Source organism: Ranitomeya imitator, chromosome 1 (genome assembly GCF_032444005.1).
Source record: "Ranitomeya imitator isolate aRanImi1 chromosome 1, aRanImi1.pri, whole genome shotgun sequence".
Lineage (NCBI taxonomy): Eukaryota > Metazoa > Chordata > Amphibia > Anura > Dendrobatidae > Ranitomeya > Ranitomeya imitator.
The window spans coordinates 207,272,061-207,416,239 of NC_091282.1; the positions used below are offsets into that span (position 1 = coordinate 207,272,061).

Here is a 144,179-nt window from a genome sequence, read left to right on the forward strand (position 1 = left end):
GGAATTTAGATCGGACGCCATGTCGCGTTTGGAGAGCCCCTGATGTGCCAAAACAGTGGAAACCCCCCAATTATAACTGAAACCCTAATGCAAACACACCCCTAACCCTAATCCCAACGGTAACCCTAACCACACCTCTAACCCAGACACACCCCTAACCCCAATCCCAACCCTATTCCCAACCGTAAATGTAATCCAAACCCTAACCCTAACTTTAGCCCCAACCCTAACCCTAACTTTAGCCCCAACCCTAACTGTAGCCTTAACCCTAATCCTAGCCCTAACCCTAACCCTAGCCCTAACCCTAGCCCTAACCTTAGCCCTAACCCTAGCCTTAACCCTAGCCCTAACCCTAGCCCTCACCCTAACCCTAGCCTTAACCCTAACCCTAGCCCTGACCCTAGCCCTAACCCTAACCCTAGCCCTAACCCTAGCCCTAACCCTAATGGGAAAATGGAAATAAATACAATTTTTTTATTTTTTCCTAACTAAGGGGGTGATGAAGGGGGGTTTGATTTACTTTTATAGCGGGTTTTTTAGCAGATTTTTATGATTGGCAGCCGTCACACACTGGAAGACGCTTTTTATTGCAAAAAATATTTTTTGCGTTACCACATTTTGAGAGCTATAATTTTTCCATATTTGAGTCCACAGAGTCATGTGAGGTCTTGTTTTTTGCAGGACGAGTTGACGTTTTTATTGGTAACATTTTCGGGCACGTGATATTTTTTGATCGCAGAATGACCGTAAACCAGCTATTCATGAATTTCTTTTGGGGCAGGCGTTTATACCATTCCACGTTTGGTAAAATGGATAAAGCAGTTTTATTCTTCGGGTCAGTACGATTACAGCGATACCTCATTTATATTTTTTTTTATGTTTTGGCGCTTTTATACGATAAAAACTATTTTATAGAAAAAATAATTATTTTGGCATCGCTTTATTCTGAGGACTATAACTTTTTTATTTTTTTGCTGATCATGCTCTATGGTGGCTTGTTTTTTGCGGGACAAGATGACGTTTTCAGCGGTACCATGGTTATTTATATCTGTCTTTTTGATCGCGTGTTATTTTACTTTTTGTTCGACGGTATGATAATAAAGTGTTGTTTTTTTGCCTCGTTTTTTTTTTCTTTACTGAAGGGGTTAACTAGTGGGACAGTTTTATAGGTTGGGTTCGTTACGGACGCGGCGATACTAAATATGTGTACTTTTATTGTTTTTTTTTTTTATTTAGATAAAGAAATGTATTTATGGGAATAATATATATATATTTTTTCATTATTTAGGAATTTTTTTTATTATTTTTTTTTTACACATTTGGATAGCACTCTGTCAGATCACGGATCTGACTTACAGCACTGCAGGCTTCACAGTGCCTGCTTTAAGCAGGCTCTGTGAAGCCACCTCCCTCCCTGCAGGACGCGGATGCTGCGGCCATCTTGGATCCGGGCCTGGAGCAGGGAGGAAGGTAGGGAGGGGTCATGTTGATCGCGGTGTGCCGGGGGTTAATGTGCCGGGGGCGGTCCGTGACCGCTCCTGGCACATTGTGCTGGATGTCAGCTGCGATAGGCAGCTGACACCCGGCCGCGATCGGCCGCGCTCCTCCCGTGAGCGCGGCCGATCGCTATGACGTACTATCCCGTCGAGGGTCAGATAGGCCCAGGGCACCTCGACGGGATAGTATGTCTAAGGTCAGAGAGGGGTTAACCCCCCTCTCCACATCATGTGCAGTCCCCCTTTAACCTTCCTCTCCACATCATGTGCAGTCCCCCTTTAACCCCCCTCTCCACATCATGTGCAGTCCCCCTTTAACCCCCCTCTCCACATCATGTGCAGTCCCCCTTTAACCTCCCTCTCCACATCATGTGCAGTCCCCCTTTAACCTCCCTCTCCACATCATGTGCAGTCCCCCTTACTCCTTCCCCCGTCATCATGTGCAATTCCTCCTCCTACCCTCACCCAATTAATTCATTTTGTACAGAAAACAAAAAAGTTTTGTATACTTACCTCACAGTCGCTCCCCAGCAGCGCAGCACTGCCTCCAGCATCCGGTACATGTCGGGCGGTGCCATCACCTGACAGTAAGTGCACAGAAGACGGAGGGAGCAGGAGCTGCGCAGCCATCAAGGTAAGATGGCCGTGCACATCTAAGAGAAAGCTCCCAAGCCCCAGTGCCAACGTGTGCGCCGCAGCGATGGGGCCCGATGGACAGAAACACATAAGCAGGGCCCCGGACCTGCGGGCCTGTGTACTGCTGTTCACCGGGTCCAATAGTAAGGGCAGTAATGTCCTGATGGCGGCCCTGGCACTGACACTCAGAGCACATTCACAGCACAGCAGGAGCCGAGTGCCATTAGTATATCCCGTCCGATGCTCTCACACCTGATGCCATAGGCAGGTGTGACTGTGGCCATAGGCTTGTATGGGTGCGTTCGATCAGATTATCACATGCTGAATCAGTATGAGAAAATAATCGCAGATGTGAGCTGCCCTATAGGGTAACACTGGGCAGTGTGCAATCTGAATTTTTATCTGATTGCACTCATCCAATAACATCGCAAGTGTGAGTGTGCCCTAATAGTAAGGAAACTCACATTTAAAGGGAACCTGTCACCCCCAAAATCGAAGGTGAGCTAAGCCCACTGGCATCAGGGGCTTATCTACAGCATTCTGTAATGCTGTAGATAAGCCCCCGATGTAACCTGAAAGAGGAGAAAAAGAGGTTAGATTGTACTCACCCAGGGGCGGTCCCGCTGCGGTCCGGTCAAATGGGTGTCTCAGGTCCGCTCTGGCGCCTCCTATCTTCATTCCATGACGTCCTCTTCTTGGCTTCATGCTGCGGCTCTGGCGCAGGCGTACTTTGTCTGCCCTGTTGAGGGCAGAGCAAAGTACTGCAGTGCGCAGGCGCCGGGCCTCTCTGACCTTTCTGGCTCCTGCGCACTGCAGTACTTTGCTCTGCCCTCAACAGGGCAAAGTACGCCTGCGCCAGAGCCGCAGCATGAAGACATGAAGAGGACGTCATGGAATGAAGATGGGAGGCACTGTTCCTGACCTGAGACACCCATCGGAGCAGGACCGCCCCTGGGTGAGTATAATCTAACCTCTTTTTCTCCTTTTTCAGGTAATATCGGCGGCTTATCTACAGCATTACAGAATGCTGTAGATAAGCCCCTGATGATGGTGAGCTTACCTCACCATCGATTTTGGGGGTGACAGGTTCCCTTTAACACCAGATGGGTGGGGGAGTATACTGCTATAAGTATCATTAATGGAAACCCTACTCTAGGAATGGGATAATATCTTAATCACGTGTCCAGTATAAGGCTGGGCTCACACATCACCGGTTGCAGTAGCTTTGCTGTATTTTTTAATTTGCAATAATTGCTCCTCACCCAGCTGATCTTGATGGCACTGTTGTTTGCCTCTAATGTTTGGGGCTTGCTCCAAGACAGAAAGAGTTTATCCAGGCAGATTTAATGGTATATTCAGCAGACAGTGTATGTTTCCTAATGGAACACTCATCACCTTGTCCCCATGATCAGTTCACTCAGGGCCTTGTCCCCATGATCAGTTCACTTAGGGCCTGGTCCCCATGATCAGTACACTCAGTGTCATTCTTTGTGCGGTGATGGGGTGGATCTGGATCACCGTGGGGTACTCGATACCGGGTCCTTCGGTTCTCGGGGGGATGTCACGGTGGCTGACCCGGTCCGTGGCCCGTGGGACGTCTGTGTAAAAGGGAAAGGTCTTTAAAGGGGAAATGTTCGTGACGCCACCTGTGGTATTCGGTCAGAGTGACCGGCGCTGCTTAGGGGTCCGCTTGGATGATGTTATGGCAGCTAGTTGGTATACCTTCCCACAGGTGAAGTGTGTCCCCAGGGCTTCCCAGTGTGTAGATGTTGGATGGTGTGAGGCGCAGTGAATAACGAGGACACAAGGTTGCAGTCTCTTTACCTTTTACTGATGGTTTACTGATTGTTCAGCATCCACAGTCCAGAGCACAGATCACAGGGCTGGCAGAGTCCGGCCGGTTTGGAGGCAAGTCCAGAGTCCCCTTATCCAGGTGGAAATCAGTAGCCTTCCTCTAGCGCCTTGGTGCTGTAGTACCTTACTGCTAAGCCTCTCATAAGGTCCTCACAGATGTTGTAGATGTTATTGATGTTATGTATCTCTCTCTCTGTCCCCCAGATGGATAGGACAACCCGTATGACCGGTGGCGTGAGGCTTTTTACAGGGACTCTATCATGCCCCGCCTCTCGTGGGTGCCACCTTGCCTCCTGGGTATGAGGCGGATCAGTAACGTGAAATTAGCTGTCATGCCGGTCTCTGGAGCAATGACAGAAAAAAGACTGGCACATCCAAACTAGTGTGAATAGGTGCATACCAGGAGCAGCTACCTCCATTTACAATATACTAGAAAAGGTTGCACTCTATCGTGCTAAAGCATTGTCTAAAATGAAATACATGAAATATGAATAGCAAAATGGCTTTTGAACATTAGGAAAAATATTTGAGAGACGCTCTGCACAGGATTTGGCCAAATAGTGTGAGCCCATCAACCATCCTCAAGGTGGTCTCATTAAAAACTGATGGGTCCCTGACCTCCCTGTCCAAATGTGAACACTTACCGAAGGCTAATGTCTGTATGCTTGGGTGAACGTGGACACCTCTATCAGCAAAGCCTACATATGGGTTGGCCGGAACCAAGTGTGATTAGATGTAATTAGAAAACACATGGTGACGGGAGGAGTGCTCAGTCTCTGGAGCAAGGCATAAAGGACTGTTGCTCCCTCGGTGTTCTGGCTACCGGGATCCGGCGCCTCAGAAGGAGGCAGCCTGTGCAGGGCAGAACTACTTCTGGTATCCTCTCCTTTTGCTATGACTTCATCTCACTCTCTACAATACAGTTCTCTTTTCGTGTCCTTTCTTAGGAACTGCCGCAGCTCCGTGACCTTCTGTCTAGGCCTCTGACAGGCTCCCACCCCTGTCAGGGACCAACTACCTGAGCAAAGCTCAGCCAGCAACTGCCTGAGCAAAGCTCAGATCTCTTCTGACTAACTTTCCAGACCACCAGTTTTATCTAATTGTGAGAAGTGCCCTAATAAATAGAAGCATAGCTCCCCTGGTGGACTGGAGTGTGAAGTGTGTTGGTGTTACCTGGTAAAGAAAGAGATCTCCTTTATTGCCTCCAAACGTAACATCACTCCCCCCTAGAGGAGAATGATATTACTGCAACGGCCAGGACCCTCGGGCGCTGCAGATCCACAAACGCGTCGGCGCAGACGCATGATGCGTTGTCTCTCTCGCTCCTTCTCCAGAACAATTGCTTTCAAGCGATTCGCCTCCACAATCAAATCCACGTTGTTCTGCAGAATCTTCGCAAGAACGATATCCATCTTTCTCTCCAAACACTTGCTCCTCTCCAACCTGTGACTGATGGGCTGTAGGAAGACTGTATATATAGTTTTGAGGGGGCCAATCACATTTTGGAGCCTCCCAGGGGCGTTCTTAAAAGCCGGATCCGTCAAAAAACGGATGGAAAAATGGACGAACCGGATGCCAACCGGATGGGACGAATCCGTCCCATACGGTTTTCACAAATTACGCCGGATCCGGCACTGCGGCGCGACGCCAGATTCGGCATGGCGCGAAAAGACTGATGTGTGAAGCTAGCCGTACAGAGCTGGGTGGTGGGGAAGACAGAACAACTTGAAGCAGAAACAAGTAAACTTGAAGAGGTAAAGAGAAGTGTGAAGATTATCGGCATTGTGAAAGAAACAGTCATGAAGTTACGCATCCGCTATCTATCTACATAATAGACAGTTTATCTTTGACTGGTGGTGTCCCATATGGAACTGTTCAACATCCGGTCCTGGCCATGTGAAGTCAATGGCATCCTGTGGCCTGCAAGGACGTAGCGCCCCTTGAGATGAGGTCCACACACCCAGCCCGGATCCCCCACCTTCATGTAACGTGTCAGGGCGTAAGAGACGAGTACCTCGCCCATGGCTACAGCCCCGTGCCAGATTACATTTTGCATAATTGGAAAGATTGAGTCTCGCACAAGGAAGAATGAAGGGATGCGGGGAAGACTCAAGTTGCATGAAGTATGGCGACCGATACATGATGTTAAATGGCGCTGAGTCCGAACTTTAAAATGGCAGTTTGTGGTGCAGTACAAAAAGAAGGTCCCTCCATAGTGGGCGTAGAAGATACGAAAGGGCGCGAAGAACCAGCTTGTCCGCAGAAAGAGGTGTCCGCCCCAGAAAGGTGAAGTGGAAAGAGAAAATCCGCCCAGTAAAGTATGAGGAAGGAAAATGGGCGGAGGCGTTGGTAAAATGGGATGATGTGCTTGAGGAGACCCCACTCAGAGAAGGGCGGAGCAGTGACATAGGAAGCCGAGGGAGATGTCGCCATTAGTCTGCTGGGAGTTGAGGAAAGAGCAGTGCTCCAGGATGGCAGAGTGGAATTTATAATGACGAGAGGAGGCCTTGAGCTTGACGAGCTGGCAGAGGAAGAGGTACGGCCAGGTGGCCTGGAGATGAAGGTCACCGGGCCCTTTCTCAGAGGACCAGTGACAGGATTGGAGTGGGAGGCTGGACCCCTTATCCCAGTTTGGTATGCGGCCTGTGGGAAAGCTAGTGAGTTTCCCAACGACACCCAAAACAACCCCTAAGACCACCAAAGTGCGGTGGATCATGTATGTAATCCAGGGCAAGAAGAAGAAGGAGGAATGAGTGCGATCTCAGCTGGATGGCCCCAAGGGCGAACACCTTGCTCGGCATACGACATAGGAATGGTGCTATTCTTCGATTGGGAGAGAGCATGGCTTTCTGGAGGAGAAGTGCACCAAGCACACGTTGTACATCAACTCTCGTTCGGTCTGGGGAATACCCTTCCCCTCTTCTTCCCAGAGATTACGGGCTGGGGAATTGGTGCAGTTCCCAAAGGAAGATGGTCCACAAAGGTTATTCGCTGTGGCTATCTCCAAAGTCAAGATGGGGCCTGAGACTGAAGAACCGTCTGCAGCAGTGCAGCCCCCAAATTGAGGTGCCCTTCCCAAGAACCTTGATGCCCTCGTGCCCGGGGATCCCTTAGAACTGTTCAACATCCAGTCTTGGCCATCATAAGTCAACAGCATCATGCAGCCTGCAAGGGTGTAGCCCCCATTTAGACGTAGCACACACACCCAGCCAGGGCCCCCCACCTTCATGTAATGTGCCCTGGCGTCAGAGACAAGTACCTCTCCTATGGCTACCGCCCCGTGCCACGTTACAGAAGGATGAAGAGATGAGATGACAGTTGATGCTGTGGAGTCCTGGTTTGCCAAACAGAATAGTAATTTTTTTCCCAAAGGACTACAATTACATTTTGCACAGAGGGAGCACCTATGACTGGGCCTGTGCGGGAGGAAGGGCCACTGATGCCACACATATTGCAGCCGGACGTGCGTCCAAGGGCACACATTTAACTGAAATGTATTGTGGCACATAGACCCACTGTGTGAGTGCACGGCAATACACACCACCAGCCATTCTGAGGCCGGCAGCTGATGTCAGTGTGCCAGTTACAAGAGGGGCACAGTAATAAAGTCATGCATTGCCCATAGCAGGCACATCGAAGTCAGCTGCTTTCCACTGCACCGACTACAGAAGAGGATGCCGCGCATTGTAGAAGCTGGGGAAGGTGAGAAGAATCTTTTTTTTCTTAAATGTGTTAAGAAGACAGAGCCAGAACCGGCCCGGGAGCTGAGATATAATGCCAGGAAGGGGCCCAGGATGAGGGACATTATAAGTGGAATGGGGCCAGGATGAGGGACATTATAAATGGAATGGGGCCAGGATGAGGGACATTATAAGTGGAAGGGGGCCAGGATAGGGGATATTATACCAGAAAAAGGCCCAGGATGTGGGACATTCTTACTGGAACAGGTCCAAGATGGTGGACATATTATTAGAAGGGGTTTGGATGAGGACATTACACCAGGATGGGCAACTTTATTACAGGAAGGGGCCCAGGATGGGGGACATATTATTGGAAGGGGCCAGGATGAGGACATTATACCACTAAGGGGCCCAGGATAGAGGACATTATACCATGAAGTGAACCAGGGCTGTTTCACTCTGTGTTTGGAGGTTCTGAGGGTGAGGGGAGCTACTTGGTCAAGGGTGCTAGATCAAGGATGAGGGACATTATACCAGGAAGGGGCCGAGGATGAGGGACATTATACCAGGAAGGGATCCAGGATGGGGGACATTATACCAGGAAGGGGCCCAGGATGAGAGACATTATACCAGGAAGGGGCCCAGGATGAGAGACATTATACCAGGAAGGGTCCCTGGATGAGGGACATTATACCAGGAAGGGGTCCAGGATGGGCGACATTATACCAGGAAGGAGCCCAGGATGAGGAACATTATACCAGGAAGGGACCCAGGATGAGCAACATTATACCTTGAAGGGGCCAAGGATGAGGGACATTATACCAGGAAGGGGTCCAGGATGGGCGACATTATACCAGGAAGGGGCCCAGGATGAGGAACATTATACCAGGAAGGGACCCAGGATGAGCAACATTATACCTTGAAGGGGCCCAGGATGAGGGACATTATACCAGGAAGAGGCCCAGGATGAGGAACATTATACCAGGAAGGGGCCCAGGATGAGGAACATTATACCAGGAAGGGGCCCAGGATGAGGAACATTATACCAGGAAGGGGCCCAGGATGAGGGACATTATACCAGGAAGGGGCCCAGGATGAGGGACATTATACCAGGAAGGGGTCCAGGATGGGGGACATTATACCAGGAAGGGTCCCAGGATGGGTGACATTATACCAGGAAGGGGCCCAGGATGGGGGACATTATACCAGGAAGGGCCCCAAGATGAGGGACATTATACCAGGAAGGGGCCCAGGATGAGGGACATTATACCAGGAAGGGGCCCAGGATGGGGGACATTATACCAGGAAGGGGCCCAGGATGGGGGACATTATACCAGGAAGGAGCCCAGGATGAGGGACATTATACCAGGAAGGGGCCCAGGATGAGGGACATTATACCAGGAAGGGGCCCAGGATGAGGGACATTATACCAGGAAGGGGCCCAAGATGAGGGATATTATACCAGGAAGGGGCCCAGGATGGGGGACATTATACCAGGAAGGGGCCCAGGATAAGGAACATTATACCAGGAAGGGGCCCAGGATAAGGAACATTATACCAGGAAGGGGCCCAGGATGAGGGACATTATACCAGGAAGGGGCCCAGGAAAAGGGACATTATACCAGGAAGGGGCCGAAGATGAGGGACATTATACCAGGAAGAAGCCCAGGATGAGGGACATTATACCAGGAAGGGGCCCAGGATGGGGACATTATACCAGGAAGGAGCCCAGGATGAGGGACATTATACCAGGAAGGGGCCCAGGATGGGGACATTATACCAGGAAGGGGCCCAGGATGGGGGACATTATACCAGGAAGGAGCCCAGGATGAGGGACATTATACCAGGAAGGGGCCCAGGATGAGGGACATTATACCAGGAAGGGGCCCAGGATGGGGACATTATACCAGGAAGGGGCCCAGGATGAGGGACATTATACCAGGAAGGAGCCGAGGATGAGGGACATTATACCAGGAAGGAGCCCAGGATGAGGGACATTATACCAGGAAGGAGCCCAGGATGAGGGACATTATATCAGGAAGGAGCCCAGGATGAGGGACATTATACCAGGAAGGGGCCCAGGATGGGGGACATTATACCAGGAAGGAGCCCAGGATGAGGGACATTATACCAGGAAGGAGCCGAGGATGAGGGACATTATACCAGGAAGGAGCCCAGGATGAGGGACATTATACCAGGAAGGAGCCCAGGATGAGGGACATTATACCAGGAAGGGGCCCAGGATGGGGGACATTATACCAGGAAGGAGCCCAGGATGAGGGACATTATACCAGGAAGGAGCACAGGATGAGGGACATTATACCAGGAAGGGGCCCAGGATGGGGGACATTATACCAGGAAGGAGCCCAGGATGAGGGACATTATACCAGGAAGGAGCCCAGGATGAGGGACATTATACCAGGAAGGAGCCCAGGATGAGGGACATTATACCAGGAAGGAGCCGAGGATGAGGGACATTATACCAGGAAGGAGCCCAGGATGAGGGACATTATACCAGGAAGGAGCCCAGGATGAGGGACATTATACCAGGAAGGGGCCCAGGATTGGGACAATATACCAGGAAGGAACCCAGGTGTAACTTCTGCACTAGGGCACACTGGACTTTAGTTACGCCACTGTGACTGCATTATATAGAGCCGAAAGCTGATTATTTGCATAGCACAGTATTACTTAGAAAACGCGTGAGTTTTTCCTTGCGAATTCCACACAGTCCTGTCACCCCTCAGACTGCTCTGTATGGGGCAGAGAGCCTTCAGCTGCCCACACGTCTGACCACATCAAATATGGACGATCGTGTCCGTCCTCGCCTCCCCTGATAGGCTGCAGTGGCTTCCTGCTGCCGATTGTTGATCACGTGGGCAGTCACGGGACTCCACGTGACAGCCGGAAAGGAGGAGGTGGAGTTGCAGTGACAGAAAGATGGCAGCAGAGAGGGAGCCGCCTCCGCTGGGAGATGGGAGACACGCCGACTTCGAGGAGCTGGAGGACGGCGAGGACCTGTTCACCAGTACCGTGTCCACCATGGAGGTGAGGGCGGCCGGCAGGCTTCCGGGAACGCCGGCTCCTCTTCTCCCAGGGGAGGATATGACAGGGAGGCCGGGATGTCACTGTCATCGCTCGTGTCACCCAGGGGCAGTGAGAGCTCGGGGCCGTGTACCGGGGGCTGGTGGCGGAGGCCTCCTCCCGGGCAGGTGATAGGCGGCCATTGTCTGACCTCACACTGGTATCTGCACACAGCTATGGAAGGTCTGCAAACGGCAGCCGCCATGTAACATCTGGAAAACTGCAGCCGGGCAGGGACCTGGTGTGGGGGCAACTGCTGGGCATGGACCTGGTGTGGGGGCAACTGCTGGGCAGGGACCTGGTGTGGGGGGGCAACTGCCGGGCAGGGACCTGGTGTGGGGGGCAACTGCTGAGCATGGACCTGGTGTGGGGGGGCAACTGCCGGGCAGGGACCTGGTGTGGGGGGGCAACTGCCGGGCAGGGACCTGGTGTGGGGGGCAACTGCTGAGCATGGACCTGGTGTGGGGGCAACTGCTGAGCATGGACCTGGTGTGGGGGCAACTGCTGAGCATGGACCTGGTGTGGGGGGGCAACTGCCGGGCAGGGACCTGGTGTGGGGGGCAACTGCTGAGTATGGACCTGGTGTGGGGGGGCAACTGCCGGGCAGGGACCTGGTGTGGGGGGCAACTGCTGAGTATGGACCTGGTGTGGGGGCAACTGCTGAGCATGGACCTGGTGTGGGGGGGCAACTGCCGGGCAGGGACCTGGTGTGGGGGGCAACTGCTGAGCATGGACCTGGTGTGGGGGCAACTGCTGAGCATGGACCTGGTGTGGGGGGGCAACTGCTGGGCAGGGACCTGGTGTGGGGGGGGCAACTGCCGGGCAGGGACCTGGTGTGGGGGGCAACTGCTGAGTATGGACCTGGTGTGGGGGGGCAACTGCCGGGCAGGGACCTGGTGTGGGGGGCAACTGCTGGGCAGGGACCTGGTGTGGGGGGGCAACTGCTGGGCAGGGACCTGGTGTGGGGGGGGCAACCGCCGGGCAGGGACCTGGTGTGGGGGGGCAACCGCCGGGCATGGACCTGGTGTGGGGGGCAACTGCCGGGCATGGACCTGGTGTGGGGGGCAACCGCCGGGCAGGGACCTGGTGTGGGGTGGCGGGCAACTGCCGTGCATGGACCTGGTGTGGGGGGGGGGGGGGCAACTGCCGACCATGGACCTGGTGTGGGGGGACAGCTGTTGGGCATGGACCTGAAGGGGGGCAACTGGTGAGTATGGACCTGGTGTGGGGGGCAACTGCCGGGCGGGGACCTGGCGCGGGGGCAGCCACAGGGTGTCATATATTCCCACTACGCCATCCACACATAGGGACCCCCCTGCAGTTATACAGGTGGGAATGTATCTGTATAAATGCTGCGCTCAGCCACCTGAGAAGGGGGCACCATCTGTACGGGTCCAGAATTTCTGAAATCTGACAAATTACTCTCAGAATGTAAACAGCTGGAAGCTCACTGCTTTTACTTTTCTTCACATGTCTGTATTTTTCATGTAGGGGCAATCTTCAGTAGCGCACGGCTCCTCGGCCTCCTGCCTGCCGGGGGGAGACGTGCTCCTGAAGACTGGCCATGGGCACACTGCTGGGCTGAGACTCATGGGGCTGGCGTTGCCACAATCCAGCTACAGAGCAGGGCTGCAGTATAGTCGAGGGCTTGTTACACACACTCCTTGTATTGGAAATCTGCTACCTTAGACTGCAGAGGTGGCCGGTAACCTAGGCAATGAGCAGTACACTATAAAATGAAAAATTCCAACGTTGTTGAGACCAGGATATTTATTAAGTTGCTTGTTTTAAAAGGCAAGGAATGAACGAGGACCTACGGTGACTTCACACTGTTTACTCTGGAATGCTGGAGAATATCAGAGAAAAACGTACATGGCAGCAATCATACCGCCAGACTCTGATTTCTGCAGTGTGAATCGAGTAACAGGTTCTCTTTAAGAGGTTAGGACAACCCCTTTAATAACCTCACTAACCTGTATGGTCAGCGGTCCGCTCCCTGTATGTCCTACACGGGTTCATCCACCACCGCAGCTGTGGTGTCTGTAAAGCGCGGAGGACCTAATAGAAGTGAGTGCGATGAATAAGCTTTGAGGCCATGATTTACTTCTGTGTTTGGGATGTACAAAAACAAGAAGCATCTGAGATGTATGGGTGGAGTAGCACCAACATATGCTTCAGCGTTGTACAGTCCAGAGGGAACATGTAGTTACAACTGGAGTGGTGATCTGGCTCCCAGGAGCTTACAGTCTGGGATGAAATGTGGGGTGACAAGTTAAAGGGGTTTTCCCATGAACAAAGTTGATTTTAATAAATCTTATAATAATTTCCACAATTGGTTGTTTAAATAAAATGTTCCTGTGCTGAGATAATCTTATACATGTGCCCCTGCTGTGTAATGGCTGTCTGACCGTACAGGAACATGGTCTGATCATACCACAGCGCCGGGGGAGGGGAGAAAGAGTATACAGACATTACAGCAGGGGATCACAGCTGATTCTTGCTTTTAGGTAAAATATTGCTTAAAAACAGGCAGGGAAATGGTTTACCTCTCAAAAAGAATCAGCTGCCTTCTCCTGCTGTAATGTCTGTATTCTCTTTTGCTTTCTCCCCTCCCCCGCTGCGGTGGTATGACCAGACCATGTACGGTGAGACACAGCCATTACACAGTACACAGCAGGGGCACATTTATAAGATTATCTCAGCACAGGAACATTTTTTGTAAACGCATCCAATTGTGGAAGTTATTCCAAGATTTATTAACTAAAACCTACTTTGTTCATGGGAAACCCCTTAAGTGCTGGTTCTGGATGACCCCTCTGTCTGGCCACTTCTTGGTGCACAGTATTTCTCGGAGCTGTTGCCACCAGTTCCCGGTGTAATGTCAGGCAGTGTCTGTGTATTTTCCCTTACCTGGATTTTCCACCTCTCTGCTGTTTATACTCCGTCACGGCCCAGTGATCTCATCTTGCAGCTTCTTGTAGTTTCTTGGGATGTGACACCGCACAGAACGCTTTTTTTAAATAAACTCATTGTTCAGTGTATTAATCAGTGTGGTGAAGATTTATAAACAAAAAACTAAGAGTACCTGCCAGTTAAAATGTTTTAGTTTTTCTTTACCCATAAATCAATAGTACACATGAAAATAAGAAAAAACATCAGCAAGGAGTTTGTTTGTTCTCCCCGGGTTTGCGTGGGTTTCCTCCGGGTTCTCCGGTTTCCTCCCACATTCCAAAGACATACTGATAGGGAATGTAGATTATGAACCCCATTGGGGACAGATATGATGTGTGCAAACTGTAAAGCGCTGCGGAATATGTTGGTGCTATATAAATAGAGAGTTTACTTTTATTAAGAAACGTTCGAATATATCTTAGAATTCTGCTTTTTTACAAATTTCTCAATTCATGGGTTAAATATGTCTTCAGTGAATACAGATTTTCCCATTACTGAGATAGGTGGCAGTTGGTGCTGATAAAGTTCTATGGCAAAACGTAACGGTCGTTCCAGGAGAATTTGCATCAGAATGTCCGTCTGCCGCCAGCTCTTCCCTCCCTCTCCATAGAGAGCTGTCATCTCCCATCTCAGTAATGGGAAATTGTCTTCACTGAATACAGATCTTGCCCATGAATTGACATTAAAAGATCAGTCCAGGAGGAGAAAGAAGCTGATTTCTCTGATAAGAGATATCACAAAGTTTCTTATTTTCTTGCAAGTTACTCATTTATGAAATAAAATGAAAACAATGGCTACTTTTTATCAGCAGGAATTGTGGCAAGTAAGTTACCGATACTCTCCTTCAGTCTATAATCTGCTGGTCCCCACTGATCTCCATCCCTGCAGTGATGCCATGCACATGACCAGCTGGGACCAGTGGTGCCATAACACCGGAGCCGCTGGGATTGAGCATGTGATTGCCGCCTTTTAGACCATTTTTAATAGAATGGACAAGCTCTTTAACAGTACAACAAAGATCCTGGTGTCCCCACTCAATCTACTGTACACCCGGCCTCAAGCGATGGCATTTTGCTGATGAGATGTCATTCCAGGCTGCCGTCACAATGGGAGCACCCGGGGTGTTGAGCATGTACATAGTTACATAGTTATTAAGGTTGAAGGAAGACTATATGTCCATCTAGTTCAACCCATAGCCTAACCTAACATGCCCTAACATGTTGATCCAGAGGAAGGCAAAAAAACCCCATGTGCAAAGAGTATGCTCCACATTGGGGAAAAAAATTCCTTCCCGACTCCACGGTAGATTCTTTTTCTTGGCACTGTGCAAGTAAATATGCACCAAAATCTGCACACTCTAGAGCAGATGTGCTCTGGAAACTTTCTGCAGAAGGGAATTATAAAAATAAATCAGTATTTAATTTTAATTTCCTAATTCTGGAAAGATTAGTTTTCGATAGGGTTTGTTAGGTGCGGCAACTTCCTGTGATTTGTATTTACATTTCTGCGATCGCCCTTTGTGACTGCATATAGTCTCACTGTCAGGATCCCTTGAGCAGGCGGTCACGTGACAGCAAACTAGAGACCCAAGGAAAAATTGCTAGCCCCTTTGAGACCAGAGCTATGGAAACTTGTGGTCAAACGACCGCCCACTTAAGCAGACAGCACAGCCGAATCCTGACAGTGTGCTGATGGCACAGTCCTCAGTCATATAGTGATTGCAGAAATGTAGCCACAAAACCCCTCTAATATTTGATTTTTTTTTTTAACGTATGTTCTTTTCTACATGTTGAGTAGTGTCGTGTTAGAGCCGTTATTTCTCTTTTCATTTTTACATCCCACTGTTCCCTTTACATCTCAGCGCCGGAACTGGAGACTTAATTTCTAGAATTACAGAATTTAAATGTCCATGTAATATCTTACTAGAAAATGTGCGCATTGGCATAATGTTAGCAATTGTTTTTAATTTTCTTTTTTTATTTTAGAGATTTACCTAAAACCTTTGGTTTTCAATGGATCATAAAAACTAAGTAATGGTTCAATGAGCTTTTTGATCAGAGGTCCTCATTCATTTCACAGATCAGGATGTATAATTGTACATAATATAGCCCCCGATAGATTCTGCCTTGTCCACACCTTCCTGCTGATAATCTTTCCTGCACATTTGTGTCCATGGATGAGCTTGAGCTCTCTTCTTGTGTAACCCATCACAGTGGTCAGTCTTTCAATATGAGGAGACTTCTCTCAATTTATTATCAGCCAAGCTGGGTCCAAGTAAGCTTACTGATAGAAGAGTCTTGTCCTGTCATCTACACCAGTAGCATGCTGACCCAATGGTACCCAGTGCCATGCTGGAGTCCTGGGATCCTTATGGAGTTTGTGTGTCCGCTCATATTTGTAGATGCAATAAGCCTCTACAGACAGGAAAGAGGACTGGAACTCTAGTGTCCTCTATTGGCTGTAGCAATTCTAAAGGCTAATACCGACTCTTTTAATGAGTACTGCCATTGACTTGGCATAAGAAGCTAAACTATAAACTCCATTTGCAGACACATGTTTTAGGGTGTTTTCCCCTCATTAGTGCAAAGTAGGAAATCTGATTAGGCTGGGTGGAGGTATGTTCCCATGGTCCGTAAACGCTGCAGGTTGGACACTGCGTACATCTGCAGTGTCCAACACACAGCATAGAGATATTATAGCATAGTGAATGGGATTTCAAGAAATGACACTGTGTGCACAGACGCCTGCGGCTTCCCTGCGGAGACGGACATGCGGCTCATCTTTCCAGACCGCAGCATGTGTATTTATCTTGTGGAGACGCCCAGTCTCTGCAAGATAAATGTCACCCGTACAATGTATTGGATGCGGTGATTCCGCACGGTTCAGTGAGCACATGCAGAATCACCTGCGTTCAAATGTCATCAGCGCTTTGATCGTAGCAGACATGTGCTGCGCTCAAATCGCTGCCGATTCATGACCGTGGACACATACCCTGGGAAGACTCTTAAGTATAAGGGAGAACGTTTCTCCAATAGGTGGCACTAGTTATTTGCATATTTAATTTCCCACAGAAGCATTGTGTGGCCTAGAAGTCTCCTTACACTGACTTGGCACTCTCGCTAAGGAGAAATTCCTTAGACCCCGATCATATTTGTGAGTTATCTCCTATACATAAAGAAAACAAACATACTGATCATGTACAGTAATTACGAATCGAGATGTGGGACAGGAATCAATGTACTTGATGAGTCTCTGAGAATGTTAGAATTGTATTAATAAATAAAAAAGTCCTCTTAGTACTAGCAACAATGTGAAACTGGAATTTAAAGGAGTTGTCCAATTTATGGGCTAAGCCAGCAATGTCTGATTGGTGTGGGTCTGACTTCCAGTACTGATCAACTGTTTGATGGGTTCATGGCACTTGGGAAATGTTCTACCTTTAGCTATTTTGTTTAGTTTTTATGCCACCTACAAAGTAGTGGCTGAGCGCAGAATTGCAGCATTAGTCTATTGACAAGAATAGGACAAAGCTGCAGTATGCAGCACAGCTCTCATTATGTAGACGGAGCAGGGGAGGTTGCAGAACTCAGTGTTGCAGTTGATCAACTGAGGTACAAAGGCTACAAGATTGATTGGCCAAGAATTTCCATCTACTGACTCTTGAAAACCCCTTTAATCCCCAGCCCTGGGACTGCTATGTTTAGAGCTCCAAGTCACGCATGTCTACATGTTGTCTAGAATGGATTTATGGTAACATATAGGCTTCAGAGCTGAAATCCACAACTGTTTTTTGAGGCCCAGTTGATTGGTTTATGGGCTACATCCACACTAGCAGTATTTGGTCAGTATTTTACATCCGTATCTATAAAGGTACCTTCACACTCAGCAACGCTGCAGCGATACCGACAACGATGTCGATCGCTGCAGCGTCGCTGTTTGGTCGCTGGAGAGCTGTCAGACAGACAGCTCTCCAGCGACCAACGATCCCGAAGTCCCCGGGTAACCAGGGTAAACAACGGGTTACTAAGCGCAGGGCCGCGCTTAGTAACCCGATGTTTACCCTGGTTACCAGCGTAAAGGTAAAAAAAACCAAACATTACATACTAACCTACCGCTGTCTGACCCCGACGCTTTGCTTCTCTGCACTCCTCCTGCACTGACTGTGAGCACAGCGGCCGGAAAGCAGAGCGGTGACGTCACCACTCTGCTTTCTGGCTGACCGACGCTCACAGCCAGTACAGGAGGAGTGCAGAGCACAGCGCCGGGGACAGACAGCGGTAGGTAATAATGTAATGTTTTTTTGTTTTTTTTTTACTTTTACGCTGGTAACCAGGGTAAACATCGGGTTACTAAGCGCGGCCCTGCGCTTAGTAACCTGATGTTTACCCTGGTTACCAGTGAAGACATCGCTGGATCGGTGTCACACACGCCGATTCAGCGATGTCCGCGGGGAGTCCAGCGACGAAATAAAGTTCTGGACTTTCCTCAGCGACCAACGATCTCCCAGCAGGGGCCTGATCGTTGGTCGCTGTCACACAGAACGATTTCCTTAACGATATCGTTGCTACGTCACAAAAAGCAACGATATCGTTAACGATATCGTTATGTGTGAAGGTACCTTAAGCCAAAACCACAAGTGGAACAATTAGAGGAAAAGTATAATAGAAACACGTCACCACTTCTGTATTATCACCCTCTCCTGGTTTTGTCTAATGAATACTGATTAAAATACTGAACGTGTTATCGTGGCCTGTGATTGTTCTGAAGATGTAGATCTAATGTAGAAGAAACAGGACAGCACGTGATATAAAGATTACACCAGCCATAACACTAATAATCATAATACAGATAGAAATGAAGACAACCCCTGGCCATTGGTCCTTATAGAGTACGTGCCACCTACCGGCACCTATGAGCCATACTGGCTTTCTCTAAGGGTGTGAGAGTTGGGTGGCACTGCCTGTGTAATGAGGTCCATGTCACTTTCTCTCTAGTAACTGAAGACGTGTACATTGTTACTGTAGATATTTGGAGTTGCTCAGTAAATGCTTTCTCTGTCCTGATGCTGTCTGGCATACAGGAAGATGACCCAAGTGCGGCTAATGTTGGAAGGCGCTTGGCTTTCTGAATTATTTATTAAGCAGTTCTGACTTGATTATGGCTGTTTTCCTCCAGTGTCTGTCTCAGAAGATATTGACCCAGTGCTCAAGCCTGAGGCTCAGATAAGGAGTGTATGAATAGCTATGGCGTGCGATAAGCAACACCGTTACTGTACCTTCAGGGCTGAAAACACAAAATAGCTATTGAGGATATCCCAATATTAAAACATAACCTTTAATGTACTAGAGTTAAAAAATCTTGGATACCGACAAACACAAACATAAACCAAAAGTGCTCAGGTGAACCAGTGCTCAAGAATAAAAATTGGATCAGTCTTACCAATGGATGGACGTATCAATATAGCAGCTTGCTTCTCAGTCTCCAAAGTTGGAGAATCGTGGTCCAAAAGTATGGGCAGGGGGTGGGGATGAGTTTATTTCCACTATCTTCCCTGTTGTGCCCCTGCAAAGCTCCTGTCCTCACAAGGACAGGCCCCAAGTAGGCCCTACTATGGACACCCACCATACAACATGTACACCCAAAGTCTCTCTCTTCTCCCTACGTGTTTCAACTCCAATACTGGAGAATCATCAGGGGAGTTCAAATAGAAATTAGTGCCAATGGGCACAATCAGGAGTCCAGCAAAAAGTCCGTAGACATATCAAGGGTCCCGCAGTGGCTAGGCACCCAAAGGTCAGAATGGCTAGCTGTGTCTGCACTGCAGCTTAAAGTAAGTCCTCAATGCCGTCTTTAAACCCTCTCCTTTTAAATTGTGCCCAGAGACTCAGGTCCGGCCCCACCCGTGTGACGTTTTACCTGTAATCATCCACAAGGGATTCAGGAGTGTTAGCCCACCGCGCACGGCAACATGTGTGTCGCCAGCCTGCCATCCTGCCCCGGTTACTGGAACGCACGCCAATCGGAAGTATCGAAGCCATTTTGTGTGCGTCACTTCTGCCCACCATATGTAAGGAGTATTCCTAGCACAGAGTATAGAGCCCTGCGCACTAAAGCTACGTTTACATTTGCGTTCTGCCGGGCTGCGTCGGGCGCCCCTATATTTAACATGGGGGGCGCATGGACATGCGTTGTGCTGCGTTTTGCGACGCATGCATTTTTTTTTTACCGCAAGCGTTGGGCGCAGAAAACGCAGCAAGTTGCATTTTTTTTGCGTCCAAAATTTGGCAAAAAAGGACGCATGTCGCAAAACGCTGCGTTTTAGCGTGCGTTTTGTTGCATTTTTGTTTGCGTTGTGCGTTGCGTCTCCGACGCAACATCGCACAATGCAAATGTGAACGTAGCCTAAAAGCAATGACGCCATATTAGACGCGTCATATACGGGTGTACTGAAGCTGCGGTCATGGGTGCATAAGGCTAATGAGGACAGTGGAGGCGGAAAAGGAGTGTGGTTGTCTCTCATAGACTGTGTATGGTGGAGTCCGGAGAGTTGGCCACTGGCCGATCGATCGTTCCTACTACATCTATGTAATGGGGTCCTCACACGTGACACAACGCTCAGTGATCTAAGGTATTGTATGACATTGCTCAATAGTAGAGCCAATACCATCAGCCGAACAAAATTACCGCAGGCATAAACCTTTTTCCTATAGGTGCACACCAGAGCAAAGTGCATAATCCAAGTGAAAAAAAAAAAGCGGTGGCACTCACCGGAATAAAATCCAAACTTTATTGGTCCAAAACTGTTTAAAACCTCTCAGGCAGGTGGGGGGCTCGAAAGTGCAAAGACGACGGCCGTTACGCACTCTTGCTTCTATGGGTCTTTTCTTTTGAAAGACCCGTAGAAGCCCAACAGAGCACACAAGCCTGCCGGTGGTGTGTGATGGTTACACCATGAACAATCCATTTGATCATAAGAAAGACGTGCCGCCACCAAAGAAGCGCATTGATGTGACAGAATGCATGTAATTCAGAGCACTGGTAAACTGCTCCCTGGATGTTGCAGTATGATGGCCCAGCGGTGAGGTTCCCAGTGATGTTTGCCAAGAAATGGAGTAATGTCAACAGTGATGGCAACACAGAAGATGAGACACTATGGCTATGTGCACACGTAGGAAATGTGGTGCAGAATTTTCTGCACTAAATCTGCATCTCCTGGCAGAATCCGCATGTGCCTTTTTTGTGCAGATTTTACCACTGTGGATTTCTATTATGGAGGGCTGCAGAACTTCACAAAAGAAGTGACATGCACTTCTTTGAAATTTGCAGCGTTTCTGCGTGGATTTTTCTGCACAGCTTTTTTTTTTTTCACATTGATTTACATTGTACTGTGATCACAGTGCAGTTCTGCAGCGTTTCTGCTGCAGAAAAAAACTGCTGCATTTCTGCACTAATTCTGGACTAAATCTGCATCGTGTGCACATACCCATAGGCAAAGCTCTGGATACAAGGCAATAAGCACACACAGTAAGGGAATGTTCACAACTAGTTTTTTTTTTTTGTTTTTTTTTTTATTAATGCTGCATTTTTTTCTGCCAAAATAAGCAGACTATGGGTAGAAAAGTTTAGGAGAATTTACATTTGTTTGTTTATTTTTTGTTATTTTTTAATTACACAGTTTTGTTGCATTCTTATTGCTAAACAATTTTGTTCCCAATGGGGGAAAAACTTCATTAAAATCTCTAAAAGAATTGACATGATGCGTTTTTTTTTTTAAGGTGACGCCCCCATTATAGATTCACGCAATCAAACATGTCATTATACAGGGATAATTCACACAATGATTTCGCAATACAAAGACCAAGTTTTCCATGTGTCGATGCCCTAAGGACCACATTGCCAAGCGCCCAAGAGGCGACTCCCTGATCAGTTCCTAGGACTCTGCCCTAAAGTCTCCACACACCTCACCTCTCTGCGCCTCCTATAGCATCCAGTCAGGAGGCCGCTGATGGGACGCTTGTGACAGAACCCCGGATTCTTCGGTCACCACAGGCTTATGTGCACTGCTCCTCCCGGGGGGTGTAATCTGCAGACGGTCCCCTTCATGCACTGATCATATTCAGTAATACATAGGCAAACGACTCACTGCACTGTTCACAAATGGGATAACCTGGTGTTATATTGTGTCTCCAGTTACCGCCGTTCCCAAACACCACAGAATAACAGACCGTGCTCATTAACACTGCAAAATTGTGCCCTACACAAGTGTGATTTGGAAAGCTGCTCGCTGTTTAATTGATAATTAAATATTCAGGCCCTGGGACCGCATTGGACTTCTGCTGAGAATAGCTGAGGACAGATAATTTTTGCATTATAAAGCTGTCTGTACTAGCAGAAAGTTTTGGAAATCCCTGGATTATTACAGCGCTGCCAATAAATTGTAATGAGAAAAGAAAATCCAAAAGCGGGGGAGAAAGTACAATGCAGCCGGCAGTTACCGGTGAGAAGTGGCAGGAGCAGCGCTCCCATATTACACTGGGCACAGTTATGATTCAGTGTATCCTTTATTTTCAACATCTGCCTCAATACATTTTTTTTTTTTTTGTGAGCGCCATTTTGACTAGTCATCTTGTTTTATTACAGGAGATGAGGAATTCAATGAAATGTACGTTAGGCGACTGTAACTGTTACTTTTAAATACAAATGGAAAAGTGTTTTGTTTTTAACATTAAATACTTTATTCTGGCTGTGCCTTTATTTACCAGATAACTATAGAATTAGTAATGGATAGGTGTCTTATAGACTCCTCTCTATTACTAATCCGTGGGTTTGATGTCACCTGACAATACACAAGTGACATCAACCCCACAAATATGAACCCCACTTGCCACCACTAAAGGGCAAGTGGAAAGACCTGGGCCAAGTGCCAGAATTGACACGTCTAATAGATGTGCCTTTTCTGGGCAGCTGCGGGCTGCTGTTTTTAGACTGGGGGGCACAAATATCCATGACCCCTTACCAGCCTGAGAATACCAGCCCCCAGCTGTTTGCTTTAGCAAGGCTGGTTGTCAAAAAATGGGGGCCCCCATGCATTTTTTTTTAAATGATAAAAAACCACAGCCTGGGGACCCCACTCTTCTTGATAACCAGCCTTGCTGACAGCTTAGAGATGCAGCTCCCAGCTGTGAGTTTTGTCTGGCTGATTATCAAAAATACAGGGGAACTCATGATGTTTTTTTTTTTTTTTAATGTATTTACAGTGCCGGTGGTAATGATTTTGCCATGCTGCTATGTTCAGGCTCCCCCATTCAAGTGAATGGGGTTCTGTGACCGGGTGCTGTTTTGGTACCCGAACCCAAACTTTTTTTTTTTTTTACTGTTCGGCTGAACCCGATGGACCCGAACATTCAGGGGTCCTCTCATCTCTATTAGTGGATAATGTTAGATATGTCACTTTTTGTTTGCGGTTACAGATGAAAATTGCCCGTACAGTTTTATCCCTCAAAATTGCAGACAGCACACGGATGGCAGCAGTGTACACTCTGTGTGCTGTTCAGGACTGTATAGGCGAAGCTTTGTCATTTATTTTTTCCATATGTGAAAATCGCTGATGAAGCACTGATGGTAAAAGTTGACACTGAGAAACACTGACACTTGGACCATTGTTTGCGTATGTGAAAATCCACAGATGTCTGAATGAGGACATGAGAAGATGCGAACTCGGCTTCAGGAAAATGGCCGTCGAGATCGCCATCTGCGCACGCGCGGCATCCCGCGGCCATTTTCCTGAAGCCCCGGGAAGCCGAGAAGAACCATCTGCGCACGTGCGGCCTCACAAAGATGGCCGCGCCCACCGATAAACGGCTGAATAGCGCAGATCGCGCTATTTTCCTTGAAGCTGCGCAGTGGATTCGCCACTTGGACATGCGCACACCACTACGCCACCAACGGAGATCTGGGGGAGAAACAGCGCTGTCACCACGCCCATATGACCTGACCAGCGTGAGTGACAGCCCAAAACGGCGACTTTACAAAGGTATTTCGGCAGCATAGGTGGGGAATAAAGGCTCCAAAATACACTAATGTAAAGCCCAGCTCTGCCCCTATTTAACGCTATTTGTAGCTCTTCTTGAAAAAACAGGGTGACAGGTTCCCTTTAATAGGAGATTGATCCTAATGTGTTGGGTATGGGTGAGGTGGAGTCATTGGCTGGGACAGATGGGCATAGTGCCACCCTCTGTACCGCATTCTATAGGTGTCAGGGAACAACTCTGATGCTTTTGTCTTTTAGGAATGTTTGTATCTACAGAATGTGCCACATTTGCATCTTCCTTTCCTGTGTAAATTAGAAAAAAAAAATTCCGAAGAAATTGCATAAGTATAATGAAAAAAAGTATTGGTCCCTTTCACCTCAACTTTTATGACTCCTCATAGTACTCAGTACTTAGTCATTTTTCAGGCTCCACGGAGGACATGTTTGTAGCTCGGGTTTGGTTTTCTCCTGTAGTGAAACGGAGTAAGGCGAATCTGGAACTGATGCCAAAAGCTTTTCCTTTCCTTCTGTCTTTGGGATCTGTTCCAACTTTGAGCCATAAAAGATAACTAATACTCAGCATGTTAACCCATGCTCATCTGTAGTATCTTTACTTAAGGCCAGTGTCCAGTTCCTGAAGATTTGTCGCACCATGGGCGACCCAAGCACCACAAGAGGAAATCTCTGCACGCTGTTACCTGGAATAGAATTTTGTTATTTATGCCAGTATCTGACCTAAATGACAGTACGTTCTTTAGGCCATTCCTTCCCCTCACGAAGTCACTTGCTTTACAAAAAAAGGCCCCATGGGAAAAATAGTAAATAAATTGCATAAGTGCGGCCTTCTGTAAAATGTGGCTGTGTGATATCACAATGCTGGCGCATGGTTCCCCTCTATTTATGAAGTACACTGCACGGGGCAAAAAGTGGATTTTAATAGGGTTTCAATCGAGTTGGATGTTTCAGTGAAGAGTCCCCTGGATGGCGGATTGGTTTGAGGCTTGTCCTGGCGTCTACGGTCAGATGCTGGACGCCTCTGCTGCCTTGTTTTTAGCTGATGCGATCATTGTGCCCCGATGACTTGTGATGGAGCGCTTCCTTACCTATTGTTTGTATCTAGGCCTAGGAAATGGAAAGTGCTGACACCTAAACGGATTTCCTTTCTGCTTTGTCCATAAAAGCTCGAAGTCAGCTGTTTATAGGCAGACAGACCTGTGGAATACAACGCGTTAACTTGTTATATATATTTTTTCCTTGTTTTCCAGTCGAGCCCGTCCTCTCCTGAGCCCGCCAGCCTTCCTACAGAAGATATCAGTACAAACGCTAATGGCCCCAAACAAACGGAAGTTATTCTGACTGATGACCGGGAAGATCTTTTTGCTGGTAATTTTTCTCATTTATTTCTCAGTGAAAGTGATAATACATGTAGGAAAATAATTGATTGCCCAGCTTTTAAATAGCCATTAATGTGCAAATAATTGATGGTGTGAATAAACAGAAACCCTCCCCCTTCCCTCCCACCACAATTAAGAAATTGGAGGGTAGGTGCTCCCTGCAGCGCCACATACCCATTGCGGTTATTTGTGCCACGCTGTCTGGCCGTACAGATCAGCCGCTTTCTCGAGTGTGCACCTAGGGCTGCACCAGACGGGCATTGCCAGGTACCGCCATGAAGAGGCTGCAGCAACACGCGCCAATGCTCTTACTATCTTATGGAATGAGGGGGGATCTGGCTTTCTCATTTTACCGTATTAAAGAGTTATGTTGCAAGTTTCTTACAGGGGGGTTTCCTATCTGGGACGTTTATTGTATATCCACCATTGGGACCTGCAGTTCGCTCAACAAAGCGGTCCCCAGTTACACACTGCGATCTGTAGTGGGATGGCTGCTATTGTTCAAAGCATAATAGTAAAATAAGAGGATATACATAGAAAATAAACTGTGTATAATACATACACACACACACACACTTGTGTGTGGCTCCCCATTTCAGGTGGCACACTATGGACCCCCCCTTCATTCTGGACATGGGTCCTTGCAGTAAGATGAGCCCCTATTTGTGGCATCTTCCTCCTATATCCTGTCGGAGCAGAGCTGTTAGTTAGTTGTGACCACGGTTGTGCGTCTACTATCAGGAATTTGCTAATATTGTTACTGATTCTGCTTCTTCAGGTTAATGCTGTGGACACCACTTCACCCTTGGTTACATAGTAATTTCGGGATTACTGGTTAAACATGAGTTTACACTTTACTGACTTCCCAAGGGCAGCACTTGGGACGTGTCCAAGATCCAGCCTCCGTCACTCGGCTCGTTTACATGCATATATTGACGACTAGCCCCATTATGGATTCAGTTTATTTTCTTTCTCTTTGGGACTTGCTGAGCTAGAATTTAGGACTAAATAATATGGTAATGCAGTTGACTGTATATTTGCTTTCTGCAAAGTGAACAGGCGAAGAAACCAAACCTTAGTTTGGTTATTAATTGGTCATTATTCTGGATGTATCTGGTGTTATCCAGCGGAGCTTTCATACAGCCACTTTATCTTACTTTTGAAGATCAAGAAGTTCTGTAAAGATGATTGTACTGGTTCCTCATAGTGAGGGTGAGTGAGCGACAGAAGGGCGGAGAGCGCCCCCCTGTGTTATGCTGCAGAGAAGAGTGCGCTGATCATTAGCCGATGTTCAGGGAACAGAGAGGGTGCAGCTAAGCAGCATCTCCACTTACTGTGTGCTGCAAAATACCGCATGCCTGAGGCTTTACTATTATATTATGCCAAATGGCTCTTAAAAGAAATCTGTCACCAGAATTTATTCAGTCGCCATGACAGCACAACGAGAGAGGGGAAACCTCAGACATAAAAAGGGCGGCACCTCACTCCCCCGCCAGTTGGTTTCCTGTCCCTGACAGTGGAACCTCTTCAGGCAGACCTTTTTTGAAGAAGGTTGAAGAAAGAAGTCTTCCCACTCCTGACAGGCCGGATCAGGTAGCGGGGGTCCCCTGCCTCGGCCTAGTCAGGAGGCCGGTAGCACCACACGGCAGGGGGACTGTTAGTGTCGGTGAGAGCAGAAGGAAGCAACCCCAAGGGGTTAGCTTCTAGGTGTCACATTACCTTGTGAGTATACGCCGCCGTGTCTACGTGGCCTCTGGGGTCTGTCCACTCCTGCCTTGGTGGTCCGTCTTGGCCGGAGGACGCTGCCGTCCTCTGTTCGGCGCGTCTGCCCTCGGCGCCGCAGCTGTGACCGGAAGGGGCGTGTCCGGATGACGCAGCGAGCGGCGGTGGCGCGGCCGCGCATGCGCGGTAGCGTTCTTTCGCCGGCTAATGGCGGCGCCCAGGGGCAGGGGGAGGATACTGGCCGCAGGGAGTTCGGCGCTCAGCGTGGGGCACGGCGTGCAGTGGCCAGAGCCTATCGGTAGTTAATACCGATCGTTGACACCTGGAGGAAGCCCTGCTGACCCCCATCCGGGGGTGGTACCCAGGGGGATGTATTTAAGAGCTGCACAGATGGCCATCCTGGTTCCTGTCCATTTCCTAATGGAGTCACCGGAGGGAACTCCGCAGCTGTGCGGTGAACAGCAGCAGCCTTTGGAGCAGCCACAAGCAGGAAAGTCTCAGAGAAGCTCCCAGCGGCGTTCCAGTGGCAGTAGTCGTGCTGGTGGAGCTAAAGCTGCTCAGAGGCCCACCAAATCCTCGGGCCGTAGGAATTCTCCGGCCAAAGAGGACCCCCCGATCACGGTACCGTTTACTTCAAGGATGGGTAAGTGAGCTACGTGAAAGTACACTTTCTGATTGGTGTCCCTCCTTGTATTCCCTCTCTCCTTATTTAGGGGAAAAAATGTGCTTCCAAAGCTAAACATAGGGAGTGTGCCGTTTGTACAGAGCCTCTCCCAGATGGGCATAAAAAGAAGCTGTGCAGATCCTGCATACAGCACTTAATCGAAGAGGAGGCCCCTGACCTGACGTCTACCCTTAGGGACATGGTCAGACAGGAGATCAGGGACTCCTTAAAATCCAGTTCTCATAAGAAACAATCCAAGAAGAGAATACTAGGTTCATCCCCTGTATCAGAGATGGATTCCGATAGTGTGAGCTCGGATTCTCATCCATCATCTTCATCTTCAGAGGACGTAGAGTCTAGCCGAACATGTCTATCATTAGATAGGATTAATCATCTGGTGAAAGCTGTCAACAACACCATGGGGATTGAAGAGACTCAGCCAGAATGCTCCATTCAGGACATTATGTTCAGGGGCATAGACCGTAAATCCCGAAGGGTTTTTCCTGTGGTGGAGAAAATCAAGTCTCTGATTATGAAGGAGTGGAAGAAGCCCGAAAGAAAGGGGTCACTTCCGCCAGCATTTAAGAGAAGATACCCGTTCGGGGAAGAAGCTTCAGCTTCTTGGGACAAAGTCCCGAAGTTAGACGCAGCAGTGGCCAAAGCATGCAAAAACTCTTCTCTTCCATTTGAAGATTTAGGTAACTTAAAGGACCCGCTCGATAGAAAGGCTGATGTGTTCCTTAAAGGAGCTTGGGAGACTTCTGCGGGATCCCTGAGACCGGCAGTGGCGGCTACTTGCACAGCTCGGTCCTTGATGGTGTGGCTAGGCCACCTGGAAGATCAACTTAAGGATAAAGTGCCTAGAAGTGAAATCCTATCATCTATGCCCATGATCCAAGATGCTGCAGCCTTCCTTTCGGATGCATCAGCGGATTCGGTCAGGCTGGCCGCAAGATCTTCAGCCTTATCCAACGCAGCCCGCAGAGCACTTTGGATTAAATGTTGGCCAGGTGATTTACAAGCTAGGTCAAGGCTATGCGGCATCCCCTGTGAAGGAGTTCATCTGTTCGGTCCGGTACTTGATGAGCTGCTTGAGAAGGCGGGCGACTCTAAGAAGCGGTTCCCTCTATTAAGAAAACCTTTTTATAGGCGTGACTACAGCAGGGGATGGTCTTATCGCCGCAGATCTGATAGAGAACCAAATAGAGATTCATCCAAATATTACAGCAGCAGCAGAAGAAGAGGTAGGGGGTATATGTTTAACACCCCTCGGGACTCGAAGAAAACTCAATGACTAGCGGTCCAGGTGGGCGGTAGGCTTTTAGCTTTCTACCCAGCCTGGTTGAGGATCACCAACAGTCCATGGATACTCAGTATCATTAAAGAGGGATTAAAGTTCCAGTTTCATCAGATCCCTCAGGACAAATTTAAACTAACTCCTATCCGTTCTTCTCCTGCAGAACAGTTGGCGTTGGAGTCAGAAGTTCGGGATCTCAGACAAAAGGGGGTTCTTATTCGGGTACCCACGGAAGAGCGAGGTAGGGGGTTCTATTCCCCGTTATTCTTGGTAAAGAAGCCAGATGGGTCATACCGTACCATTATTAATCTGAGAGGCCTGAATGAATTCTTGCTAATCCCATCCTTCAAAATGGAATCTGTGAAAACGGCAATAAAGCTTCTTTTTCACAAGTGCTTCATGGTGGTCTTAGATCTAAAAGACGCCTATTACCATGTTCCGATACATGCAGATCACCAGCGTTTTCTCAGGGTGGCGATTTCTCTTGCCGGCACAGTGGAGCACTTCCAATATCAGGCACTCCCCTTTTGGTGTTGCAGTCGCACCCCGGGTCTTTACTAAGGTTATGGTAGAGGTTATGGCACACCTTCATGAGCAAAACATACTGATAATTCCTTACTTGGATGACTTACTGATCGTGGGGCATTCAGAGTTACACTGTAAAGAGCAGTTAGAGAAAGTGATGGTAGCACTTCGTAACTTAGGTTGGATTGTCAATCTTAAAAAATCGCGTCTTCAACCCTCCACAGCACAGCAGTTTTTGGGTCTTATTGTAGATTCAGCTCAGCAGGAATGTCGCCTGCCAGACTCAAAAGTTGATGCTATCCACCGGCTGGCCTCTAGAGCAATTAAAAATCCCGTAGTCTCCTTAAGAAGTGCTATGTCTCTTTTGGGGTCACTTACTTCTTGTTTTCCGGCGGTGATGTGGGCACAGTTTCACTCTAGGTCTCTTCAGTGGGATGTTCTACGTAATTTTCGGCGACTAGGCGCCAACCTAGATAAGAAATTCTCTCTATCCGTAGAGGCCACGGTTTCACTAAGGTGGTGGACGCACATCCCTAATCTGCGTAAAGGGGTACCTTGGACATATCATATATCACGAGTAATAACAACTGATGCTAGTCCCACGGGGTGGGGAGCACATTGGGAAAATAATTACGTTCAGGGTCTATGGTCCCGATCTGAGCAGGACTCGTCTTCCAATCTGAAAGAATTGATGGCGGTGGAACGCGCCTTGGATAGGTTTCTTGTACCTCTACAGGGTAGACATGTTAGAATACTCTCTGACAACCAGGTGACAGTTGCTTATGTGAACCGCCAAGGAGGCACACGGTCTACGTCATTAATGAACGTTACAAATCGTATTTTTCAGATGGCCGAAAATCACCTACTCTCCCTTACGGCCCTTCATATAAAGGGGAAACTAAATACCATGGCCGATTACTTAAGCCGCAACGAGCTCAAACAAGGGGATTGGTCTCTAAAACCGGCTGTCTTCAATCAGATCGTACGGTTGTGGGGATGTCCAGAAATAGATCTGTTTGCCAGTCGAGGAAACAAGAAGCTCCATCAATTCTGTTCCCTAGACCCAAGAGACAACCCGTACGCAATCGACGCTCTTCTGATCTCCTGGAACTTCAGTCTCGCCTATGCGTTTCCCCCTCTGAATCTAATTCCTTTAGTTCTGAGGAAGATTCGGGAAGACAAAGCCCGAGTTATATTAATAGCTCCATTCTGGCCCAGAAGGTCTTGGTTCCCATGGTTAAGAAGCATGTCCATTTCCCAACCATGGATTCTCCCAGAAATTCCAGACCTCCTCTCCCAGGGTCCAGTTTTGCATCCACGAGTAGCCAACTTACATCTGACAGCGTGGAACTTGAGAGGTCACTTCTGAAAAAAAAGGGATTCTCTCAGAACCTTGTAAATACGCTGCTTAAGAGTAGGAAAGCCTCCACGACTAGCATTTATGTTAGGATATGGAGGAAGTTCCTATCAAGCTCAGGAGCACAGATCGATCAGAAACCTAATATTGCTCAGATCCTAGAATTTCTGCAGAAGGGCCTAGATTTAGGCTTAGCCACCAGCACCCTTAGAGTTCAGGTTTCGGCTCTAGGGGCACTATATAATTCCAACATAGCTAGTAATCACTGGATAACAAGGTTTTTCAAAGCGGTCACCAGATCCAGGCCGGTTATTAAACAGAGAATAGTCCCATGGGACCTAAATCTTGTGCTCTCGGCTCTAAAGGCCCCTTCACATTAAGCGACGCTGCAGCGATACCGACAACGATCCGGATCGCTGCAGCGTCGCTGTTTGGTTGCTGGAGAGCTGTCACACAGACCGCTCTCCAGCGACCAACGATGCCGGTAACCAGGGTAAACATCGGGTAACTAAGCGCAGGGCCGCGCTTAGTAACCCGATGTTTACCCTGGTTACCATGCTAAAAGTAAAAAAAAACAAACACTAGATACTTACCTACAGCCGTCTGTCCTCCAGCGCTGCGCTCTGCTTCTCTGCTCTCCTCCTGTACTGTCTGGGAGCCGGAAAGCAGAGCGGTGACGTCACCGCTCTGCTTTCCGGCTCACAGCCAGTACAGGAGGAGTGCAGAGCGCAGTGCTGGAGGACAGACAGCGTTAGGTAAGTATCTAGTGTTTGTTTTTTTTACTTTTAGGATGGTAACCAGGGTAAACATCGGGTTACTAAGCGCGGCCCTGCGCTTAGTTACCCGATGTTTACCCTGGTTACCAGTGAAGACATCGTTGGATCGGTGTCACACACGCCGATCCAGCGATGTCTCCAGGGAGTCCAGCGACGAAATAAAGTTCTGGACTTTCCTCAACGACCAACGATCTCCCAGCAGGGGCCTGATCGTTGGTCGCTGTCACACATAACGATTTCATTAACGATATCGTTGCTACGTCACAAATAGCAACGATATCGTTAACGATATCGTTATGTGTGAAGGTACCTTAACACAAGCTCCGTTCGAGCCCATTGACTCTGTCCCGATCAAGATCCTGTCTGTCAAAACAGCCCTCTTAGTTGCCCTCACATCGGCAAGAAGGGTTAGTGATCTGCAAGCATTGTCCAGGCAGCGTCCGTATATGCAAATTACGGAAGATAGAGTGGTGATGAGGCCTGACCCTCTTTATCTTCCAAAGGTCGCGTCAAAATTTCATAGGTCCCAGGAGGTAATCTTGCCTTCATTTTGTCCTAATCCCTCTAACAATAAAGAACAGAGATTTCATTGTTTGGACGTGCGTAGATGCCTTCTCAGATATATTGCAGTAACAGACGCCTGGAAAAAAGATCATTCCTTATTTTTATCCTACCAGGGAGTTAGGAAGGGGCTTAGGGTATCAAAGAATACGCTAGCCAGATGGATTAGGGAGGCCATATTTCTTGCTTATACCGCAGGTGGCGTGGAAATTCCAGAAGGCATAAAGGCACACTCCACTCGTGCGGTAGCCACATCTTGGGCTGAGAGGGCAGAAGTGTCGATTGAAGACATCTGTAAGGCGGCCACATGGTCTTCTCCATCCACCTTTCTTAGACACTATAGGTTAGATCTAGGTGGCTCCTCCGACCTCACGTTTGGGAGAAGGGTGCTGGAGGCGGTTATCCCTCCCTAGTCACTTTTTTCACTTCTCTGAAAGTCTCTCGTTGTGCTGTCATGGCGACTGAATAAATACGTACGCTACTCACCTGGTAGCAGTGTTTTTTCAGGAGCCATGACAGCACCCTTATATTCCCTACCCTCTTTGTTTATGGGTTCAACACTTCCTTTAGTTAATTCCTAAGTTTAGTCACTGGGTGAATTGTACCATATATTAATATTGTCTATGTGCTACTAACCTAGAAGGTCCTTTTCATACTCTGTAAACCAACTGGCGGGGGAGTGAGGTGCCGCCCTTTTTATGTCTGAGGTTTCCTGTCCCTGAAGGGCGGATCCCCTCTCTCGTTGTGCTGTCATGGCTCCTGAAAAAACACTGCTACCAGGTGAGTAGCGTACGTATTTTGCCACCTAATTTGAGACCAGCATAATGGAGACAGAGACCCTGAGTTCAGTGATGTCATTTACTGGGCTACTTGCGTTAATTTTGATAAAATCAAGGTTTTATAAGCAACACATTATCACTAGAGGACTAGTAAACCAATTGCCACGTAGCGCTCCACGCTCCTGCGCTCTGCTCCCACCACTGATTGTCAGCTCTCTGCCTATGCACAGTGTACACAGAAAGCAGCCAATCAGTGGTGTGGGTGGGGTTTTACAGAGCTCAGCATTCTGATAGATCTGTAGCAGAGAAAACAGTGACTTGATCAAAACGACAGTATTCTGCCCAGTAAGTGACACATCACTGGAAGCAGGGTCCCTGCTCATACATCATGCTGCTGTCAGAAGGGGTAGCAATAACCTGCTGACAGATTCCCTTTAAGATATCTCTTGATCACAATATGCCATTCAGGTTGAATAACAAATCTCAATTTCTAAGCTCGCTTTAAAACAACACACATTATTGCAGCCGATGCCACAGATTGCGCTGGTTAATTCACACATCTGAATCTAAGATGACAGGTGGCATCTAAGGGGTAAGGTGGCTAGCTCAGATACTGGCCACTCCAGCGGGGACCTGGCCGTACATGAGCCGGCTTCCACTCTGGATGCCTCGGCCCATAAGGAAACAGAGGTATAAGCTGTTCTCAGACATTAGAGACAACATTCTACATTCTTGCCTAGGAATATTCTTATGAACCCTTATGAAAAGTTCAATGGTATCTGATCAGAAGATCGCATGATTTCACTTTCTATTTGCTGATCTCTGTTTTGCCTTTTATGCCAGAGATGTTTGCTGGATCAGCCACATTTTAGAATTATTTTTGCAATTGTCATTGATGCTAATTCTGAAATATATATATTTTTTCTTTTAGAAGCTACAGATGAAGTTTCCCTGGATAGTCCTGAGCGGGACCTCATCCTGTCCTCCGAGCCCAGTCCCGCCATCACTCCTGTTACCCCCACATCACTCATTACCCCACGGATGGAAGCAATTAATATTTCCGCCCCTATTATTTATGATCGTTCTAGGGATGAGGTAAGGGCAGGCATTGGCATTATACAGTCCTATGTATTCATCCACCAGCAGCATTGTACAGAGTTCAGTCAGGTGAGACACAAGCTATATACACAAGTGGAGTACTCTCCTCAGCGACAGGGAAGAGGCCCTGAAGGTGATGGCGAGAGCGCAGTACACACTGACGTGCTTGGTCTGCGTCGTAAATCCACTATATCAGAAGAAGTCGGCACAAGTAGTTCAGTAACATAAGCAGCTCTGGAGAGACTATAAATTGTCTGTGCAGCATTGATTGAATATATTTGGTGCCATATGCTGGAGGGAGCACTTCACTAGTGATTATGGAGTGGTAGATCTCTGCAGACGAGGAGACTGTGCACCCCTCATTTAACGATTAGTGGGGGCCCCAGCAGTTGGCTCTCCCAACAATAATTGATAGCATAACATTAATATGCCTTTATTATTTTACTGGAAATAGCGTTAATGAAGTCGCCCCCTTCTGCCCTGTCTGCAAACCATAGATAGCGCCATCCCCTTTGTGAAGTCGTCCACCAGCTGAAGATGAAGCTTCCTGCAGGAATTTTTTTCTTTTTTTTTTTTTCTGCATTATTTCTAAACATCTGATCATACAGAAAATGCTGTGGACTAAGGCTCCATTTACATGGACCGCCAATTTGTAAACCTTTACTTGTCGGCAGTTGTTTAGATGCCTGCTCATAATGGCAGACCAAAGTAAACTATATACATTGAGCAATCTGTAATAGATCACTCAATGCGCACAGGCTGCCATGACTCTCTGCGGCATGAGTCCTCTTTACACGGACGATATGCTACCAAGAAAGGTGTGTTTTTTGTTCTCTTTGCGCTCTACAAACAATCAGATCAAACAATAGTTAAGTGTTTTGCTCTGTCAGTGGATGATTGACAGCCTGATTACACAACATAATCATGACATTTTTTAACAACACTCGTTCACCTGTTAGTGTAAATGCAGCTCAATAGTCAGGACAACTATATATTTTCTGTAATTGAACTATTCATTTCTATATTTATGTGCAATTAACCCCAGAATCTGTATACATCAAATCTAATTGCTGTGTTATGTACGGTAAGTGACACGGCTGTCTTTATCATAACGGGGGCTTGTAAACTGCTCTTCTGTTGCCCAACTAACATAAAGGGACTTTGTTGCCACACAGTGACTGTTAAAGCACAAGTAGAGGGGTTAGTACATCATGGCGGGGCAAGCAGATCAGCAGGCTTTCCCACCTACGTACTTTCTATTCTATAGCTCTATAAAGGTAAGTGTGGTGATAAAGGTGGGAAGGTGCACTGACTGTCTCGCCAGGCCAAGGGTGCACAGGTGTGCCTATACGTGGTTTGAACAGTAATTCTGAGCTGACAGACTTCTATTAAGGCTGTGTGCCCACGTTGCGTTTTTTAGTGCATTTTTGCCGCAGCGGAAATGCATAAACGCTTAAATTGCTTTCCCATGCAATCCTATGGGATTCCGCAGTTGCTGTGCCCATGCTGCGGATTTTCCCGCTGCGGAATCGCATGACTGTAAAATCCGCAGCATGTTGATCATTTCTGTGGAATCGCGGCAATTCCGCTGCCATAGGATTGCATTGAAATGCTCACTTTACGCATGTGGCCATGCCCTCTCTCCTCCATGCCCTTGGGAACCATATTTCTGTAAAAAAAAAAAATAATTAAAATAAAAAATAGGGATATACTTACCTTCTGATGGCCCCCGGAGTCCTCCTGGCTCTCAGCGGTGCACGCGGCAGCTTCTGTTCCCAGGGATGCATTGCGCGAATCACCTGGGATGACGTTGCGGTCACGCAACGTGACGTCACAAAGGTCCTTTGTGCAAAGCATCCCTGGGAACAGAACGTACCGGGAGCCCCGCTGAGGAGATCGAGGGCCATCAGAAGATAAGAAAAACCATATTTTTTATTTTTTAACATTCTAACTTTTACTTTTGATACTGCCTGTGCAAAATTTGGTCACACTTGTCAAGCACTATGCTTGTGACCAACCTGTCAATCACTTTTCCAAGCGTTGCTTCAAATCGCTTGGAAAACTCAAGCATTCTGCAAGCTAAAAATGCTTGCAAAATGCTTGTGTTTTGTGGGAAAACGCATGCTAATTCCGCATGCGTTTTACCCGCAGCAGGGAGTTGCGGAGATGCTGCAGACATTTCTGCAATGTGGGCACATAGCCTAATACAACCACTCAGGGACTATAAAATCAAGTGTAGCGTTTTACTATACTAACATTAGAAATCTTTGTTTATTGTCTTTTTTTTGTTTGTTTGTTTTTGAGCCTTACCTAAAGGCTTTTGACTGATCTTGGTTGTTCAGTCTTAGATATTGATGACCTTTTCTCTTGAATAGGAGTTGTTCTGCTGTACTCTGCAGCGGCCACTACACCCTGATTCATAGCTGGCTAGTGCACCTCCTCCATTCATTGCTTACATCCAGCTGTCATTGTCAGCTGATAGATAGTGATGTCGGGTGTCAGACCACTACTAATAGGATATTGATGACCTTACTATGGATGGGTCACCAGTATATGACCTCTCATCTCTTTTAAGGCATTAGTTTTCATTCCTATAGTAAAACAATACATGTAATATAATGCCAAACTTCAGGACTAATAAATAACTGCTTATTCATGTGTAATTCTATTATGTATGTACGTTTGTATATTAGACAATTTATTGTGAATTAAATTCCTATTCTAAAACTGACTTAATTTTTAGATTGAAGAAGAATCAAATGGAGATTACTTTGATATAGAAATAGGAGTCTCGGACCCGGAGAAAGTCGGTAAGTGCTTTTCCAGAGTTGGGGTTTATCTTTATGTACTATTCTTCGTGGGTCTCGTTAACGGCGTCTGGTTCTGGTATATTAAGCTGATGCCCATCTAGTAATGCATGCTGCATGCTATTTTTACACATGAGGTCATTATTCCTTGTCCGAGAAAAATAATCAGATTTTCTTTTCATTTTAGGCGATGGGATGAATGCTTACATGGCCTACAAAGTAACAACAAAGGTTAGTTATAGCTTTATTTTTCGTGTTCGTACTAGCAGAAAATAAATACAGTAACTTTTCTACAAACCAGAAACTGTGAGAACCACCAAGCATGTGGCACCAAACTACAATATGTGGAATTACACAGCCCCAGGAGAATAAAATGGAGCAGGAGGAATCATGCTATGCTTTGTGTAATTAACTTAGTTTTGGGATGTCTGGTTCTGTACTCCCACATAGGTGTTTATATACATTTCTGACAACATCTGATCCACCGTATCTGAAACGTATTAGATCAGCACTCCCATCAAAGTTCTCTTCTTAATATATTGCAGTCATTATATTATATAGCACTTAGTCCTTACAATTGCTCATTTCGCCCTTCTACCCTGCTCATTCTTTTGTTTTCCATTAGGTGTATAATATCAATGAGGGGAATGAATTTTGCAGGGACAAGACTTTCTGTTTCTGCATAGAGCAGAGAAGAATTTACTGGGTAGAAATACAAAATGAGCGTGGTTTAGACTTACAACTGTATATTTTGGGGGAAGGAAGAGACGGGATAGAATGTGGATAAAATGTATCCTTTTTTATTTAACTTTTAAAACCAAAATGTTAGTGCAAAAAATGTACTTATTTTATAGTTTTTACTTCTGGTGACCACATTAAAAGCTGGAAGAACATAAGGCCAAACTGATCAGAAGTGTCAGCAGGAGACAGAGGGCCCAGCCGGGCTGCGTGCAGTCACCGCTATACATGGGAACACTATAGGCAGTTCTCAGTCCCAGGGTGCAGGGTCGCCTGAGGTTGTGTAGCTGCTCAGTTATTTCCTGACACAGCAGAACCTCTTCATAACGTAATTGTGTTACACACCGGCAAGGTGTATGACATTGGAGAGCTTGGTAATGACCATTATAAGTTACACACCAGTAATAAAGTAACATGCACCACAGATCTGACCTCAGGATTATTAGCGATGATTGTGGTAAATATTATTTCTCCACTCTGTAGTGACACATGAAGCTAACAATACATTATATATGTTTTTATCCCTCTAGACGTCTCTCTCGATGTTCAACAAGAACGAGTTCTCCGTGAAGAGAAGGTTTAGTGATTTCCTTGGGCTCCATAGTAAATTAGCTACAAAATACATGCACTTTGGATACATTGTGCCTCCAGCTCCAGAGAAGAGTATTGTAGGTAAGACTGTGCTGGACTTTGCAGAATCACTTGTGTTTTCCACGGTAGGTAGATAGGTGTCTGTTTTTTACCCACAGTATAATTCTTGAGTAATTTTTGGAAGTAGAAATGACATTACTCTTGCACAGGAAACAGGCCATCATGGGATAGAGATAAGTAGTTTAAACAGCGAATGGGGTTATAAATGCCACTGACAAGCTTGTATTACACAAGTCACTGGAAAGGAAAAAGAAGGAGCTGCAGGAAGCTGAGCCCTCCTTGTAACACTGCCTTGTTTCCAGCTGGTAAGACACAAGGTGGACAATGCTGAACAGTGATCTGCACTCGTCCCACCTAATATTGCAAGTTGATAGTAATGAAATTGCTTAGGTTTTTTTTTTTTTTGCCTTCCCACTTCATAGTCATTGTCTTTTTCACTTGAGACATTAATAACTGGCTACCTTTTTTATAACCCTCTCTAATCTCTAGATCAAAGTAGGAGCAATCCTAGGAAAGCGTCCTGCTCCTTCACATCTTATTGGCTCTGCTTTTATAAAGTTCTTCTGGCCGCCTGTTATAGCCAATGCGTGGTCATGCTGCCTGTAGCTGAATCTATTGATCAGCAAAGGCTCCCGCAGTCCGATCCAAACGTAAAGAGCATTGATCTCATATCCTAGACACCTAGATGTTTGATAGATGCAGCTTGCACCTTCGCTGAACATTGTTTTGAGGTGGGTAGGGATCACTGAGGCTGGTCCTACTCCTACCACCAATCATCAAAAAAAAATCCTACCACAAAGAATAATTTCAGAATTTTTTGCACCTTAAATGTAACATATCATCTGGACAAATCCATAGAGAACCAACGTGAAATCAATTTGAGGAAGAAATGAAAAAATTAAAATGTGGTTGCAGAACTGTGAGCACCCTCTTTAGGTTTGTGGTTGTGTTTAGAATTGGCCAGTCGCATTTACACATGTTAAATAGTAGTCCGCACACAATTGCTTTGCAGCATTAGGAATAACATCTGCCGCTTTTTTAGAAAAGTAATGCAGATTTAAGTATTCTTGGGTTTACAGTAGTTTAATATTTTTATTTTAAAGGCATGACTAAAGTTAAAGTGGGAAAGGAAGACTCTTCATCCAATGAATTTGTTGAAAAGAGAAGAGCTGCTTTGGAAAGGTAAATTATCATAAAGATTGGATGTTTTTCTCTAAATCTAGATACGCCTACAACACACATTACACTTCTGTAGATGTTGACATTTACATTAGGCCTCACTCAGACATACTGTATATACAGTCATGGTCGAAAGTGTTGGCACCGTTGATTTTTTTTTATTTTATTTTTTTTTCTAGAAAATACACTTTTTTTCTCCAAGAAAATTACTGCAATTAATGTTTTTCGTTATACACATGTTTAGTACCTTTGTGTGTATTGTAACAAACCCCCCAAAAAAGACAGAGGAAAGAAAGGTAAATTGGACATAATTTTGCACACCACATCAAAAATGGACTGGATAAAATTGTTTGCACCTCTCCAAAATTGTGAGTAAAGAACTTTGATTCAAGCATATAATGCCGGTTCGAACTCGCCTGTGGCAAGTATCAGATGTGGGCAATATGAATGATAACCATACCTGAAGCCAGATAAAAAGGGGAAAAGTTAACTTAATCTTTGCTGTGTGTGTGTACCCACCACACTAAGGGTACCGTCACACAGTGGCATTTTGATCACTACGACGGCACGATCCGTGACGCTCCAGCATCGTAACAATATCGCTCCAGCGTCGTAGACTGCTGTCACACTTTGCAATGTACGACGCTGGAGCGATAATTTCATGACGTATGTGCGATGTAGAAGCCGTTGGTTACTATGCCCACATCGTATACAATATCGTGCACACCTTTGTTACACCATGTGATCATGCCGCCACAGTGGGACACTAGACGACGAAAGAAAGTTTCAAACGATCTGCTACGACGTACGATTCTCAGCGGGGTCCCTGATCGCAGGAGCGTGTCAGACACTGCGAGATCGTAACTATATCGCTGGAATGTCACGAATCGTGCCGTCGTAGCGATCAAAATGCCACTGTGTGACGGTACCCTAAGCATGGAGAACAAAAAGAGAAGATAACTATCTGAGGACTTGAGAACCAAAATTGTTGAACAATATCAACAATCTCAAGGTTACAAAGTCCTTCTCCAGAGATGTTGACAATCCTTTGTCCATGGTGTGCAACATAATCAAGAAGTTTACAAACCATAGCACTGTAGCTAATCTCCCTGGACGGCAGAGATGGTGGATAAGCAGCCCCAATCAAGTTCCAAATAAATTCAAGCTGTCCTGCAGGCTCCAGGTGCATCAGTGTCGGCACAAACTTTCCATCAACATTTGAATGAAATGAAACACTATGGAAGGAGACCCAGGAGGGCTTACTGCTGACTGTTATAAAATAGGTAGATTTCAGTATGCCAAAATATACAGCTACTTCTCACAAAATTAGAATATCATCAAAAGTTAATTTATTTCAGTTCTTCAATACAAAAAGTGAATATCCTATATTGTATAGAGTCATTACAAACAGTGGTCTATTTCAAGTGTTGTTTTTCTGTTAATATTGATGATTATCGCTTACAGCCATTGAAAACCCAAAAAGTCATTATCTCAGTAAATTAGAATAATGAAAAAAACCTGCAAAGGCTTCCTAAGTGTTTTAAAAAGGTCCCTTGGTATGTTTCAGTAGGCTCCACAATCATGGGGAAGACTGCTGACTTGACAGATGTCCAGAAGGCAGTCATTGACACACTCCACAAGGAGGGTAAGCCACAAAAGGTCATTGATTAAAAAAAGCTGGCTGTTCAGAGTGCTGTATCCAAGCATATTAATGGAAAGTTGAGTGGAAGGAAAAAGTGTGGTAGGAAAAGGTGCACAAGCAACTGGGATAACCGCAGCATTGAAAGGATTGTTGAGAAAAATTTGTGGGAGATTCACAAGGAGTGGACTGCTGCTGGAATCATTGCTTCAAGACCCACCACACACAGACGTATCCAGGACATGGGCTACAAGTGTCGGCAGAAGTGTCTTACCTAGGCCAAGGAGAAAAAGAACTGGACTGTTGCTCAGTGGTCCAAAGTGTTTTCAGATGAAAAAGTAAATTTTGCATTTCATTTGGAAATCAAGGTCCCAGAGTCTGGAGAAAGTGGAGAGGCACAAAATCTAAGCTGCTTGAGGTCTAGTGTGAAGTTTCCACAATCAGTGATGGTTTGGGGAGCCATGTCATTTGCTGATGTAGGTCTAGTGTGTTTTATCAAGACCAAAGTCAGCGCAGCTGTCTACCAGGAAATTTTAGAGCACTTCATGCTTCCCTCTGCCGACAAGCTTTTTGGACATGGAATTTTTTTTTTTTTTTTATGGACATGGAAATTTCATTCTCCAGTAGGACTTGGCACCTGTCCACCCTGCCAAAAGTACCAATACCTGGTTTAAAAACAGCAGTATCACTGTACTTGATTGGCCAGCAAACCCGCCTGACCTTAACCCCATAATCTATAGGGTATTGTTAAGAGGAAGATGAGACACCAGACTCAACAATGCAGACGCACTGAAGCTGCTATCAAAGCAACCTGTGCTGCCATAACACCTCAGCAATGCTACAGACTGATTGCCTCCATACCACGCTGCATTGATGTAGTAATTGATGCAAAAGGAGCCCCGACCAAGTATTGAGTGCATTTACTGAACATACATTTCAGTAGTCCAATATTTCGGATTTTAAAATAATTTTTCAAGCTGGTGTTTACGGAGATGATGACTTTTGGATTTTCATTGGCTGTAAGTCATAATAGTCAACATTAGCAGAAATAAGCACTTGAAATAAATCACTTTGTAATGACTCTATATAATGAGTTTCATTTATTATATTCCAGAACTGAATGAAATAAATCAACTTTTTGATGATATTCTAATTTTGTGAGAAGCACCTGTATGTAAGCAAGGCAAAATCCTTCTGGGAAAGCAATCTTGTGAACTGATGAGACCACGCTAGAGCTTTTTGGTAAAGCACATCATTTTAATGTTTACCAAAAACAGAATGAAACCTACAAAAAAAACACAGTACCTACAGTCAAATATGGAGGTTAAAAGATATTTTGGGGCTGCCTCTGGCACTGGGTGCCTTGACTGTGTGCAAAGCATCATGAAATCTGAATACCAAATAATTTTGGTTTGCAATGTAGTGCTCCGTGTCAGAAAGATGGGTTTGTGTCCCAACTTGTCATTGGTCTTCCAGCAGGACAATGATTCCAAATACTCTTCATGAAGCGCTCAGAAATGGATAGAAGCAAAGCATTGGAGTTCTGAAGTGGCCAGCAATGAGTCCTGATCTAAATCACATTGAACGCCTGTGGAGAGACCTTTAACCCCTTAATCCCATATGACGTACTATCCCGTCAAGGTGCCCTGGGACTTAATTCCCAGTGACGGGATAGTACGTCATACGCGATCGGCCGCGCTCACTGGAGGAGCGCGGCCGATCGCGGCCGGGTGTCAGTTGCCTATCGCAGCTGACATCCGGCACTATGTGCCAGGAGCGGTCATGGACCGCCCCGGCACATTAACCCCGGCACACCGCGATCAAACATGATGGCAGTGTGCCGGCAGTATAGGGAAGCATCGCGCAGGGAGGGGGCTCCCTGCGTGCTTCCCTGAGACCCCCGCAGCAACGCGATGTGATCGCGTTGCTGCGAGGGTCTCCTTACCTCCCTCCCTGCAGCAGGCCCGGATCCAAGATGGCCGCGGCATCCGGGTCCTGCAGGGAGGGAGGTGGCTTACCAAGTGCCTGCTCAGAGCAGGCGCTTAGTAAGCCTGCAGCACTGTAAGTCAGATCACTGATCTGACAGAGTGCTGTGCAAACTGTCAGATCAGTGATCTGTGATGTCCCCCCCTGGGGCAAAGTCAAAAAGTAAAAAAAAAAAAATTCCACATGTATTAAAAAAAAATTCCTAAATAAAGAAAAAAAAAATTTCATTCCCATAAATACATTTCTTTATCTAAAAAACAAAAACAATAAAAGTACACATTTAGTATCGCCGCATCCGTAACGACCCTATAAAACTGTCCCACTGGTTAACCCCTTCAGTGAACACCGTAAGAAAAAAAGAGGCAAAAAACAACGCTTTATCATACCGCCGAACAAAAAGTGGAATAACACGTGATCAAAAAGACGGATATAAATAATCTGACGCTGAAAGCGTCATCTTGTCCCGCAAAAAAAACGAGCCGCCATACAGCATCAGCTACAAAATAAAAAAGTTATAGTCCTGAGAATAAAGCGTTGCCAAAATAATTTTTTCCTATAAAATAGTTTTTATCGTATAAAAGCGCCAAAACATAAAACAATGATATAAATGAGGTGTCGCTGTAATCGTACTGACCCGAAGAATTAAACTGCTTTATCCATTTTACCAAACGTGGAACGGTATAAACGCCTCCCCCAAAAGAAATTCATGAATAGCTGGTTTTTGGTCATTCTGCCTCACAAAAATCGGAATAAAAAGCGATCAAAAACTGTCACGTGTCAGAAAATGTTACCAATAAAAACGTCAACTCCTCCCGCAAAAAACAAGACCTCACATGACTCTGTGGACCAAAATATGGAAAAATTATAGGTCTCAAAATGTGGAGACGCAAAAACTTTTTTGCAATAAAAAGCATCTTTCAGTGTGTGACAGCTGCCAATCATAAAAATCCGGTATAAAAAACATTATAAAAGTAAATCAAACCCCCCCTTCATCACCCCCTTAGTTAGGGAAAAATAATAAAATTAAAAAAAAAAGTGTTTATTTCCATTTTCCCGTTAGGGTTGGGTTAGGGTTAGGGCTAAGGCTAAGGTTGGGGCTAGGGTTGGAGCTGAAGTCAGAGTTAGGGATGGGGCTAAAGTTAGGGTTGCGGGCTAAAGTTAGGGTTTGGATTACATTTACGGTTGGGATTAGGGTTTGGATTAGAGTTAGGGGTGTGTTAGGGGTGTGGTTAGGGTTACTGTTGGGATTAGGGTTAGGGGTATGTTTGGATTAGGGTTTCAGTTATAATTGGGGGGTTTCCACTGTTCAGGCACATCAGGGGCTCTCCAAACGCGCCATGGCGTTCAATCTCAATTCCAGCCAATTCTGCGTTGAAAAAGTAAAACAGTGCTCCTTCCCTTCCGAGTTCTCCCGTGCGCCCAAACAGGGGTTTACCCCCACATATGGGGTATCAGCGTACTCGGGACAAATTGGACAACAACTTTTGGGGTCCAAGTTCTCTTGTTACCCTTGGGGAAAATAAAAATTTGGGGGGCTAAAAATCATTTTTGTGGGAAAAAAAAGATTTTTTTATTTTCACGGCTCTGCGTTATAAACTGTAGTGAAACACTTGGGGGTTCAAAGTTCTCACAATACATCTAGATAAGTTCCTTGGGAGGTCTAGTTTCCAGTATGGGGTCACTTGTGGGGGGTTTTTACTGTTTGGGTACATCAGGGGCTCTGCAAATGCATCGTGACGTCTGCAAACCAATCCATCTAAGTCTGCATTCCAAATGGCGCTACTTCCCTTCCGAGCTCTGCCATGCGCCAAAACAGTGGTTCCCCCCCACATATGGGGTATCAGCGTACTCAGGACAAATTGTACAACTTTTGGGGTCCAATTTATCCTGTTACCCTTGAGAAAATTCAAAACTGGGGGCTAAAAATCATTTTTGTGGGAAAAAATAAAAAATAAAAATAAATTATTTTTACGGCTCTGCATTATAAACTGTAGTGAAACACTTGTTGGGTCAAAATGCTCACCACACATCTAGATAAGTTCCTTAAGGGTTCTACTTTCCGAAATGGTGTCACTTGTGGGGGGTTTCAATGTTTAGGCACAATCCATGGCTCTCCAAACGCAACATGGCGTCCCATCTTAATTCCAGTAAATTTTGCATTGAAAAGTCAAATGGCGCTCCTTCCCTTCCGAGCTCTACTATGCGCCAAAACAGTGGTTTACCCCCACATATGGGGTATCTGCGTACTCAGGACAAATTGCACAACAACTTTTGGGGTCCATTTTCTCCTGTTACCCTTGGTAAAATAAAACAAATTGGAGCTGAAGTAAATTGTTTATGAAAAAAAGTTAAATGTTCATTTTTATTTAAACTTTCCAAAAATTCCTGTAAAACACCTGAAGGGTTAATAAACTTCTTGAATGTGGTTTTGAGCACCTTGAGGGGTGCAGTTTTTAGAATGGTGTCACACTTGGGTATTTTCTATCATATAGACCCCTCAAAATGACTTCAAATGAGATGTGGTCCCTAAAAAATATTGGTGTTGTAAAAATGAGAAATTGCTGGTCAACGTTTAACCCTTATAACTCCCTAACAAAAAAAAAATTTTGGTTCCAAAATTGTGCTGATGTAAAGTAGACATGTGAGAAATGTTACTTATTAAGTATTTTGTGTGACATATCTCTGTGATTTAATTGCATAAAAATTCAAAGTTGGAAAATTGCGAAATTTTCAACATTTTCGCCAAATTTCCGTTTTTTTCACAAACGCACGTTATATCGAAGAAATTTTACAACTATCATGAAGTACAATATGTCACGAGAAAATAATGTCAGAATCACTGGGATCCGTTGAAGTGTTCCAGAGTTATAACCTCATAAAGGGACAGTGGTCAGAATTGTAAAAATTGGCCCGGTCATTAACGTGCAAACCACCCTCGGGGCTTAAGGGGTTAAAACCCTTCAAATATGGCAGACCTGGAGCATTTTACAAAAAGTGTTTAAAAAAAATTCCAGTTGAGGTGTAAGAAGCTTGTTGATTGTTATAGGAAGTGATTTATTGCAGTTATTTGTTCCAAAGTGTGTGTAACCAAATATCAAGTTAAAGGTGGCCACAATTTTGACCAGTCCATTTTGGGAATTTTGTATGTAACCATGTCCATTTTGCATTTTTTGTTATTCCCAGGAAATAAACGTGTATATCAACTTGTAATTTCAATAATTATCTGGGAAACACTTAATTTTCTGGAACAATTTCAAGATTGCTCATATGGGCTAATAAACCACTATTTTTTTTTTTCTAAGAGCATACAGTCTTCATCTTTTTTGTGAATGAAAATATATAGAGAGAGAAGTATAGAGGCAGGGAAGTAATTAGTGTGTATAGATATATATTACACCATGCTATACAGTGGCTTTCAAAAGTATTCATCCCCTTTGCTTTTTACCTATTTTGTTCCATTTCAATCTGTTTTAAATATTTTTGTAATTGGATATGTGGGATGCATCTGCACTGAATAGACTGTTAGTGAAGTGAGAAAAATATAGACATGAATTTTAAATTTATGGATTCAAATAACTAGAAATTGTCATGTGCACATGTATTCACCCCTTTCTCCTTCGCCACATTGGGGGACACAGAACCATGGGTGTTATGCTGCTGTCACTAGGAGGCTGACACTAAGTTGAGACAAAAAAAGTTAGCTCCTCCCCTGCAGTATACACCCTCATGCTGGCTTCCAGAGACCCAGTTCAAGCTTAGCGTCCATAGGAGGCACACTGGGTCTGCTATTCAGACCAGAATTTTTTCTTATTTTTTGATATTTTTTTTTTACTGTTTAACTTTCAAGGCTCCGATCTCCCCGAACCAACAACAGGCGAGCACGGAGTGTGTCGCCTCTCCGTATCCTCTATTGCGACGTGGGATGCCACTTCCTGAGTTGATTCTAGGGGCGACAATCTCCTCCCTCCCTTAACAGACGAGCACATGGAGTGTCACCTCCACGTATCCTCTTCTGCAGCCAGGCCTATTGCCGGACATTTTGCCCTGCCCACCAGGTTATACCCTCAGATGCTCAAAGGCACTCTCCATCGTGGCATCCGTGCAGCCCCCACTGCATCACCACTGAAAAAAGCAGATGATGGAAGGAGGCGGACGGTTCCTCTCCACCCCCCTTTTAAGGTGATGGTAGATAGAGGCTCCCCCAACCCTGCACCGTCCTGAGTATCCCGGGCACAGCTCTGACCTGCGGCATCTGCCATCCCCTTCATATCGGGGTAAGTGCCACCCGGGAGGGGTCGTTTTCCAGCGGTTATAGGAGGGATCCATAGCGGCAGGGTCCCCACAGGGCTCCGCGGCATCTTTCCCGGTGGTGCGCGCCGGCCGAAGCCAGAAATTTAGCCCCCGGCTTCGGCCTAATGCGGGCCGCATCACTCGTGCGACTCCGCTTCCAGACCTGGCACTTCTCGCTCCTTGCGAGACTATCTCCCAGCTCTCGGCAGCCATCTTTCCCCACTGCATAGCAGCTCTGGCCGCCCTCTGCACGTGTCGGCACTCCTGGATGCCGGTCTTCCCCTACTCAGTGCCATCATCTTCAGATTGCGGGACACAGGACCTGGGTAAGGAGACTGCACTAGGTGCTTACATGCAGCTTTACCCCACATCGCTTCCACTAGCAGTGTTTTTTACTTATATTGGGGTACATCATGTCGCAGTCAAGGGCTAAAAAGGCTACAAAGGTACATACCACCTTTTCCACTGCGTGTACCACCTGCCAGGCTCCTCTCCCACGGCCTCAAAGCTCCCTTCTCTGCTCATCCTGTGATGCCCAATGTGCCCAGGAGCTCTCCGCCGCTACCGACCCCAGTGTATCTAGCCCCCCTGAGTGGGCTGCGTCACTGTCACAATCCACGGCTTTGTTGGCCAAAGCGATTGAATCCCTTCATGACCTCTCTGGGGAGCAGGGCACTCATCTACCTGGGTTGAGACCCCTCCCTTACAGGGGAATCATCGGCCAGCAGGGGCCGCTCTCACCTGAAGGAGGTATGGACATCCAAAAAACGGATCCGCACTACGTCTTCTGAGCATTCACCACGCCATTCAGCCTCTGGTAGCTCCACTTCTCGCTCACCCTCTCCAGGGGTTCGTAGCGATCATGACTCTTGAGTGTGAATCTGAGGCATCCTTGGACCTGGATTCTCCGGAGTTTCAATCGACTCTGGATTCCCTCATTGAAGCTGTCAATCACGCGCTAAAGGTTGATGACCCTAAAGTTATTGCTATGCGTAAAGTTGAAAAGAGAGTGGAAGAGGTGGAAGAAAGGGTTGGGAGTGCAGAAGATCGGATTGGTGAATTGTTAAACAGGGAAAAAAAGTATATTCAACGTATTGCTGATCTGGAGTTTAAGACTGATGACCTTGAAAACCGATCCCGCAGGAACAACCTAAGGATTGTGGGGGTCCCAGAAAAGGCGGAAGGGAGCAACCCCACGGCTTATATTGAGGCATGGCTAAAAAACGCTGTGGGTGGAGATGGCCTTACTAAGATGTTTGCCGTTGAAAGAGCGCACCAGACCCTCCCCCCCCCACCCCCCCCGGCTCGGTCCCAAGAGTTATCTTGGCTAAAATTCTGAACTATCAGGACCGAGACATTTTGTTGAGGAAAGCCAGGAATTGTGATGAGCTGACCATTGATGGTAATCGGGTCTCCCTTTATCCGGATTACTCTGCGGCGGTCCAAAAGCTTCGGATGAAGTTTGGAGAGGTCAAGAGGAGGTTGCGAGACTTAGATGTCTGTTATTCAATGATTTACCCAGCAAAATTAACGGTGGTGGCTCTGGATCGGGTGCATTTTTTCCAAAATCCAGAGGAGGCGTCACAATGGCTGGATCTCAATACTAAGCTGATTTAAGTGCTACTGAGGCAATTGTTAACCCTTCACTGTTATGTTTGGTTTGATAGTTAACTGGTACTTATACTGTGACTTTATGGTATTTTGATATCATCAGGTTGTGTTCGGCGGCGCAACGGAATTTGCATTTTGGCTATGGTGGGCGGGGGAGCTGAAGGAACGCAGAGTTTTTATCGTTAGGCTGTGAAACAGCGTTCCCAGATCTCAAATTGAGAGGGAGAGTTTATTTTGATATTCTAAGAGTAGAGAGGAGTTGGTTGGGCTTAAGAGAGGGGAGAGAGAGAGAGTTATTTCAGTTGGGAATTGGGGATGTGGGGGGGAGGGAGGGAGGGGGTGGGAGTTGGGGTTGAGACCTTAGGGAGCTTGAACTCATTCATTGTTTCTATAAGCTACAATGGGTGGGGAGGTTAAAATCCTAAGTTGGAATGTTAGGGGCCTTGCAAATGCTACTAAAAGAACAGCTATTTTCCAATATGTACTGAAACAGAGGCCTTCAGTGATATGTCTGCAGGAAACTCACCTAGTGAAGGAAAAGGTTGCTATTCTACAGAAGAGATGGGTGAGAAAGGCGTATCACTCAACGTTCTCAAATTATGCCAGAGGCGTGTCAATTTTGATACACGTTAGTGTTCCGTTTGAAGAGATTGAGGTAACCACCGATAAAGACGGCCAATTTGTGTTTTTAGTATGCAAGATATTTAACAGGTTTATTTGTATTGTGTCAATTTATATTCCACCACCATATTCCAAGAAAAAGATACAGGAGATTCTGGAAATTACGGGTAGGTGGGATGGGGTGCCCCTCCTTATAGTGGGGGATGTGAACAATATATCTAATGATCACTGGGACAAGGGTAGACATGCGGAGTTGAGAAGTGAAGGGAACTCTACTCCTTTTGGAAATTAAGAAATAGGATGGATAGATTTGTGGCGGGTGCGTAATCCTAGGACATATGCCTATTCATGTTATTCAGCAACATACGGATCTTTATCTCGCATTGATGTGGCTTTGGGAAATGGGGGGGTGAATAATCTAATACATGAGGTGGAGTATAGGCCTAGAGTAATATCGGACCATAGCCCAGTACTGGTCTCGGTACAAATGACTGAGAAGAGTGGTCTGACGGGGTTGGGATGGAAACTTCACCCCTCCTGGCTACAGTATTTGGATATGGAACAGGTGGGAACTGAACTCGGGGAGTTTTTCAGGATTAATGAAGGGAGTGCGGGGAATCTTGTAGTGTGGGACACCATGAAGGCATACCTGAGAGGAATTTTATTCCGGGACATCTCAAGACATAAAACTAAGTCTAAAATTCAAGACAATGCAGTGATGGAGGAGCTGAGGGTGGCGGAAGAGACACTGGCCTCTCAGAATTCAAGAGAAGCGCAACTTCGTATGAGGGCGGCTCAGGTAGCGGTCGATGAACTCCATATGCGTAGGGCAGATAGGTTGAGAGCCTTTCAAAAGGAAACATTTTATTCTGAGGGAGAGAAGGTAGGACATTTGCTCTCGGTGGTGGTTTCTGCGCAGCGGGATTCTTCACATGTATACTCCATAAGAACAGAGGAAGGTAAAACGGTTACTCGGGGGGGGAAATTTTAGACGTTTTTCGGAGATTTTATAGTAAATTATATTCCTCTAGGGTGGATAAAAGTCCTGAGGAAATGAATAGATATCTGAAAGAGGTTGACTTACCCAGACTAGGTAGAGAGGAAAGGGAGTGGATGAATAGACCGCTTGGGTAGGAAGAATTGAAGGCGGCTTTGGCGGATATGGCGGGGGGCAAGTCTCCGGGGACGGACGGTATCCCAGTAGAGGTTTATAAAATTCTTAATGCAGAGTTAATGCCCAAATTGGAGCGAGTGTTCTCTGAGTCGTTGGAGAGGGGAGTGCTGCCTCCATCAATGAGAGAGGCCATTGTGGTGGTTATTCCTAAAGCTGATAAAGATCCTCAACAGCCGGAGTCGTATAGACCAATTTCACTTCTAACGGCTGACATTAAGATTTTGGCTAAGGCCCTGGCGAACAGGCTGTCCCAAGTGATCGATAAATTGATTCACCCAGACCAGTCTGGCTTTATGCCCAATAAATCCACGGCAATTAACTTGAGAAGGCTATTTTTAAATATGCAAATTCCTGCAGACAATGCCGGAAAAAGAGTTGTGGTGTCTTTAGATGCCCACAAGGCCTTTGATTGTGTGGAGTGGAGTTACTTGTGGTCGGTACTGGATCGCCTGGGGTTTGGTCCAAAATTCATCTCCTGGGGTTAAGTTGCTGTACTCGTTCCCAACGGCAAAAATTAGAGTTAATAATAATTTGTCAGAGAGTTTCCCGCTGTTTAGGGGTACCAGACAGGGGTGTCCGCTGTCCCCGTTGCTCTTCGCTCTGGCCGTGGAGCCGTTAGCGGCTGAAATAAGAGGTGCTCAGGAGGTTAGAGGTTTCATCTATGGTAGGAGGGAAGACAAAATTGCATTATATGCTGACGATATTTTGTTGTTCCTGGAGAATTCTGAAAGGTCCCTGTGCAATGCGGTTGCTTTGATTGAGGAGTTTGGTCGGTTTTCGGGTCTCACAATAAACTGGGATAAGTCTTGTATGTTGTTGATTGAGGGGGACAGTATTGGCAGTGGAGAGAGGGTGATAACCACAAAATTAAAGATTGTTCAAAAATTCAAATATTTGGGTATTCAGATTGCTCTTCCTCTAACTACCTTTGAGGAACTGAATTTAAGTCCATTAATGCAGAAAATTCGTACCAAGATTGCGGCATGGAACAAATTACATTTATCGGTGGTTGGTAGTGTGAACCTCTTAAAGATGATTGTAATGCCACAGTTGTTGTACGTGCTACATAAAGGCCCCTTCACATTTAGCGACGCTGCAGCGATACCGACAACGATCCGAATCGCTGCAGCGTCGCTGTTTGGTCGCTGGAGAGCTGTCACACAGACCGCTCTCCAGCGACCAACGATGCCGGTAACCAGGGTAAACATCGGGTAACTAAGCGCAGGGCCGCGCTTAGTAACCCGATGTTTACCCTGGTTACCATGCTAAAAGTAAAAAAACAAACACTAGATACTTACCTACAGCCGTCTGTCCTCCAGCGCTGCGCTCTGCTTCTCTGCTCTCCTCCTGTACTGTCTGGGAGCCGGAAAGCAGAGCGGTGACGTCACCGCTCTGCTTTCCGGCTCACAGCCAGTACAGGAGGAGTGCAGAGCGCAGCGCTGGAGGACAGACAGCTGTAGGTAACTATGTAGTGTTTGTTTTTTTTTACTTTTAGCATGGTAACCAGGGTAAACATCGGGTTACTAAGCGCGGCCCTGCGCTTAGTTACCCGATGTTTACCCTGGTTACCAGTGAAGACATCGCTGGATCGGTGTCACACACGCCGATCCAGCGATGTTTCCAGGGAGTCCAGCAACGAAATAAAGTTCTGGACTTTATTCAGCGACCAACGATCTCCCAGCAGGGGCCTGATCGTTGGTCGCTGTCACACATAACGATTTCATTAACGATATCGTTGCTACGTCACAAATAGCAACGATATCGTTATGTGTGAAGGTACCTTAACTCTCCCATTTGGATTACACCGTGCAGATTCCTTAAGATTAGGTCTTTGTTTGGGGAATTAATATGGGGAGGAAAGAGTCCTAGGTTTAAACAGGAGATGCTTCAGAGGGCCAAAACAGAGGGGGGGTCTTGCACTTCCTAATCCATGGCTATACTTCTTAGCAGCACAGTGTCAACATCTCAAAGGATGGGGGGAGGAGGCAGGGAGTGTGCAAATACCTAATAGCTTGAGGTTCTTACTACAGGCAGACGTTTTGAGTGACAGTTTGGAGGGAGGACAATTCAAAAAAATGGGTTCACAGGGGTGCACTATCAAATTAATTCACAGAGTATGGGAAAAAGTCAAACTCATTAGGGAAGTGAGTGGGTTCACCAGATTCTCACCTATTTGGGACAACATTTATCTACCGGAATTTAGGCAGAGGGAGGGTTTTCACTTTTGGTCTGCAGCAGGTATTAAACGGCTGGGGCAGCTGATAAGTCGGGGCAGCTGATAAGTCAGGGCAGACTTAAAACATTTGAGGAGTTGCAGGAAGAATTTCAGTTGCCACGGTCTGAATTGTTCCAGTATAATCGTATCTCTCATGCTTATCAGGCACAGAATAAAAGGGGAGCCATAGTGGTACAGATTGATCTCATGCTCGACTATATCCTTAAGAATAGCTGCACGAAGGGGGCAATTTCAAAAATATATGGGTTTCTACTTTTTTCTTTCCTGGAAAAATATCCCATCCGAGTCAAAGGGAAATGGGAAGCTGAATTGGGAATAATTGACAATGATAGATGGGAGTCGGTCCTAGAATATGTGCCCAAGATATCAATGAGTGAACCTCAAGGCTATCACAGTTATTCGTAATCCATAGGGCCTATAGAACCCCTGACAGGTTGTTCAAGGCTGGGCTTAGGCAGAACTCGGAATGCCCTCGGTGCTCACAATCCCAGGCGGGGATATTGCATATGATGTGGCAGTGCCCTAGACTGTCCTGCTTCTGGATAGTTGTTTTAAATCGTATTGAACTGGTGTATGGATGTTCTGTCCCTAGGGTTCCACTGACTTGCATATTGGGATATGTGGAGGAAATTGTTACGGACAACATGTTTAAAATAGCTATTGCACGATTGTTATTCATTGCTAGGAAATTGATCGCCAAATTTTGGATCAGAGAGGAACCTCCAACAAGAAGAGACTTTCTTAAGCAAGCGGAGCATATACTTACTTTGGAGAAAAGTATCTACACCAAAAGGAATAAGCTGGACATCTTCCACAAGCTGTGGCAACCGTGGATGGACTTGATAAATGAGAATATAGGGAACCTAGTATTCAATGGAAATATAACGGATGTTTATTCAAATGTTTGTATGATGATGGGAAGTGGGGTGGCTCTGGCTGAGGTCTCTGGGGTTGGGCGGGGTGGAGGGGCTCTGGGTCGGGGGGAAAAAGTTATCTGTAAATGTTTAATGAAACCTTGCCATGAGAAATATTCTGATTGTTTATTCTTTGCGGATAATAAAAATCTATCTGATTAAAAAAAAAAAAAAAAGGTTGATGACCCTAATTCGGCTCCGGATCATGCGGTATCTTTTAAAAGAACCAAGCGATCGCATAGGGTGTTCGCCTCTCACCCGGATTTTTTAGATATAGTCCGGCGACACAGCGACCGGATAAGCGCTTTATGGGAAAAAAGGCCCTGGAAACGAAGTATCCCTTTTCCGCAGATCTTGTCAAAGATTGGACGGAACCTCCACTAGTAGTTCCGGTATTGCGTTTGGCTACTAAAACGCTTTTATCCGTACCTGATGGGGCTTCGATTAAAAATCCCACAGAACGTCAGATAGATTCCCTGGCTCGCTCACTGTATGAAGCCAGTTTCCTCTCTATCCCCTTCCTTCGCTGCGGCATGGGTCTCTAAAGCAATGGTTTTCTGGGCAGATGCCCTTGCAAAATCCATTCAGGACCAAGCTCTTCCATCTGAGGCGGCGAATCTTGCCAAACAAATCGCTATGGCTGGAGACTGTGATGTACGCGTCTTTAGACGCAGCAAACTGTGCGGCAATTGCTGCCTCAAATGCCGTCACCATTAGGAGAGCACTATGGCTTAGAGAGTGGCGCGCGGATTCCTCTTCTAAAAAGTCTGTTTTCTCTGCCTTTTCAGAGCAGACATCTGTTTGGAGAAAAATTAGACCAGCTTATTTCTGATGCTACAGGAGGGAAAAGCAAATTCCTCCCGCAGCACAGGCCTAAAACTGCTTTTCAACGTCAGCAACATTTTCGCTTTCGGCCCTTTCGCAGTAGCCCATTCTGGTCCTCCTCCACAGCTTCGTCCAGATCAGAGCGATCTCCACGTACAGACAGAGACCCTCGGCCCTCATACAGGCTGAATCAGTCCTAGCGAAGTAAGCCTAGGCAACCCAGATCCAGGCCCTCCAGATTTCCTTCACAATGACTCGGGGAGTCTTCCGGTCGACACCACCAAAGTAGGCGGACGCCTGCTTCTTTCAACATGTCTGGCTTTCCGTCATCCACGATGAATGGGTCAGAGACCTGATGTCTTCTGTTACAAAATAGAATTCTCCGCCTCTCCTCCGGCACGGTTTTTTCCTTCTAGTCTCCCAAGTTCAGGAGCTCAGTCTCACGCACTTCACTGCGCCATCGAATCTCTCTGCCGAAACGGGGTCATTGTTCCGGTCCCAGAACACGAGAGATTCAGAGGTTTTTACTCAAACCTCTTCGTCGTTCCAAAAAGGAAGGAATGGTGCGCCCTATTTTGGATCTAAAGCTCCTAAACAAGTATGTAAAGGTCTGGCACTTCCAGATGGAATCCCTCCGGTCAGTCATCTCCTCAATGGAGGAGAGTTTCTAGCATCAATAGACATCAAGGATGCTTAACTCCATATCCCAGTCTTCCCTCCTCATCAGATTCCTGCGTTTTGCCATCCAGGAGGACCATTTTCAATTCTCGGCCTTACCCTTCGGCCTTGCCACCGCGCCCAGGGTATTCACAAAGGTCATGGCGGCGGTTATGGCCATTCTTCACTGCCGAGGAGTGGTCGTGTTGCTATACTTAGGACGGACCTTTGATCAGAAGGTCGTCTATCAGGCCTGCGAAGCAAGCGTCCGCATTACCTTGGATACTCTTTCACGCCTGTGCTGGCTGATCAACTTGGACAAGTCCTCCCCTGTTCCAGCCCGACTGATCTCCTTCCTAGGCATGATCCTAGACATGTCCAAGGGGCTGGTCCTGCTTCCTAGGTCCAAGGCCCAAGCGCTTTAGCAGGGAACCCGGACGCTTTGTCGTCCCTTTCCTCATTCAATTCGGTTTGTCATGAGGATCCTGGGGAAAATGGTGGCCGCAATGGGAGCGGTTCCCTTCGCCCAACTGCATCTCCGCCCCTTACAACAGGCTCTGCTGGACAACTGGGACAGGAGTCCCTTATTCCTCGATCGGCCATGTCCTCTGTCCCTGCGGATCAGGCAAGCGCTCAAATGGTGGACTTTGAAATCATCCCTCAGCCAGGGGAGGTCCTTTCTCCCAACTCACTGGCTGGTGGTGACTACCTACACCAGCCTTCTCGGTTGGGGAAGCGGTATTTCGCCACCACACTGCCCAGGGGCGTTGGACCATTCGGGAGTCGAGATTTCCGATTAAACATCTTGGAGATTCGAGCTATCAGATTTGCCCTGAGACGTTTCCACTTCCTCCTCGCGGGTCACGCAATTCGAATTCAATCAGACAATGTCACAGCTGTGGCGTACATCAACCATCAGGGGGGGACCCGCAGCAGGGCGGTGTTGCGGGAGGTCTCCCACACTCTCCGTTGGGCCGAAAACAACCGTTCCACCATTTCTGCGGTGCACATTCCAGGCATCGAGAACTGGGCTGTGGACTTTCTCAGCCCTCAGGGTCTCGCCTCGGGGGAGTGGGAACTCCATCCGGAGGTCTTCCAGCAGATTTGCCTTCGCTGGGGAACTCCGGACACGGATCTGATGGCGTCCAGACTGAGCGCAAAAGTTCCCAACTTCATAGCACGTTCTCGGGATCCCCAGGCCATTGGAGTGGACGCACTGATATCTGATATATGGCATCGGTTCCACTTCCCGTACGTGTTTCCTCCGCTTCCTTTACTACCGAAGGTAATCCGGAAAATCAAGATGGAGGGGGTTCCTTTGATCCTAGTCGCCCCAGATTGGCCACGTTGCGCGTGGTACGCGGAGCTCGTTCAACTCGTATCCGACGTTCCCTGGCAGTTACCAACCGCCCAGATCTGCTTCGCCAAGGGCCGATCTACCACCAGAGCTCAGGGGCCCTACGTTTAACGGCTTGGCTGTTGAAACCTGGATCCTAACTCAAGCTGGTTTCTCCCAGCAAGTCATTGCCACCATGATAAGCGCTCGCAAGACGTCTTCCGCTCGCATCTATCACCGCACCTGGAAAGCCTTCTTCTCATGGTTCAGGCTCCGTGGACATCGTCTCGTTTTGTCAATTCCATCCATTCTGAAATTTCTCCAGTCCGGCTTGGATTTTGGGCTGGCGCTCAGTTCCCTCAAGGGTCAGATCTCTGCATTATCCGTGTTGTTCCAACGTAAGATTGCTGCTGACTTGCAAGTCAAGACTTTTGTTGAGGGGGTCTCCCACGTAGTACCCCCCTATAGAATGCCGTTAGAGACTTGGGATCTCAATTTGGTCTGGAGTGTTCTTCAGGAGTCCCCTTTTGAACCTCTGCAGGATGTCTCGCTGATTGTTCTCTCCTGGAAAGTCACCTTCCTTGTGGCAGTAACCTCTATCAGGCGAGTCTCAGAGTTGGCCGCGCTGTCCTGCCGGGCGCTCTTCCTTTCCTTCCACCAGGACAAAGTAGTCCTACATCCATCTCCGTCTTTTCTTCCCAAGGTGGTTTCATCCTTCCAACTTAATAAAGATATTGTTCTTCCCTCCTTCTGCCCACAGCCAAGATAAAGGGTTGAAAAGGCCCTTCACACCTTGGACGTGGTAAGGGCCCTCAGGAGGTACATTTCTAGGACAGCCCCCTTCCGCAAATCGGACTCCCTCTTTGTGCTCCCGGAGGGTCACAGAGAGGGTTTAGCTGCTTCTAAAGCCACGATAGCCAGATGGATCCGATCAGCTATTCAAGAAACTTATCGGATCAGGGGCAGACCTATCCCGGCGGGGACTAGGGCACACTCAACTCGGTCAGTGGGTGCTTCCTGGGCCATTCGGCACCAGGCGTCGGCAGAGCAGGTTTGCAAGGCCGCAACATGGTCCAGCCTGCATACTTTCACGAAGCACTACAATGTTCAAAGTCAATCTTCTGCGGATGCGGCCCTTGGCAGATGTACCCTGCAGGCGGCCATTGCGCATTTATAGTCAGTTGGTACACAGATATTTGGTTGTATTGTTCCCCACCCAGGGACTGCTTTGGGATGTCCCAGGGTTCTGTGTCCCCCAATGTGGCAAAGGAGAAATAGGGATTTTTGTGTACTCACCGTAAAATCCTTTTCTCCGAGCCACTCATTGGGGGACACAGCACCCACCCTGTTAGCCTTATGGCTCTTTCCTTATTTGGTTCTTGACTTACTCTGTTATACTCTAATATTATGTAATATGTTGTTAATGATCTCCTACTGCTTTTACACTGAACCTGGTCTCTGGAAGTCAGCATGAGGGTGTATACTGCAGGGGAGGAGCTAACTTTTTTTTGTCTCAACTTCGTGTCAGCCTCCTAGCGACAGCAGCATAACACCCATGGTTCTGTGTCCCCCAATTAGTGGCTCGGAGAAAAGGATTTTACGGTGAGTACACAAAAATCCCTATTTTGTGATGGTATTTATTGGTGCAAGCAAATGCCTTCAAAAGCTAAATGCTTAGTGAAAGGAAGCCCTCCTGTGTGCAATGTAAGTGTCACACAGTGTTCTGAAAGGCCACAGAGGCTGCAGCACCACTAAACAAGCACCATGAAGGTGAAGGAGATCTCCAAACTAGTCAAGGTCAAAGTTAAGTATAAGGCTAGGTTCACATTGCGTTAGTGGGTGTCCGCTAACGGACTCCGTTACATGGCACAATTGTCGCAATTAATGCTATGTAACGGATCCGTTAGCGCACCCATTGACTGCAATGTGCTAACGGATCCCTAACGCATCGCATTTTTGGCATGCGTCTGCGATGTGCCATTAGTTTTGGACGGACCTCGAACGCTGCTTGCTTTTTTTTTTTTTTTTTTTTTTTTTTTTTTTAAATAATCCAATCTCTGAGGGCCCCCAGAACACCATTAAGTGCATTATCAAATGGAAAGTGCATGGTGCCACAACAAACCTGTTAAGAGTGGGTTGCCCACCAAAACTCTCAGCCCCGGCAAGGAGGGCATTAATCGGAGAGGTAGCAGACCAAAGGTAACCCTGAAGTAGCTGCAGAGTTTCCAAGCAGACACTGGAGTATCTGTCCATACAACCACCATAAGCCATACACTCCATAGAGGTGACTTGTTCTGGAAATATTTGGAGAGAAAAGCCTTTACTTACACAAATTTTAAGGCTAGTTTTGAGTTTGCCAAAAGACATGTGGGAGACTCCCCAAATGTATGTAGGAAGGTGCTGTGGTCAAATGAGACCAAAATTGAACTTTTTGGCCATTAAAGTAAGCGCTATGTCAGGTGCCAAACCAACACAGCTCATTACCCCAAGAACACTACCCCAAAAGTGAAATGTGGTGGCAGCATCATGCTGTAGGGTTATTTTTCAACAGCAGGGACAGGGAAAATTGAGTTAAGGGGAAGATCAATTTTGCAAAATACAGGAATATTCTTAAACAAACCCTGTTTCAGCCTGTCAGTGACAGGCTGACAGAGGTTCCCCTTCCAACAAGACAATGACCCAAAGCATACTGCTAAAGCAACACTTGAGTCATTTAATGGGAAATGTGTAAATGTTTTGGAGTGGCCTAGTCAAAGCCCAGACCTTAATCCAATTGAGAATCTGCGGTCAGACTTGAAGATCGCTGTTCACTAGAGGAAATCTTCTAAGACCTCTTTCACACGTCCTGATATTTCCGGTACTGGTGCACTAATACCAGAGCTATCAGTGTGCTTGTGTTACATACTTGTCATCAGTGTGACCTGTATCAGTGCCTGGGAAAGGCGGTGCAGTTCGCGTTGTTTCCAGACGCTGGGTGCTTCCTGAGTTCAGGGTGACAATTATGACAGTTGTATTCGGCACCCACTATGTACATCATGTATAAAATATTTAAATATAAATGTGGGCTACTGCGTAATTTTCATAACCCGCAGAGGGAAAGCCCTTCTGGGGGCTGATGTTAATAATCTGGGAAAGGGGCCAGTATCCCAAAAGGTTCCCAGGCTATTAATAACCGCTTACAGATGTTTCCGAGTCTACACTGGTTACTTTACGAGGCACCACTTAAAAAAAAAAGATGTAGGGTCCCCCAATAATTTCTAAGCAGCAAAACGGACAGCTGTGGACTGATATTGAGAGGGGGCAAGGGATATTGCTCCCTCCCAGTCTAAGAACTTCAGCCCTCTGCAGCCCAAGAAATTGCACATCCATATGATGCTCAGAATCTGGCGCTTGGCTTCCCTGTTCCCACGTGTCTGGTGCGGTTGGGGGTTTTATGGCTGCTGACCTCAAACCCAGATGTTAGTAATGGAGAGGCGTTTACAAGACGTCCCCATTACTAACCCCGTAGTCATATTGTAAAAATTACACAGCCAGAATAAAGTCCTTGAAAGAAAGAAAGAAAGACACAGACTCCTTTTATTTGCCATTTATTACTGTGAAATTCAACATAATAAAATGCCGTATTCCTTACCTGTGCCACAATCCATTTGTCCCAGGAAGATCTCCAGCTCTGCTACATCTGGATTGCATGGCTGAGCGGTGGTATGATGCGACCGCCCAGCCATGAATTCAGGAGACACGGAGCTGTTTTCTGTGTGCTGAATCCGATTTTCATCAATTTGTCAATTTTTACCATGAATGAGCCATCCATATTAGGGGGGAAAAAAATCCAAGATTGTCCTACCCATTAAACACTAGCGGACAGCACTCTGATGACATCATTGACATCATTCCATGGACAAAATGGAGAGATCAACTTGCAAAACAGCACGGCTCTGGTGGATTATTATTTTTGTAATTATTATTGCTGACAGTCAAGGTACTTGTATGTGGATTAATAGCAGAGATAAAATATATATAAATTACCTGTTACTTTAAGAATTCTTTTTAATCAGAATTTTGTCATCTAAACTTTAACTTTGTTCCTAAGACTTTCACTGGGGTCTTTCCTTTTTTACGACATGAATTTGTTAGGAAATTTTACTCTTTTGGGTGTGAAAGTAACATGTTTGCAATCAATGGCTCACATATGTAATCTTTAGTATGCTATCCCATCGAATAGTGATTCTGAAAGGAAACTAAAGGTTTTCTGACAAATCTATTATAATTTTTCTCTAAAAAAACAGATATCTTCAACGAACTGTGAAGCACCCTGCACTATTACAAGATCCCGACGTTAGACAGTTCTTGGAGAGCTCGGAGGTTAGTATTGTACAGTGCCTATATTTCTCTGCTTGTACTTTGTATATTCTTTCTGTATGTCTTCTGGCCGGATTCCTTAGAATTCCGCTTTTAACTACATTCATGCTTTAATGTTCCATAACCCTGCTTTATCAAGGAGTTTTCCACAGAACTGTGGTATAGCACTGCTTGAATTGTCAAAAATTATCCTTAAAGATGTACAAAAGTGTTGCCAAATTTTAGATTTTTTTTTTTTTTGTGCCAACACCTGCATCTTTATAAAAAAAAAAAAAAAAAAATGCTGGGGGAAGATGGTATGTAATGAAGCCCGCGCAACAAATTCTCTAGAATGTATCCCACAAAAGTATTGTAACTTTTTCCAGAAGTGGGCGACTAGCTGCAGTGTGGTTTATAGTGGAGGCATGTGGTAGGAGCAATGAGCGTTACTTCTAGTGAGCCTGGTCCTTAGTGTCCAGTCTCCATACATCTCCTCTTTCTGCGCTGTATATTCTATGAATAGTACTTGTTTAGTACTCAGATGAGTAGAGCGGTTTTCCTTATACAATGATGCACACGGGGACTTTGCACCATTACCGCTGCTTCTTGGGGCCTCAGTGTAAAATCTGCCAGTAGTGGTACCTGCACACGTGGCAGTGGTGGCTCGTCCATTCTGTGGTCAGGCATATTGTCTGCTTCCACAATGCACTGCTTTCTTGTAATTAGTAGAATAATTAATGAAGTAGTCTGGCTAAAAGAATAAAACTAATTGACCCTTTCTCTGCCAGTGACATGTAATCCTTCCTGACCATTGTCACTGTTAGGCTATGTGCACACGGTGCGGATTTGGCTGCGGATCCGCAGTGGACTGGCCACTGCAGATTCGCAGCAGTTTTCCATCAGGTTTACAGTACTATGTAAACCTATGGAAAACCAAATCCGCTGTGCCCATGGTGTGGAAAATACCGCATTGTATTTTCCGCAGCATGTCAATTCTTTGTGTGGTTTCCGCGGCGTTTTATGCCTGCTACTCAATAGGAATCCACAGGTGTGAAATCTGCACTAAATCCACAGGTAATCCGCAGGTAAAATGCAGTGCGTTTTACCTGCGGATTTTTCAAAATTGGTGCGGAAAAATCCGCCCACGAATCCGCAATGTGTGCACATAGTCTTTGGGGATACAGCAGTTATTGCTGTGTAAGGGGGCAGCCTTAAAGTCTGCTGCTGTGATTGCTCCTCCTGTAGGTCTCCCAATGATCCTATCCAATCTGAGGGGATATATGCTTCCTATTTAGGGGCGCCTGCCTTATCTGCAGTATACCCCAATGATCAGCTGAAGTGCATACGAGATCAGCATGATGTATAGTCTTACTACCGAGTGCTTAAGATGGCTGTACTGTCCACGTCATTGTGTTGTGGTCAAAAACACATTTATTATGGGGTTACACTCACATTACTGGTGTAGGTAATTATTCTAGAGAAGGAAACAATGGAAATTTTCTTTAAATTCTTCCGTTTCAGTAGTGAATGTAACCAGCCTAGCAAACACTGTCAGCGACTTGTGCAGATATCACTCATCTTCTCCATGCGCTCACAGGTCCGTTCTATGCCAGTGACGGCGATATAGTCTTCACTTCCCAGGATATGTTTATGGGTTTGTTTTAATAAATGTTCATTTAATGTGGCCTGATGGCCTTGTTATATACTTTCCAATAAAAATAAAGCTAGGCGCATGTCCAGGGAGTACTTCTGCCATATGTGTGACTAGTCTGCTGTAAGCAGCAAGTGGGGGAAAACGCCGTATGGTCGGTACGTGACGCTCGGGTTGTTGCTCTCTGTATAAGCACTGGAAGGACTTGAGCGCTGAGCAACATTTAAATCTTTCCTGAATGGGCTGTTGTTGTTTTTTTTTTTTTTTTTTTTTGTTGTTTTTTTCTTTTATTTTTTTGCACTTTCATTTTTGTCCTCCCCTTCTAAGAACAATAACCTTATTTTTCTGTTGACATAGCAGTTTAAAGGCTTATTGGGCAGCACGGTGGCGCAGTGGTTAGCACAGCAGCCTTGCAGCGCTGGGGTTCTGGGTTCTAATCCCACCCAGGACAACATCTGCAAAGAGTTTGTATGTTCTCTCTGTGTTTGCGTGGGTTTCCTCCGGGCACTCCGGTTTCCTCCCACATTCCAAAGACATACTGATAGGGATTCTAGATTGTGAGCCCCATTGGGGACAGTGATGATAATGTGTGGAAAACTGTAAAGCGCTGCGGAATATGTTAGCGCTATATAAAAAATAAAGATTATTGTTGTTTTTTTTTGTTGTTTTTTTTTTTTTTTTTTGTCGGATGAGTTGTAGTTTCAAATGACATCATATATTTTATTTGCTGTAAAAAATTCCTGGAAATATGATTCTGCAGTTCAGTCCCTTTTTATGATGATGCCACACTTGTGAAGGTTGCTTTTCTTTTATTTAAGATATGAAAAAATTCTTGTTTTTTTAAATAAAAAAATCTTTGCTTCGTGTTGCCATTTTCTAAAACCCTTTTTCCATCTATAGAACTATGTAATTACCAGTACTTGTGGTTTTTTTTGTTTTTTCTTTATATTATTTTGGTGTAGTTATGACTTTTTGATACTCTTGCATTGCATCTTTGGGCTGAGTTTCAGTAATAAACCACAATTCTGCCATATATATATATATATTTTTTTCTCTTTACAGTGTTTATCATGTGTGTTAATTGTATATTTATATCACTTTTCAGGATACAGCGATATCAAATATGCTTATTTTTTTTTTGCAAGCCAAAAAAGGGGTGATTTGACTTTTAACTTTTCTTTTTATATGGTTAAAAACCTTGTGTTTTTAACTTTTACGGTCCAGGATTTAGGAGTGACTATCGAGCCTGGGTGGGATGGTCATTTCCACACTACAGGTCAGGCTTTGGACCTGCCTAGCTAAAGCTCCAGGTCTGGCTTTAAATACCGAGGCTTCACAGAAGCTGGAAAGTAAAGTTCTGAAACAGACAAAACCAATGCTGGGTCTGATCTGCTTCTTGGAACCTCTAGGTTAAGGCTTCCCATGATAACTTGTAGTGTGGGGATATGGACTGTGACTTGGGCCTTAGAAGAAAACCCCGTAGCATGGGCCTATCATTAGCTCAAAACTGGAAATACAAATTAAACAACCACAGGACTGATTTCATTAACCAGGGTATCATTTTAATGTATCAGTATAACGGTGCCGACCAGACACTTGTGTGTAGGTTACTGTGCACAATCCTGCTGACAGGTTCCTTTTAGTTTTGAATAATTAATAAAGTTTAATTATAAAATTGTAGTGAATAGCCCATGTGGGCAGCTGCTTGGTATCCAGGTGCTATGTCAGGGCAATATATTCAGCTAATATGTCAGGATTACTTCCTGACTGATACATTGACGTGCAAAAATAAACCCCACAATTACTCAAATGTCTGACCAGCGATGACGAGCAGCGGCATCATGCTCATCAGATTCACTGTGTAGTGTGCCGTCAGCGCTTGTTCTTTGGGGGCGCTTCCTTGTTGATTTGGCCTCTTACAGTGGCACAGTACATGGTATCCTAGGCTAAGCTGAATGGGTCTTAAAGGGGTTGTTGATTGGGCTCAAACGCTGTGCCTACCCACATGCCCCAGCGCTGTGGTCTCTGATTGGCTACAGTGGTCACATGTTGCTGGAAGAGGAATTGAGGGCCCGGAGTTAGTGCTGCCGAAAAGCATTGTGGGCTCCATAATTGATTTTATTTTAAATCCCACCCTGTAAATGCCCTTTCCCCCCCTTGTAATGTCTCCAGCTTGCACAACAACCACCATACAAAGCTAACTGCAGGAGAACGGTCAGCAGGACTCCGGCGTGCACCTGTCTGTGCGCCTCTCATGGAGTCCTGTGCTCCTGCGCTGCGTTTCATCTTTGTATTCTTGCTCTTTAAGTAGGTTTTCTGTACTTTGCAGTTTTTTTCCTTCTTTTTACACAGTGATGGAAGACACATGCTGGCTACCTGATTTAGCTGCTTTAAGCTTTAGAGACCCTCTTCCTATTGACCTTTGGCCAAACCCCATATTAGTTCATCTATATGTAAAGTCAGTAAACTAAATTCTTCTTTTTTTTTTCTTCTTTTTTTCATGCTCCCCACTGGGATGGGGAAGACTTTAAATCAGAAAAAATGAGTTTACTCTGTACTGAAATGCACGTTAGTGGCGACCGCGTAACATGCTTTACTTCTGCTTGATCCTCTTCTAAGACGCTAACCTTTAACCGGTTTGTTTGCCCTTATTTGTCATTCAATTGCAGCTGCCGCGAGCGGTTAGCACCCAGGCGTTGAGTGGAGCGGGATTATTGAGGATGGTAAACAAGGCTGCAGACGCTGTCAACAAAATGACAATCAAGATGAATGAATCGGATGCCGTAAGAGCTGATTTTTTTTTTTTTTTTCATGAACTGTATAATGATGGCCATCGGAGGTTAAACAATCGCACTTTCAGCTCATAGACGTAGCACACAGAATCATTTACCTATTGACTCCATTCTCTTTGGTCTGTTGAGCCACACACTTGTATGCTACTTGTCAACCACTAGTAAATCTAATATACCAGTTTTTGTGCCTTGATAAATTGGCCTTTTTTTCTTTCCCCCCATTTTTCTTTGCTGTCAGTGGTTTGAAGAAAAGCAGCAGCAATTTGAGAATCTAGATCAACAACTTAGGAAACTGCACGCCAATGTCGAAGCTTTGGTCTGCCACCGTAAAGGTTTGCTGTGTTGCTTTCTTGCAGCGTGTGTGTATTTTTTGTATATTTTTATAATGCAATTTATGAATAGGGCTAAGTTTGTGTCCCAAAATTCGGAGTCCATTAATATTCAGCATGCATACTGATATGGACTCGGTCCATACTTCCACAATGACTGATCCTTTCATATATTTGTGTGAGCAGCTAGGGGTTTTCTAGATTTTATTTTGCTGAAGTGTCTGACATTTCGCTTGTCCTCGTTTATGTATAGAGCTGTCGGCCAACACAGCTGCGTTTGCGAAGAGTGCTGCTATGCTGGGCAACTCCGAGGATCACACAGCGCTGTCCCGAGCTTTATCACAGCTGGCAGAAGTAGAAGAAAAGATAGACCAGTTACATCAGGAGCAGGCATTTGCTGATTTTTATGTGTTTTCAGAACTCCTCTGTGACTACATCAGACTCATTGCTGCTGTGAAAGTAGGTGCATTGTGCCATCTGTCTTAAAGTAAAATATACACAACATAGTATTTCAACACCTGAACATCTCGGCCATAGATCATACATCCCTTTACTAATGCATGACATTAAATGGAACCTGTCACCCCCAAAATCGAAGGATTCTGTAATGCTGTAGATAAGCCCCCAATGTTTCCTGAAAGATGCGAAAAAGAGGTTAGATTATACTCACCTAGGGGCGGTCTGATGGGCGTCGCGGTCCGGGGCCTCCCATCTTCTTACAATGACGTCCTCTTCTTGTCTTCACTCTGCGTCTCCGGTGCAGGCGAACTTTGTTTGCCCTGTTGAGGGCAGATCAAAGTACTGCAGTGCGCAGGCGCCAGGAAAGGTCAGAGAGGCCCAGCACCTGCGCTCTGCAGGGCAAACAAAGTTCGCCTGCATCGGAGCCGCAGCGTGAAGACAAGAAGAGGACGTCATCGTAAGAAGATGGGAGGTGCCGGACCACGACGCACATCAGACGGGACCGCCCCTAGGTGAGTATAATCTAACCTCTTTTTCTCATCTTTCAGGATACATCGGGAGCTTATCTACAGCATTCCAAAATGCTGTAGATAAGCCCCTGATGCCAGTGGGCTTGGCTCACCTTTGATTTTGGGGGTGACAGGTTCCCTTTAAAGGGTCAGTCTGACACTTTAACTGTGCAAACTGATGCTCAGTGATCTGAGAATGGAACATAGCTTAGGCCACACATGGGTGCTGCCGATCCATTCATTCTTTGGTTTTCCTTCAACAAAAATAGGGCATCTAGCCTTCAATATGAATAATATTCCTAGGAATTTGATGACTTGACTTGTTAAAATGCTGACCTGCTATGAAGGTGCCTTCTTCAAAATCACAGTTTATAGGGATGTAAGTCCGTGCTCATACTGAGAGGATGTACTTTGGGAAAAGTAGTGTATGTGAATGAGATGGTCAGCCTCCATCTACATACACACAGTGACTGCAGACTAGTGAATACTCAGTGTGTGCTGTCCACATTCTCCGGATAGCCATGTCACCCCAAGTATGCGATTTGCATACTTCCGGCTACATTTGGACTAGACGTGTCCAGTATTTCCCCCAAATACACAAGTATTGAGCGAGGTCACTTAAGTCTAGTCTGCATGTGACCTCATGTATGTATATCACATACTTGCGGTCACACGCTTCCCTGCCCCTGGCACTGGGAATCTAGACAGCGCGCACTGTGAGCGCTGTGAGGATTCACAAATCTGGAGTCTCATATAGTGACTGTAGACTTGAGCCCCAAGCCTGGACAAACCCTTCAAGGCTATGTGCACACGATGCGGATTTTGCTGCGGATCCGCAACGGATCCGCAGCAGTTTCCCATGAGTTTACAGTACCATGGAGACCTATGCGAAACCGAAAACGCTGTGCCCATGCTGCAGAAAAAAAAGCGTGGAAACGCAGCAGTTTACATTCCGCAGCATGTCATTCTATGCGGAATCCGCAGCGGTTTTACACCTGCTCCATAATAGAAAACTGCAGTGGAATCCGCACAAAAACCGTGGTAAATACGCGATAAATCCGCAGGAAAAACGCAGTGTTTTTGCCCTGCAGATTTATCAAATCCGCTGCGGAAAAATCCGCAGTGGACCATCCTACGTGTGCACATAGCCTTAGAAGACCAGCTGTGTATGTAGTCTTATCAGTAGTTCTGTGCGGGACAAATGTTAAGCCAATTAGAGACACTGACTTCTCTAGGTGGCAATGGCGAGAGCGTTATTTCCACCTTGGAGAGCGCTATTTTGCATTTACTTAACGATACGAATGAACGGTGTTCAGACCTTGTGGGAGTATAGAGCAGTGTTTTGGGGTTTTTCTTTTTTTGTTATAATTCTTCTGCAGCAGACTTGTGTGAACATTCCCCAGCAGACCGAGCCGCCTCTGATTGATAAGGCTAGGTTCACATTGCGTTAGGGCAGTCCGTTTAGCGCATAGCGCTACGGACTGCGCTAACGCAGTGTCCCAAAAGGGATCGCCTTTGCCGATCCCGCTAGCGCAGATGCCCGATCTGCGCTAGCGAGGAACGGACCGCGAACGCTGCTTGCTCAAATGACAGCACATCGCTAGCGCGCGCCCAATGTGGGCGTCTGCTAGCGATGCGTTCACCATTACAAGCAATGGCGGCGTTAACGGACTACGTTACACCGCGTTATGCCGCGGTGTAATGTAGTCCGTTAAACGTACCGCCATAACGCTATGTGAACCTAGCCTAAGTTCTGTGAATGACACAAAATATGGTAACATTGCAGTTTCTATCTGAAATCTAAGTCTCCACTCACACTTCTGTTGGAGCATTACTCTGATTTCCATTGTTATAAATACTAATTTACAGATCAGTGGGGACATATACAATGAGAGCAGACATGAGTGACCGTGATACAGTTTACACAGGAGGAGTAAGGGCTCACAAGAGCTTACAGTCTACAAGGACATGGGGGGGCACAAAATGTAAAAAGCAGTTGTACTAGAAGGGCCAGACCTCTTTAGAATAAGGGTTTTCCTGTAGAGCTGCCTGAATCTGAGTCCAGATACAGAGTCGTTTATTAGCGTCCACAATAACATACTGTGATATTCTGACGGGCAGATAATAAATCGGTAGCTAGACCAAATTACTACTGACATCATAGATCTCATAATAATAATAATAATTTTTATTTATATAGCGCCAACATATTCCGCAGCGCTTTACAAATTATGGAGGGGACTTGTACAGACAATAGACATTACAGCATAACAGAAATACAGTTCAAAACAGATACCAAGAGGAATGAGGGCCCTGCTCGCAAGCTTACAAACTATGAGGAAAAGGGGAGACACGAGAGGTGGATGGTAACAATTGCTTTAGTTATTTGGACCGGCCATAGTGTAAGGCTCGGGTGTTCATGTAAAGCTGCATGAACCAGTTAACTGCCTAAGTATCTATCAGTACAGACACAGAGGGCTATTAACTGCATAAAGTGAATGAGAACATGATGCGAGGAACCTGATTTTTTTTTTTTTTTTTTTTTTAAATAGGCCACACAGGGATCGTTAGGTTAATGCATTGAGGCGGTAGGCCGGTCTGAACAAATGAGTTTTTAGGGTACGCTTAAAACGGTGGGGATTGGGGATTAATCGTATTAACCTAGGTAGTGCATTCCAAAGAATCGGCGCAGCACGTGTAAAGTCTTGGAGACGGGAGTGGGAGGTTCTGATTATTGAGGATGCTAACCTGAGGTCATTAGCGGAGCGGAGGGCACGGGTAGGGTGGTAGACTGAGACCAGAGAGGAGATGTAGGGTGGTGCTGAGCCATGGAGTGCTTTGTGGATGAGAGTAGTAGTTTTGTACTGGATTCTGGAGTGGATGGGTAGCCAGTGTAATGACTGGCACAAGGTAGAGGCATCGGTGTAACGGTTGGTGAGGAATATGATCCTGGCAGCAGCATTCAGGACAGATTGGAGCGGGGAGAGTCTGGTAAGAGGGAGGCCGATTAGTAGAGAGTTACAATAGTCCAGACGAGAATGAATAAGTGAAACAGTAAGAGTTTTTGCAGAGTCGAAAGTAAGAAAAGGGCAAATTCTAGAAATGTTTTTGAGATGCAGGTAAGAAGAGCGAGCCAGTGATCGGATGTGAATGGGGCCCAACTGGAGCTGCCTCCCCCGAATTGGTGTGTAAGCCGCGACACATGTGCCTGTTTAATTCATTATGTGCCTGTTAAACTTTTGCGCTAAAGCATTAAGATCTTTTATGGCCTTTTATAGTTCTGCTTTTAATGTCCCCCTTAGGAATCTGTTGTAATAGAGAGAAATGCAGAATTTCATTTTTATTTTTAATTCCCAGGGTGTGTTTGATCAGCGAATGAAGTGTTGGCAAAAATGGCAAGATACCCAGGTCAACCTGCAGAAGAAACGGGAGGCAGAGGCCAAGCTCCAGATCGCTAACAAACCTGACAAACTTCAGCAAGCAAAAGATGAAATCCGAGAGGTAGCTACTGTACCCCAATGCATTACTGGCACAGGCTTTGTTCTGTTGCTTCTCCATCCCGAAATTCATTAGATGTTTATGCAGTTATGTGCGAGAGCAGCCAGCAGCACCGACCCCATTGCTGAACCAGCAGATGCTTAACGCTACCTTTCCTCATGTTTATTACTAGTAAATACAATTGTCTTTCTTTGTATAGTGTTTTTTATATTTTACTAATGGGAATGTATAATCTGTGAGTGCATACTAAAATAATCCTCTGGCCATGATGTATATGGCATTTACGATGTTAAAAGCAAAAGGCGTAAAACAATGAATTTCTGATCGTTTCTTCCCCATGCTTCATAAAGGAGATTGAAGAGGTAGGATAAGATTCCTCATTCTCTGGTGTCTTGTGTGTTGGTCCCTCTGTGTACTGCTCCATTCCAATCAGATGTTGTAGTTCAGCACACTTCTTGTCCTTCGTCTGTATTTTGACTTGCAGTATTTTATTAGAACTGCCATTTCTCGGCTGACCTGGACAGCTCTACTGCGGTGGTCTACAGGCCCTATACTTGGCGGGTTGTATGTGAATTACTTGTGGCATTGGGGCGGTCTTGGCATATTGAATCTGTGATGTCTAGTATTATGTAGTGACAAACTCAAAAAATACATTCTGATAGAAGGCTTAAAGCTGAAATCTGATTCTTGGATGGTTCTTGAAGTGTTTTATAGACTTGTGAAGGAGGTGCTGCTGGTTCCTCTTGAATCCACAAAATTGTATATATACACAACATTTCTGTAGATTGGCACATTCTAAAATAAAAGGAAGAACCTCCAAAATGTCTAATAAATGTAGATGTCTACATAATGGAGGTAATATAAAGATTGCTAAGCATCCCACCTTGGCAGTCTTTGAATTTCATTAGTAGGTTAAACATTTGTCCAAGACCTTTCAAAGGTGGCCAGAAAGCAGGAAATGTATAGTAGTCGTCCGGCCTCTCAAAAAAATGAATTGCAAACAGAAGTAATTGTTTAAGAAAAAATAAAATCCGTAATACAGGCGTAAACCACTGTGGAGGTACGAATTAGGACCTGCAGGACTCAATTACAGCCTACTCTTTGATCACCTGACCACCAAGACGAGTGATTGTCTGCAGGGGTCAGGTGAGTGAAGATCACTGAATGTACCGTAGAACAGGACATCATTGCTACCAAGCTGCACCCAAGGACATAACAGATAGTGAGCATTCCTGATTTTGAAACCATCTGATGTTTAACCACTGGAATGATGGTGGGGGGATGTACCATGTGAGTATGACTTGGGCTCGGTCCACACTGCATCTGTGCCCAATGTCGGGGGCACACTCTCAGAAGATATGTGGCCGATAGTGTGCCGAGTAGGATGTATGCATCTATCCACCATAGGTATCCACTGGAAAGAAGCCACGTGGTAGAGGTGCTTGACGGGGTCTCTCCCTATTTACATGTGTTGGAGAGACCTGTCAATCACCTTCAGTCGTGCTTGGGTCAACGCTGGAGTCATCTAGTTTTTAGCTATGGTTCCCGTTCCATTCTCAAAGTATATATATACTAGATGGTGGCCCGATTCTAACGCATCGGGTATTCTAGAATATGCATGTCCACGTAGTATATTGCCCAGCCACGTAGTATATTGCCCAGCCACGTAGTATATTGCCCAGCCACGTAGTATATTGCACAGCGACGTATGTCACAGGTTAAAAAATAAACATATACGCCCCTTGTAGTTCGGTCACATGACCGTGACATCATTGCAGGTCCTTCTCCCATACCATTCTTGGCACCGGATCCTGCCGGAGGTCACCGGAGCGTCGCGAAAGGTGAGTATATAATGATTTGTTACTTTTTTACATTTTTTTTAACATTAGATGTTTTTACTATTGACGCTGCATAGACCGCATCAATAGTAAAAACTTGGTCACACAGGGTTAATAGCGGCGGTAACGGAGTGAGTTACCCGTGGCATAACGCGGTCCGTTACCGCTGGCATTAACCCTGTGTGAGCGGTGACTGCGGGGAGTATGGAGCGGGGCGCGACTGCAGGGGAGTAGGGAGGAACTAATCGGACTGTGGCCGTGGCTGATTGGTCACGGCAGCCATGACAGGTAGCTGGCGAGACCAATCAGTGACTTGGATTCTATGACAGACAGAGGCCGCGACCAATGAATATCCGTGACAGACAGAAGGACAGAAAGACGGAAGTGACCCTTAGACAATTATATAGTAGATATTTTCTGAAATGCGAGAGCTTTCCAGAGAATAATATACTTGGCTGCAGTCGTTTGGCCAAGCTTCAATTTATGCTGCCTGTAGTTTGACCCGCATGATTTGCCTGATGGGTTTCCTTTAACCCCTTAGTGACCGGAGCTAATTTTGACACTAATGACCAGGCCAAATTTTTTAAATCTGATCAGTGTCACTTTGCGGTAATAACTCTGAAACGCTTCAATGGTTCCGAGTGATTCTGAGATTGTTGTTGTTTTATTGTTTTTTTTTTTTTTTCATGACACGTTGAACTTCGTTAGTGGTAAATTTTGGTCTTTTACATTTTTGAAATTTTCATACATGTGCGCAAATCATAAAATTTAGCAATTTTCAGACTTTAAATCAGATGGTTATGCCACACAAAATAACATTTCTCACATGTCTACTTTACATCAGCACAATTTTTGAAACAGAATTTTTTTTAGTTAGGAAGTTATAAGGGTTAAAAGTTGACCAGCGATTTCTCAATTTTCCAACAAAATTTACAAAAAACATTTTTTTTTTTTTTAGGGACCATCTCACATTTGAAGTGACTGAGGAGTCTATATAACAGAAAATACCCATACAGCATTCTCAATGCACCCCTCAAGGTGCTCAAAATCACATTCAAGAAGTCTATTGACCCTTTCCGGTGCTTCACAGGAATTAGTGGAATGTGAAAAAGGAAAAAATTAAACGTTTTAACTTTTTTCACAAAAATTTAGTTTTAGCCCCACACTTTTTACTTTCACAATGATAACTGGAGAAATTGAACCACTAAATGTGTTGTGCAATTTTTCCTGAGTACATGGATACCCCATTTGTGGGGGGAAACTTCTGTTTGGGCTCACGGCAGGGCTCGGAAAGGAAAGAGTGCCATTTGACTTTTCGAACGCAAAAATTGCTGGAACCCCCCCCCCCACACACACAAGTGACCCCATTGTGAAAACTACACCTCTCAAGGATTTTTCTCAGAGGTATAGTGAGGATTTTTAACCCAAAAAGTACTACACGGAATTTGATAACAATAGGTCATCCTATTGAATGTATCGTAATTAGTATTGAGCGCACGTGCTCACTACTCCAGAGTTTGCATTAGGGTGCTCCTGTATGCACCAAGTATTGCGGGTGCTTGATCGTCCTCTTTTTATTTTTAACTTTTTTGATAAAACCCTATGCCTAATGGCAAAGAATGAAAGAAATAAAAAAAATTATAAAATAAAAATAAATGTAAGTCTGACCACCAGTGGGATGACACAGGGGATGACATACTAATTATTGGCTTTCGGTCACAATGATGGGATCTATCACAGTGATCAAAATGAACTAATAGTAAAAATCCGTGCTGGTGCCGGCCGGCAGATGTCGACAGGCGCACTGCCACTACTAGGACAACTCCTTTTTGAACTAAGTGGTTGGCCTTGATAAAATAATAAAGCCTATACTCGCCTCTTGTGCCGGTATCCCTCCAGCAGTGTTTGCACTCTTTCATGTAGTGTTGTGACATGTGACGCCAAATTGGCGCTGGCGTCAATGTCACTGCCTTCGGACAAACTGAACATTAAGAGGAAGTTTGGGCTGCAGTTGATCCCTGGCTTCCTCTTCATGTTCAGTTCGTACGAAAGCTGAGGAGACCGTAACGCCTGCGCTGAATACGCACTGGCATCATGTTTCACAACACCGCATGAGAGTCTCGGAGAGGGAGTGCTGACATTGTGGGAACGTGAGGCGAGCATAGGCTTTATTTAGTTTAAGAAGGGGTTGTCCTAGTAGTTGACCATAGCACTGTTTCCAGATCACATTCCCCAACTTCTACACTACACCAGATGAAGGAAATAAAGTGACTGTCACCCTGCACAGTAACAGGACCCACCCCCACTAGAAAAGTGTCCTCATACATAAAATATATCACAGCAGTAATATCCATTAATCAGCCACTGCAGCAATAATGTCCCACATCCTGGCCTCCTTGTCTCATTCCTGGCTCCATATGATCTCTTATCCTACCCCCATGTTTCACCATTTTGTCCCCATGTGGTCTTCCATCCTGCCCCATACTTTGGCTTTCAGTACAAAAAAAGTAAAAAAAAAAAAAGAAAGAAAATTCTCCTTACCTGGCTGCAATCCAGCGGTGCCTTCTCCCTCATTTATTTGAGGTGCGGACGCGTCGGCACATGACGGTGACATCATATGCCAGTGACGTGCATGCCAGTGTCAGCTGCAGGCCTGTGATTGGCTGGCAGCTGTTAACTAACCTGTGGCTTTCTGGACTGCAAGTTATTTCAACTAAATGTTCGTCCTCTGATGTACATTCAGTTGAAAATTGCAGGCCAGGGAACAGATTTAGGGCGCCGATTCTTTACGGTTCGGGCAACCGCCTGCTATATTAACAAACCGTTCCACCAAACTGGGGAGAGCCCCCTGAATCCCCCCACTGCGGCCATTGTCTTGTAAATATATATACTTCTTGCCTGTCTCTCTTGCTGCTCACATTTTCTCCTTCGCCTCATTGGGGGACACAGACCGTGGGTGTATGCTGCTGCCAATAGGAGGCTGACACTAAGTGATACAAAAAAAGTGATCTCCTCCCCTGCAGTATACACCCTCCTGCTGGCTCTCAGCTCCTCCCCTGCAGTATACACCCCCCTGCTGGCTCTCAGCTAACCAGTTCTTGCTTACTGTCTGTAGGAGGCACATGGGTCTGTTTCAGACCCCAACGTTTTTATTTTATTGTTTACTTTTCTGTAAATTTTTATTTTTTAATTAACGGAGTGAAGGGGGCGACGGTTCCTTTCAAGGTTCCGATCTCCCCCGAACCATCAACAGGCGAGCACGGCGAGTATACCTCCCCGTACCCTCTCCTGCGACGTGGGAAGCCATGCCTGAGCTCACTTCAGGGGCGACGGTTCCTTTCATGGTCCCGATCTCCCCACACCAGCAGCAGGCGACCACATGGAGTGTCGCCTCCATGTATCCTCTCCTGGAGCCAGGCCTAATGCCGGACAACTGGCCCTGTCCACCCGGACTGAACTCCGTGGCTGTACAGAGGCCCCTCTCTATGGCGTCCGAGCAGCCCCCACTGTCCCACCACTGTGAAAGCGGATGGCACAAGGAGGCGGACGGTTCCTCTCCACCTCCCTAACAAACGGATGATGGATTGAGGTTTATCCCTGCACCGTCCACGCTGCACAGAACAGCGCTGAAACCCACATCCGCGGCGGCTCCATGCCGGGACGCGCACCAATGGTGAGTGGATCCATCTTCAGTGGGATATTCACATGCTGACAGGCAGCCTCAGCCACTTCCCTGTGGCCCACCTCTCTGAGGTAACGCTCTGGATGGCTGCAAAAATGTAGTCCCCGGCTTTGGCCGATTTGTAGGCCGCATCCTGGAAGTCTTGCCTGGAATGACCCACTGGTATCGTCCGCCAGCTACAGAAATTTAGGCCTATTCAACATCGTGTCTGTGGCTCCGCCCACCAAATTGGCGCTTCTCGCTCTCTGCGAGATTTTATCAACTCTGCAGCTCCCGGTGGCCATCTTGGTCCACCCGGCCAGCTCACACTGGGGTGACAGTATTTTTGCATTAAAGGGGCACATCGACTCTACATCAGTACCCGGGTAAGGAAGTACCTGGTCTTAAAGGCACATGACCAGTATTTCCTGGTCTTAAAGGCATATGGCCAGTATTCCCAGTCTTAAAGGCGCATGACCAGTATTCCCTGGTCTTAAAGGCGCATGACCAGTATTCCCTGGTCTTAAAGGCGCATGACCAGTATTCTCTGGTCTTAAAGGTGCACGACCAGTATTCCCTGGTCTTAAAGGTGCATGACCAGTATTCCCTGGTCTTAAAGGTGCATGACCAGTATTCCCTGGTCTTAAAGGTGCATGACCAGTATTCCCTGGACTTAAAGGCGCATGACCAGTATTCCCTGGACTTAAAGGCGCATGACCAGTATTCCCCGGTCTTAAAGGCGCATGACCAGTATTCCCCGATCTTAAAGGCACATGACCAGTATTCCCTTGTCTTAAAGGCGCAGGACCAGTATTCCCTGGTCTTAAAGGCGTATGACCAGTATTCCCTGGTCTTAAAAGCGCTTGATCAGTCCGAGGAACCCTCCGCCGCCGACCCCAGCTTTATCCTCTAGTTCCCCTCAGTGGACTTCTTCACTGACCAATCCATGGTTCTCTGACCAAGAGATTGAATCCCTCTGTGTACCCTCTGTGTTTGGAGTGCTCGCAGGACCAATATACATGGTCCCTATCCTACATGGGAGCCGTCGGCTAGCAGGGGCCGCAAGTATTCTAGAAACATGCAGGCGTCTAGAAACATACAGGCATCTAGAAAACAGAAGTTTTTCGTTTCCTGCTCCCTCACCAATGATTTGATGATAACAAGGCTCTGAATATGGATTGGATATTGCCTGAGCTTGCCAGAGCTTCAGAGACTAAACTCCCTCGAGAGCATTTGCCATTCAATTCGGATAAGCGATTCACTGGACAGAAGCCTCTACGTGGGATGCCATGCCTGGCCTGTTTTTTAAGGGCGATGGGTCCTTTAACCCCTTCTTGACCTTTGACGCATACGCTGCGTCATGAAAGTCGGTGCCATTCCGACCCATGACGCAGCATATGCGTCATGGAAAGATCGCGTCCCTGCAGATCGGGTGAAAGGGTTAACTCCCATTTCACCCGATCTGCAGGGACAGGGGGAGTGGTAGTTTAGCCCAGGGGGGGTGGCTTCACCCCCTCGTGGCTACGATCGCTCTGATTGGCTGTTGAAAGTGAAACTGCCAATCAGAGCGATTTGTAATATTTCACCTAAAAAAATGGTGAAATATTACAATCCAGCCATGGCCGATGCTGCAATATCATCGGCCATGGCTGGACACACTAATGTGCACCCACCCCACTCCTCCGATCGCCCCCCCAGCCCCCCGATCTGTGGTCTGCTCCCCTCGGTCCTGTGCTCCGCTCCCCCGTCCTCCTGCCCGCTCCCCCCGTGCTCCAATCACACCCCCCGTGCTCCAATCAAACCCCCCCGCACTCCGATCCCTCCCCCCGCACAGCGATCCCCCTCCGCACAGCGATTTCCCCCCCCGTGCTCCGATCCACCCGCCCGCACAGCGATCCCCCACTCCGTGCTCCAATCCACCCCCCCGTGCTCCGACGCCCCCCCCCCCCCCCCCGTGCCCTGATCTCCCCCCCCCCCCCCCTTATACTTACCTGGCCTCCCGGGGACCGTCCGTCTTCTTTCCTGGGCGCCGCCATCTTCCAAAATGGCGGGCGCATGTGCAGTGCGCCCGCCGAATCTGCCGGCCGGCAGATTCGTTCCAGAGTGAATTTTGATCACTGAGATAGGTTATATCTCAGTGATCAAAATAAAAAAAAAAAGTAAATGACCCCCCCCCCCCTTTGTCACCCCCGTAGGTAGGGACAATAAAAAAAATAATTTTTTTTTTTCCACTAAGGTTGGGGTAAGAACTAGGGTTAGGGGTAGGGTTAGGGTTAGGGTTTCGGTATGTGCACACGTATTCTGGTCCTCTGCGGATTTTTCCGCTGCGGATTTGATAAATCCGCAGTGCTAAACCGCTGCGGATTTATGGCGGATTTACCATGTTTTTTCTGCGCATTTCAATGCGGTTTTACAACAGCGATTTTCTATTTGAGCAGTTGTAAAACCGCTGCGGAATCCGCAGAAAGAAGTGACATGCTGCGGAATGTAAACCGCTGCGTTTCCGTGCAGTTTTTCTGCAGCATGTGTACAGCGATTTTTGTTTTCCATAGGTTTGCATTGAACTGTAAGCTCATGGGAAACTGCTGCGGATCCGCAGCGTTTTCCGCAGCGTGTGCACATACCTTTAGAATTAGGCTATGTGCACACGGTGCGGATTGGCCGCTGCGGATCTGCAGCAGAGTTCCATCAGGTTTACAGTACCATGTAAACATATGGAAAGCCAAATCCGCTGTGCCCATGGTGCGGAAAATACCGCGCGGGAACGCTGCGTTGTATTTTCCGCAGCATGTCAATTCTTTGTGCGGATTCCGCAGCGTTTTACACCTGTTCCTCAATAGGAATCCGCAGGTGAAATCCGGACAAAAAACACTGGAAATCCACGGTAAATCCGCAGGTAAAACGCAGTGCCTTTTACCCGCGGATTTTTCAAAAATGGTGCTGAAAAATCTCATACGAATCCACAACGTTGGCACATAGCCTTAGGGCTAGGGTTGGGTTGGAATTAGGGTTGTGGTTAGGGGTGTGTTGGGGTTAGGGTTGTGATTAGGGTTATGGCTACAGTTGGGATAAGGGTTAGGGGTGTGTTGGAGTTAGCATTGAGGGGTTTCCACTGTTTAGGCACATCAGGGGGTCTCCAAACGCAACATGGCGCCACCATTGATTCCAGCCAATCTTGTATTCAAAAAGTCAAATGGTGCTCCCTCAATTCCGAGCCCCGACGTGTGCCCAAACAGTGGTTTACCCCCACATATGGGGTACCAGCATACTCAGGACAAACTGCGCAACAATTACTGGGGTCCAATTTCTCCTGTTACCCTTGTGAAAATAAAGAAATGCTTGCTAAAACATCATTTTTGAGGAAAGAAAAATGATTTTTTATTTTCACGGCTCTGCGTTGTAAACGTCTGTGAAGCACTTGGGGGTTCAAAGTGCTCACCACATATCTAGATAAGTTCCTTGGGGGGTCTAGTTTCTAAAATGGGGTCACTTGTGGGGGGTTTCTACTGTTTAGGCACACCAGGGGCTCTGCAAACGCAATGTGACGCCCGCAGACCATTCCATCAAAGTCTGCATTTCAAAAGTCACTACTTCCCTTCTGAGCCCCGACGTGTGCCCAAACAGTGGTTTACCCCCACTCATGGGGTATCAGCGTACTCAGGAGAAACTGGACAACAACTTTTGGGGTCCAATTTCTCCTGTAACCCTTGGGAAAATAAAAAATTCTGGGCTAAATAATTATTTTTGAGGAAAGAAAACGTATTTATTATTTTCACGGCTCTGCATTATAAACTTCTATGAAGCACTTGGGGGTTCAAAGTGCTCACCACACATCTAGATAAGTTCCTTTCGGGGTCTAGTTTCCAAAATGGGGTCACTTGTGGGGGGTTTCTACTGTTTAGGCACATCAGGGGCTCTGCAAACGCAACGTGACGCCCGCAGAGCATTCCATCAAAGTCTGCATTTCAAAACGTCACTACTTCACTTCCGAGCCTCGGCATGTGCCCAAACAGTGGTTTACCCCCACATATGGGGTATCAGCGTACTCAGGAGAAACTGGACAACAACTTTTGGGGTCAAATTTCTCCTGTTACCCTTTGTAAAATAAAAAATTGCAGGCTAAAAGATCATTTTTGAGAAAATAATTTTTTATTTTTATTTTCATGGCTCTGCGTTATAAACTTCTGTGAAGCACTTGGGGATTCAAAGTCCTCACCACACATCTAGATTAGTTCCTTTGGGGTCTAGTTTCCAAAATGGGGTCATTTCTGGGGGATCTCCAATGCATAGGCACACAGGGGCTCTCCAAACGCGACATGGTGTCCGCTAACAATTGGAGCTAATTTTCCATTCAAAAAGTCAAATGGCGCGCCTTCCCTTCCGAGCCCTGCCGTGTGCCCAAACAGTGGTTTACCCCCACATATGAGGTATCGGCGTACTCGGGAGAAATTGCCCAACAAATTTTATGATCCATTTTATCCTACTGCCCATGTGAAAATGAAAAAATTGAGGCGAAAATAATTTTTTTGTGAAAAAAAAAGTACTTTTTCATTTTTACAGATCAATTTGTGAAGCACCTGAGGGTTTAAAGTGCTCACTAGGCATCTAAATAAGTTCCTTGGGGGGGTCTAGTTTCCAAAATGGGGTCACTTGTGGGGGAGCGCCAATGTTTAGGCACACAGGAGCTCTCCAAACGCGACATGGTGTCTAACAATGGAAATAATTTTTCATTCAAAAAGTCAAATGGCGCTCCTTCCCTTCCGAGCCTTACCATGTGCCCAAACAGTGGTTTACCCCCACATATGAGGTATCGGCGTACTCAGGAGAAATTGCCCAACACATTTTAGGATCCATTTTATCCTGTTGCCCATGTGAAAATGAAAAAATTGAGGCTAAAAGAATTTTTTTGTGAAAAAAAAGTACTTTTTCATTTTTACGGATCAATTTGTGAAGCACCTGGGGGTTCAAAGTGCTCACTATGCATCTAGATAAGTTCCTTGGGGCGTCTAGTTTCCAAAATGGGGTCACTTGTGGGGGAGCTCCAATTTTTAGGCACACGGGGGCTCTCCAAACGTGACATGGTGTCCGCTAAAGAGTGGAGCCAATTTTTGATTCAAAAAGTCAAATGGCGCTCCTTCCCTTCCAAGCCCTGCCGTGCGCCCAAACAGTGGTTTCCCCCACATGAGGTATCAGCGTACTCAGGACAAATTGGACAACAACTTTCGTGGTTCAGTTTCTCCTTTTACCATTGGGAAAATAAAAAAATTGTTTGTTGCTAAAAGATAATTTTTGTGACTAAAAAGTTAAATGTTCATTTTTTCCTTCCATGTTGCTTCTGCTGCTGTGAAGCACCTGAAGGGTTAATAAACTTCTTGAATGTGGTTTTGAGTACCTTGAGGGGTGCAGTTTTTAGAATGGTGTCACTTTTGGGTATTTTCAGCCATATAGACCCCTCAAACTGACTTCAAATGTGAGGTGGTCCCTAAAAAAAAATGGTTTTGTAAATTTCGTTGTAAAAATGAGAAATTGCTGGTCAAATTTTAACCCTTATAACTTCCTAACAAAAAAAAATTTTGTTTCCAAAATTGTGCTGATGTAAAGTAAACATGTGGGAAATGTTATTTATTAACTATTTTGTGTCACATATCTCTCTGGTTTAACAGAATAAAAATTCAAAATGTGAAAATTGCGAAATTTTCAAAATTTTCGCCAAATTTCCGTTTTTATCACAAATAAACGCAGAATTTATTGACCTAAATTTACCACTAACATGAAGCCCAATATGTCACGAAAAAACAATCTCAGAACCGCTAGGATCCATTGAAGCGTTCCTGAATTATTACCTCATAAAGGGACACTGGTCAGAATTGCAAAAAACGGCAAGGTCTTTAAGGTCAAAATAGGCTGGGTCATGAAGGGGTTAAAGGGCACCGATCTCCCCACACCATCAACAGACGAGCACACGGAGTGTCGTCTCAATGTTTCCTCTTCTGCATCCAGGCCTAACGCCAGACAACCTGTCCTGTCCACCTGGAGACCTGAACTCTGTGGACATATAGAGGCACCCCTTTTTGGCATACGAGCTCCCCCCTCTGCATCACCACTATTTAGTGGATGATGCAAGAAGGCGGACGATTCCTCTCCACTTCCCTGTTAAGAGGTTGATGGATCGAGGGTTCCTAATTTTTATCTCTGCACCGTGAAAAGAGGAGATGGCAAGAGACTTTGACCTGCTGGATGCAGCCGCACATTCTGCCATGGGGCAGATTAACCGGATAGAATCTCCTGTGGTATACCTTCCAGTATCCCTACCTGATGGGTCATCAATTAAAAATACCACGGACTGTCAGATAGCAAATCTGGTTCGTTTCGGCTTCGGGTCCAGCGCTCTATCCTCCCTAGCGGCCGCATGGATTGCTAGAGCAATGGTCTCCTGGCTGGAGACCTTAACTACCTTGATTCACACCAGCAACAACTGGCCAATCAAATCCTTTGAGCGGGAGACTGACAAAGGATTGTATAAGGATTGTCCAGCACAGTCTAGATCTAAGGGATCTTGGTTCCAAACAGGGGAACGAAAAGTAAGATCGACACTGGATCTCAAACTTCTAACAACCTTTGACATGGTCCTCCTTCTTTGGATGGAGTTCCTCCGCTCAGCCATTACTTCAACAGAAAAAGATGCAGTTTCCGGCATCCATCGACATTCGGGTTGCTTGCCCTCTGCAAAAATTCCTTCGCCTTTCCATTCGTCAACAGCATTTTCAAGTCACAACTTTGTCCTTCGGCCTTGCTTCCGCACCCAGAGTGTTCGCTCGGGTCATGGCGGATGTCATGTTTCTCTTGCACTCTAGAGGCGTGCTCGTCCTGCCCTGTTTGGTCCGTCTAGCCGCCCTTCCAGGACTACGCTGAGTCGTCTATATCTCTTGCGATACCTTCTCTCCTGGGCTGGCAGCTACACTTAGACAAGTTCTCCTCATTTCCAGCCCAGCAGATATCCTTTTTGAGGATGATCCTGCACACTTCTAGAAGGATGGTAATTCTTCATCGAGACAAGGTCATGGCCCTTCAACAGGGAGCTCGCGCAAGGAGAGTTCTGAGGACTTGATTACTCACCCCCTCATTTCATTCGATTTGCTAAAAGAGTTCTGAGGAAAAATGGTGACGACAATGGAAGCGGTTTCCTTCGCTCCGCTCGTTTTCAGCAAGTCAAACAGACTTTCAGACAATAGTCTCTGAGCTCCTTCTTCATCCAGGGCCTTTCTCCCGGTTCAATGGTTATTAGTAACTACCAATGCCAGTCTTCTCCCCATCATTGTTCTGGAGATCCGAACGGTAGTCTTACAGCAGGTCCACTGCCTTCTGGCGGGTCACCCTATCCGAATTCAATTGGATAATGCCACGGTGGTGCCTTACGTCAGTCATCTAGCAGGTACCCCACGGTCAGGCGCCATGACCGAGGTACCTCACTTTCTCTGATGGGCCGAAGTCTATTACAGGTCCTTCTCAAAAAATTAGCATATAGTGTTAAATTTCATTATTTACCATAATGTAATGATTACAATTAAACTTTCATATATTATAGATTCATTATCCACCAACTGAAATTTGTCAGGTCTTTTATTGTTTTAATACTGATGATTTTGGCATACAACTCCTGATAACCCAAAAAACCTGTCTCAATAAATTAGCATATTTCACCCATCCAATCAAATAAAAGTGTTTTTTAATAACAAACAAAAAAACCAACACATAATAATGTTCAGTTATGCACTCAATACTTGGTCTGGAATCCTTTGGCAGAAATGACTGCTTCAATGCGGCATGGCATGGAGGCAATCAGCCTGTGACACTGCTGAGATGTTATGGAGGCCCAGGATGCTTCAATAGCGGCCTTAAGCTCATCCAGAGTGTTGGGTCTTGCGTCTCTCAACTTTCTCTTCACAATATCCCACAGATTCTCTATGGGGTTCAGGTCAGGAGAGTTGGCAGGCCAATTGAGCACAGTAATACCATGGTCAGTAAACCATTTACCAGTGGTTTTGGCACTGTGAGCAGGTGCCAGGTCGTGCTGAAAAATGAAATCTTCATCTCCATAAAGCATTTCAGCCGATGGAAGCATGAAGTGCTCCAAAATCTCCTGATGGCTAGCTGCATTGACCCTGCCCTTGATGAAACACAGTGGACCAACACCAGCAGCTGACATGGCACCCCACACCATCACTGACTGTGGGTACTTGACACTGGACTTCAGGCATTTTGGCATTTCCTTCTCCCCAGTCTTCCTCCAGACTCTGGCACCTTGATTTCCGAATGACATGCAAAATTTGCTTTCATCAGAAAAAAGTACTTGGGACCGCTTAGCAACAGTCCAGTGCTGCTTCTCTGTAGCCCAGGTCAGGCGCCTCTGCCGCTGTTTATGGTTCAAAAGTGGCTTCACCTGGGGAATGCGGCACCTGTAGCCCATTTCCTGCACACGCCTGTGCACGGTGGCTCTGGATGTTTCCACACCAGTCTCAGTCCACTGCTTCCTCAGGTTCCCCAAGGTCTGGAATCGGTCCTTCTCCACAATCTTCCTCAGGGTCCGGTCTCCTCTTCTCGTTGTACAGCGTTTTCTGCCACATTGTTTCCTTCCAACAGACTTACCATTGAGGTGCCTTGATACAGCACTCTGGGAACAGCCTATTTGTTGAGAAATTTCTTTCTGGGTCTTACCCTCTTGCTTGAGGGTGTCAATGATGGCCTTCTTGACATCTGTCAGGTCGCTAGTCTTACCCATGATGGGGGTTTTGAGTAATGAACCAGGCAGTGACTTTATAAAAGCCTCAGGTATCTTTTGCATGTGTTTAGAGTTAATTAGTTGATTCAGAAGATTAGGGTAATAGGTTGTTTAGAGAACCTTTTCTTTATATGCTAATTTATTGAGACAGGTTTTTTAGGTTATCAGGAGTTGTATGCCAAAATCATCAGTATTAAAACAATAAAAGACCTGACAAATTTCAGTTGGTGGATAATGAATCTATAATATATGAAAGTTTAATTGTAATCATTACATTATGGTAAATAATGAAATTTAACACTATATGCTAATTTTTTGAGAAGGACCTGTATTCGGTGATCTCGGCAGTATACATCCCAGAAGTAGAACTCTGAACGGCAAACAAATTCAGCCATCAGGGTTCCGCCTCAAGTCAGTGGGAATTTCACCCCGAAGTCTTCCATCAGATCTGTCCTTACTGGAGCTCTCCAGTTGTAGGTGGGATGACATCCAGACTGAAGGCCAATGTACTCGAGTTCGTGGTTCGGCCTCGAGATCCAAGAGCCATCGCTCTCCATGCTCTGGTTCTGCCGTGGTACCAGTTTCCATAACTCCCCTTCCACTGCTTCCAAAAGCCTTTCGGAAGCAGAAAGGGGCCCCAGTGATCCTCAGAGATCCGCACTGACCATGTCCGTTTTTTGTTTGCGGAGCTAGTATCTTCTCGCCTTATCGCAGCACAACTGCAAGTAGGGACTTTCCCACAGGGAGTATTCACACGTAGTTCTTCCCTATCGCATACCGTTAGATCATTGGGACCTTATTATTCCTAGGAGCCTTACAGTAGGCTCCTTTTTCATCCGGGCAGACTTTACTATCAGGGAAAGTCGTCCCGTTCTCCTCTGCGATATTCTCACTCTGACGAGTCTTCGGAGCTATCTTCTCTGCTCTTTCAGACTTTTTTCCCTTATTACCTTCGAGGCAAGGTTGTCCTCAGGCCATCTCCATCCCTTGTTACCAAGGTGGTACTGTATTACCACTGTTATGAGGGCATAGTTCTTCACTCATCTCTTTTGGCTCCAGTCCACAAAATGGAATAAGATCCCCCATATTCTGGACGAAGTGAGTGCTCTGAGTAGGTACATCTTGAGGACGGCGTCCTTCTGAAGGTTGGACGTTTTATTTGGGCTTCCTGACGGTAGAGGAAGGCTTCCTGACATTTTCAGGAAGGGTTTAGCCGTTTCATCGACCATGATAACATGGTGAATTCTTTTCACCATCCAGGAGTCCTTCCGTGCTAGATGTCTGCCTATCTCCCTGTCTATCAAGGGTTCTAGGCACCAGGCGTCAGCAAGGCACGCCTGCAAGCTTGCGGATTCGTCCAGTCCGCATGCATTCTTGAAGCACTATAATTCCCACACTTCCACAGATGTGAGTCTGGGCAGGCGGACTCTGCAGGCCGCGGTGGCGCACTTGTAAGTAGCGGTTACACAGGGCCTGATCTATTGTTGTCCCCACCCAGGGACTGCTTTGGGACGTCCCACAGTCTGTGTCCCCCAATGAGGCGAAGGAGAAATAGGGATTTTTGTGTACTCACCGTAAAATCCTTTTCTCCGAGTCATTCATTGGGGGACACAGCTCCCACCCTGTTATTAGCTTATGCTTGTTTTTTAGAATATGACATGCTATACGCTCATATATTGTTATTGATCTCCTACTGCTTTTGCACCGAACTGGTTAGCTGAGAGCCAGCAGGAGGGTGTATACTGCAGGGGAGGAGCTAACTTTTTTTGTATCACTTAGTGTCAGCCTCCTATTGGCAGCAGCATACACCCACGGTCTGTGTCCCCCAATGAATGGCTCGGAGAAAAGGATTTTACGGTGAGTACACAAAAATCCCTATTTCTGTCCCCCTCTCTCCTCTCACTTCTTCCATCTTTTCTCTCTCCCATTTTTTTTTTCTCTTCTTTCCTTCTGCTTCCTTTTCCCTGGTTGTGGCTCCACCCCTGCAATTTAGTCCCACCCCTCCATGTCCCACAGTCTGATCGTTGTGACGTTGCTGGAGGGGAGGGATCTGATGCTTTGCTCCTGGCTCTGCTGCTGAGTGCAGGCACTGGGTGGCGAGTAGTGTCCCAGCCTGCGTGACTGCACGTCCCTGCTCCGGCAACTCTGCATACACTATCCGTGCTCTGCTCCTCACTATGCAGAGAGTGAAGGAGCAGAGAATGCGCTGATGCCCGGCATTCCAGCATGCTGGCTTAGTACTAGGTAAACAGAAGCAAAAAGTGGGGGCAGTAATGTCCTGATGGAGGTCCTGCCCCACGGTAGCTGAAACCCCAGAGAATTTCCAATGCTGGGGGCGCTAACAATCTTATTCCTGATTGCTGTTTTAAAACTGCAGCGAGGGAATAAGGCCCCTTAACGACCGCCGTTTTAATGCGTATCTTTGGTCATTGAGGTGTTAAACAATATGCAGGCACATACTAGCCAGATGGCGACGTTATCGAATGTCAGGAAAAACTCCTGATATATGCTGTAGGCTAGGTGCACAGACAGTGTGCACCTAGCCTTATTTTATTCCATTCCCTACTTTTTGGCCATCCTTAAAGTTTTGAACTACTTTTTTTTTTTTGGGGGGGTGGGGGGTGTGGAGAATGTTCTCTTCCAAAACTCAATGCCTTTTTTACGGCTGATTCTTAAGCTGTGCTGTGGTGTCATTTTACAAAGTAACAGTAATTTTTATTTCATCATACATCAATATCACACCTAGAAATTTGCAACTTTGTAATATACGTTATCAGGGAAATCTACTTCATTCTCTGTCGGAAGTGATCAGTCAGTCATTATTAACCCCTTTCTGACATCGGACGTACTATCCCGTCGAGGTGGGGTGGGCCCCTATGACCACGGAAGGGATAGTACGTCCAGCGCGATCGGCGGCGCTCACGGGGGGAGCGCGGCCGATTGCGGCCGGGTGTCAGCTGCCTATCGCAGCTGACATCCGGCACTATGTGCCAGGACCGGTCACGGACCGCCCCCGGCACATTAACCCCTGGCACACCGCGATCAAAGATGATCGCGATGTGCCGGCGGTGCAGGGAAGCATCGCGCAGGGAGGGGGCTCCCTGCGGACTTCCCTGAGCCCCCCGCAGCAACGCGATGTGATCGCGTTGCTGCGAGGGTCTTACCTCCCTCCCTGCCTGCTCCAGCCCCGGATCCAAGATGGCCGCGGATCCGTGTCCTGCAGGGAGGGAGGTGGCTTCACATCGCCGCGTCCGTAACGGCCCGACCTATAAAACTGGCCCACTAGTTAACCCCTTCAGTAAACACCGTAAGAAAAAGAGGCAAAAAACAACGCTTTATCATACCGCCGAACAAAAAGTGGAATAACACGCCATACAGCATCATCAGCAAAAAAGTTATAGTCCTGAGAATAAAGCGATGCAAAAATAATTATTTTTTCTATAAAATAGTTTTTATCGTATAAAAGCGCCAAAACATAAAAAAATTATATAAATGAGGTGTCGCTGTAATCGTACTGACCCAAAGAATAAAACTGCTTTATCAATTTTACCAAACGCGGAACGGTATAAACGCCTCCCCCAAAAGAAATTCATGAATAGCTGGTTTTTGGTCATTCTGCCTCACAAAAATCGGAATAAAAAGCGATCAAAAAATGTCATTTGCCCGAAAATGTTACCAATAACAACGTCAACTCGTCCCGCAAAAAACAAGACCTCACATGACTCTGTGGACCAAAATATGGAAAAATTATAGCTCTCAAAATGTGGTAACGCAAAAAATATTTTTTGCAATAAAAAGCGTCTTTCAGTGTGTGACGGCTGCCAATCATAAAAATCCGCTAAAAAACTCGCTATAAAAGTAAATCAAACCCCCCTTCATCACCCCCTTTGTTAGGGAAAAATTAAAAAAATTTATTTGTTTCCATTTTCGGGCTAGGGTTAGGGCTAGGGCTACAGTTTGGGTTGGGGCTAAAGTTACAGTTAGGGTTTAGATTACATTTACAGTTGGGATTAGGGTTAGGGGTGTGTCAGGGTTAGAGGTGTGGTTAGGGTTACCGTTGGAATTAGGGTTAGTGGTGTGTTTGGATTAGGGTTTCAGTTATAATTGGGGGGTTTCCACTGTTTAGGCATATCAGGGGCTCTCCAAACGCGACATGGCGTCCGATCTCAATTCCAGCCAATTCTGCGTTGAAAAAGTAAATTAGTGCTCCTTCCCTTCCGAGCTCTCCCGTGTGCCCAAACAGGGGTTTACCCCAACATATGGGGTATCGGCGTACTCAGGACAAATAGGACAACTACTGTTGGGGTCCAATTTCTCCTGTTACCCTTGGGAAAATACAAAACTGGGGGCTAAAAAATAATTTTTGTGGGAAAAAAAAGATTTTTTATTTTTACGGCTCTGCGTTATAAACTGTAGTGAAACACTTGGGGGTTCAAAGTTCTCACAACACATCTAGATAAGTTCCCTGGGGGGTCTAGTTTCCAATATGGGGTCACTTGTGTGGGGTTTCTACTGTTTAGGTACATTAGGGGTTCTGCAAACGCAATGTGACGCCTGCAGACCATTCCATCTAAGTCTGCATTCCAAATGGCACTCCTTCCCTTCCGAGCCCTCCCATGCGCCCAAACGGTGGTTCCCCCCAACATATGGGGTATCAGCGTACTCAGGACAAATTGGACAACACCTTTTGGGGTCGAATTTCTCCTCCTCTTACCCTCGGGAAAATACAAAACTGGGGGCTAAAAAATAATTTTTGTGGGAAAAATTTTTGTTTTATTTTTACGGCTCTCCATTATAAACTTCTGTGAAGCCCTTGGTGGGTCAAAGCGCTCACCACACAGATGATAAGTTCCTTAGGGGGTCTACTTTCCAAAATGGTGTCACTTGTGGGGTGTTTCAATGTTTAGGCACATCAGTGGCTCTCCAAACGCAACATGGCGTCCCATCTCAATTCCTGTCAATTTTGCATTGAAAAGTCAAACGGCGCTCCTTCCCTTCCGAGCTCTCCCATCCGCCCAAACAGTGGTCTACCCCCACATATGGGGTATCAGCGTACTCAGGGCAAATTGTACAACAACTTTTGCGGTCCAATTTCTTCTCTTGCCCTTGGAAAAATAAAAAATTGGGGGCGAAAAGATAATTTTTGTGAAAAAATATGATTTTTTATTTTTACGGTTCTACATTATAAACTTCTGTGAAGCACTTGGTGGGTCAAAGTGCTCACCACACCTCTAGATAAGTTCCTTAGGGGGTCTACTTTCCAAAATGGTGTCACTTGTGGGGGGTTTCAATGTTTAGGCACATCAGGGGCTCTCCAAACGAAACATGGCGTCCCATCTCAATTCCAGTCAATTTTGCATTGAAAAGTCAAATGGCGCTCCTTCGCTTCCGAGCTGTGCCATGCGCCCAAACAGTGGTTTACCCCCACATGTGGGGTATTGGCGTACTCAGGACAAATTGTACAACAATGTTTGGGGTCCATTTTCTCCTGTTACCCTTGGTAAAATAAAACAAATTGGAGCTGAATTAAATTTTTTGTGAAAAAAGTTAAATGTTCATTTTTATTTAAACATTCAAAAAATTCCTGTGAAGCACCAGAAGGGTTAATAAACTTCTTGAATGTGGTTTTGAGCACCTTGAGGGGTGCAGTTTTTAGAATGGTGTCACACTTGGGTATTTTCTACATATAGACCCCTCAAAATGACTTCAAATGAGATGTGGTCCCTAAAAAAAAAAATGGTGTTGTAGAAATGAGAAATTGCTGGTCAACTTTTCACCCTTATAACTCCCTAACAAAAAAAAATTTTGGTTCCAAAATTGTGCTGATGTAAAGTAGACATGTGGGAAATGTTACTTATTAAGTATTTTGTGTGACATATCTCTGTGATTTAATTGCATAAAAATTCAAAGTTGGAAAATTGCGAAATTTTCATAATTTTCGCCAAATTTCCATTTTTTTTCACAAATAAATGCAGGTACTATCAAAGAATTTTTACCATTGTCATGAAGTACAATATGTCACGAGAAAACAATGTCAGATTCACTGGGATCCGTTGAAGCGTTCCAGAGTTATAACCTCATAAAGGGACAGTGGTCAGAATTTTAAAAATTGGCCCGGTCATGAACGTGCAAACCACCCTTGGGGGTATAGGGGTTAAAATTCTTAATTGTTAGAAAATCTGTATTAAATTGAAGACACTTTCCCATTACTGAGACAGGAGATGGCAGCGGCTACTGAGGAGCTTCTATTCTGGAGGGAGGAGCTAGAGACAGAGCTCCTCCTCCTATCTACACAGGAAATGAGCCTGTGTAGAAGGAAGGAGAGGAGGAGGAGCTCGGTCCCAAAGCTCCTCCCTCCAGAATAGAAGCTCCTCAGTAGCCGCTGCTATCTCCTGTCTCCGTAATGGGAAAGTGTCTTCACTTAATACAGAATTTCTCAGAATTGAGAATTCTGATAATGACCGATCACTTCTAAAGAAGCAGATTTCCCCGATAACATATATTACAAAGTTGCAAATTGCTACGTGTGCTATTGATTTATGGAATAAAAATGAAAACCGTTACATTATAAACTGAGCGTTCCAAAAAGCAATTCAGAATAAGAAAATGGTTTATCCTCTGTTTTTGATGTACAATGTTTGTTTGTGCCTACATAGTGTGTGTGTGTATAATATGTATATGTATTTATAGTCTGACTTCTCACATGTATATGTCTATGTATACTAGCATCTTTAAACAGGTTGTACCGCTAGGACCCCTCCTTTTCTGGGGTGGCCAACTTGGAGTGATGGTCCCATCTGCACACCATCTATGGTGGTCTGCAGTGATGTCCGTCAGTCTGATAATTGGAGCGGTTGCGCTCATGCGGGATCACTGTGTCTCTTACATGGGGCACTCCAGATCAGCAGGGGCACGATATGAAGGATTTTAAAATCTCTTGTAAAGTTCCATTAGTCTATGTATCATCTATTCTATGTACCTTTTACTGCAACATGCTGGTGTGTTTTGGGGGCACAGTTTGGAGATCAGTTTTTAATCTTTGAGGTGATTTTGCATTGTACGGTTTGTCTTTTTCAGTTGGAAGAAAAAGTTCAGCAAGGAGAACGAGATTTTGAGCAGATCTCTAAAACTATTCGCAAAGAAGTGGGTAGATTTGAGGCAAGTCCATTATTCAGATCCCATGATTTATAGACCGTTTTCTTTATTGATTACGTATGCATTTATGTAACGTACAATTTACAATGAATCCTTTTCTCTTCCCCTGCAGAAAGAACGTGTGAAAGACTTTAAATCTGTTATTATTAAGTATTTAGAATCATTAGTACAAACACAACAGCAGGTAAGTACAAACCGTATAGATTTCATGTATGTAATATTTCTGATCCGAAATCACCATTGGAGAATATAATCTCTGTGGGTGTCCTAATGCTTCAGGATTAGTTTACATGCAGTCATGGCCGAAATTGTTGGCACCCTTGAAATTGTTACAGAAAATGAAGTATTTCTCCCAGAAAATCACTTATACATGTTTTGTTACATACTTTTATTTCCTTTGTATTTATTGGAACAAAACAAAAAAAAACCTAGCACTATCCACAGACAATAGAATGAAATGAAACACTATGGCAGGGGACCTAGAAGAATCCCACTGCTGACATAGAGGCATAAAAAAGGCAATTTGCCAAAATGTACTTGAGCAAGTCAAAATCCTTCTGGGAAAGCTTCTTGTGGACTGATGAGACCAAGATAGAGCTTTATGGTAAAGCACATCATTCTACTGTTTACCAAAAACAGAATGAGGCCTAGAAAGAAAATTGTTGAAGGTATAAGAAGATTGTTGATGTTATAGAAAGCGATTGATTGCAATTATTTATTTCAAAGAGTGTGCACCTAAATATTATTAGGTTTAGGATGCCAACAGTTGTCTGGCCCAGTTTTGGTGTTGTGTAAAATTATGTCCAATTTGACTTTTTTGATATTTTTTTTGTTCCAATGCACACAAAGGAAATAAACATGTGTATAGCAAAGCATGTGTAATTGCAATAATTTTCTGGGAAGAATACTTTATTTTCTGGAAAAAGTTCAAGGGTGCCAACACTCTCGGCCATGACTGTAGGGTAGATGTGAATGTTCACATGTCGATTTACTGCAGATTTCACACTATGAAGGGAAAATGGTGAAATCCCTGGCTCTGGACTTAAAGTCTGCACCCCAGGTCAATTTGAGCACAGTTTGTTTTTATTCTTGCGTGCATGGATGAGAGATGTTAAAATCAATGAGATGTGGATTCTTCATATTTTTCCCCATGGGAATGTCACCCTTAGGTTATGTGCACACAGCACCTTTTTCTCCTTCGCCTCATTGGGGGACACAGGACCATGGGTTATGCTGCTGTCACTAGGAGGCTGACACTAAGCTGAGACAAAAAAGGGTTAGCTCCTCCCCTGCAGTATACACCCTCATGCTGGCATGCAGAGACCCAGTTTAAGCTTAGTGTCCGTAGGAGGCACACTGATTTTTTCTCTCTTTTTTCATCTATTCCGGACGAAGGGGGCGACGGATTCTTCTAAGGTCCGATCTCCCCCGAACCAACAACAGGCGAGCACGGGAGTTTCACCTCACCGTATCCTCTCCTGCGACGTGGGAGCCACTGCCTGAGCTGTCCTTTTTTTGGGCGACGGTTTCTCCCCTAATGGGCCCCGATCTCCCCTTATACAGACGAGCACTGGTGTTCCTACCTCCAGTATCCTCCTCTGCAGCCAGGCCTTTTTATTGCCGGACATCTGCCCTGTCCACCAGGTTCTACCCTCGGCTGTACAGTGGCTTTATCCCAGTGGCGTCCGTGCAGACCACACTGCATCACCAATGTGACTTGTGACTCAGGTGGTGGACGGTTCCTCTCCACCCCCCATGTGGGGTAGGTGGATAGAAGGCTTCCCAACCCCTGCACCGTTCCTATATATGGCACCATGGTTCCCTCTCACCTCCATCTTCAGGGTAAGTGCCCGGTGGGGGGACTGGGGGGGGGGTGTCGCCGGCGGTCAGGAGGGCTCCTCATCCCTGGGCTCCATCTGCAGGCTTTTTGGGCGGTCCCTGTCCCTTTCCGGCGCTCGCGACCGCGCGCCGGGCCGAGGCCGCAAATTTAGTCCCCGGCTTCGGCCTAGCCGCTGGTCGCCGCCGCTAAGCTCCGCCCACTCCAGCCAGTGTCTGTGGCGCCGCCCCCCGCTCCTGGCGCTTCTCACAGCCGCCGAGATTTCTCTTCCTGATCTCGGCGGCCATCTTGGTCCCTCTCCTCAGCGCCGCAGCTCCTGCCTGTCGCATCTCTGGCGCGTCAGTGGCCCACGTGCAGCCGGCTTCCTCCTCTCAGAGTGAACACCCCAGCAGTTCGTCTCTCCTGGATAGCGGGACACAGGACCGGGGTAAGGAGACATCGTTAGCTCCCCTCTGCAGCGCCCTCTCAGTCACTGGTCACCTCTATATAGACCCTGTAATTTTGTCTGCATTAGCATCATGTCGCAGTCAAGGTCTAAAAAATCTTCTAAGGTGCATACAACCTTCTTTTCTGCGTGTACCACCTGCCAGGCCCCTCTTCCCAGGCCTCAAAGCTCTCCCCTCTGCTCTGCCTGCGATGCCCCGTGTGCCCAGGAGCCCTCCACCGCCGCCGACCCTGGAGTACCTAGCCCCCCCCTGTGGGTCGCCTCGCTTTCTCAGTCCGTGGATTTTTTAGCTAACGCCATCAAGTCCATTCAAAATCCTCCCGGGGAACGGGGCAATCCGCTACAGGTGCTAAGGGATCCCTCCATAGCAGGGGAATCGTCGGCCAGCAGGGGCCGCTCGCCTCTTAAAGAGGCACGGTCGTCCAGAAAACGGACCCGTACTACCTCTCCGGAGCGTTCTCCTCGTCACTCAGACTCTGGCAGCTCCACCTCTCGCTCACCCTCTTTGGGGGCTCGAAGCGTTCAGGACTCTGAACATGAGTCTGAAATTTCTTTGGATCCGGAGGCTCCGGAGTTCAGAGCCACGGTTGACTCCCTCATCGTAGCAGTCAATCACGCACTAAAGGTGGATGACGATTCTAATTCCGCTCCGGAACATGCGGTCTCCTTTTCCAGAACCAAGCGTTCTCACAAAGCTTTTGCCTCTCATCCAGCCTTCCTGGACATAGTCAGGCGTCACAGGGAACACCCAGACAAGCGCTTCACGGGTAAGAAGGTCTTGGTTTCCAAGTATCCCTTCTCAGCTGATCTCGTGAAAGACTGGACGGATCCCCCCACGGTAGATCCGCCGGTCTCGCGCCTGGCTTCTAAGACTCTTCTCTCAGTCCCGGAGGGCGCTTCAATTAAGAGTCCCACCGAACGCCAGATAGACTCTCTAGCTCGCTCGGTGTACGAAGCCTCTGGCTCGTCCCTGTCTCCCTCCTTCGCCGCGGCCTGGGTGTCCAAGGCTATGGTTTCCTGGGCGGATGCCCTAGCGAAATCCATTAATGAGCAGGACCTCCCCTCGGAGATGGCGGACCTGGCTAAGCAGCTAGCCATGGCCAGCGATTATGTTATGTTCGCATCTCTCGACGCGGCAAATTGCGCTGCTTCGGCGGCTTCCATCGCTATTAGAAGGGCCCTTTGGCTCAGAGATTGGCGCGCAGACTCTTCCTCTAAAAAATCCCTGATTTCTCTCCCTTTTCAAAGCGGGCGTCTTTTCGGCGAAAAGCTTGACCAGCTTATTTCCGACGCCACAGGGGGAAAGAGCAAGTTTCTTCCCCAACAGAGGCCCAAGGCGGCTTTCCAGCGCCAGCCTTACTTTCGTTTTCGGCCTTTTCGTACCAACTCTGCCTGGTCCAATCCCTCTGGCCTTCCCAGATCGGACCGCTCCGCCCGCGCAGACAGAGACGTTCGTCCATCCTTCAGACCTAATCCCTCCTGGCGCGGGAAACCGAGGCAGCCCCGAACCAGAGGTTCCAGACCTCCCAGATTCCCTTCTCAATGACTCGGGAACAGCGCCAGTCGATCCCAGAAGAGTAGGCGGTCGTCTACTCCTTTTTCAACAAGCCTGGCTCTCCGTCGTTCACGACGAATGGGTCAGAGATCTGGTATCGTCTGGCTACAAGATAGAGTTCTCCTCTCCCCCTCCCACTCGGTTCTTCCCCTCTCGTCTTCCCAGTTCGGGAGCTCAGTCTCGCGCCCTTCTTTGCGCCATCCACTCCCTCCGCCAGAGCGGGGTCATCGTGCCGGTCCCGGAACACGAGAGGTTCAGAGGCTTCTACTCAAACCTCTTCGTGGTGCCAAAGAAGGACGGGACCGTTCGTCCCATTTTGGATCTGAAGCTTCTGAACAGGTGCGTGAGAGTCCGGCACTTCAGGATGGAATCGCTCAGATCAGTCATCTCCTCCATGGAAAGAGGGGAATTTTTGGCCTCGATAGACATCAAGGATGCCTATCTTCACATCCCGATCTTCCCGCCTCATCAGAGATTCCTTCGCTTTGCCATTCGAGAGGACCATTTTCAGTTCACAGCCTTGCCCTTCGGTCTCGCCACGGCGCCCAGGGTGTTCACCAAGGTCATGGCGGCTGTCATGGCCATTCTTCACTCTCGAGGAGTCGTCGTATTACCTTACTTAGACGATCTCCTCATAAAGGGCCCGTCGTTTCAGGCCTGCGAGTCAAGCGTCCACATTACCCTGGATTCGCTTTCTCGCCTGGGCTGGCTGATCAACTTAGACAAGTCATCTCCCGTTCCTTCCCGTCGGATCTCCTTTCTGGGAATGATCCTGGACACTTCAAGGGGGCTGGTTTTGCTTCCTCGGTCCTAGGTCCAAGCGCTCCAGCAGGGAGTCCGTACACTCTGCCATCCTCGCCCGCGAACCATTCGGTTCGCCATGAAGATCCTGGGAAAGATGGTTGCGGCAATCGAAGCTGTTCCCTTCGCTCAACTCCATCTCCGCCCCTTACAACAGGCTCTGCTGGACAACTGGGACAGGAGTCTCTTTTCTCTCGACCTCCCTTGTCCCCTGTCTCCTCGGGTCAGACATTCTCTCATTTGGTGGACCCTGGGACCATCTCTTCTCCAGGGGAAGTCCTTCCTCCCGTTCCGCTGGTTAGTGGTAACCACCGACGCCAGTCTTCTTGGCTGGGGGGCGGTGTTTCTTCACCACTCGGCCCAGGGTCGTTGGACTGCTCGGGAATCCAGCCTCCCCATCAACATTCTGGAGATTCGTGCTATCAGACTTGCTCTGATTCACTTCCACGCTCTGCTTGCGGGTCACCCAATAAGAGTCCAATCGGACAACGTCACGGCGGTGGCTTACATCAACCACCAGGGGGGTACCCGCAGCAGGGCGGCGATGAGGGAAGTCTCTCTCATCCTTCGTTGGGCCGAGACCAACCACTCCATCATCTCGGCGGTGCACATTCCGGGAGTCGAGAACTGGGCAGCGGACTTCCTGAGCCGCCAGGGCCTTGCCTCGGGGGAATGGGAACTTCACCCAGAAGTTTTTCACCAGATCTGTCTTCGCTGGGGGACCCCGGACGTGGATCTGATGGCATCCAGATGGAACGCCAAGGTCCACAACTTCATCGCTCGATCTCGGGATCCCCAGGCCATTGGAGTGGACGCGCTAATTTCTCCGTGGCATCATTTTCAACTCCCATACGTGTTTCCTCCTCTTCCCTTACTGCCGAAGGTCATCCGAAAGATCAGGACGGAGGGAGGACCGGTCATTCTGGTCGCCCCAGACTGGCCTCGTCGCGCTTGGTACGCGGAGCTCGTTCAGCTCGTAGCCGACGTCCCCTTGCGGTTGCCAGACCGCCCAGACCTACTTCGCCAAGGACCGATCTACCATCAGAGCTCAGGGGCCCTACGTTTGACGGCGTGGCTGTTGAAACCTGGATTCTAGCTCGTGCTGGTTTCTCTCAGCAGGTCATTCCTACCATGCTAAGTGCTCGCAAGGCGTCCTCTGCCTCTATCTACCACCGCGTCTGGAAGACCTTCTTTTCTTGGTGCAGGCTCCGAGGGCTCCCTCCGCTCAGCTTCTCCATCCCTTGTATCCTGAATTTCCTTCAGTCCGGTCTGGATTCCGGTTTGGCCCTGAGCTCTCTTAAAGGTCAGATCTCAGCCTTATCCGTGCTGTTCCAGCGTAGGATCGCCACCAACCTTCAGGTCAAGACTTTCATTCAGGGAGTCTCCCATGTTGTTCCTCCTTACAGGATGCCTTTGGAGACCTGGGATCTCAATTTGGTCCTGGGGGCTCTCCAGGAACCGCCGTTCGAACCCCTTCAAGACGTTCCGCTCTCTGTTCTCTCTTGGAAGGTTGCCTTCCTGGTAGCGGTGACGTCCATCAGAAGGGTTTCAGAGCTCGCCGCTCTATCCTGTCGGGCACCTTTCCTTGCCTTTCATCAGGACAAGGTAGTCCTACGTCCTTCTCCCGCGTTTCTTCCAAAGGTGGTCTCATCTTTCCACCTTAACGAGGACATCATCCTTCCCTCCTTTTGTCCGCAGCCTAAACATAGGGTCGAGAAGGCTCTCCATACTCTGGACGTGGTACGGGCTCTCAGGAGGTACATTTCCAGAACGGCACACTTCAGAAAATCGGACGCCCTTTTCGTGCTCCCGGAGGGTCACAGAAAGGGTTTGGCGGCGTCTAAATCCACGATAGCTAGATGGATCCGATCTGCTATCCAGGAATCCTATCGGGTCAGGGGCAGTCCTATCCCGGCGGGGATTAGAGCTCACTCCACTCGGTCGATGGGTGCTTCCTGGGCCATCCGGCACCAGGCATCAGCGGAGCAGGTTTGCAAGGCCGCAACGTGGTCCAGCCTGCATACCTTCACAAAGCATTACAATGTGCATATCCAATCCTCTGCGGACGCGGCCCTTGGCAGGCGTATCCTGCAGGCGGCCGTTGCGCATTGGTAGTCAGATGGTACATGAAGTTACGTGGTTGTATTGTTTCCCTCCCAGGGACTGCTTTGGGACGTCCCATGGTCCTGTGTCCCCCAATGAGGCGAAGGAGAAATAGGGATTTTTGTGTGTACTCACCGTAAAATCCTTTTCTCCGAGCCACTCATTGGGGGACACAGCACCCACCCTGGTAGCCTTACGGCTAGTTATCTTTTTTAGTCTTTGACTGTTGTTTGACATGTTATGTTCCAATGTTTTTTGATATATTGTTCTCATTATCCTACTGCTTTTGCACTTAACTGGGTCTCTGCATGCCAGCATGAGGGTGTATACTGCAGGGGAGGAGCTAACCCTTTTTTGTCTCAGCTTAGTGTCAGCCTCCTAGTGACAGCAGCATAACCCATGGTCCTGTGTCCCCCAATGAGTGGCTCGGAGAAAAGGATTTTACGGTGAGTACACACAAAAATCCCTATTTCATGCAGATGTCACCTGGAACCCACCTGAAAAAGCACTAAATAAACCGCCAGAAATAATGAACCTATACACAACAAAGCAGAAACAACCTGTGTACATGTTCCCTCTTTTATTACTGCTTTTAACTGCCTCAGGCTTTGATGGCTGTACCTATGTTATTGCCGCATTGCAGTAAAGTGTTTTTAACTGTTTATTTCCTTTTCCTTCTAGCTTATAAAGTATTGGGAAGCATTTCTACCTGAAGCCAAAGCCATAGCCTAGAATGCCGACTTCTCCCCATTCAGATCATCGACCGACAGTCACCGCATTCCACAATGAAATTGTGTTTCAAATCAAAGAAAATATCAAGATAAACCACTCTATATTTTATTAACATGTGGCTTCTTTTTATATACTATTGCTTTTTAATAAGAGTGCTGCATGTCCTGACCCATTCCAATGGACTGTGGCATGATATTCTGCAATATTTTGCTGAATTGAACACTAATGTGTCTTACTATTTTGCATTTATGAAGTGCAGACGAAAGCAAGAAAGTTTTATTTTGAAGTATTTTCTTTGAAAAATCAGTTCCGTCAAATGATATTTACCTTCTCTTTACGAAGCAAATTATTGTTGCATTTCTAAGTGTTCACTTACACATTCCTGTACAGATATGATTTTGTGATTATAATAAAGGTATATTCCTTGTGAGCTGCTCACCTCTTCGGCGCCTGTTAGATCGGTACTGCTTTGCAGTGATGTTATTGTAAATGAGTTATGTTCTTGTGTAGAAAACGCACATCGGTCTGCATGGTTATTAACCATGTCATGTTTATCTGCTCTTTACAAAATTAACAAGCCGAGTGTAACGTAAAATGCTTTTCCTCTTTCAGAATTGAGTCCTCAGTGGTTGATACCTTTTAATGGCTAACTGATGTTACCATCTTTTCAGTTAGCCATTAAAAGGTATCAACCACTGAGGACTCTCAATTCTAAATATTTTTCTATCTACTGGCTAACACGGTGCCAAGATATATTTCTTTCCTCTTTCAGTAATTTAGACCCCAAACGTTGTAAAATACAGAAAATATCAAACTGAATAGGTCCTTGCCCTCCCCGAGTCCAGCAATGCTTGGTATTGGTGTTTTGGCTACAGCGGTGACATGACATCGACAGTGCCTCACCACTGTAGGCAATCGCTAAGCTCAGCTGCTGTGCCGAGGTAGACTTCATGAGCCGCTGTGCTTGGTGATTTCCTAGAGTAGTGATGTGTGCTGTCAATGTGATGGCACCGCTACAGCCAAAACACTGAGACATGAGCATAATGTGGGAAACCAGCACAGGGTCTGGGTAGGCTGAGTACCTGCTAGGTTTGTTGTTTTAAAGCATTTGGTGCACACTTTCCTGAAAGTGAAAAACGCCTTTAATTGGGGGGAGGGGTCTACAGTGTCATGGTGCACCTTTTTTATAGTTTACATTTTGGCGCCCTTTCTCTGGCCCAATCATATCAGGCCTGTTCATGAGGAGAGATAACAAGAACCAATCAAACAACACAAACTCATATAAGCTGTTGTTGAGCCCCCAGTCAGATTAACCCCTGATAAACTGAACTCTGATTAATACACTGCCAGGTCTGTGACCTCATGCAACCACAAGCTTATGCTATCGTTTGTTGTGTGTAGAGCAACAACTGGAGCCCACATCAAACTGCACTTAATAGGTATGCAACTGGGAGAGTTTTTTACCCTTTGCCATGACAGCACCCTACTGGAGAGAGGGATCTGCCCCATAGGAACAGGAAACCTTCAGAAAGATAAAAGGGGGTGGTCCGCCTTTCCTCCTCAGTTTAGGTTTCCTGTTCCTGCGGGAACGACAGGACTTTAGAACTATGGAAAGATACTTGGGCTAAGCACGCGGCTGTGTAATGTCCTCGGAACGGCAGGGGCTGCAGCCTGGAAGCAGTGTCGGGGGAGCTCCATTAGACGGCTCCCTCCTTGTCTGGAGAAGCATGCAGACGTCTGGGGAAGGCCACCCGGCATCATCTGCATTACGCAGCGGCGCTGGAGAAGCCCTGGCCGACAGGAGTCAGGTGAGTGAGGGCAGCGTTCCAATTGCGGTCTGGTGCTAACATCCGGGACTGCGCATGCGCTGACCGCCATAAATTCATTTGCCCCAGAAGTAGACACTGAACTTCCGGAGCGTCCAGGCAAAGGGGAAGCGTGTGTTCGTGCATGCGCAGTACCGCGCGGGGAAAAAAAAAAGGGTAGCAAAAAAGGCGCACTATATAAATCAGCAAGCCACCGTAATCTGGCGATGCAAGATGTCACCCCAGGTGCCATGGACCCTACAGCAGGAGACCCAGTACCCCCCGCCAAGGATCGCTCCAGGAGGAGATCCCTCAGATACCGATCGTAAAAGCGACGTGGTGGACAGGTCCTCAGCCTTCTGATTCGGTACTAATAGCTTCACTGGGTGAGTTTTTAACTCTGCCTATTAAGCTGACGCCATCTCCCTTCTTTCTCTCTTTCTCCTTCTCTCGCTATGTATTATTCTGGTCAGATTAAAAAAATGACAAAAGACTAAACATAAGGAATGCGCCTTATGTAGCCAGCCCCTGCCAGACTCCTACACTAAAAGACTTTGCAAGGACTGTATAACGGAAACAACGACTGTATAACGGAAACAACACAGGGAGCGGCAGTGTCCATTACGGACTTACACGCCATTATTAGAGAGGAGTTAAAAGCTATGTCCCAGGATGAGCCACGCAAAAGTAAATCTAAAATACCAACACCTTCGTCAGATTCCGATAGTGACCTAGCTGTACTCTGAGGCCTCCCTATCATCAGAAATCGAGGGATGTTCATGTTTTCCCTTAGGTAGTGTGGACAATTTAGTAAAATCAATAAGAGACACTATGGGGTGTGAGGAGACAAAGGGCGCACACACCACGCAAGACATAAGGTTTGCGGGTTTAGCAGAGAGAAAAAGATGTTTTCCTGTCATCCCGGCAGTGAAAGCATTAATAAAAAGAGAGTGGGAGAAGCAGGATCATAGAAGCTTTCTACCCTCTGCGTCAAAATGGAAATACCCATTTAGTGACGATGAGCTACTTACATGGGCCAAAATCCCTAAGGTTAACGCAACCGTTGCCTCTACTTCTAAGCAGTCTACATTACCCATTGAAGATGAGGGATTGCTTTCTGACCCTCTGGATCGCAAAGCTAAGTCGTCCCTTAAAAGGTCCTGGGAGGCAACTACAGGCATATTCAAACCGGCAGTAGCTAGCCCTTGCACCGCCAGGTCAAGGCTCATCTCAATTGACCAGTTAGACCAACAAATTGAAAATAAAATCTCAAGGGAAAAATTACGGGCTGCTATCCCCTTAATACGAGGCGCAGCAGCCTTTATGGCAGATGCATCCGCAGATTCTCTCCACTTGGCAGCAAGATCTGCAGGTCTTGTAAGCAACGCAAGACGGGCCTTATGGATGAAAAGTTGGAAAGGGGACGCGCAGTCAAAATCTAAAATATGCACAATCCCATGTGAGGGCGAGTTCCTCTTTGGTAAAACCTTAGATGAAATACTCAAAAAGGCAAAAGATAGGAAAAAAAGCTTTTCCTGACTCCTCTACTCCCTTTTATAGGAGAGCCTGCAAGAGAAGGCAAACGGACAGGTCGACAACAAGTACTGATGATACAACCATTCCAGTAGGAGGCAGATTAAAATTTTTCGCCACTCCGTGGGAAAAAATAACAACCAGTTTGTGGATTTTAAATATAATCAGAGATGGAATAAAATTGCAATTCTCTCACTTTCCCCACGAATCATATATTATAACATCCCTCAGCTCGCCTATACAACAAGAGGCCATTGAGGTTGAAATTCAAACTCTATTATCAAAACGGGTTTTAGTCCAAGTTCCTAAAGGACAGGAAGGTAGGGGATTCTATTCTCCCCTATTCTTGATTTCCAAACCCGATGGTTCATTCAGAACAATCATAAACTTTTTTTTATTATTTATATAGCACCATTATTTCCATGGTGCTGTACATGAGAAAGGGTTACATACAGGGTTATAGATATTGTTTACAGTAAACAGGATTACAGTGACAGACTGGTACAGGGGGGAGAGGACCCTGTCCTTGCGGACTTACATTCTATGGGGAATGTAAAAATGTACTTTAAAAAGCTTAATTCATTTATTAAAAATACGTTTAAAATGGAGTCTATTCGATCCACCATAAAGCTACTTTTCCGTTTCGCCACGACAGCACCCTACTGGAGAGAGAAGGATCTGCCCCACAATAACAGGAAACCTACAGAAAGATAAAGGGGGCAGTCCGCCTCTACTCAGTTTAGGTTTCCTGTTCCTGCGGGAACGGCATGATTTCTATGGAAAAAAATACCTGGACATGCACGCTGCCTGTGCGGTATCTTCTGGAACGCCAGGGGCTGCAGTCCAGAGGCAGCGTCGGGGGAGATCAGTTTGACGGCTCCCTCCTCGTCTGGTAAGAAGCCCGGATGTTGGCCAGGTCCGGGTGAGGCCGCCTGGCATCACATTCGAAAATGGGTGGATGAAGCAAGCGCTGGAGCCCTGGGTGAGCGTTCCGGAAGAGCGTCCGAGGTAAATTCCGGACTGCGCATGCGCCGACCGCCACTAAGGATTGCCCGGAAGTAATGGTTAAACTTCCGGGGCATCCAGGCTGGAACCAGCGGCGGGGGGAAGCGCGGCTTTTGATTGCGCGCGTCACTTCCGGTCTCTTCTGCCGCCCAGTGCAGCACTTCCGCCGGCGGCGCCTCATGCAGGACGCCGTTCCTCCACCAAGGACCATGGAGGGGAGGAGGGAATCGTTTTTCGCTGGGGGCAGGGGCCTGCTGTATAGCATAAAACCTAATCACATATAACCCTTTCTATAATGAAATAATAGAAAAAAGGCCCAAGAGTATTTATGTAAAAATCTAACAAATTTTATTTAATCAAAGGATGATAAAATATAAATATCAGAATGACACTAAATAGCAGGAATAGAGGGGATATTGAGAATTATATCCATATAAGAATATCAGAAAATGTTTACATAGAATTGCACCAGTAAAAATCCTAATATATGGGATTAAGCACAATCGGTATGGCTTAATATGTTATATCCATATAAAAATATATCAAAAAAATGTGTTACATAGAATTGCACCAGTAGAAATCCTCAGCTTTCCGGATATGCTCTTCCGGTATACCCACGTGATCCCCGCTGCTTAGCAGTGGTGGATGGCGTGCGTTCCATTGAGCGTGGACGGAAATGCCTTTACGTAGTGCGGTGACATCTACGCATGCGTCGCATGGATTGACGTCAGGCAGAACACTAGATTGGATTGGCTCCTCGAGCTATTTATACTGACACACGCGCGAGCAAACCACGCCTCCTGAAGACCGGCGAAACGCGCGTCGAGGCGGCAGGTGGGGATCCATTACGTACCATCCACATTTCCATGTAAGTGTTACTACCTCATTATGTGCCAGTTATTTCTGCACCTAAGCACTTATGTGACATAAATAGTACGCACTATCGCACTTTACTTTGGCTTTAGGATGCAGCACTATCCTTTCACTTTCAGACTTGACTGAGTAATCATACACTATATGGGAGACATCTCTGTTGCTGCAATTAGCCACACTGATTGTGCCTAATCCCTTATATATTAGGATTTCTACTGGTTATATAGAAAGGGTTATATGTGATTATGATATTCTTTGAGTAATAGCTATCACTAGTTATTGAATCTGCTTTTGGGGATCATTTGATTCAATAGCATAAAACCTGCCTGAAAACGCCGCAGGTAAGACTGTCCTGATATGGAAGGCAATACCTGCCCTGCGCCTGCAGAGCCCAGTGCTGCCCCTGCCACAGTAAGTGTTACAGGGACAGGGGTCCTTAGATGGATGACCTAGAGGGATCTATTTTTTCTGACACTCTCTCCCTCTCGTTGTAGGGAGACAAGTCTACTCCTAAAACTTCTATTAAAAAGAAATATGCCATCTGCAATATTAAATTGCCCCCATTATGGGAGAAAAAACTCTGCAGATCCTGTACTGACAAAATAGTCAGAGCAGAGCGACCTTCCCTATTGGAAGAAATCTGCTCGCTAGTCAAGCAAGAGGTGCAATCTTCCCTAGCAGCCTTTTCCCCTCCACCCCCACCACCACTTTCTCCAGCAAAGAAAAGGAAAATTTAGGATGAGGATTCTGAGTCTGAATCAGACCTCTATGCCTCATCCTCAGGTAGACGGGAGGAACCTATGTCCCCTATGACCTCTGAAACCAGAAAATACCTATTTTCTTCAGATTGGATTGAGGATTTAGTATCTGCCGTACGCAGTACTATGGGGCTGGAGGAGGAGTCAGAACCACAGTCCATACAGGACCAAATGTTTCGTGGAATTACTAAGGGGAAACGTGTAGGATTTCCAGTTCACTCTAATATAACTGATATGATTAATCAAGAGTGGGAACTGCCAGAAAAACGCCTCAGTGTTCCCTCTGAGATGAAACACAGATTCCACTTAGAATGAGATTCGGCCAAATGGGATGTTCCCAAGGTCGACTCACAAGTGGCAAGAGTGGCTAAAAGAACGGCTCTTCCATTTGAAGACTCCTCGCAATTAAAAGATCCAATGGACAGGAAAATCGAAAGTCTATTGAAGAAATCTTGGGAGACTTCTACGGTAGCCCTTAAAGCCAATATTGCTTCAACTTGTGGCTAGAGCCCTTTTCCGCTGGTTAGGGGAACTGGAATCCCATATATCCCAGGGTACTTCTAGGGGCGAGTTGCTGGATTCTCTACCTAGTCTTCTTAGAGCTACTGGGTTCTTGGCAGATGCCTCTATGGAAACCGTCAAGAGTTGCCGCCAGATCATTAGTGCAAACAAATTCAGCTAGAAGAGCTCTTTGGCTCAAGATGTGGTCTGGCGATATCACCTCCAAGGCCAAATTATGTGCCATACCATTTAAGGGTGACTATGTTTTTGGGCCTTCCCTAGAAGACATCTTGGAAAAGGCAACTGATAAGAAGAAAGCTCTTCCAGAACAAAAAACTCCTAAGAAAAAGTTTTTTCGTCCCTTTCAACCTCAAACCTCTCAAAGAGGAAAAGGCAAGTCTGGAAGGTGGAGTTATCCAAAGGGCGAAGGGAAAAATATCCTTATCCCTCAACAAGAACAACAGCAGTCCCAGCAGGAGAAGCGGTGACTTCGACCCGGAGGGGTGGGGGACTCGCACATTTTTTTCTTTCAGTGGCAAAATATCACCAATTGCTCCTGGGTCCTCAATGTCATCAAAGAGGGCCTTCTAACAGAATTCATCTCCCCTCCACGGGGGTCTAAAGATCACCTCCCTTCCCTCCTTAAGAGACCAGACAATATTGAGAAGGGTATACCAAGCAGAGGATAAGAAGTGAAGAGAACAAGAATAAACGTAAAATAACTATTTATTGATACAAAAATTAAAAGCAAGGGGGACACAAAAATACATATAAAAAAGAAAACAAATGGGACCTCCAAGTGGTATCGGGAGAGAAGAGCCGATCAAAATTATAAAATGTTATATAGGGCGTCGGGAGAGCGCAGCCACATACTGCTATATGCCCGCTTGATTCCAGGACACTGTTCCCTATCTCCCCCGCGGCTCTGCACAGGGCACTTGCCCCTATTTTCTCTGCGGCTCTGCACAGGTAACAATATCCACTTTATTCATTGCCATCTATTGTTTACAACCACCGATGCTGTTATTATATAGGGATTTTCTGTATTAGCCTCTTGAGTAGCTTGTCAAGCACCAGCGGTTCTTTGTACTTTGAAAATACCCCTTACTATCACTCAGCTCTCGGGTTGTGTCACTGTATACACTATGTATATGATGGCTCTATAAGGCTGTTTATGTTTTTCCTGTTACGTCAGTTAGCCATATTTGTACAGTAACACGTGTATTTGACAGAACATTAATTAACCCGCATTTGAGAGGGAGACATTTTTCATGCGGCATATATAACATTTTATAATTTTGATCAGCTCTTCTCTCCCGATACCACTTGGAGGTCCCATTTGTTTTCTTTTTTATATGTATTTTTGTGTCCCCCTTGCTTTTAATTTTTGTATCAATAAATAGTTATTTTACGTTTATTCTTGTTCTCTTCACTTCTTATCCTCTGCTTGGTATACCCCATAGAGGATTATGGTTGTTATGCATACTTTGGAGTGACTTTCGAGCCACAAATACCAATTAGGACTATGATAATGAATATTGAGAAGGGGCCTCAGGGATCTAAAAAAATCAAATGTGATCTCAGATTCCGGAATCAGAGAGAGATATGGGACATTACTCTCATCTTTTTTTGGTACCCAAACCTTCGGGCGAGTCCCGTATTATCATAAATCTGAAAGGTCTCAGCCAAATGTGAAATACTGAAGAATCAAAATGGAATCAGTAAAAACTGCCATCCCCTTGATAAGCCCTCACTCCTTCATGGCGACTATCGATCTGAAAGATGCATACTTTCATATTCCAATTCACCCAAAACATCGAAAGTATCTCAAATTTGCAGTACACAGAGAACGTCTGATAGAGCATTATCAGTTCAATGTCCTTCCGTTTGGAATCTCCTGCACCAAGGGTATTTTCCAAGATAATGGCGGAAGTAGTCTCCTTTATCCGGAAGCAAGGCGTCTGTATAGTGCCTTATCTAGACGACCTACTAATAATAGCTTCCACCAAAGTGATCCTGGAGTCTCATGTCTCAAAGACTCTCAATATCCTGACGTCTCTTGGGTGGGTCCCGAATCTGAAAAGATCACAGCTACGACCCTCCAAATCCAGAACATTCCTGGGAGTCCTACTAGACTCTGCAAGACAAATGTCCTTCCTTCCAGAGGACCATCGTCTAACCTTGATATCAAAGGTCAAGACTTTCAGAGATATCAGATCCCCTAAAATCAGGGAAAGCATGTCACTTCTAGGATCCATGACAGCCTGCATCCAATCGGTCCCCTGGGCTAAGGCCTACTCCAGAATTCTTCAGGCACACATTCTGAAGAATTGGAACGGTCATCCCAGTTCATTGAACAAAAGATTGTACATGCTGGGTGGTGTCAAAGCCTCCCTGGCATGGTGGGTAAACCCAAAAAACCTACAGAAAGGGGTAATTGGACTCAAGTCCCATTGGCTACAATTACAACAGATGCCAGCAAGAGAGGCTGGGGGCCATGATAAATCATACCCCTTTCCAAGGTCTCTGGGACCAGGCAACAAGCAAAAAAATCATCCAACTACAAAGAACTAAAAGCTGTAGAGAAAGCCCTTCTAGTAGGGGGTCAGCTTATCAGGGGAAATCACGTTCGAGTATATTCGGACAATATGACTGCGGTTGCTCACATCAGACACCAGGGCAGTTCAAAGAACAACTACCTAAAGAACATATCTACCCGAATATGTTCCTGGGCAGAAAGACATCTACTATCCCTGACGGCAATTCACCTGAAAGGCTCATCCAACACCCAGGCAGACTATCTGAGTCGCCAGGATATACAGCCGGGAGAATGTTGTTTGAGCAATCGAAACTTCATGATGCTTGTAAACAGGTGGGGTCTTCCGGAAATCGACCTCTTCACATCCCGCCAAAACACGAAAGTTGATGCCTTCTTCTCCCTAAACCCAAGGAACGGCTCCAGAGGGGTAGATGCTCAAGTCCAGAGATGGAACTTTCACCTGGCCTACGCGTTTCCACCAATCCCAATATTGGCAAAGGTCTTACGGAAAATCGGAGAAGAACAAACACCAACTATATTGGTAGCCCCGTTGTGGCCAAAAAGGAGCTGGTACAACCTGATCATGGACTTACAGGTAGACGGCCCGGTCCAGTTTCTGGTAGAAGATGACCTTCTTTCTCAGGGACCATTTTATCTCCTAGATTCTCACAAATGGAATCTGGCGCCATGGTTACTGAAGCCCAGGTGCTGAGAGCTAAAGGACTATCAGATTCAGTGGTTTCTACACTTCAAAATTTAAGGAAACCAGTAACCAATGCTAGATACAATAAAGTTTGGAAGAAATTTTCATTTTTTTGTCTTCCTGAATTACCAGATCCCTTCAATCCAAATTTATCACAAATTCTAGATTTCCTACAAAAAGGCTTCGAAATAGGCCTCAGACCTAGCACCTTAAAAGTCCAAGTCTCCACCCTCAGTTCTATCTTTGACCAGGATCTGGCAAATCGCTGGATTAACCCCTTCAAGACCCAGCCTATTTTGACCTTAAAGACCTTGCCGTTTTTTGCAATTCTGACCAGTGTCCCTTTATGAGGTAATAACTCAGGAACGCTTCAACGGATCCTAGCGGTTCTGAGATTGTTTTTTCGTGACATATTGGGCTTCATGTTAGTGGTAAATTTAGGTCAATAAATTCTGCATTTATTTGTGATAAACACGGAAATTTGGCGAAAATTTTGAAAATTTCGCAATTTTCACATTTTGAATTTTTATTCTGTTAAACCAGAGAGATATGTGACACAAAATAGTTAATAAATAACATTTCCCACATGTTTACTTTACATCAGCACAATTTTGGAAACAAAATTTTTTTTTGTTAGGAAGTTATAAGGGTTAAAATTCGACCAGCGATTTGTCATTTTTACAACGAAATTTACAAAACCATTTTTTTTAGGGACCACCTCACATTTGAAGTCAGTTTGAGGGGTCTATATGGCTGAAAATACCCAAAAGTGACACCATTCTAAAAACTGCACCCCTCAAGGTACTCAAAACCACATTCAAGAAGTTTATTAACCCTTCAGGTGCTTCACAGCAGCAGAAGCAACATGGAAGGAAAAAATGAACATTTAACTTTTTAGTCACAAAAATTATCTTTTAGCAACAATTTTTTTATTTTCCCAATGGTAAAAGGAGAAACTGAACCACGAAAGTTGTTGTCCAATTTGTCCTGAGTACGCTGATACCTCATATGTGGGGGTAAACCACTGTTTTGGCGCACGGCAGGGCTTGGAAGGGAAGGAGCGCCATTTGACTTTTTGAATCAAAAATTGGCTCCACTCTTTAGCGGACACCATGTCACGTTTGGAGAGCCCCCGTGTGCCTAAAAATTGGAGCTCCCCCACAAGTGACCCCATTTTGGAAACTAGACGCCCCAAGGAACTTATCTAGATGCATAGTGAGCACTTTGAACCCCCAGGTGCTTCACAAATTGATCCGTAAAAATGAAAAAGTACTTTTTTTTCACAAAAAAATTCTTTTAGCCTCAATTTTTTCATTTTCACATGGGCAACAGGATAAAATGGATCCTAAAATGTGTTGGGCAATTTCTCCTGAGTACACCAATACCTCACATGTGGAGGTAAACCACTGTTTGGGCACATGGTAAGGCTCGGAAGGGAAGGAGCGCCATTTGACTTTTTGAATGAAAAATTATTTCCATCGTTAGCGGACACCATGTCGCGTTTGGATAGCTCCTGTGTGCCTAAACATTGGCGCTCCCCCACAAGTGACCCCATTTTGGAAACTAGACCCCCCAAGGAACTAATTTGGATGCCTAGTGAGCACTTTAAACCCTCAGGTGCTTCACAAATTGATCTGTAAAAATGAAAAAGTAATTTTTTTTCACAAAAAAATTCTTTTCGCCTCAATTTTTTCATTTTCACATGGGCAGTAGGATAAAATGGATCATAAAATTTGTTGGGCAATTTCTCCCGAGTACGCCGATACCTCATATGTGGGGGTAAACCACTGTTTGGGCACTCGGCAGGGCTCGGAAGAGAAGGCGCGCCATTTGACTTTTTGAATGGAAAATTAGCTCCAATTGTTAGCGGACACCATGTCGCGTTTGGAGAGCCCCTGTGTGCCTAAACATTGGAGCTCCCGCACAAGTGACCCCATTTTGGAAACTAGACCCCCCAAGGAACTTATCTAGATGCATATTGAGCACTTTAAACCCCCAGGTGCTTCACAGAAGTTTATAACGCAGAGCCATGAAAATAAAAAATAATTTTTCTTTCCTCAAAAATGATTTTTTAGCCTGGAATTTCCTATTTTGCCAAGGATAATAGGAGAAATTGGACCCCAAATATTGTTGTCCAGTTTGTCCTGAGTACGCTGATACGCCATATGTGGGGTAAACCACTGTTTGGGCGCACGGCAGGGCTCGGAAGGGATGGCACGCCATTAGGCTTTTTAAATGGAAAATTAGCTCCAATCATTAGCGGACACCATGTCACGTTTGGAGAGCCCCTGTGTGCCTAAACATTGGAGATCCCCCAGAAATGACACCATTTTAGAAACTAGACCCCCAAAGGAACTAATCTAGATGTGTGGTGAGGACTTTGAACCCCCAAGTGCTTCACAGAAGTTTATAACGCAGAGCCATGAAAATAAAAAAAAAAATTATTTTCTCAAAAATGATCTTTTAGCCTGCAATTTTTTATTTTCCCAAGGGTAACAGGAGAAATTTGACCCCAAAAGTTGTTGTCCAGTTTCTCCTGAGTACGCTGATACCCCATATGTGGGGAGGAACTACTGTTTGGGCACACGTTGGGGCTCGAAAGGGAAGTAGTGACGTTTTGGAATGCAGACTTTGATGGAATGTTCTGCTGGCATCATGTTCCATTTGCAGAGCCCCTGATGTGACTAAACAGTAGAAACCCCCCACAAGTGACCCCATTTTGGAAACTAGACCCCCAAAGGAACTTATCTAGATGTGTGGTGAGCACTTTGAACCCCCAAGTGCTTCATAGAAGTTTATAATGCAGAGCCGTGAAAATAATAAATACGTTTTCTTTCCTCAAAAATAATTATTTAGCCCAGAATTTTTTAATTTTCCCAAGGGTAACAGGAGAAATTTGACCCCAATATTTGTTGTCCAGTTTCTCCTGAGTACGGTGATACCCCATATGTGGGGGTAAACTACTGTTTGGGCACATGCCGGGGCTTGGAATTGAAGTAGTGACGTTTTGAAATGCAGACTTTGATGGAATGCTCTGCGGGCGTCACGTTGCGTTTGCAGAGCCCCTGATGTGCCTAAACAGTAGAAACCCCCCACAAGTGACCCCATTTTGGAAACTAGACCCTGAAAGGAACTTATCTAGATGTGTGGTGAGCACTTTGAACCCCCAAGTGCTTCATAGAAGTTTATAATGCAGAGCCGTGAAAATAATAAATACGTTTTCTTTCCTCAAAAATAATTATTTAGCCCAGAATTTTTTATTTTCCCAAGGGTTACAGGAGAAATTGGACCCCAAAAGTTGTTGTCCAGTTTCTCCTGAGTACGCTGATACCCCATATGTGGGGGTAAACCACTGTTTGGGCACACGTCGGGGCTCAGAAGGGAAGTAGTGACTTTTGAAATGCAGACTTTGATGGAATGGTCTGCGGGTGTCACGTTGCGTTTGCAGAGCCCCTGGTGTGCCTAAACAGTAGAAACCCCCCACAAGTGACCCCATTTTAGAAACTAGACCCCCCAAGGAACTTATCTAGATATGTGGTGAGCACTTTGAACCCCCAAGTGCTTCACAGACGTTTACAACGCAGAGCCGTGAAAATAAAAAATCATTTTTCTTTCCTCAAAAATTGTTTTAGCAAGCATTTTTTTAGATTCACAAGGGTAACAGGAGAAATTGGACCCCAGTAATTGTTGCGCAGTTTGTCCTGAGTATGCTGGTACCCCATATGTGGGGGTAAACCACTGTTTGGGCACACGTCAGGGCTCGGAAGTGAGGGAGCACCATTTGACTTTTTGAATACGAGATTGGCTGGAATCAATGGTGGCGCCATGTTGCGTTTGGAGACCCCTGATGTGCCTAAACAGTGGTAACCCCTCAATTCTAACTCCAACACTAACCCCAACACACCCCTAACCCTAATCCCAACTGTAGCCATAATCCTAATCACAACCCTAACCCCAACACACCCCTAACCACAACACTAACCCCAACACACCCCTAACCCTAACCACAACCCTAATTCCAACCCTAACCCTAAGGCTATGTGCCCACGTTGCGGATTCGTGTGAGATATTTCCGCACCATTTTTGAAAAATCTGCGGGTAAAAGGCACTGTGTTTTACCTGCGGATTTTCCGCGGATTTCCAGTGTTTTTTGTGCGGATTTCACCTGCGGATTCCTATTGAGGAACAGGTGTAAAACGCTGCGGAATCCGCACAAAGAATTGACATGCTGCGGAAAATACAACGCAGCGTTCCCGTGCGGTATTTTCCGCACCATGGGCACAGCGGATTTGGTTTTTCATATGTTTACATGGTACTGTAAACCTGATGGAACACTGCTGCGGATCCGCAGCCAAATCCGCACCGTGTGCACATAGCCTAATTCTAAAGGTATGTGCACACGCTGCGGAAAACGCTGCGGATCCGCAGCAGTTTCCCATGAGTGTACAGTTCAATGTAAACCTATGGGAAACAAAAATCGCTGTACACATGCTGCGGAAAAACTGCACGGAAACGCAGCGGTTTACATTCCGCAGCATGTCACTTCTTTGTGCGGATTCCGCAGCGGTTTTACAACTGCTCCAATAGAAAATCGCAATTGTAAAACCGCAGTGAAATGCGCATAAAAACGCGGTAAATCCGCCATAAATCCGCAGCGGTTTAGCACTGCGGATTTATCAAATCCGCAGCGGAAAAATCCGCAGAGGACCAGAATACGTGTGCACATTCCTAACCCTAACCCTAACCCTAACCCTACCCCTAACCCTACCCCTAACCCTACCCCTAACCCTACCCCTACCCCTAACCCTACCCCTAGCCCTACCCCTAACCCTACCCCTAACCCTACCCCTAACCCTACCCCTAACCCTACCCCTAACCCTAACCCTACCCCTAGCCCTACCCCTAACCCTACCCCTAACCCTACCCCTAACCCTACCCCTAACCCTACCCCTAGCCCTACCCCTAACCCTACCCCTAACCCTACCCCTAACCCTACCCCTAACCCTAACCCTACCCCTAACCCTACCCCTAACCCTAACCCTACCCCTAACCCTACCCCTAACCCTAACCCTAACCCTACCCCTAACCCTATTCTAACATTAGTGGAAAAAAAAAAATTTCTTTATTTTTTTATTGTCCCTACCTATGGGGGTGACAAAGGGGGGGGGTCATTTATTATTTTGATCACTGAGATAGATTATATCTCAGTGATCAAAATGCACTTTGGAACGAATCTGCCGGCCGGCAGATTCGGCGGGCGCACTGTGCATGCGCCCGCCATTTTGGAAGATGGCGGCGCCCGGGAGAAGACGGACGGGACCACGGCTGGATCGGTAAGTATGATAGGGTGGGGGGGGACCACGGGGGGGGATCGGAGCACGGGGGGGGGGAATCGGAGCGCAGGAGGGGTGGAACGGAGCGCGGGGGGCGTGGAACGGAGCACGGGGGGGCTGGAATGGAGCACGGGGGGGTGGAACGGAGCACGTGGGGGGGGTGGATCGGAGTGCAGGGGGGGTGATTGGAGCACGGGGGGGTGATTGGAGCACGGGGGGAGCGGACACGAGCACGGGGGGGAGCGGAGCACAGGACGGAGGGGAGCCGGAGCAGTGTACCGGCCAGATTGGGGGGGTGGGGGGTCGATCGGAGGGGTGGGGTGGGGGCACATTAGTATTTCCAGCCATGGCCGATGATATTTCAGCATCGGCCATGGCTGGATTGTAATATTTCACCCGTTATAATGGGTGAAATATTACAAATCGCTCTGATTGGCAGTTTCACTTTCAACAGCCAATCAGAGCGATCGTAGCCACGAGGGGGTGAAGCCACCCCCCCTGGGCTAAACTACCACTCCCCCTGTCCCTGCAGATCGGGTGAAATGGGAGTTAACCCTTTCACCCGGCCTGCAGGGACGCGATCTTTCCATGACGCCGCATAGGCGTCATGGGTCGGAATGGCACCGACTTTCATGACGCCTACGTGGCGTCATGGGTCGGGAAGGGGTTAAGAGGTTCATGACATCAGCTTCTAGGATGAATCCTAAAACACAAATAACGGTGCCCCTATGGGACCTTAATCTGGTATTACAGGGGCTCACAGGTCCGCCCTTTGAGCCGTTATCCTCCTGTTCTCCAATAAATCTTATTTACAAAATAATCTTTCTGGGGGCCATAACCTCGGCAAGAAGAGTAGGAGAACTACAGGCCCTCTCAATAAGAGAGCCCTATTTGTTCATTAGAGATGACTCAATAGTACTGCGTCTTGACCCTTCTTTTCTTCCAAAGGTTGTGTCAGAATTTCACCGCTCCCAGGAAATTATTCTACCTTCCTTTTGCCAAAATCCAGCAAATCCAAAAGAAGAAAGATTTCATATTCTGGATGTCAGACGCATTGTATTATTCTACCTAGAGCAAACCAGCTCTTATAGACTTGATCAAAATCTATTTGTCCATCCCTCAGGACAAATTAAAGGGAAAAAAGTAGGAAAGAGTACTATTGCTAACTGGATTAAGAAAGCTATAGCGGAAGCATATCTTGCTCAAAACAAGACTCCCCCAGTGGTGATTAAGGCCCACTCAACTGGATCAACTTCAGTCTCCTGCGCAGAAAGAGCAGGTGCATCAGCAGAACAAATCTGCAGGGCAGCTACATGGTCTTCATTACATACAGTTAGGTCCATATATATTTGGACAGAGACAACATTTTTCTAATTTTGGTTATAGACATTACCACAATGAATTTTAAACAAAACAATTCAGATGCAGTTGAAGTTCAGACTTTCAGCTTTCATTTGAGGGTATCCACATTAAAACTAGATGAAGGGTTTAGGAGTTTCAGCTCCTTAACATGTGCCACCCTGTTTTTAAAGGGACCAAAAGTAATTGGACAATTGACTCCAAGGCTATTTCATGGACAGGTGTGGGCAATCCCTTCGTTATGTCATTCTCAATTAAGCAGATAAATGGCCTAGAGTTGATTTCAGGTGTGGTGCTTGCATTTGGAAGGTTTTGCTGTGAAGTAAACATGCGGTCAAAGGAGCTCTCCATGCAGGTGAAACAAGCCTTCCTTAAGCTGCGAAAACAGAAAAAACCCATCCGAGAAATTGCTACAATATTAGGAGTGGCAAAATCTACAGTTTGGTACATCCTGAGAAGGAAAGAAAGCACTGGTGAACTCATCAATGCAAAAAGACCTGGGCGCCCACGGAAGACAACAGTGGTGGATGATCGCAGAATAATCTCCATGGTGAAGAGAAACCCCTTCACAACAGCCAACCAAGTGAATAACACTCTCCAGGAGGTAGGCGTATCAATATCCAAATCTACCATAAAGAGCAGACTGCATGAAAGTAAATACAGAGGGTTCACTGCACGGTGCAAGCCACTCATAAGCATCAAGAATAAAAAGGCTAGACTGGACTTTGCCAAAAAACATGTGAAAAAGCCAGCACAGTTCTGGAAGAACATTCTTTGGACAGATGAAACCAAGATCAACCTCTACTAGAATGATGGAAAGAGAAAAGTATGGCGAAGGCGTGGTACAGCTCATGATCCAAAGCACACCACATCATCTGTAAAACACAGCAGAGGCAGTGTGATGGCTTGGGCATGCATGGCTGCCAGTGGCACTGGGTCACTAGTGTTTATTGATGATGTGACACAGGACAGAAGCAGCTGAATGAATTCTGAGATATTCAGAGACATACTGCGTGCTCAGATCCAGCCAAATGCAGCAAAACTGATTGGTCATCGTTTCATACTACAGATGGACAATGACCCAAAACATAAAGCCAAAGCAACCCAGGAGTTTATTAAAGCAAAGAAGTGGAATATTCTTGAATGGCCAAGTCAGTCACCTGATCTCAACCCAATTGAGCATGCATTTCACTTGTTAAAGACTAAACTTCAGACAGAAAGGCCCACAAACAAACAGCAACTGAAAACCACTGCAGTGAGGGCCTGGCAGAGCATCAAAAAGGAGGAAACACAGCGTCTGGCGATGTTCATGAGTTCAAGACTTCAGGCAGTCAGTGCCAACAAAGGGTTTTCCACCAAGTACTAAAAATGAACATTTTATTTAAAATTATTTAATCTGTCCAATTACTTTTGGTCCCTTTAAAAATAGGGTGGCACATGTTAAAGAGCTGAAACTCCTAAACCCTTCATGCAATTTTAATGTGGATACCCTCAAATGAAAGCTGAAAGTCTGAACTTCAACTGCATCTGAATTGTTTTGTTTAAAATTCATTGTGGTAATGTCTATAACCAAAATTCAAAAAATGTTGTCTCTGTCCAAATATATATGGACCTAACTGTACCTTCTCCAAACATTATAGATTGGACATAATGCCCAACAAGGAATTAGTCTTCGGCCGGAAAGTTCTCCAGGCCGTTGTCCCTCCCTAGCGCCAAATTAGTTGGTATTCCTCTGTATGCAATCGTGGAAGGTGACTAGAGAAAATAGAATTAGACTTACCGGTAATTCAGTTTCTAGGAACCTTCCACGACGGCGCTAGTTCCCTCCCTATACTCCTGGATTTAAATCTGGGATTCAAGGTAAACCGGTGCTATGGTTTTCATTTATAAGTCACTGGTGAGTGGGAGGTGGGAGGGCCTTTTAACCTTTCCATATTTCCTTTTCCCCATTAGGGCAAAGAGGCAACCTCCGTATGCCATCGTGGAAGGTTCCTAGAAACTGAATTACCGGTAAGTCTAATTCTATTTTTTCAAAACTGTATGATGGGGGGCATTGATCTAAAAGATGCTTATTACCATCTCCCTATCCATGACAGATACCAGAAATTCTTCAGGGTAGTGGTGACAAAGGCAAGATTTGTCATTTCCAGTACGCAGCTATGCCCTTTGGCCTCTCTACAGCGCCAAGGATCTTCAAAGTAATTTTAGAGGTGATGGCTTATCTTCGCCAAAAAGAGACATTAATTGTGCCCTACTTAGATGACTTTTTGGTCATCGGAAATTGTTTCTCAATGTGCTGACCGTTTAGCTCATGCAATTTCATCTCTACAGGATCTAGGTTGGATCATCAATATCAACAAATCCAGACTTTCTCCACTGTCACTCCAAGCGTTTCTGGGGTTCCATCTAGACTCTACAACCCAGAAATGTCTTCTCCCTCAGGTAAAAATATCACTCATCAGACATAAAGTCACAGCTGTGATGGATAACCCACACATGTCCCTAAGGAGAGCTATGTCGTTACTGGGATCTCTTATCTCATGTACCCCTGCAGTCCAATGGGCACAATACCATACCCGAACACTGCAATACAAAATCCTCCAAGAGGAAAGACGACTACTTGGTCACCTGAATGCAAAAATAACTTTGTCCCAGGAAGTTTTAACTTCCTTAACGTGGTGGCTAGATACTAACCATTTGATGAATGGTGCTCCATGGATAATAACACCATCTCACACTATAACCACTGATGCCAGTCCTCACCGATGGGGCGCCCATATGAGAAGTAAATTTTGCCAAGTGTTATGGGACATGGAAGAATGCCACAACTCATCTAACCTTAAAGAATTGAATGCAGTAAAATACGCCTTATATAATTTTCTCCCACAGCTCCGGGGAGAAGACGTCAGAATCTTTCCGACAACACCACCACAGTGGCATATCTAAACAGACAAAGAGGTACTCGATCAGAGACTCTGATGTCTTCAGCTGGGAAAATCTTCGATCTAGCAGAAAAACATCTATTATCCCTTACTGCGCTTCACATAAGGGGAGAAAAAAACCAGCAGGCAGACTTCTTAAGTCGACACACCTTGAGGCAGGGGGAATGGTGCCTAAACCATCATGTCTTCTAAGAGATAGTATCCCTATGGGGTCGTCCTCAAATAGATCTCTTCACCACAAGAAGAAACAGGCAAGTCCGGAAATTTGCTTCCCTATCTTTAGCAGATCATCTGGACATTCTAGACGCTCTTCAAGCCCCTTGGCAATTCACTCTGGCATACGCCTTCTCTCCGATAATAGTATTACCACAGATCATACTGAAAATCAGAGAAGATGGAGCGAGAATTATACTGATAGCTCCATTTTGGCCCAAGAGGCCATGGTTCTCGTGGCTACAAACCATGTCGGTCTAAGACTCTTGGGTCCTCCCCTAGATACCCAACCTTCTCTTCCAGGGACCATTTTTCCACTCTCAGGTGGACAATCTCCATCTGACGGCCTGGAATTTGAAAGGTAAATGCTAAAATTAAGGGGGTTCTCGGAGGGATTGATTGACAAACTCCTCCAAAGTAGAAAACATTCTACCACAAAAATATATACAAAAATATGGAAGAAATTCTTACAATTCCATACATCTCCCAACACCTCAGAAATTCCAATACAATCTATCTTGAAATTCCTTCAAAAAGGGAGGGAACTAGGTTTATCTGTAAATATGCTAAAAGTTCATGTATCAGCACTAGGGGCCCTCTATGGCTATAATATTGTGGGAAATAGATGAGTATCCCGATTTATCACAGCTTGCGAACGGATAAATCCCGTTAACATACCTAGAATTCCACCATGGGATCCAAATTTAGTTTTACAAGCCCTAACAGACTCTCTGTTTGAACCAATAGACTCAATACCCATTAAATACCTATCACTAAAAACGGCCCTCTTGGTAGCACTGACTTCGGCTAGGAGAATCAGTGCCATCCAAGCTCTTTCTATAGATCCACCTTTCCTACTGACTTTTCAGGATAAGTTGATTCTTAAACCAGACCCCTGCTACCTTCCCAAGGTAGCGAAGAAATTTCATAGATCACAACAAATACTCCTGCCTACTTTCTTCAGTAATCCCTCCACTCCTGAAGAACAGAAGTATCACACTCTAGATGTTAGGAGAGTAGTTTTAAAATACAGAACAAAATACTCCCGGGAGTATTATTAGTGTACTCCCGATAACATTAGCACATATTATAGCAGTATCCTTACTTTTTTAAAATAGGAATCATTTATTAATATTGTTCTCCCTTTCTTCTTCCTTTTCTCCATTATAGTTGCTAATTGCACCTATCTGAGTTTGAGTATATGCATACACTTCAATGCGATTAACGTTCTTCACCTGACAGGTAATTTCGTACTGTGATTGCTTGATTTTTGTATATATAGCAGACAGCGCAGGTTTTACGCACTTCATATAGTTTTAAAATACATTGAAAGAACCAGAAGCTGGTGACAGTGTAGGGCTCTATTCATATCCTTCCAGGGTCACAAGAAAGGTCATGGAGTCACAAAAAGCACCTTATCCCGGTGGATCAGGGAGTCTATCAGACTGGCTTATTCCACGAGGAAAGAAAACCCTCCGGAAGGCATAACAGCGCACTCTACCAGAGCTATGGCATCCTCCTGGGCTGAAAGAGGAGACGTCCCAATTGAAACTATATGTAAGGCGGTAACTTGGTCAGATCCTTCTACTTTCTATAACCACTATAGGCTTGACCTATCATCAACTTCTGACCTACACTTTGGCAGGACTGTCCTCAGCACGGTGGTCCCTCCCTAGGTGATGGTCTCTGGAAAATCTCGAGTAGGGTGCTGTCGTGGCGAAGGGTAAAAAGCCGGATTACTCACCGGTAATGCTCCACGACAGCACCCTCTCACATCCCTCCCTAGTTTATTATTTTATATAATAATGAGTAAAATTCCTCTTACCAAACATAGAGCAAATAAGTTTAAAATTTAAATAATGATATTTTGCCTAACACCGGCGGTCCTCCGGGTACTCTGAAATCAAAACTAAGGAGGAAAGACGGACCGCCCCCTTTTATCTTTCTGTAGGTTTCCTGTTCCTGTGGGGCGGATCCGTCTCTCCAGTAGGGTGTTGTCGTGGACTCACATTACCGGTGAGTAATCCGGCTTTTCTTTCATTTGGAGCAGATTTCACATTTCTATCGTTTTTTGTTGCTTTCCTGTAACTGGTCAAAAGTGCACCATGACTTTACAGACAAAATGTATATTGGTAACTTGGTTGCTTTGTTGCATGGGGGACGGTGGTGTCCATTTAATAATTGCGGGGCGGTGGTGTCCATTTAATAATTGGGGCAGTGTTGTCACATAATGGGGCGGTGGGTCACAATTAATAATTGGGGGGTGGTGTTACATAATAATTGGGGTGGTGGTGTTGTCACATTTAATAATTGAGGGGCGGTGGTATCAAATTTTAATAATTGGGGGGTGGTGGTGTCACCATTAATAATTTGCCCGGTGGTTTCCATTTAATACTTGGGGGCAGTGTTGTCACATTTAATAATTGGGGGGGGACTGTTGTCACATAATGGGGGTGGTGTCAAATTTAATAATTGGGGAGGTGGTGTCACATAACTAATAATTGGGGGGACGGTGGTGTCACAATTAATAATTGGGACAGTGGTGTCACAAATATTAATTGGGGGACGGTGGTGTCACATATTTAATGGTAGGGATGGTGTTGTGCACGGGCAGGTTGTTTCCTTGTATGTGTCTGATCATATAGCACACTTGTCATCCACTCTGACTGTCAGGACCGCACAGGAGCATCCATTCGCTTATTTCTGTCCTTGGTATATAAGGCCGGTTTCACACGTCTGACATTCATGATCCAAGTGTGGACCACAATGTCTTGGACCAGCTGTGGTTCTCCCGATCTGAACTCAACAACCTCATATGTTGTAAATGTGGATTTACTGTAATGATTTTTGTAGAGAAACAGAAAAAAATACAAAGGCAATCCCAATGTTCACATGTAGCGGTAGAGAAGCAGTTATTGATGCGTAGCCAAGAAAGGCACAGGATTTACTGCCGGAGGACAGAGCGGGGGCACAACACGTGACTATAACCTAATAATGAGCTCATATTAATGCAGTAGTGTATATAGGAGTGTAGGCAGCAGAATGCAGCAGATTCTAGATGTGTATACACCTATTGTACACCTGGGGGCACGTAACCTTCTGTTCACATAAGTCCAATGATCCGGTTGTGTTTCCTACCTCTTGTGCAGACAAAGGAGAAACTGACCAGATCCCATCCTTTCCTGCCATGATTTGCATCAGGTTTGATGCCGCCTGTCTCTTTTCATGGAAAGCAAAATGTCATGTAGCATAATTGTGTCTGGCAATGGACGCCGTACACAACTGGCATATGTGCCCCCCCAGCCTTAGATCAGTCATGGGAAGGACTGGTGAGGAGTGTGCAGGGCAGACATGCACAGGCTCAGTCTATTTCAGGATAATTACAGTTCTGTAACTGGATCTGAAAAATATTCTGAATGACCTAACACGGATGAGAAATCTGAGTCTGTTTTGTCCCAGAGATTGGAATATGCAGACGGAATAACATTCAGAGCAGTGAGATCTATAAATATATGGCCATCGACTGGCTGTAAGTGATATCGGCCCTCCGTGACTTTATACTACCGACTGACATCTGTTGCCCTGGATAAAGAACCTTCCTCCGAAAAATCAAAAGGGCCAGGATTTGTCCCCTTCTGACAGGTTATTTAAGAATCTTTAACTATTAGGTTGCTTTATATCTGCTATACACTTCTCTCATTTACCAGATTACGATGTAAAGAAAAAAGGACCTTGTAGGCAGCTGCTATAATAAGATGTATATTGAGTCATCAGGGGTTAAAAACTGCTTTCTTTGTGTGTGTGTGTGTGTGTGTATGTATGTATATATATATATATATATATATATATATATATATATATATACAATGTCTTTCAGGCAGAAACCACCTGAAAATATCAGAAAACGCTCAAAAAAATCAACATCTGCATTTCTATGTAAAAGTAGCCCGCTGTACACATGCTCAGTCTGTTTTGTTTTTTTTGGTTAACGTCTTCCAGTTTCTGTAAATGTCAAGTAGTTGAAATCAGCGACCTGTCCATTCTTCTGCCATTTACAGAAACTATGATACCGGATTCTATGTAAGTCACAATACTAATCATTGAGAAAGCTCAGAAGGGGCCTGGAAGACAACCGGCCATGTTTTGGAGCGTTTGAACATCTTATAGGTTAATAAAGCACTAGCGGTTTCTTTATCTTCAGTGAAGTGCTGATGTTCAAAACTGCTTGCATATGCCTCATAGCTGATTTTATTTCTTTTTGTCCAGCGGTTTTATTTTACCGCAAGCTCCAGGTGTTTTGTTTTTTTTTTTGTTTTCCTGCAGACTTCTCAATTGCAAAAAAATAAAATGTGCATAACAAAGAAAAAAAAAACCCACAGCAACAAACACTTATTAAAAATATATTTTTTTTAATTTATTTTTCATTGATTCAATGTGCATGTGAGAGAAATCACAGCGTGCTCTGTTTTCTTCTGTAAAGTGAATGAGACTTGCATATTCAAGTCTGAGTGCATACAAAAAAAACATACTGATGCCATAAATATAGCATCTGATTTTTGATGAATTGCAATGTTGTAACAGGAAACTAACCTTGTAAATTATTAATAGATGCAGCTGTAAAAAACTGCATATGGATGACAAGTGAGAAAAATACTTTCCAAGTTTTCTGGATTAAACATTATTTATTTTTTTTTTACAGTCCCCAACCGAGCAAAGGTTTATTCTCCAGTTATCTCTTGAGCAGCTCAGAGCAATGCCTTCTCCTCACTTTCTAATTTCAGACGGTGCTGTCTCTCCTCCTTGAGTGACCGTTCTGCTGAATAGCAGAGCTGCAGTACTAGTAGAACTTTACAGCTCAGCACAAGTTCTGCTATAACACATTCAGCTTTCACTGTTTTGCCCTGGAGTGTACGCTGCCATAGCTGTATTTACACACAAACATAAAAAGACATTGGAACAAGCACAAAGCTCAGGAAAGTGAGAGCCATGATTAAGAGACCTGCCATGGGAAAAGCCAATGCTGGTGAATTGCATGATTTATAACAGCAGCTTGTCGGGAGGTGAGAAGATAACTGCTATATTGAAATAAGTGTGCAAACTCAGCCAGGGTCTGGGCAGACACTAGTGGTTTAGCGCTATGGAAATAAGCTGTACATTATGAAAGACAAAAGCTCTTACTGCCGGAGAATGGCAGCAGATTGAAAAAGTAAGTCAATTACAAACTTGCTTATTTTCATGCTAAAACCTAAGAAAATGAAAAAATAACCTGTAGTAAGTAAATAAATAAATAGCAATAATGCATTAAAATTATATAGGGTACTTGGTTAACATAACTTTGATAAAAAACAAAACATAAAAGCCATCCCACCACGTCACGGACACCCTATTCAGGACAGTCCTAACCTCTAGTATTAAAAGCATAAAATATTGTGAACCCCAATGAGGACATTGATGATGATGTCTGTAAAGCGCTATGGAATATGATGGTGTTAATATGTAATCTAAATAGGCCATTTTCCTACGTGTACAAATGTTTTTCTGCCAGTGTCCACATCAATATACTCCATAGCAATCTACTCTGATTCTTGCTTGTGTTTTTTCTGAGTTTTCACCATTTTTATGTGTTTTTATGTGTTTTGGTGCAGATGTGAAGTGTATTTCAAGTGCACAAACCACTGAGATTTTCCCCTTATTACAAATGTGATTTTTTTTTTTTCAGGCAGATTTTTTTTTAGATTCCTCATAGAAACCTGTAAGGAAAAAACACTCAATGTAAAAAATGAATATGGCACATCGTATTCCTCACTGCCAGGTGAGTGGGACTTTTTGGGGAGGGCAGTCGTGTTACGAGCGAGTGTCCTATTTGAGTCAACAAAGAATTGTGGAATTGCAGAAAATGTTCCTGAACTTAAGTCCTTCATTCTTCCACCGTGCTGGAGATACCATATGTAGTAAATGAGTTTATTGCATTTTTTTGGTATAAGACAACTGCAACTAATGTTCTAAAAGTGAATATACCCAAAGGGAAGGTTCTCCCGACCATATTGTGGCCATGCACACTGTTGCAGTTCCCAGATCAACCACGGGTGTTGTGATCTGCACAGACATTCAGGTCAGGAATTGCTATACGATTGTGTGAAGCGGATTTGTGAATTCTCAGAGAAAGGTTCCTATGTCATCTATAAGGTACATTGGAGTGGGCCATGATGTCTGTTTCCCTCTTTGCACAGGAGATCGATGACAAAACTCCATGTTCTAATGATCGGACCCATGCAGTGAAAAAGTGTTCTCTAGCTAAAATAATGCACTTTATAAAGAGTAAATGTATACAGTTTACATGGTAACCACAAAAACACCACGCTTTATCCCAGCGCGGTCCCACCAAATCTACACCAAGGTGCATTGTTACGAGGCTGGACTGATGCCCCTGGTCGATTACAGAGTTAGGAACTCCTCCAGGTATTATCAGATGTGAGTCCCCTCCTCGGGTCTGGAAGCTGCCAAGTAAATCCAGAAAACCAAAGGAGGGGCCATTAAGTGCATACACTCTGCCATAAATATAAATAGAGAAACCCAAAGGAAAAATGGACACTAGAGCAAGAAAAATTTCTTAGTTTATTACCAAGCATTAAAACGAAAGTTTTTTTTTTTACATGTTAAAGACAAAAAACAATTTAAAAATGAGAGACGACATCAAAGTGCCAAAGCAGGAGGTATAGAAAAAATTGCCTCTAATATGCAATAGTGAGCCAACCAGTCAAATATATATATATATAATTGTCTAAGGGTTTTTCTGTCTGTCTGTCTGTCTGTCTGTCTGTCTGTCCTGGAAATCCCAGCTCTCTGATTGGTCGAGGCCGCCAGGCCTCGACCAATCAGAGACCGGCACAGCATCGACGTAGAAATCCCGTGTCTCTGATTGGTCGAGGCTGCCAGGCCTCGACCAATCAGCAACGGGCACAGCGACGATGATGTCATAATGGTTGCCATGGCGACGATGATGTCATAAAGGTTGCCTCGACCAATCAGCGACGGGCACAGTCTGCCGCGAATTCTGGAATCATCATTGTCCATATATTACAGGGACATGCATATTCTAGAATACCCGATGCGTTAGAATCGGGCCACAATCTAGTATATATATATCTATATATATAATTGCCTAAGGGTTTTTCCGTCTGTCTGTCTTTCTGTCTGTCTGTCTGTCTGTCCTGGAAATCCCGGCTCTCTGATTGGTCGAGGCCGCCAGGCCTCGACCAATCAGCAACGGGCACAGCGACGATGATGTCATAAAGGACGTAGACATCTCACGTTTCTGATTCAGCGACGGGCACAGTATCAACGTAGATGTCATAATGGTTGCCATGGCGACGATGATGTCATAAAGGTTGCCTCGACCAATCAGCGACGGGCACAGTCTGCCGCGAATTCTGGAATCATCATTGTCCATATACTATGGGGACATGCATATTCTAGAATACCCGATGCGTTAGAATCGGGCCACAATCTAGTCTACTATATAATTGTCTAAGGGTCACTTCCGTCTGTCTGTCTGTCTTTCTGTCACGGATATTCATTGGTCGCGGCCTCTGTCATGGAAATCCAAGTCGCTGATTGGTCGCGGCAAAACAGCCACGACCAATCAGCCAACCGCCACAGTCCGAGAAAAATGGCCGCTCCTTACTCTCCACAGTCAGTGCTGCTCCATACTCCCCTCCAGTCAGCCCTCACACAGGGTTAATGCCAGCGTTAATGGACCGCGGTGTAACGCACTCAATTAACGCAGCTATTAACCCTGTGTGACCAACTTTTTACTATTGATGATGCGTATGCAGCATTAATAGTGAAAAGATCTAATGTTACAAATAATAATAATAAAAAAAAGAGGTTATTCTCACCCTCCGCCGTCGCGTCGTCTCCTTGGCAGTGCAAGCGGCAGGTTCCGGTGCTAAGGATGCTATGCGAGAAGGACCTTCCATGACGTCACGGTCATGTGACCGCGACGTCATCACAGGTCCTGCGCTCATACCGACCCTGGGACCGGAAGCTGCCGCGTGCACCGCACACAAGCGCCAGGACTACAAGGGGCCCTCGGATGGTGAGTATGTTTCTACGTGACTGAGCAGTATACTACGTCGCTGTGCAATATTCTACGTAGCTGGGCAATATACTACGTGACTGGCCAATATACTGTGTGACTGGCCAGTATACTACGTGACTGGCCAATATACTATGTAACTGGGCAATATACTACGTGACTGGGCAATATACTTGGTGGCTGGGCAATATACTACGTGACTGGGCAATATACTATGTCACTGGGCAATATACTACGTGACTGGACAATATACTACGTGGCTGGGCAATATTCTACGTGACTGGGCAATATACTACGTAGCTGGGCAATATAGTACGTGGCTGAGCAATATACTGCGTGGGCTGTGCAATATACTACGTGGACATGCATATTCTAGAATACCCGATGCGTTAGAATCGGGCCACCATCTAGTATATATATCTATATATATATATACGTGTGTATATATATATATATACTAGATTGTGGCCCGATTCTAACGCATCGGGTATTCTAGAATATGCATGTCCCCATAGTATATGGACAATGATGATTCCAGAATTCGCGGCAGACTGTGCCCGTCGCTGATTGGTCGAGGCAACCTTTATGACATCATCGTCGCCATGGCAACCATTATGACATCTACGTTGATACTGTGCCCGTTGCTGAATCAGAAACGTGAGATGTCTACGTCCTTTATGACATCATCGTCGCTGTGCCCGTTGCTGATTGGTCGAGGCCTGGCGGCCTCGACCAATCAGAGACGCGGGATTTCTACGTCGATGCTGTGCCGGTCTCTGATTGGTCGAGGCCTGGCGGCCTCGACCAATCAGAGAGCCGGGATTTCCAGGACAGACAGACAGACAGACAGACAGAAAAACCCTTAGGCAATTATATATATAGATATATATCTCAAACACATTAAGCGCATCACTGTGTTATAATTTATATAAAGTGTAATCATAGTACTACAGGTTAGGGCAGCACGGTGGCTCAGTGTGTAGCACATCAAGGACAACATCTGCAAGGAGTTTGTATGTTCTCGTGTTTGTGTGGGTTTCCTCTGGGTTCTCCGGTTTCCTCCCACATTCCAAAGACATACTGACAGGGAATTTAGATTGTGAGCCCCATCAGGGACAGTGATGATAATGTGTGCAAACTGTAAAGTGCTGCGGAATATGTTAGCGCTATATAAAAAAAATAAAGATTATATATGCAAATCATTGAATATACATTCATAGTGAAAGTGTCATATCTACACATATATCCTTTTCAACAATAATTAGACTGAACGTGTTTATAAAAAAGGCTCAACGGGCTAGTCAAATCACAGCGGAGTTAAAAATAAATGAAGTAAAGTCCATAGTGCATTAGTAAAATAAGATGCATAGTGCAATAATGCAATCTGCCACATGGCCTAAATTAGCTTGTATCATACATAATCCTCCAAGTGAGGGCTGAGGGGAGTGTACCCATAAGTAAAAAATACTTAGTATCAACAGAGGCCCAGCAGCTAAATAGAACAACTCCGTCTGTAAATAGTAAGAAGACAAAAGTGTGAGCAACTATAACCATCCTGCTAATGGCGTGGAATGAGGAGGGCCTTTGTTGAGTGGAATGAGTTGTGCCTTTATTATATTTTTTTATAAACACCTTCAGTCTAATTACGGTATTGTTGAAAAGGAAATACGTGTAGATATGACATTTTCACTATGAAAATAACCTGTAGTACTATAATTACACTTTAGATAAATTATAACACAGTGATGCATTTAATGTGTTTGAGATTTTATATATATATATATACACATACATACAGTACAGACCAAAAGTTTGGACACACCTTCTCATTTAAAGATTTTTCTGTATTTTCATGACTATGAAAATTGTACATTCACACTGAAGGCATCAAAACTATGAATTAACACATGTGGAATTATATACTTAACAAAAAAGTGTGAAACAACTGAAAATATGTCTTATATTGTAGGTTCTTCAAAGTAGCCACCTTTTGCTTTGATGACTGCTTTGCACACTCTTGGCATTCTCTTGATGAGCTTCAAGAGGTAGTCACCGGGAATGGTTTTCACTTCACAGGTGTGCCCTGTCTGGTGTAATAAGTGGGATTTCTTGCCTTATAAATAGGGTGGGGACCATCAGTTGTGTTGTGCAGAAGTCTGGTGGATACACAGCTGATAGTCCTACTGAATAGACTGTTAGAATTTGTGTTATGGCAAGAAAAAAGCAGCTAAGTAAAGAAAAACGAGTGGCCATCATTACTTTAAGAAATGAAGGTCAGTCAGTCCAAAAAATTGGGAAAACTTTGAAAGTGTCCCCAAGTGCAGTTGCAAAAACCATCAAGCTCTACAAAAAATAATTCCACATGTGTTAATTCATAGTTTTGATGCCTTCAGTGTGAATTTACAATTTTCATAGTCATGAAAATACAGAAAAGTCTTTAAATGAGAAGGTGTGTCCAAACTTTTGGTCTGTACTGTATATATATAATTTGACTGGTTGTCTCACTATTGCATATTATTGCCAATTATTTCTATACCTCCTGCCTTGGCGTGGCACTCTCATTTTTAAATAGTTTTTTTGTCTTTAATAATATGTAAAAAAAACACTTTTGCTTTAATACTTGGTAATAAACGTTAAGGCTATGTGCACACGTTCAGATTTTTTGCGTACCTTGAGTATCCTATTATTAGAATGCAATCCGCATTTTTTGAGCACATGCTGCTTTTTTCTGAGGCAGAATCGCATTCCGGAAAAAAACGCATGTTCATTCTTTGTGCGGAATCGCAGGGATTCCACACACATAGGAATGCATTGATCTGCTTACTTTCCGCATGCGGCTATGTGCACCATGCGGGAAGTAAGCGGATCATGTGCAGTTGCTACCCGGGGTGGAGGAGAGGAAACTCTCCTCCAGGCCTTGGGAACCATATACCTGTAAAAAAAAAAAAAAAAAGAATTAAAATAAAAAATCGTGATATTCTCACCACTAGGGTGGGTTCCCTCCAAAGTATAAAATATTTGTACAGAGTTTCATCCAGAAGAGTGGGATGATTATTTTCTCATCTGTACACAATCTGTTTTCACAGTAGCTATTACTAATTTACAGGACGATTTATAGTTTCCGGTTATAGAATTGTAATGTGTCTGTAAGAATTGGACGTTATACTGTGACTCCATGTGGCATCCGATTTTTGTTCATGCACCCATAGGCTTGAAAGGGCGAGTCTCGTCTGATTATGGAAGGGACTAGTGCGCACTGCGGGGTTTTTTCAAACAAAGATTCAGTTAGTGAAAATAATCTTTATCTGCCTTGGGGTCATCCTTGATTCCGAGCTATCATTCACCCCCACATCCGATCATTGGCTCGCTCTTATCTGTATCTCAAAAACATTTCTAGAATTCGCACTTTTCTTACTTTCGACTCCTCAATAACTCTTACTGTTCCACTCATTCATCCTCGGCTGGACTATTGTAACTCTCTACTAATCGGCCTCCCTCTTACAAAACTCTCCCCGCTCCATTCTGTTCTGAATGCTGCTGCCAGGATCATATTCCTCACCAACCGTTACACTGATGCCTATACCCTGTGCCAGTCATTACACTGGTTACCCATCCACTCCAGAATCCAGTACAAGACTATTACCCTCATCCACAAAGCACTCCATGGCTCAGCACCACCCTACTTCTCATCCCTGGTCTCAGTCTACCACCCTACCCATGCTCTCTGTTCTGCTAATGATCTCAGGTTAGCATCCTCAATAATCAGAACCTCCCATTCCCGGGTCCAAGACTTTACACGTGCTGCGCCAATTCTTTGGAATGCACTACCCAGGTTAATATGATTAATCCCCAATCCCCACAGTTTTAAGCATGGCCTAAAACGCATTTGTTCAGACTGGCCTACTGTCTCAACGCATTAACCTAACTATCCCTGTGTGGCTCATTAAAAAAAAAAAAAAAAAACTTAAACCATAATCAGATTCCTCGAAACATGTTCTCATTCACTTTATGCAGTTAATAGCCCTCTGTGTCTGTACTGATAGATACTTAGGCAGTTAACTGGTTCATGCAGCTTTACATGAACACCCGAGCCTTACACTATGGCCGGTCCGAATAACTAAAGCAATTGTTACCATCCACCTCTCGTGTCTCCCCTTTTCCTCATAGTCTGTAAGCTTGCGAGCAGGGCCCTCATTCCTCCTGGTATCTGTTTTGAACTGTGATTTCTATGATGCTGTAATGTCTATTGTCTGTACAAGTCCCCTCTTTAATTTGTAAAGCGCTGCGGAATATGTTGGCGCTATATAAATAAAAATTACGGTATTATTATCTGCAGTGACCCATTGAATAACATTGGTCCGAGGGCTGTTGATTGTTTTAACGGACAGCACTCGGTCCGAAAACACAATTGTGTGAGCGAGTCCTTCCAGTGCTTCACTTTAAACTGCACTTGGACACAATGCAATAAATGTACAGTGCATATAAACAAAAAAAAACAGCATCTACTAGAAAATAGCAGAACTTTTTATCAAAGGGAATCTGTCACCAGGTTTCTTCTATATAATCTGACAGCAGCATAATGGAGAGACAGAGACCCCGATTCCAGTGATGCATCACTTACTTTACCGGATGCAGCAGTTGTGATATAATCAGTTTTCTTAGCTGCAGATTTAGCAGTGCTCTGAATGCTGAGCTCTGTGTAACCCCACCCACACCACTGATTGGCAGCTTTCTGTGTACACTGTATAATGACAAAGCTGCTAATCAGTGGAGGGGGTGGAGTTACACAGAGGAGTTGACTGAGAGGCACAAGACACCTAGTCCTGTAGTGATAATCTACTGCTGATAAAACATTTAATTTTATTGAAACAGCAACATACAGCCTAGAATCAGGGTCTCTGCTCCTACATCATGCAGCTCTCAGATTACATAGCAAAAACCTGCTGACAGATTCCCTTTAAAGGCTGGGATCACACACAGTGAGATACGGCCGAGTCTCGCTGGTTAAAAGCAAGCTCTGGCACCGGCACTCCAGAGCGGAGCGTGCAGCCGCATAGCAATACATGGAGCCGCACGCTCCGCTCCGGAGTGGCGGTGCCAGAGCTTGCTTTTAACCAGCGAGACTCGGCCGTATCTCGCTGTAGTGTGACTCCGGCCAAACAGTGAATAAGTCTTTACACAATGCCAAAATGTCCCAGAAATAGGTGGAAAATCCTGTACTTCTTCAGCTTAGCATCATGGACGTCCTCATATAAGTGTGCGCTGGCCTCTGGTATCTTGTGTGACTGATATATAAATAACAAAAGACTGACTGGCACATCCAGACTAGTGTGAATAGGTGCGGACCAGGAGCAGCTACCTCCATATACCATATACAAAAAAATGGTTGCACTCTGTCGTGCTAAAGCATGTCCGTTTGATTTGGCCAAATTATGTGCTAAGCGTCTCATTTTTTCCTAATATTAAGAAGCCGTACTGCTATTCATATATTTCACATTGACATGCTTTGGCCCGATAGAGTGCAACCATTTTTTTTTGTATGTTATATATAATTCTCTTCTCTTTGGGAGTTTCTCCTCTTATGAGGCTCCTCCACCTAAAGCAATGCAGTCTGTGATGAATGAAGATACGACAGTGCGGAATCAGCCTCACTGAGATTATGGAATCATCTCCACCATAAACTGGTGCATGATAATCAGTTTTACAATGAAAAGCTGCAGAATTTGGCTAAATTCTTTTTGTATCAAGTCATCACAATTTTCTGTATCTCTGCCTGCCATCACTTAGGGCACGGGTGGGGCACCTCAGGCCTGTGGGTCATTTACGGCCCTCGATAACCTTTCCTCTCGCCCCATAACAGATTCCTGGGGACCACAGTGCTAGGGCCAACAGATGTAATTTCATGGGCGCCAGCACATTCATTTCTTCTTGCTCTGTGGGCGCACCCAGCGTTCACTACTGAAGGCGGAGGTGCGTGCAGCGAAAGATTACACCCCGACACCAATGACAGCGTCAAGATACACCTTGTTGCCGGAGTTAGTGCGTGATTTGTACGGCCCCCGAAGGATGGTATAAATATCCTAATGGCCCTTAAGAGAAAAAAGGTTCCTCACCCCTGATCTGTGTGTCCTGGACATGGGTCACACTGCAGCATCATGGTCACAGAATCTCACGGCTCACTTCAAGACAGAACTGTATGCTACAGATTGAACGTCCCATGTAATGGTGGTAAGCAGGGGGCCTGGAAACCATGAGGAGTTCATACAAAATAATGAACTGAGGAATCGGCTATGAGTTTGTAGACCACATCATTAAACGATATCTGAGAGACCACCCGAGGATCAAAGTGCTCACCCTAGTCACTTGAGAGGAACAGGAGGGAGAAATACAAGTTTCCACATTCTGAATTTCAGCTCCGGTGCTCTCCTCCTCTTCTTTCACCACTCAATAAATAAACCACACAAAACACAGAACCATGAAAACAATAATTTATTGTACAGGAGCAGGTTATGTTACTTTGCTCTCTGCTTGTCACTTCTTCTGTGTGCTTTATGGATATATTTTCCCATAACTTCCAAAATCTAGTACAAATTACTTTATAGTAGGACATCCAGAAAATGTTCCAAGAGTTAATGACCATGATGTCACCCACTCATCACCCCAGGAACTCCTCATTGCCACTTTGGGGAAAAACACACTGTGTGGAAAACATGGTTACCCTCCTAGCTGAGGAGCGCTGTATAGTCTGCTGATACCTACTGTGATAAAAGTGGGAAGTGCCACAGCTCAGTCAGTAGGGGGCAGTAGAGACCAACAATCCAGGCAGTATAATGAAGAGGTGCCACAGAGGGACAGCCCTGCATGTAAAAAAAGGGGTGCCAAAGAGCTACAGTCCAACTAGTAAATAGGGGGTGGCAAAAAGTGACAGCCCAGCCAGGATAAATAGGCGGTGGCACACACCGAAATCCAGAGACAGTATAGAGAGTGCCACATAGCGACAGCCCAGTGTATATAAATAGGGTGTGGCACAGAGCGACAGTCCAACTAGTATAAATCGGGGGTGGCACAAAGTGTCAGTGCAGTCAGGATAAATAGTGGGTGGCACACGGCAACAGTTCAACCAGTAAAAATAGGGGATGGCCCATAGTGACAACACAGTCAGTATAAATAGGGGGTGCCACAGAGGGACAGCCCAGTGTGTATAAATAGTGGGTGCCACAGAGGGACAGCCCAGTGTGTATAAATAGGGGGTGCCACAGAGGGACAGCCCAGTGTGTATAAATAGGGGGTACCACAGAGGGACAGCCCAGTGTGTATAAATAAGGGGTGCCACAGAGGGACAGCCCAATGTGTATAAATAGGGGGTGTCAAAGAGGGACAGCCTAGTGTGTATAAATAAGGGATGCCACAGAATGACTGCCCAGTGTGTATAAATAGGGGATGCCACAGAGGGACAGCCCTGTGTGTATAAATAGGGGGTGCCACAGAGCAACAGCCCAGTGTGTATAAATAGGGGGTGCCACAGAGGGACAGCCCAGTGTGTATAAATAGGGGATGCCACAGAGCGACAGCCCAGTGTGTATAAATAGGGGATGCCACAGAACGACAGCCCAGTGTGTATAAATAGGGGATGCCACAGAATGACTGCCCAGTGTGTATAAATAGGGGTGCCACAGCGACAGCCCAGTGTGTATAAATAGGGGGTGCCACAGAGCAACAGCCCAGTGTATATAAATAGGGGGTGCCACAGAGGGACAGCCCAATGTGTATAAATAGGGGATGCCACAGAGCGACAGCCCAGTGTGTATAAATAGGGGGTGCCACAGAGCAACTGTCCAGTGTGTATAAATAGGGGATGCCACAGAGCGACAGCCCAGTGTGTATAAATAAGGGGTGCCACAGAGGGACAGCCCAGTGTGTATAAATAGGGGATGCCACAAAGGGACAGCCCAGTGTGTATAAATAGGGGATGCCACAGAGCGACAGCCCAGTGTGTATAAATATGGGTGAAACAGAGCGACAGCCCAGTGTGTATAAATAGGGGATGCCACAGAGCGACAGCCCAGTGTGTATAAATAGGGGATGCCACAGAGCGACAGCCCAGTGTGTATAAATAGGGGTGCCACAGAGCGACAGCCCAGTGTGTATAAATAGGGGATGCCACAGAGCGACAGCCCAGTGTGTACAAATAGGAGTGCCACAGAGCGACAGCCTAGTGTGTATAAATAGGGGTGCCACAGAGCGACAGCCCAGTGTGTATAAATAGGGGATGCCACAGACCGACAGCCCCAGTGTGTATAAATAGGTGGTGCCACAGAGCAACAGCCCAGTGTGTATAAATAGGTGGTGCCACAGAGCGACAGCCCAGTGTGTATAAATAGAGGTACCACAGAGCGACAGCCCAGTGTGTGTAAATAGGGGATGCCACAGAGGGACAGCCCAGTGTGTATAAATATGGGATGCCACAGAGCGACAGCCCAGTGCGTATAAATAGGGGATGCCACAGAGGGACAGCCCAGTGTGTATAAATAGGGAATGCCACAGAGGGACAGCCCAGTGTGTATAAATAGGGGATGCCACAGAGCGACAGCCCAGTGTGTATAAATAGGGGATGCCACAGAGGGACAGCCCAGTGTGTATAAATAGGGGGTGCCACAGAGGGACAGCCCAGTGTGTATAAATAGGGGGTACCACAGAGGGACAGCCCAGTGTGTATAAATAAGGGGTGCCACAGAGCGACAGCCCAGTGTGTATAAATAGGGGATGCCACAGAGGGACAGCCCAGTGTGTATAAATAGGGGATGCCACAGAAGGACAGCCCAGTGTGTATAAATAGGGGATGCCACAGCGACAGCCCAGTGTGTATAAATAGGGGGTGCCACAGAGCAACAGCCCAGTGTGTATAAATAGGGGATGCCACAGAGCGACAGCCCAGTGTGTATAAATAGGGGATGCCACAGAACGACAGCCCAGTTTGTATAAATAGGGGATGCCACAGAATGATTGCCCAGTGTGTATAAATAGGGGTGCCACAGAGCGACAGCCCAGTGTGTATAAATAGGGGATGCCACAGAGGGACAGCCCAGTGTGTATAAATAGGGGACGCCACAGAGGGACAGCCCAGTGTGTATAAATAGGGGATGCCACAGAGCGACAGCCCAGTGTGTATAAATAGGGGTGCCACAGAGCAACAGCCCAGTGTGTATAAATAGGGGATGCCACAGACCGACAGCCCCAGTGTGTATAAATAGGTGGTGCCACAGAGTGACAGCCCAGTGTGTATAAATAGGGGATGCCACAGACCGACAGCCCCAGTGTGTATAAATAGGTGGTGCCACAGAGCAACTGTCCAGTGTGTATAAATAGGGGATGCCACAGAGCGACAGCCCAGTGTGTATAAATAAGGGGTGCCACAGAGGGACAGCCCAGTGTGTATAAATAGGGGATGCCACAGAGGGACAGCCCAGTGTGTATAAATAGGGGGTGCCACAGAGCGACAGCCCAGTGTGTATAAATAGGAGTGCCACAGAGCAACAGCCCAGTGTGTATAAATAGGGGTGCCACAGAGCGACAGCCCAGTCTGTATAAATAGAGGGTGCCACAGAGGGACAGCCCAATGTGTATAAATAGGGGATGCCACAGAGCGACAGCCCAGTGTGTATAAATAGGGGATGCCACAGAGCGACAGCCCAGTGTGTATAAATAGGGGGTGCCACAGAGCGACAGCCCAGTGTGTATAAATAGGAGTGCCACAGAGCGACAGCCCAGTGTGTATAAATAGGGGTGCCACAGAGCGACAGCCCAGTGTGTATAAATAGGGGGTGCCACAGCCCAGTGTGTATAAATAGGGGATGCCACAGACCGACAGCCCCAGTGTGTATAAATAGGGGGTGCCACAGAGCGACAGCTCAGTGTGTATAAATAGGGGATGCCACAGAGGGACAGCCCAGTGTGTATAAATAGGGGGTGTCAAAGAGGGACAGCCTAGTGTGTATAAATAGGGGATGCCACAGAATGACTTCCCAGTGTGTATAAATAGGGGTGCCACAGCGACAGCCCAGTGTGTATAAATAGGGGGTGCCACAGAGCGACAGCCCAGTGTGTATAAATAGGGGATGCCACAGAGGGACAGCCCAGTGTGTATAAATAGGGGGTGTCAAAGAGGGACAGCCTAGTGTGTATAAATAGGGGATGCCACAGAATGACTTCCCAGTGTGTATAAATAGGGGTGCCACAGCGACAGCCCAGTGTGTATAAATAGGGGGTGCCACAGAGCAACAGCCCAGTGTGTATAAATAGGGGGTGCCACAGAGGGACAACCCAGTGTGTATAAATAGGGGATGCCACAGAGGGACAGCCCAGTGTGTATAAATAGGGGATGCCACAGAGCGACAGCCCAGTGTGTATAAATATGGGTGCCACAGAGCGAGAGCCCAGTGTGTATAAATAGGGGATGCCACAGAGCGACAGCCCAGTGTGTATAAATATGGGTGAAACAGAGCGACAGCCCAGTGTGTATAAATAGGGGATGCCACAGAGCGACAGCCCAGTGTGTATAAATAGGGGGTGCCACAGAGGGACAGCCCAGTGTGTATAAATAGGGGATGCCACAGAGCGACAGCCCAGTGTGTATAAATAGGGGTGCCACAGAGCGACAGCCCAGTGTGTATAAATAGGGGATGCCACAGAGCGACAGCCCAGTGTGTATAAATAGGAGTGCCACAGAGCGACAGCCCAGTGTGTATAAATAGGGGTGCCACAGAACAACAGCCCAGTGTGTATAAATAGGGGATGCCACAGACCGACAGCCTAGTGTGTATAAATAGTGGGTGCCACAGAGGGACAGCCCAGTGTGTATAAATAGGGGGTGCCACAGAGGGACAGCCCAGTGTGTATAAATAGGGGGTACCACAGAGGGACAGCCCAGTGTGTATAAATAAGGGGTGCCACAGAGCGACAGCCCAGTGTGTATAAATAGGGGATGCCACAGAGGGACAGCCCAGTGTGTATAAATAGGGGATGCCACAGAAGGACAGCCCAGTGTGTATAAATAGGGGATGCCACAGCGACAGCCCAGTGTGTATACATAGGGGGTGCCACAGAGCGACAGCCCAGTGTGTATAAATAGGGGGTGCCACAGAGGGACAGCCCAGTGTGTATAAATAGGGGATGCCACAGAGCGACAGCCCAGTGTGTATAAATAGGGGATGCCACAGAACGACAGCCCAGTGTGTATAAATAGGGGATGCCACAGAGCGACAGCCCAGTGTGTATAAATAGGGGATGCCACAGAGCGACAGCCCAGTGTGTATAAATAGGGGGTGCCACAGAGCGACAGCCCAGTGTGTATAAATAGGGGTGCCACAGAGCGACAGCCCAGTGTGTATAAATAGGGGGTGCCACAGCCCAGTGTGTATAAATAGGGGATGCCACAGACCGACAGCCCCAGTGTGTATAAATAGGGGGTGCCACAGAGCGACAGCTCAGTGTGTATAAATAGGGGATGCCACAGAGGGACAGCCCAGTGTGTATAAATAGGGGGTGTCAAAGAGGGACAGCCTAGTGTGTATAAATAGGGGATGCCACAGAATGACTTCCCAGTGTGTATAAATAGGGGTGCCACAGCGACAGCCCAGTGTGTATAAATAGGGGGTGCCACAGAGCGACAGCCCAGTGTGTATAAATAGGGGATGCCACAGAGGGACAGCCCAGTGTGTATAAATAGGGGGTGTCAAAGAGGGACAGCCTAGTGTGTATAAATAGGGGATGCCACAGAATGACTTCCCAGTGTGTATAAATAGGGGTGCCACAGCGACAGCCCAGTGTGTATAAATAGGGGGTGCCACAGAGCAACAGCCCAGTGTGTATAAATAGGGGGTGCCACAGAGGGACAACCCAGTGTGTATAAATAGGGGATGCCACAGAGGGACAGCCCAGTGTGTATAAATAGGGGATGCCACAGAGCGACAGCCCAGTGTGTATAAATATGGGTGCCACAGAGCGAGAGCCCAGTGTGTATAAATAGGGGATGCCACAGAGCGACAGTCCAGTGTGTATAAATAGGGGATGCCACAGAGCAACAGCCCAGTGTGTATAAATAGGGGATGCCACAGAGCGACAGCCCAGTGTGTATAAATAGGGGATGCCACAGAGGGACAGCCTAGTGTGTATAAATAGGGGATGCCACAGAATGACTGCCCAGTGTGTATAAATAGGGGTGCCACAAAGCAACAGCCCAGTGTGTATAAATAGGGGGTGCCACAGAGGGACAGCCCAGTGTGTATAAATAGGGGATGCCACAGAGGGACAGCCCAGTGTGTCTAAATAGGGGATGCCACAGAGCGACAGCCCAGTGTGTATAAATAGGGGATGCCACAGAGGGACAGCCCAGTGTGTATAAATAGGGGATGCCACAGAGGGACAACCCAGTGTGTATAAATAGGGGATGCCACAGAGCGACAGCCCAGTGTGTATAAATATGGGATGCCACAGAGGGACAGCCCAGTGTGTATAAATAGGGGATGCCACAGAGCGACAGCCCAGTGTGTATAAATAGGGGATGCCACAGAGCGACAGCCCAGTGTGTATAAATAGGGGATGCCACAGAGCGACAGTCCAGTGTGTATAAATATGGGGTGCCACAGAGCGACAGCCCAGTGTGTATAAATAGGGGTGCCACAGAGCGACAGCCCAGTGTGTATAAATAGGGGATGCCAAAGAGCGACAGCCCAGTGTGTATAAATAGGGGATGCCACAGGGCGACAGCCCAGTGTGTATAAATAGGGGATGCCACAGAGCGACAGTCCAGTGTGTATAAATAGTGGGTGCCACAGAGGGACAGCCCAGTGTGTATAAATAGGGGGTGCCACAGAGGGACAGCCCAGTGTGTATAAATAGGGGGTGCCACAGAGGGACAGCCCAGTGTGTATAAATAGGGGGTGCCACAGAGGGACAGCCCAGTGTGTATAAATAGGGGGTACCACAGAGGGACAGCCCAGTGTGTATAAATAGGGGGTACCACAGAGGGACAGCCCAGTGTGTATAAATAAGGGGTGCCACAGAGGGACAGCCCAGTGTGTATAAATAGGGGATGCCACAGAAGGACAGCCCAGTGTGTATAAATAGGGGATGCCACAGCGACAGCCCAGTGTGTATAAATAGGGGGTGCCACAGAGCGACAGCCCAGTGTGTATAAATAGGGGGTGCCACAGAGGGACAGCCCAGTGTGTATAAATAGGGGATGCCACAGAGCGACAGCCCAGTGTGTATAAATAGGGGATGCCACAGAACGACAGCCCAGTGTGTATAAATAGGGGATGCCACAGAGCGACAGCCCAGTGTGTATAAATAGGGGATGCCACAGAGCGACAGCCCAGTGTGTATAAATAGGGGGTGCCACAGAGCGACAGCCCAGTGTGTATAAATAGGAGTGCCACAGAGCGACAGCCCAGTGTGTATAAATAGGGGTGCCACAGAGCGACAGCCCAGTGTGTATAAATAGGGGGTGCCACAGCCCAGTGTGTATAAATAGGGGATGCCACAGACCGACAGCCCCAGTGTGTATAAATAGGGGGTGCCACAGAGCGACAGCTCAGTGTGTATAAATAGGGGATGCCACAGAGGGACAGCCCAGTGTCTATAAATAGGGGGTGTCAAAGAGGGACAGCCTAGTGTGTATAAATAGGGGATGCCACAGAATGACTTCCCAGTGTGTATAAATAGGGGTGCCACAGCGACAGCCCAGTGTGTATAAATAGGGGGTGCCACAGAGCGACAGCCCAGTGTGTATAAATAGGGGATGCCACAGAGGGACAGCCCAGTGTGTATAAATAGGGGGTGTCAAAGAGGGACAGCCTAGTGTGTATAAATAGGGGATGCCACAGAATGACTTCCCAGTGTGTATAAATAGGGGTGCCACAGCGACAGCCCAGTGTGTATAAATAGGGGGTGCCACAGAGCAACAGCCCAGTGTGTATAAATAGGGGGTGCCACAGAGGGACAACCCAGTGTGTATAAATAGGGGATGCCACAGAGGGACAGCCCAGTGTGTATAAATAGGTGATGCCACAGAGCGACAGCCCAGTGTGTATAAATATGGGTGCCACAGAGCGAGAGCCCAGTGTGTATGAATAGCGGATGCCACAGAGCGACAGTCCAGTGTGTATAAATAGGGGGTGCCACAGAGGGACAGCCCAGTGTGTATAAATAGGAGTGCCACAGAGCGACAGCCCAGTGTGTATAAATAGGGGTGCCACAGAGCAACAGCCCAGTGTGTATAAATAGGGGATGCCACAGACCGACAGCCCCAGTGTGTATAAATAGGTGGTGCCACAGAGCGACAGCCCAGTGTGTATAAATAGGTGGTGCCACAGAGTGACAGCCCAGTGTGTATAAATAGGGGATGCCACAGAGGGACAGCCCAGTGTGTATAAATAGGGGATGCCACAGAGCGACAGCCCAGTGTGTATAAATAGGGGATGCCAAAGAGCGACAGCCCAGTGTGTATAAATAGGGGGTGCCACAGAGCGACAGCCCAGTGTGTATAAATAGGAGTGCCACAGAGCGACAGCCCAGTGTGTATAAATAGGGGGTGCCACAGAGCGACAGCCCAGTGTGTATAAATAGGAGTGCCACAGAGCGACAGCCCAGTGTGTATAAATAGGGGTGCCACAGAGCGACAGCCCAGTGTGTATAAATAGGGGGTGCCACAGAGCGACAGCCCAGTGTGTATAAATAGGTGGTGCCACAGAGCGACAGCCCAGTGTGTATAAATAGGTGGTGCCACAGACCGACAGCCCAGTGTGTATAAATAGGGGATGCCACAGTCCGACAGCCCAGTGTGTATAAATAGGAGTTCCACAGAGCGACAGCCCAGTGTGTATAAATAGGGGTGCCACAGAGCGACAGCCCAGTGTGTATAAATAGGGGGTGCCACAGAGCGACAGCCCAGTGTGTATAAATAGGAGTGCCACAGAGCGACAGCCCAGTGTGTATAAATAGGGGATGCCACAGACCGACAGCCCAGTGTGAATAAATAGGGGGTGCCACACAGCGACAGCCCAGTGTGTATAAATAGGTGGTGCCACAGACCGACAGCCCAGTGTGTATAAATAGATGGTGCCACAGAGCGACAGCCCAGTGTGTATAAATAGGGGTACCACAGAGCGACAGCCCAGTGTGTATAAATAGGGGATGCCACAGAGGGACAGCCCAGTGTGTATAAATATGGGATGCCACAGAGCGACAGCCCAGTGTGTATAAATAGGGGTTGCCACAGACCGACAGCCCAGTGTGTATAAATAGATGGTGCCACAGAGCGACAGCCCAGTGTGTATAAATAGGGGTACCACAGAGCGACAGCCCAGTGTGTATAAATAGGGGATGCCACAGAGGGACAGCCCAGTGTGTATAAATATGGGATGCCACAGAGCGACAGCCCAGTGTGTATAAATAAAGGATGCCACAGAGGGACAGCCCTGTGTGTATAAATAGGGGTACCACAGAGCGACAGCCCAGTGTGTATAAATAGGGGATGCCACAGAGGGACAGCCCAGTGTGTATAAATATGGGATGCCACAGAGCGACAGCCCAGTGTGTATAAATAGGGGTGCCACAGAGCGACAGCCCAGTGTGTATAAATAGGGGGTGCCACAGCCCAGTGTGTATAAATAGGGGATGCCACAGACCGACAGCCCCAGTGTGTATAAATAGGGGGTGCCACAGAGCGACAGCTCAGTGTGTATAAATAGGGGATGCCACAGAGGGACAGCCCAGTGTCTATAAATAGGGGGTGTCAAAGAGGGACAGCCTAGTGTGTATAAATAGGGGATGCCACAGAATGACTTCCCAGTGTGTATAAATAGGGGTGCCACAGCAACAGCCCAGTGTGTATAAATAGGGGGTGCCACAGAGCGACAGCCCAGTGTGTATAAATAGGGGATGCCACAGAGGGACAGCCCAGTGTGTATAAATAGGGGGTGTCAAAGAGGGACAGCCTAGTGTGTATAAATAGGGGATGCCACAGAATGACTTCCCAGTGTGTATAAATAGGGGTGCCACAGCGACAGCCCAGTGTGTATAAATAGGGGGTGCCACAGAGCAACAGCCCAGTGTGTATAAATAGGGGGTGCCACAGAGGGACAACCCAGTGTGTATAAATAGGGGATGCCACAGAGGGACAGCCCAGTGTGTATAAATAGGTGATGCCACAGAGCGACAGCCCAGTGTGTATAAATATGGGTGCCACAGAGCGAGAGCCCAGTGTGTATGAATAGCGGATGCCACAGAGCGACAGTCCAGTGTGTATAAATAGGGGGTGCCACAGAGGGACAGCCCAGTGTGTATAAATAGGAGTGCCACAGAGCGACAGCCCAGTGTGTATAAATAGGGGTGCCACAGAGCAACAGCCCAGTGTGTATAAATAGGGGATGCCACAGACCGACAGCCCCAGTGTGTATAAATAGGTGGTGCCACAGAGCGACAGCCCAGTGTGTATAAATAGGTGGTGCCACAGAGTGACAGCCCAGTGTGTATAAATAGGGGATGCCACAGAGGGACAGCCCAGTGTGTATAAATAGGGGATGCCACAGAGCGACAGCCCAGTGTGTATAAATAGGGGATGCCAAAGAGCGACAGCCCAGTGTGTATAAATAGGGGGTGCCACAGAGCGACAGCCCAGTGTGTATAAATAGGAGTGCCACAGAGCGACAGCCCAGTGTGTATAAATAGGGGGTGCCACAGAGCGACAGCCCAGTGTGTATAAATAGGGGGTGCCACAGAGCGACAGCCCAGTGTGTATAAATAGGAGTGCCACAGAGCGACAGCCCAGTGTGTATAAATAGGGGTGCCACAGAGCGACAGCCCAGTGTGTATAAATAGGGGGTGCCACAGAGCGACAGCCCAGTGTGTATAAATAGGTGGTGCCACAGACCGACAGCCCAGTGTGTATAAATAGGGGATGCCACAGTCCGACAGCCCAGTGTGAATAAATAGGGGGTGCCACACAGCGACAGGCCAGTGTGTATAAATAGGAGTGCCACAGAGCGACAGCCCAGTGTGTATAAATAGGGGGTGCCACAGAGCGATAGCCCAGTGTGTATAAATAGGAGTTCCACAGAGCGACAGCCCAGTGTGTATAAATAGGGGTGCCACAGAGCGACAGCCCAGTGTGTATAAATAGGGGGTGCCACAGAGCGACAGCCCAGTGTGTATAAATAGGAGTGCCACAGAGCGACAGCCCAGTGTGTATAAATAGGGGATGCCACAGACCGACAGCCCAGTGTGAATAAATAGGGGGTGCCACACAGCGACAGCCCAGTGTGTATAAATAGGTGGTGCCACAGACCGACAGCCCAGTGTGTATAAATAGATGGTGCCACAGAGCGACAGCCTAGTGTGTATAAATAGGGGTACCACAGAGCGACAGCCCAGTGTGTATAAATAGGGGATGCCACAGAAGGACAGCCC

General features: G+C 46.2%; 1 protein-coding gene across 1 annotated transcript; it reads left to right on the forward strand.

The window, feature by feature from the left end:
* Window positions 1-10,571: 10,571 nt before the first annotated feature.
* Window positions 10,572-99,481, forward strand: SNX2 (sorting nexin 2). Its single transcript, XM_069753567.1, has 15 exons — window positions 10,572-10,714; window positions 24,998-25,115; window positions 33,739-33,902; window positions 36,649-36,715; window positions 36,900-36,943; window positions 37,981-38,122; window positions 39,205-39,283; window positions 60,856-60,931; window positions 65,228-65,341; window positions 65,589-65,682; window positions 65,933-66,138; window positions 70,005-70,148; window positions 91,501-91,581; window positions 91,691-91,762; window positions 99,001-99,481. The coding sequence occupies exons 1-15, from the start codon at window positions 10,607-10,609 to the stop codon at window positions 99,049-99,051; spliced, it is 1,560 nt and encodes a 519-aa protein (XP_069609668.1). The 5' UTR covers window positions 10,572-10,606; the 3' UTR covers window positions 99,052-99,481.
* The last annotated feature ends 44,698 nt before the right edge of the window (window positions 99,482-144,179 follow it).

What these genes read in the sequence shown, in the direction of transcription:
- SNX2 (XM_069753567.1), top strand. Translation starts at nt 10,607, where the DNA reads ATGGCAGCAGAGAGGGAGCCGCCTCCGCTGGGAGATGGGAGACACGCC. An exon ending in AGATGAATGAATCGGATGCC is followed by an intron (nt 65,342 to 65,588) that starts GTAAGAGCTGAT and finishes CTTTGCTGTCAG; the next exon opens with TGGTTTGAAGAAAAGCAGCA. An exon ending in GACTCATTGCTGCTGTGAAA is followed by an intron (nt 66,139 to 70,004) that starts GTAGGTGCATTG and finishes TTTAATTCCCAG; the next exon opens with GGTGTGTTTGATCAGCGAAT.